This window comes from Macaca mulatta, chromosome 1, assembly GCF_049350105.2.
Source record: "Macaca mulatta isolate MMU2019108-1 chromosome 1, T2T-MMU8v2.0, whole genome shotgun sequence".
Lineage (NCBI taxonomy): Eukaryota > Metazoa > Chordata > Mammalia > Primates > Cercopithecidae > Macaca > Macaca mulatta.
In genome coordinates, this window is record NC_133406.1 from 17,588,077 (window position 1) to 17,732,255 (window position 144,179).

A 144,179-nucleotide genomic window follows, 5' to 3' on the forward strand; every position below is an offset into this window, starting at 1 on the left:
ATAGAGCTTTCAAGAGTTTATATTTTTGTCTTCGGCTACCATGGCAGGTAGAAAAAAATCATCAGGTGGCAGCAGGTTAGGTGGGTCTGAGTTCAGACTGTCCTTGGGTGGGGCTTGCTGCAGCCACCGTAGGGGATGAGGCAGTGGTTCTAAGGCCAATGGAGTTATGTTCCCAGGGGGATTATGGCTGCCTCTGCTGCTATAATTTGGTCACCAGGGAAGTGGGGGAAAGACGGCAGTGATAGGCCTCACCCAGCTCCCATGCAGCCAGCAAAGCCAGTCTCACTCCTTCCGTTTCCTACCAACAGCACTGAATATATATTTGGGCAGCTGGGAGCAGGACTGAGATCTTGCCCCAGCTTACAAGCCTCTCTGCTGAGAAAACCAGCAGGGCTCTCAGGCCTTGCTCCTCCCCACCTGCTGTACCTTCAGCTGCAGCTTCTACACTCGTATCTGCACTTCCCGTTCACCACCCCTCACCCTGGATGCTGCTCAGGAAAATTCCTGCTCAGTCAAAATTATTACAAAGTTTGGCTAGAAACTTCCTTTACTCTGTGTCACCTTCCCAATTCCACTGGCTGCCTTCCCCAAGGACCCTTGTGAGATAGGGCCAGGAATAGCTTCCCTGGGCTCATGTTGGGGACCAAGAGTGCCTACAGGGCTCTTCCCACTGCCTCTTCTACTTTTATATTTCACTGAGCTCCCTATATCTGTTTCAGCTCCAGGTAAGTTTAAATCCTTCTCCTGTAATCTGGTTTTTCAGGTTCCCCAGTGGGGATGTGTGTTCAGAGGCAGACTTTTCCCCTTCTCACACTTTGAAAACTCACAGTTCTTTGGCAGGCTCATGGAGTTTGCAGTGGCAAGGTGCCTCTTTCAAAGGGTCTGTGAATTCTTTCGGTTTTCCTGATATGTTCCTGCAATGGTTCTTGGAGCAAAAGTTCACACTGTGAGTCTCCACACACTGTTCTGTCTGTCCAAATGGGAGTTGCACATTAGTCCTGTCTCCTATCAGCCATTTTTTCCAATAACACTTTAATCATACCACAAACTCTACGCTTCTATTCCCCCTCCTCCCACATAAAATGTGAGCTGATGTCAAAATTTACATTTAAAAAATAATTAATATTTATTCTTAAGAAGTTATTGCAGCTCTAGTTATAGTGATTTTGTCTTTTAACCTTTACACTATATATATAATTGGTTTATTGTTAGAGTATTAGAGTGTTTTGAATTTGACAGTATATTTACTTTTACCAGTGAATTTTATATTCTCATGTGTTTTCATGTTACTAATCAGCATTTTTTTCTTCAGCTTGAAGAACTCCTTTTAGCATTTCTTATAAGGCAAGTCTAGTGGTGATAAACTACTTTTGTTTGTCTTAGAAAATCCTTATCACCTCTTCATTTATGAAAGGCAGTATTGTGGGGGTATAATATCCTTGGCTGACTATTGTTTTATTTCAGGATTTTAAAAATTGGCTTTCTCACATTGACTGGAATTTTGAGTATATCATTCCACTCCCTTCTGGTCTGCAAAGTTTCTGCTGAAAAATCTACTTACAACTTTATGGTGGTTCCCATGTATGTAACAATTTGTTTTTGCTTTTTTGGCTTTCAAAACTCTCTTTGTCTTTAACATTGGACAATTTCATTATGATGTGTTTCATGGGTCTCTTTAGTTCATCTTATTATTCAGTGTCAGGCCTCTGAGCCCAAGCTAAGCCATCATATCCCCTGTGACCTGCACATATACATTCAGATGGCCTGAAGCAACTGAAGATTCACAAAAGAAGTGAAAATCGCCTTAAACTAATGACATTCCACCATTTGTGATTTGTTTCTGCCCCACTCTAACTGATCAATGTATTTTGTAATCTCCCCCACCCTTAAGAAGGTTTTTTGTAATCTCCCCAACCTTAAGAAGGTTCTTTGTAATTCTCCCCACCCTTGAGAATGTACTTTGTGAGATCCACCCCCTGCCCACAAAACATTGCTCCTAACGTCACTGCCTATCCCAAAACCTACAAGAACTAATAATCCCACCACCCTTTGCTGACTCTCTTTTCTGACTCAGCCTGCCTGCACCCAAGTGAAATAAACAGCCTTGTTTCTCACACAAAGCCTGTTTGGTGGTCTCCTCACATGGACGCACGTGACATTCAGTATCCTTTGGGCTTTATAAATCTGGATTTCTATTTCATTCTCTAGGCTTGGGAAGTTTTCTGCCATTATTTTTTTGAATTTTTTTGTATCTTTCTTTTTATTCTTTCTTGTACACTGATAATGCGTAAGTTGTTACATTTGATGGTGTTCCATAAGTGTATTAAATTATCTCCACTCTTTTTCATTCTATTTTTTCTTCTCAGATTGTATGATTTCCGTCTTTGAGAGAACTGACCCTTTCTTCTGCTTTATCTAGTCTGCTGTTTAATCCTTCTATTGAATGTTTTAGTTTAGTTATGTTATTCTTTTGCTTTATAATTTATATTTGGTAGTTTTTAAACTTTCTTTTTATTGACATTCTCAATGTAAGTTTGTTCTTACATTGTTCTCCTGACCTGGGTTAGCAACTTTTAGCAAACCATCATTTTGAATTCTCTGTTGGGTAAATCACATATCTCCACTTCACTCATGTCAGTTTCTGGAAATTGACCTTGTTCTTTTATTTGAAATATATTTTCCTGTCTTCATTTTCCTTCACTGTCTGTGGTGATTTATGTACATCAGATAAGACAACCACCTCTCCCAGTCTTGTCAGACTGGTCTCATATAGGAGAAAGATCTCAACAATGTATCCTGCCAGAGATTTTAAGGTCCTTCTCAAATCTCAAAAACAGATTGTTCTCTCTGTTTTTTGTGGCCCACTGGAGCTTGGAATGTGTTATGTCCTGTCAGTACCCTCATAAATAGTATGGTAGGAGCAAGACTCTTAGACATAGCTGAAAACATTAGCGTATTGGATGTGTATTGCAGTTCCTTCTATCCTCATGGTGAAGTTGAGCAAAGATGTTTATCTCCCACTAGTCCCGTACTAAGCCAGAAAGAGAGTCTTGTACTCACATTCAGGCTGCAACCTCTGATCCTGGGGAGAAAGCTACTGGAAGTGGACCCATCTTGTGTCCACATCTTTGTTTTCTGTGGTCTATACTCTCACTTGGTTTCTTATCAAGTCTCATAACCTAAAATACCATCTATATCCAGACAACTCCTGCGTGGTTTGGACGTACCCTCCAGAAAGCATGTGTTGGAAATTTAATCCCCATTGCAACAGTGTTGGGCGGTGGGGCCTAATGAAAGGTGGTTAAGTCATGAGAGCTCCACTCTCATGAATGGATTAATGCCAAATATAAAAGGACTTGAGGCTGTGAGTTCAATGTCTTGCTCTCTCTTGCATGCTTCCTTGTCATGTAATGGCTTCTGTGATGTTGTGACTCAGCAAGAAGGTCCTCACCAGATGTGGTTCCTTGATCTTGGATGTCCCAGACTCCAAAACCTTGAGCAAAATAAATTTATTGCCTGTAATCCCAGCACTTTGGGAGGCCGAGGCGGGTGGATCACGAGGTCAGGAGATCGAGACTATCCTGGCTAACATGGTGAAACCCCGTCTCTACTAAAAAAAAAATACAAAAAACTAGCTGGGCGTGGTGGCGGGCGCCTGTAGTCCCAGCTACTTGGGAGGCCGAGGCGGGAGAATGGCGTGAACCCGGGAGGCGGAGCTTGCAGTGAGCCGAGATCACGCCACTGCACTCCAGCCTGGGCGACAGAGTGAGACTCCATCTCAAAAAAAAAAAAAATAAATAAATAAACAAATAAATAAATAAATAAATAAATTTATTTTCTCTATAAATTACCCAGTCTGTGGTATTCTGTTATGACTGCACAAAATGGAGGAAGACAATGCTCAAGTTTAGATCTGTAGCCTGGACCTCTCCCCTAAATTCCAGACCTGTATATGCAATTGTTTGCTTGACTTCACCATTTAGATCAACAATATACATTTCAAATTTTTCAAGTCTGAAACTGATCTCTTGATAGCCACCCTCCTCAAACATATCTCCAGCAGTCTTCTCAATCTCAGTTAACAGTAACTCCATTCATCTAGTTACTTAGGTAAAACAAATAAACAAACTAAAGCCTTTGGTGTATTCTGACTTGTAGTTCTCTTTCTCTCTCTCTCTCTCCCACCTCCTTCCGTCTCTTTCTGTCTCACCCCATAGCTGATTTGTTAGCAAATACTGTCATTTCCATCTTCGAAATAATTGGGCCACTTCTCACCAGTGTCATTGGTACTGCCATGGTCCAGTCCACCACTGTCTTTCGCCCAGATTATTAGAGTAGGCTTGTAGATATGTTTCCCAGGTCTGCCCATGTTACCTACAGTGTATTCTCAACCGAGCAACCAGTGTTCCTGTTAAAATGTAAGTCAGATCATGTCACTCCTCTGTTGAAAACCCTCCAATGACTTTTCATCTTATTCAGAGTAAAAGCCAAACTTCCTTCTAACAGCCACAAAGCCCTATGTGGCCTGACTGCTTGTTACCTACCTCTATGACCTGAGTTCTTGAAAGTCTGTCCCTTGTTTTGTTGACTGTAGCTACACTGGCCTTCTCATTGTCCCTTGAATCACCAGGTATGACTGTACCAAAGAGCAGTCTTTGGTATCTGCTCTTCCCTCTGCCTGGGATGCTTCACCCACACACACCTGTATGGCAAGCTCCTCTTTGATCTCTATTCAGAAGTCACGTTCCCCGTAGAGCCTTCCCTGGTCACTCTATTTAACAGAATGTTCTTAACTCTGTTTAAGAGCGTTCAGCCTTCCTAACCATTATGCATCTTCATTACTTTATTTTTCTTGCTAGCCATTGTCATTTTCTAATATGCTCTAATTTACTTACGTTATTAGCTGTTTTTCTTACTGAATGCTTCATGTAAGTAAGGAATTTTTTTCTATTTTGTTCACCATTGTGTCTCCAGTGACTAGAACAGTGTCTCATACATGGTAGGCACTAAAAAAATGTGTGTGGAATAATTGAAAGAATGAGTGAATAAAATTTTTAAAAACATTTGATACATATTCAAAGCTAATGTTCATTAGCAAGTAGACCCACAAGAATGGAATTATAAAAATAATTATATTTCTCAAAACAATGACTATCCCACCTTTGATTCCAGATCTATTTAATAATTACACTTAAGGGTGAAAGTTAAATTATAATTAATTGCTTTATGTCCTACCTAGCAAACCCTCAAAATTATAGCATTAGGATATTAATATTACTCTGAAACTATAAAATGCTATTTTATTTGCTTCTATATATAAGTTAAACATAAGGATGCTTAGCATGCCAGAAAACAATTTTGTTTGATGAAGTTGGTCTTTGTCTTTCTGTTTAAAATTTACTTAATGTAAAAAAGCACTTAATGTAAAACAACATTACATTTATATATAATTTAATTTTTATTCAGATTATTTTAATAAAATATTTCTAAAAAGGAATCATTTCACTGTTACACTGTTACTCATGGGTTGGTTAAGATCCATTTGAGAAAACTTTATATTTTCACTTTCCTATGAAATGCTTGAAGTATCCATGAAACATAACTTATCGGAGAGTATGGGAAATGTCATACAGATCTCAATGACACAAATATTCCTAAAGAGTTTTGAAATATTTTTGTTAGAAAATAATTTTCAAAATCCAATTTAAAAAATTGATTTTTCTGAAATGTATGCAACATAAGTGGCCAAGGAAACCCTTTTTAAAATTTTCATTTTAAACACTTGAAGAAGTAAGTCTTTTCTCTATAGCAATGAAGTTCTCATCATTTTTATATTGTTAAATACATTCAGATCATTGGTATTAATTTGCCTCTTCCTTTTTTTGCATCTTTATTTTGAACTCTAGTGGTTGGAATTCATTCAGTACAAAAAAGAATTTAATTTTCATTGAAGCTTTTTAAGGCACAGTATGACTGCAAGAAGAGAAGAGATCCAGAGCTCCAGCTACTGCAAAAGAACGGACTTTGTAGGAAACACAAAGAAGAAAGCATCCAATGCTATTAACTCTATTAACTTTTTTTTAGAGACAAGTTCTTACTCTTTTACACAGGCTGGAGTGCAGTGTCACAGTGACAACTCAAACTCCTGGACTCAAGTAATCCTCCCACCTCAGCCTCCCAAGTAGCTGGGACCACAAGTGCGTGCTACCACACCTGGCTATGGGGTCTTGCCGTGTTGATCGGGCTGGTCTTGAACTCTTGGGCTCAAGCAATCCTCCTGCCTCAGCCTCCCAAAATGCTAGGATTATAGGCATGAGCTAAGTGCCCAGCTAATGTGATTAATCATTTTCTTAATCTTTCCTAGATCATTGCTGGTGATTCCTAAAATTTAGCACTAATAATATTTACTTTAATTTTGGCATTACTATTGTGAAAGCTCCCTTCACATAATAACACTGACTCACTTAAGAGTCAAGAGCTCAAAAATATATGTAGAGGCCATTATCTGCAAAAGATACCTTCTTTTGGCTTCTGGGAATGTCATGTGTCTTAGTGAGTTTTTGCTGATCGTTAAGTGGGACCCACCTCTAAAGTTAATTGCAATATCACTTTTGGAGGAGAAATTTATTCAAACCATAGGACCATGCATTAGCAAAATCTGACCAAGAGAAAAGAAGTTGTTATAGATGCTGTGCAAGGATTGAAAGATCTGAGGAGTCCAAATGATTCTGCCAGCAAGAAAGAAGAGTGTCATTCAAAGGTCTGGTGGCAAAGGAAGTTGCAGATTCATGCATTCAAACACGCAAACTACACCCTTCTATTATGTTCACATAAAATGGTCATGGTGATGCTCGAGACTCTTCTCCAGCAAATGTAAGGAGAAGAGTCTCTAGAAGAGTGGTGGGTTTGACTTTATCTGTATGCTTTGATGCTATGCCTTCTATAATATATACAAGCATTTTATAAATTGATTTCAAAAATGTAGAGAAAAGACATTTCACTTGGTTATAGAGAAAGGCAAATTAATATGGGGAATCTGAAAAGGAAAAACCTGTGGTGAGCAAAAAATTGGAAACAACTTACAATAACATACAGGGGAATGGTCTACAGCTATTTACAACCATATTGTGCCAAATGACATATGGCTTCTTAGCATTCAAATGGAGTTAGTCGCGTTTGATTTGAAATTCATCAGGAAATTTATTTTTTGCTTTGCTCGTGTCTCAGTCAATTTAAACCGTAAGATTTGAAATAGACTCTAGGAGAAAGAAATCAGTTGTTCCAAGATTCACCAACTTGAACACCAAGAATTTTGATTTCTTACTATATCAAGACAAAACTAAGGTTAGGTGATGATGGTCACCAGACCCAACAATCTGCAGAAGCATTTAATGATCACCAAAAGAGGCAAATATTTAGTCATGAATAGACTATTTTTTATCCTTTTATTTTGAAATAATTACCAAGTCCCAGAAAATGTGCAAGAATAATAAAGATAATTTCTCTATATCCTTTATCTAACTAATTTAAACTTGTTTTATCATTCTCTTTACATATCTATGTCTTATCTATATTCATATTATTGTTTGTTTTTCGAACCATTTGAGAGTAGATCTCATGCATTGTGCCCCTTTACCTTTTAATACTTCAGTGTCTATTTGCAAGGATATTCTTTTATATAACCATAGTACACTTGTTAAAATCAGGAAATTACAATACTTTTATCGAATCAGAAGTCCTATTCCAGCTGGGCATGGTGGTTTATGCCTTTAATCCCAGCACTTTGGGAGGCCAAAGCAGGAGGCTTGCTCGAGCCTAGGAGATCAAGACCAGCTTGGGCAACATAGCAAGAACCCATATCTACAAAAAAAATACAAAAAATAGCCATGATGGTGGTGTATGCCTGTAGTTCCAGCTACTCAGGAGGCTGGGGAGAGAGGATCGCCTGAGCCCATGAGTTCAAGATTGCAGTGAGATATTAATACACCACTGCACTCTAGCCTGGGTGACAGAGTGAGACCCTGTCTCAAAACAAAAACAGAAGTCTGCATTCCATTTTCATCCAATGTCTCTATGTCTTTATAGTAGAGTCATCCCTTGGTATCCACAGGGGATTGGCTCCAGGACCTCTGCAGAAACCAAAATCCATGGATGCTCAAGTTCCTTATATAAAATGGCATAGTATTTGCCTATAATTTATGCACCTCCTCCTGTATACTTTAAATAATTTCTAGGTTGTGTATAATACCTATTATAATGTAAATGCTATGTAAATAGTTGTTATACTGGATTTTTAAATTTTTCTATTATTTTTATTATTGTATTGTTGTTGTTATTTTTCCAAAATATTTTCAATCCATAGTTAGTTTAATCCACAAATGGGAAACCTGCCAATAGAGAGGGCCAATTGTATTTTCCTCCCCTTCAGTATAGGATCCAGTTCAGCATGACATATTGCATTTAGTTGTCATGTCTTTTTTAAAAACAAATTATTTATTTTTATTATTTTAAAATTAACACATAATTATACATATTTATGGGGTACAATGTGATTTTTTTTTTCTTTTTTGAGATGGAGACTCCCTCTGTTGCCCAGCCTGGAGTGTAGTGGGGCAACCTCAGCTCACTGCAATCTCTGCCTTCTGGGTTCAAGCGATTCTTGTGCCTCAACCTCCCAAGTACCTGGGATTACAGGCCACCACAACCCCACTAATTTTTTTTGTATTTTTAGTGGAGACTGGATTTCACTGTGTTGGCCATGCTGGTCTTGAACTCCTGACCTCAAGTGATCTGCCAGCCTCGGCCTCCCAAAATGCTACAATTATAGGCGTGAGCCACCGCGCCCAGCCCAGTGTGATATTTTGATTTGTGTGTACAATGTGTAATGATCAAATCAGAGTAATTAGCAAATTTATCACCTTAAACATTTGTAATTCCTTTGTTAGGAACATTTAAAATCCTCTCTTCCAGCTATTTTTAAATATACAATAAATTATTATATAATACTGTTAACTATAGTCACCCTACAGTGGTATAGAACACTCAAACTTATTCCTCCTATCTAGCTATAATTTTGTATCTATTAACCAACTTCTCCCACCCACCTCCCCGCTACACTTCTCAGCCTCTCGTAATCACTATCCTCCTCTCTACATTCATGGCATCAACTTTTTCAGCTTCCACATATGTGTGATAGCATGTAGCATTTATCTTTCTGTGCCTGACTTATTTCACTTAACATAATGTCCTCCAGCCTCATCCATGTTGCCTTGAATGACAGGATTCGCCCTTTTTTATGGCTAAATAATATTCTACTGTGTACATGATGTATATACGTTTATATACACATATTTTCTTTATCCATTCATCTATTGACAGACACAGTGATTCTGTATCTTAGCTATTGTGAACAGTGCTGCAATAAACATGGGAGTGCAGCTATCTCTTCAACATACTGATTTCCTTTGCTTTTAATATATACTAAGTAGTGGGATTGCTGGATCATATGGTAGTTCTATTTTTAGATTTTTGAGGAAACTCCATACTGTTTTCCATAGTGGTTGCACTAATTTACACTCCAACCAATGGTGGAATGTATAAGAGTTTCCCCTTTCTTCACATTCTTGCCAAAATCTGTTTTGTTTGTTTGTTTTGTCTTTTTTGATGATAGCCAGCCAGCCATTCTAACTGGAATGAGATGATACATCATTGTGATTTTGATTTGCATTTCCCTGATGATTAGTGATGTTGAGTATGTTCTCATATACTTGTTGGCCATTTCTATATTTTCAGAGATGTCTATTCAGATCATTTACCCATTTTAAAATAGTATTATTTGGGTTTCTTTGCTATTGAGTTGAATTCCTTGTGTATTCTGGATATTAATCCTTTATCAGATGGATAATTTCTTCTATTCTATGACAAATACTTTTTTCCCATTCTGCAGGTTGTCTATGTACTCTATTGAGTATATCCTTTGCCGTGCTGAAGCTTTTAAGTTTGTTATGATCCCATTTGTCCATTTTTGCTTTTGCTGCTATTTGTGCTTTTGAGGTCTTATCCATAAAATCTTTGCCCAGCCCGTTGTCCTGAAGCATTTCACGTTGTTTTCTTCTAGTAGTTTCGTAGTTTCAGATATTACATTTAAGTTTTAATCCATTTTGAGTTGATTTTTATATATGGTGGGAGACAGGAGTCTAGTTTCTTCATTCTTCTACATACAGATATCCAGTTTTCCCAGTACCATTTACTGGACAGACTGTCCTTTCCCCAGCCAATGTTATTGGCACCTTTGTTGTGAATCAGTTGAATGCACATATGTGGATTTATTTGTGGGTTCTCTATTCTGTTTCATTAGTCTCTGGGTCTGTTTTAATGCTAGTATGCTGTTTTGGTTGCTATAACTTTGTAGTATATCGTTAAGTAAAATAGTGTGATTTATCTAGCGTTTTTCTGTTTGTTTAGGATTGCTTTGCCTGTTTGGCCTCTTTTTTGGTTTCATATGATTTTTAGAATTGTTTTTCCTATTTCTATGAAAAATATCATTAGTATTTAATATGGATTTCTTCGAATGTGCACATTACTTTGGACAGTATGTCTCTTTATTCTTCTTTAATGTGGAACAGTTCCTCAGCCTTTGTCTTTCATGACATTGACATTTTTGAAGAATATATTTCAGTTGTTTTATAGGATGTTCTTCACTTCATGTTTGTCTAATGTTTCCTCATGATTAGATTCAAATGCAGGTAATGCATTCTCTGGCCCAAATACCACATAAGTGGTATCCTTCTCAGGATATCACACTTGGAGACACATGATATAAATTGGCCCTTGGTTATTAATATTAATTTTGATGACCTAGTCAAGATATTGTCTTGTTTCTGCACTGTATAGTTACTATTTTCCACTGTGCAACTAAGTAGAAGCACTTTAAGACCTCATCAAAGTATACGTATCATTCCTTGACAATTCTTGCCCAAACCAGAATGGAATCTACCCAGCCCCACCACTCACTCCAAACTTAACAATTAGAATTTTGAGTAAAGGCCTTCTTTTATTTACTATTTAATTTATTAATTTATTTATTTCTGAGACAGAGTCTTGCTCCGTTGCCCAGGCTGGAGTGCAGTGGTGCCATATTGGCTCACTGCAACCTCCACCTCCCGGGTTCAAGTTATTCTTCTGCTTCACCCTCCCAAGTAGCTGGGATTACAGACACGTGCCACCACACCCGGCTAATTTTTGTATTTTTAGTAGAGACATGGTTTCACCATGTTGGCCAGGCTGGTCTGGAACTCCTGACCTCAAGTGATATGCTCGCCTGAGCCTCCCAAAGTGTTGGGATGACCGGCGTGAGCCACCGCGCCTGGCTGTTTTATTTATTTAATCATCAGTATAGACTCATGGATTTAATTGAATTTAATACATTATATATTATTACCATCCTTATTTATTGTGATGCTCAAATTGTCCCAGACTTGGATGATGAGAGCCCCTTTGAGCTGACTTCTGTGTCTATTCATGGATAGACTGGAATGGGAGCCATAATTTTTTGTTTGAACATTTTATTACTTTCTAAGATGTTCCATGCTCATCTGTGCCTGGAATTAGTCATTTCTTCTGTGCCCCAAACCTGGGATTAGTCATTTCTTCAAGGACCCTGCATCCTTTTAGTGGGTAAAGATATCTGGGAAACCAAAATTTATTAACTAAGTGTGCTGATTGCAACTGGTGTCATTATTTCCAGTTCCTTTCAATTGACAGCGGTAGCTAGGAAATCATCAGTTTATACTGATAATTCCAATTACAAATATATTAAACAACTTGGTACTGTCCCACAGGTCACTTTTTTTCTTTTCAGTCTTTTTCCCTCTTGAATGCTTCCGCTTGAAAGCTTTTTTAAAAAAGTATTTTTTATTTGATTTATTTTTTGAGACAGAATCTCACTCTGTCTCCCAGGCTGGAGTGCAGTGGCATGATCACAGCTCACTACAGCCTTGACCTCCTGGACTCAGACAATCCTCCCATCTCAGCCCCCCAGGTAGGTGGTACTACAGGTGTGCACCACCATGCTTGGCATTTTTCTTTTTTATTTATTATTATTATTTTTTTGAGACAGAGCTTCACTTTTGTTGCCCAGGCTGGAGTGCAATGGCACGATCTCAGCTTACTGCAACCTCCGCCTCCCGGGTTCAAGCGTTTCTCCTGCCTCAGCCTCCCAAGTAGCTGAGATTACAGGCATGTACCACCACGTCAGGCTAATTTTGTGTTTTTAGTAGAGACCAGGTTTCTCTATGTTGGTAAGGCTGGTCACAAACTCCTGACCTCAGGGGATCCACCCACCTCAGCCTCCCAAAGTGCTGGGGTTACAGGCATGAGCCACTGTGTCCGGCCCATACTCAGCATTTTTTGTACTTTTTGTAGAGATGGGGATTCACCGTGTTGCCTAGACTGTTCTCAAACTCCTGGGCTCAAGCAATCTGCTTGCCTCGGCCCCTCAAAGTGCTGGGATTAGAGGTATGAGCTCCCGCGCCTGGCCCTAAAAGCATTTCTATTGCTATATATTCAGGTTCATGATCTTTACTTTTATAATGTTTAACGTGCTAATAATTCTATGCAGTGAAATGTTTCATTTCAGATACTGTCTTTTTCAGCTCTGAAATTTCCATTTGGCTTTTTCTTTTTATATCTTACATTTCTCAACTCATTGTACCTACCTTTTCCTTTACGTCCTTGAGCATATTCATAAAAGGTATTTTAGGCCAGGCACAGTGGCTCACACCTGTAATCCCAACACTTTGGGAGGCCAAGGCAGGCAATCACTTGAGGTCAGGAGTTCAAGACCGGCCTGGCGAACACGGTGAAACCCCGTCTCTACTAAACATACAAAAAAATTAGCTGGGTGTGGTGGCAGACGCCTGTAATCCCAGCTACTGGAGAGGCTGAGGCAGGAGAATCACTTGAACCCGGAGACAGAGGTTGCGGTGAGCCGAGATCGTGCCACTGCACTCCACCTTGGGTGACAGAGCAAGACTCCATCTCAAAAAAAAAGATATTTTAGAGGATTTATCTACTAATTCCATACTTTCTGGTCTGTTGCAAGTGAACCAATTTTTCTTTGCTTATGGATCACATTTTTCTGCCTCTGTGCATGTTTAGTAATATTTAATTGGATGTTGAAAATTGTCAATTTTTTTTGTTGAGTGCCAGATTTTGTTGTCTTTCCTTAAAGAGGGCTGGATTTATTCTGGTAGGGAGTTATATCTTTTTTTAAAGCTTTAAAAAGCTTTGCATGTTGCTGTGGATTTTTTCCATTGTTTCATTTATCTTCTTCAGAGACTTCAATTATATGTATATTGTATTCTGTGTGGATGCCTGTTTTCCATTTCCATCACATTCTGCCTGATCCATTTTTTTTCTTTTTTCTTTTTTTTTTTTTTTTGAGACGGAGTCTCCTTATGTCACCCAGGCTGGAGTGCAATGGTGCCATCTAGGCTCCCTGCAACCTCCGCCTCCCAGTTTCAAGTGATCCTCCTACCTCAGCCTCCCAAGTAGCTGGGATTACAGGGATGCATCACCACCAGGCTAATTTTTGTACTTTTAGTGGAGATAGGGTTTCACCATGTTGGCCAGGCTGGTCTCAAACTCCTGACTTCAAGTGATCTTCCCGCCTTGGCCTCCCAAATTGCTGGGATTACAGGTGTAAGCCATCGTGCCCGGCCTGGGAGGAGACTTTCATCAGGTAAGTATTGTTTTTGAATGTATGATTCTAAGTGGTTTTTTGTTTGTTTGTTTTTTGGTTTTTTGAGACGGAGCCTTGCTCTGTTGCCCAGGCTGGAGTGCAGTGGTGCAATCTCGGCTCACTGCAAGCTCCGCCTCCTAGGTTCACATCATTCTCCTGCCTAAGCCTCCTGAGTAGCTGGGACTACAAGCACCCGCCACCGTGCCTAGCTAATTTTTTTGTATTTTTAGTACAGATGGGGTTTCACCATGGTCTCCATCTCCTGACCTCGTGATCCACCCGCCTTGGCCTGCCAAAGTGCTGGGATTACAGGCGTGAGACACCACGCCCGGCCTCTAAGTGGTTTTTAAAAATTATTTTTACTTGCTTGTCTATCCTTGCAAATAGATACTTAAATATTAGGGCATAAAGGGGCATGATGCATGCAACCTACTCTGAAATGGTTCAGAAAAAAAACAATAATATGGATATAGATAAGATATATATATGTAGAGGGAATGATAAAACAGGTTTAAATTAATAAACTTAAGGGATATAGAGAAGTTCTCTTTATTATTCTCGCAAATTTTCTGGAACTTCGTGATTCTTTCAAAATAAAAGTGAGGCAGGAGAAGAGTACCTGGAGGCAAAAAATCTAAGGTGGTTTCACAACGACTTTCTAGAACTAAATTGAAAGGAAACACAAAACTTTCCGCGCCTAAATAACAAAAGGACCTTTTCTGCCTGGCAGATGGGAAATTGGCTGCCTGTAACAAATCAGACTGATTGCAGGTAGAGTCTTCACTGGCAACTTTGTAACTTCACCCTAACCTCTGATTGCAACCAATCAGATGTTTGCACAGGAGTGTGACCTTTGTTACTTCACTTCAGCCACTGGTTGGCTGCTTTCTGCGACCAATCAGACTGATTGCTGGCCACCACTTCATTTACATGAGGTGACCATGAAGTAACCAATGCGAAACTTCTAGGGGGCATTTGAACCCAAGAAGATTCTGTATCGGGGCCCTCAAGCTGCTGCTTGGGTCCTCTCCCACAGTGTGGAGTGTACTTTTGTTTTCAATAAACCCCTGCTTTCATTCTTTTGTTGCTTCATTCTTTGCTTTGCTGGGCATTTTGTCCAATTCTTTGTTCAAAACGCCGAGAACCTGGACAACTTGCAGTCACGACCCACTACCGGTGACAAAAGCTTAAAAATAGTCTATTCATGACTAAATACAGAAACCATAACTTGCCTCCTTTGATAACCATTAAATACTTATGTAGAAGTTATTGATGAGGAATTTATGGGGAGGTGGAGCAAAGGTCACTCTTGCTAGGCTTTAGCAAAGAGACTGGTGGCATTTGCCCCTGCCCAAGAGGATCTGTGGAACTTTGAACTTGAGAGAGATGATTTAGGGTATCTGGTGGAAGAAATGTCTAAGCAGCAAGGTGTTCAAGATATGAACTGGCTTTTTCTGAAAGCATGCAGTCATCTGCATTCACAAAAAGATTATCTGAAATTGGAACTTATGTTTAAAAGGGAAGTAGATCATAAAAGTTTGGAAAACTTGCAACATGACCATGCCTTAGACAAGAAACTCATTTTCTGGGGAGAAATTCAAGCCTTCAGATGCAGAAATTTGCATAAGAGAAGCCAAATGTTAATAGCCAAGACAATGGGGAAAATGTCTCCAGAGCATTTTAGAGACCTTCAAGGCAGTCCCTCCCATTACAGGCCTGGAGACCTAGGAGGGAAAAATGGTTTCCTGGGTGGGGTCCAGGGCCCTGCTTCTCTGTGCAGCCTTAGGACATGGTGCCCGGCATCCCAGCTGCTCCAGCTCCAGCTGTGGCTAAAAGGGGACAAGGTACAGCTTGGGCCATTGCTTCAGAAGGTGCAAGCCCCAAGCCTTGGTGGCTTCCACATGGTGCTGGGCTTGTGCATATGCAGAAGACAAGCGCTGAGCTTTGGAAGCCTCTACCTAGGTTTCAGAGAATGTATGGAAATGCATGGATATCTAGCAGAAGTCTGCTGCAGGCGCAGAGCCCTCATGGAGAACTTCTACTAGGACAACACGGAGTGGAAATGTGAGGTTGTAGTTCCCACAGAGTTCCCGCTGGGGCACTGCCTATTGGAGCTGTAAGAGGACTGGCCTGCTGCAGTGGCTCATGCCTGTATTCCCAGCACTTCAGGAGGCTGAGGCGGGCAGATCACCTGAGGTCAGGAATTTCAGACCAGCCTGGCCAACATGGCAAAACCACAGCTCTACTAAAAATAGAAAAATTTGCTGGGCATGGTGGTGGGCCCCTGTAATCCCAGCTACTCTAGACGCTGAGGCAGGGAGAATTGTTTGAACCTGGGAGGTAAAGGTTGCAGTGAGCCGAGATCACGTCATTGCCTGGGCGATAGAGCGAGACTCCATCTCAAAAAAAAAGAGTCACTATCCTCCAGATCTCAAAAAAAAAGAGTCACTATCCTCCAGATCCATGGAGAAGCTGCAGGCACTCAATGCCAGCCTGAGAAAGCAGTTCTAGGGGCTGTACCCTGTGGAACCACAGGGGCAGAATTGCCCAAGGACTTGGGAGCCAACCCCTTGCATCACTGTGCCCTGGATGTGAGACATGGAGTCAAAGGAGATTATTTTGCAGCTTTAAGATTTAACGAGTGCCCTGCTGGGTTTTGGACTTGCATGGTGCCTGTGGAGCCCCTTTGTTTTGGCCAATTTCTACCATTTGGAACAGGAACATTTACCCAATGCCTGTACCCCCATTATATCTTGGAAGTAACTACTTGCTTTTGATTTTACAGGCTCATAGGCAGAAGGGACTTGCTGTCTCAGACTTTGTACTCCCACTTTTGAGTTAATGCTGGGATGAGTTAAGACTTTGGGGGACTGTTGGGAAGGCATGATTGGTTTTGAAACGTGAAAAAGACACGAGATTTGAGAGAGGCCAGGGGTGGAATGATGTGGTGTGCCTCTGTGTCCCTATCCAAATCTCATCTTGAATTGTAATCCCCATGTGTCAAGGGCCTGGTGGGAGGTGACTGGACCATGGGGGCAGTTTCCCCCATGCAGTTCTAGTGATAGCGAGTTCTCATGAGATCTGATGGTTTAAAACTGTTTGGCAGTTCCTCCCACCTCCATCCGCCATGTAAGATGTGCCTTGCTTCCCCTTTGCCTTCCACCATGATTGTAAGTTCCCTGAGGCCTCCCTAACCATATGGAACTGTGAGTCAGTTAAACCTCTTTTGTTTATAAGTTGCCCAGTCTCACGTAGTTTCTGTCTTTTTAATTTTTATTTATTTATTTATTTTTGAGATGGAATCTTGCTCTGTCACCCAGGCTGGAGTGCAGTGGCATGATCTTGGCTTACTGCAACCTCCGCCTCCTGGGTTCAAGCAATTCTCCTGCCTCAGCCTCCCGAGTAGTTGGGATTACAGGCACCCACCACCACGCCCAGCTAATTTTTGTATTTTTAGTAGAGATGGGGTTTCACTATGTTGGTCAAGCTGGTCTTGAACTCCTGACCTCAGGTGATCTGCCTGCCTCGGCCTCCTAAAGTGGGTAGTTTCTTTATTGCACAGTGAAAATGGACTAATACACAGGGAAAAGAATTAGATGACTTTAAAACACAATATTTTGACCATCCATTCTTAATTGGATATATTATGTAGACAAAAAGAATGCAATAAAATATTAAACTGCATTCAGTAATTAGTCTTGTTGGTAGTAGTAACATTGGTATTGTATCGTGAAACTATTGTAATTATTTTTTAGAATATAGCAGATAAGTAATTATGTAAATGTCATTAGGAAACAAAATGTTCAGTACAGGTTGAGCATCCCTAATCCGGAAATTCAAAATCCAAAATGCTCCAAAATCTGGATCTTTTTGAGGTCAACGTGACATCTCAAGTGGAAGATTCTACCTCTAACCTCATGTGATGGGTTGTAATAAAAACACAGGCAAAACGGCTTCATGTGCAAAATTATTGAAAATATTGAATAAAATTACCTTCAGGTTTTGTGTGTAAGGTGTATATGAAACATAAATGAATTCTGTGTTTAGATTTGGGTCGCATCCCCAAGATATTGCTTTATGTATGTGCAAATATTCCAAAATCTGAAAATATCTGAAACACGTCTGGTTCCAAGCATTTTGGATAAATGCTTCTCAACCTAAGAAAAAAAATTACAAATATAAAATCAAAGAAACTAAGTTGAAACTCTGTAATCTTAAATTTGAATTGGAAGTATCAGTATGAATTCAAGATTTTTTTCTCTTGAAAAAATTATCGATTTCCCAGCTCTATTAGAAAGACTTAGAAGTAATGCCCAGTGGCAATGAGTACTCCTGATTATGGTTTCTGACTGCCATTTCCTACTTAAAGGAACTGAGGCTCTTTGGAGGAATGACTGATTCCATGTCAGGGGCAGGAAATGTACAAAATAAGTTTGGGCCATTTTGTGCCAGAAAGCAAGAAAACTATCAAAGATTAATGTGACCACATCTACAATACATAGGAACCAACTCAAATAATTTCTCACTGGCCAAAAGTGGGACAATTTGAGCATCAAAAAGAATAATTAATGCACTTCAATTATGTGAAAAATACATCTATTTACGATAATTTTTTGAAAAAGATCATTAGAAGTTGCTAGGGCACTAACTCATTATTTTGAAAATGGATAAATGAAAAGAAACAAATGTGGACCCTATCTTTCATCTTCAAACTATATTTCAGGATAACCAAAGAGTTAATGAAAAATGTTATGGTAGAATTCCAGCTAATAAATCTAGGAGGAATGTTAGAATTAGAAATTCATTATTTTGCAACCTCTAATGAAATACTGGATTGAGTCACAATTAATGGATGCTAAAATAATCAGGTGATGGTTGATGAAAAATGTAATGTAGGAATCAGGTTGACACCATCTCAACCCATGAGGAATATTTCACCATAAAACGGAACTATCAGCCATATGTGCCTCATGATGTGATGTAAGAGGAAGTACACAGCAACTACCACGAAGTATGCTTACCTAAAATATAGAACCTCAATCTAATAAAAATCCTAGATCTGACTACCTATTTGCAGAAATAGGAGTAATATCACAAGGAAGTAATCAGCTAAATCTAGAATATGGGACATTCGGTAGTACAAATGGCCTGGTTTCTACAGTAAACCTATGGTATGAAGGGTGAGGTGCTGGTAAAATTGAGTAAAAGGGACTTAAGAAATATGACAATTTGTGATGGTATTAGGTGGGGTGGGGTGGGGGAAGAAACAACTAAGTACAATGTATGGACTTGTTAGGATCTTGAATAAAGCAACTGTAAACAGAATCTTTGATATAATCGAAAAAAATTTAATACTTGGGGGTGATGGATAGTATTGAGATTTTTCTTAATTTTGTGTGATAATGGCATGGTGGATACGATTTTTGAAAGTTCTTATCAGTTGTGCATATTGAAGTTGGGATATGCTTTATAATACTTTAGCAAAAAAAGTGGGGGACATAGTAGGGAGGAGGGTAGGGAAGAACTGTCTGTCAACAAATGTTGATAATTGTTGAAGCTGAAAACTGTTGAACTTACTAGGGCTGAGGCTGATTATACGATTACCTCTCTTTTTGCATATGTTTAACTTTTCCCATAAGAAAATGTTTTAGGAAAAATTATCTAGCTTTCTCCAACCTGGGTTGGTTGGTATAAGTTACTGATTGTGACTATCCCAAAAGTTGGTTCAACATTAAGGTAATGTTTGTTAGGAAAAAAAATTAGATCAACACATTATTTAGTATCCCAGGTTTTTGAGCATTCATTTAAAAAATTCACTATAATGAGAGATGATTATACATGTTTGTTATATTTCTGAGATGATCAATCTTAACAGGATTGGTGGTAATTTTTAAATCATAAACTGATAAAGTTTGATGACTGATAAATCTCCCCAATATATAGAAAATCTATTTAATTATTTTGTTTTCATAAGGGAACAACTTTGGTGGAAGGTACAGCTGTCTCTATGTACAAGGAGAAGCACATAGCTCACGTGTGCATCTGGCAGAACCCCCAGTACAGAGGCAAGCAGGTGCTGTTTTCCAATGACACCTACTTGTGTGTGTCCTAATACTATAGTTAGAAAATGGCTCAGATTTTTGAGTTCTTTTCCCAGAACTCAAAGATCGTCTTCCTGTTTATCTTGGTGGAATGCCTATGCTATACTTGTGATTTTTCTGTTCTCTGTAACCTATTAAAACAAGATTGTCACAGATGGGGAAACAAGAGGTCATTAGTTAACAATCAGATATTTGATTTCTTGAGCAGAAAAGATACTCTGTTGTGTTTTTAAAAACATTTTTAAAGGAGAAATAGGGCTACTCCTTGGAAGGCAGATACTTGTTCACTGGGCTTTCCTCAAGAGTCAACACAGTCGTTTCTAAATTCATTTCCTCCTTCAACTCTGTTCTTGTAGTTAACATAAGCGTTGCCTCTTTTAATTCTTGTCAGTTCACAGTGGTTACTTCTTTATAGCTTAATACTGCCAGAAGAGCAAAGGGAAGCCAAATAGGTGGACAATTAGCTTTTGTCTAACTTGGTATGATATGGAGAGGAAAGCACTCTTTAATTCATTCTTCAGTTTCTAGAACAGTTGCTCTTGATTAGGTAAGGGGCAGAAAAAACATTTGTAATAATTTCTGGCTTTGAGAGACACAAGCCTTTGTCTGCCCCAGAGTATTAGTTAACCCACCTAGTGCTCCTAATCATATATTAAGGATTGGGAAGGACATTCATTGCCTCACTCTCTGTTTCACCTTCTGTAAAACTGGTAGAATAATAGTACCCATTACATAGCATTGTATGATGATTAAATTAGTTAATATTTTTAAAATGCTTAGAACACAGATTGGGCACATAATAGCAAGCACCACATGTGTTTATAAGATAAATTCCTTTGTGCTGCCTTCCGTTAAAGTTTAAATAAGTAAATAAATAAATTAAATAAATACTTGCATGACATTTTGAAGTCTCTCTACAACATCTGAGTAAGTGGTGGCTGCGACAATGCTACTGGAGTTCCAGAATCTTGTTGGTGACAAGATTGTTCACCAGCATATGGTGTGGTGAAAACTCACTAACTTGCAATTAGTTCAGATTATTAAGCCTGAATAGGTGAAAATCCTGAAATCAAGGATCTTTGGAACTATTTGAAATCAGTATTTTGTATTTGCCTGTTCTATTCATTAAAATGTTGCAAGTGTTCTATTTGATGGATTAAGTATATTTAGGATATACATGTTCAATTTGTGATTTTGTATACTTAATTGGAACAAGAAAGCTAATAAAGGTTTTGCTATAGGGAATCTATTCTTTTAAGTAAACTTCAATGAAAATGTATTACTAGAGCATATAGAGAGGTAAATAATTTGTGGACACACCATAGACTGAAATAGTAAATTTAAAAGAAATTGTTGGAAGAATCAAGTGTTTGTGGAATGAGTCCTCCTAGTAAAGTTCCTGCTCTTGTGAATAATTAAGCATCATTTATAATTACTACAGTAAAAGGAAGCCTAAGAAGTATTAGACTCTACTTGTATTTAAATTACACTTTACTAATTTATGTGTATGAAAAATCTTTTAAAAGCTTATTTTCATAAGCCATGAGATAACTCCTTTACATTTTAAGAATTTCTGAATTTGCTTGTATTTTATTAGTGCAAACGGCAGAGCTAGCAATTCCTTTTTCTGTGTTCCCATTCCATCCTATTCATCCCTCTTTTAGGAAACTCTGAACTCTGGATTGTCCTTGTTTACATATCTGTCTCCTGCACTGGACTGTGTGTCTCTGAGTGTAGTATGACGAATTCATTTGTTTGTCAAGGATAGTCTAGCACATGGTATACTCTCAATACATTTGTTGAACAGCCTAATTAGTAATGTCTGCAACAATGACATTTTACTATATTTAATAAAGCTCTGGGAAAGTGGGATACACATAAGACAGGTCCAGGTCTAAATTATTTACAGAAACTTGGATTTTTAGTTCGGTTTGAAATTTGAAGATGTGAGTAGATTTAATCTCAGTTTCCCAAAGGACAAGCTAATCGGAATTATCATCCTCTCACTTGATTGGATCCCCAGAATGCCATTAAACGGATGCAGCAGAATTTTTTAACAGTTTTAAATTCTGTATATTTGATGAAGAGGTTTTATATTTTTGGATTCAAGCCTCTTTTTAAACTTCTACAATGTGGTTCACAAAAATTCCTCATATCCTGCTTTTGAAATATATATTGCAGCTTTCGTAAGTTGGGAAGGTTACATTTCAAGGACTAAAGTTACAGTATACTCAAGGGGTACACAAGCCTAGCACCGCATTTTCCAGAGTGTTCGATAAAGATTGTTAAACTCTAAATCACAGGCCTTTTAATTCTTAAGATAAATAGCAGCAGAAAGAAACATCTTTGGCTTATTTCTGGTAAGGTTTTTATGCTCTATAAAACAAAGAATTGTATTCATCCGCGCAGCACAGATTCTATTAAAAATAAATGTGAGAGTTGTTAATGTAGTACTGCTCATTTACCACCAAAATTCACTCTTCAGGAATAATTCCATCAGTTTAAATTGGATATTGGAATGAGCATTGATTACCTCATGTAATTTGGTAGCCCAAAATTTCTTCATGGAGTTTTGAAGTCACCGGGATTTCAAAGGTTTTAATGAGTTTTTAATTTTTTTAAAATCCTCAAATTTCATTACCTTTAAATTAGGTTGAAACGGGGCGCAAGAGATTGGATTAACACCACAGTAATACTTACTTTGTTCTTAACCATTTCAGGGCTTCTTGAAATAGAGACTGTATGGTGTAATGGAAAAAGCCTTGGAATCTGAGAGCCTGATTCCTGGATTCAGTCCCAGTTCTGCGTGACCTTGGACAAGTTACTTCACTTCTCTGAATTTCCGTTTCCTCCTCTGCAAAATGAGGATAGCAACAGCCACCTTGCAACCCTTACTGGAGCGCGCCCCGCACACCCCGCGCCTGCCTCGACGAAGAGCAGCCATGATTACGACGCCGCCGCCGCCGCTCCGCTACCCGCTTGCGGCTGGCGCCCTCCCCCAGCAGGTGTAGGCGCTGCCGCGCTGCCCCACGCCTTTCCGCAGCTCGCGGGCCTGCGCTTCGGCGTCCCCAAGGAGGCCGCTGCAGGCTGAGGTAGCGCACCGGCCTCTCGCGTCCCAGTCCCGCCCTGGGCGGAGGCAGTGCAGGCGACCCAGCTCGGAGGCCGAGGCCCGGCCCCACGGAGTGCGGAGGAGCGCAGGCGGCCCCCGCCCCTCGGCCCTCCCCCCCGGCCCTCCCTCCGCCCCCTCCGCCCTTGCGCGCCGCCCGCCCGGGTCGCCGCGGGGCCGTGGTGTACGTGCAGAGCGCGCAGAGCGAGTGGCGCCCGCATGCCCTACGCTCCTCCACAGCCTGGGCCGGGCCGCCGAGGAGGCTGAGGCGGCGGCGGCGGCGGCGGCGGAGAGGGCCGGTCTTGCGCTCCCCAGGCCCGCGCGCTTGAGTCCAGGTTGCCATTCGCCGCACAGGCCGCATTCTCTCAGCCCTCGGCAGCGATGAGGCGCTGAGGCGGCCGCCGGCGCTGCGCCGGAGACTAGGACTCGGAAGCGGCCGGGCCGAGGGCGCGGGGTACCGGCCTCCCTGAGGCGAGGGTAGTGGGTACATGGCGCAGTAACGGCCCCTATCTCTCTCCCCGCTCCCCAGCCTCGGGCGAGGCCGTCCGGCCGCCACCCCTCTTGCTCGGCCGCCGCCGCCGCCGCTGCCGCCGCCGCCGCCGCCGCCGCCGCCATGGCCAATGACAGCGGCGGGCCCGGCGGGCCGAGCCCGAGCGAGCGAGACCGGCAGTACTGCGAGCTGTGCGGGAAGATGGAGAACCTGCTGCGCTGCAGCCGCTGCCGCAGCTCCTTCTACTGCTGCAAGGAGCACCAGCGTCAGGACTGGAAGAAGCACAAGCTCGTGTGCCAGGGCAGCGAGAGCGCCCTCGGCCCCGGAGTGGGCCCGCACCAGCACTCCGGCCCCGCGCCGCCGGTTGCAGCGCCGCCGCCCAGGGCCGGGGCCCGGGAGCCCAGGAAGGCAGCGGCGCGCCGGGACAACGCCTCCGGGGACGCGGCCAAGGCAAAAGCAAAGGGCAAGCCCCCGGCCGACCCCGCGGCGGCCGCGTCGCCGTCTCGCGCGGCCCCGGGCGGCCAGGGCTCGGCGGTGGCTGCCGAGGCCGAGCCCGGGAAGGAGGAGCCGCCGGCCCGCTCATCGCTGTTCCAGGAGAAGGCGAACCTGTACCCCCCGAGCAACACGCCCGGGGATGCGCTGAGCCCCAGCGGCGGCCTGCGGCCCAACGGGCAGACGAAGCCCCTGCCGGCGCTGAAGCTGGCGCTCGAGTACATCGTGCCGTGCATGAACAAGCACGGCATCTGTGTGGTGGACGACTTCCTCGGCAAGGAGACCGGACAGCAGATCGGCGACGAGGTGCGCGCCCTGCACGACACCGGGAAGTTCACGGACGGGCAGCTGGTCAGCCAGAAGAGCGACTCGTCCAAGGATATCCGAGGCGATAAGATCACCTGGATCGAGGGCAAGGAGCCCGGCTGCGAAACCATTGGGCTGCTCATGAGCAGCATGGACGACCTGATCCGCCACTGTAACGGGAAGCTGGGCAGCTACAAAATCAATGGCCGGACGAAAGTAAGTGTGTGCTGCGGGTTTGTGCTGGACAGACCCTTCTCGGCGGGCAGTCCCTGCCTGCGACTGTAACCGCCTAGGCTGAGAAGCAGCATTCCTCTGTATAGAAGGGACTCGTTGTGTAGCACCCCGTAAGGAAGACGGACAGAATTTGTAGTGGCTGTTTATCTAGTTAGCCCCTTTGTGTCCGCTGTTTTCCACTTACTGCCCGTTCACAAACTTCTCCGGCTAATTGCATGGTTTTCTGGCTAAACGTAGGCTCTTTAACTTTGCTATTTTCTTTCTTCCATTTCACTGTTGGTCACAATTCAAACCTTAGTGGCGTTTTAGCCACCCAGTGAGGGGGTGTTAGAGTACCACCCAAACCAAGTCCTGGTTCTGCATGTGCCTTGTGTTTGCATACGCTCTTGAATTTCCTATGGTGTCTGAACCACTCATCACATTTTGATTGAGAGTCAAACGCTATGTGCAGTGAAGAGTTTGCCAGCTGACCACAAAAAGGTAAATTTAAAATACGCATTTAGTCGAAAGACTGTCTATATTCAGGAAGAGCTTGGCTACTCACCTCCCCCTCTTATAGCTCTTATCCCTTACCCTGTTCCTACTGTTTTGAAACCCTTTACAAAAAGGGGAAAGAAGTATTTCCGTTTTCAGACTTCTCAGTGTAGGTAGGCTACATTTTTAGCATAAGTTTCCTTTATTTGCTTTGTTAATGTAATCCTTCTGTTGAAAACTGTTTTGTAACTTCCTGGAAAAAAACAAAACAAAACAAACAAAAACAACCACAACATGGAATTGGAGCAGGAGGCTCGTTTTATCCTCCCAATTTGGTGAGTTTTTGTTTTCTCTTTACCGTTGCGGTTTTTCCTCCACAGATTCTTCACTTCCTACCTAGTCTATTCCTAGCTCTTTCCTCCTTCATGATAAACAGTAGACTCTTTCCTCCTTAATACTCTCTTGCAGCTTTTTTTCATTTTACTTCTCAGATCTTGATCTTTTCTGTGTATATAGCTGCTCCCAGGCCGCCCTCCTTCACCATCAGTCTCTGTCTGATTTTGTGAGTTTTGAGAGATTGACCTGGGAGAGCATCACAGTTGCATGTTTGTACACACACGCTGACTCTTAACCAGTGGTTCTTTTTTATGTGTGCGTCAGATCATTTACTTTGACAGTCATTACATGTGATTCTCAGGCTGCCGGAAAGGCTGAACATAGGCAGGGAGAAAGTTACAAACATGAAAATGTGGGGAAAAATACAATGTGAAATCTAATTTACGTATTGCCACTTCATTGCTGGGTGAAGGCACAAGTCTTGATTTCTTGTAGTCTTAAAAAGGAACAGTTGAATAATATTAAACTGGAAGGGAAAGGGGGATCTGATGAAATCTCAGCCTTGGTCTTTCACTAGATTTGCGTTGATATTTTTAAGAAAGAACGTTGTCATGGATCACATCTGAACATAAAGTCCCGAGCTCCAGAGCAGGAAAGAAGTTAGTTTGAGAGAATAGGGCTATGAAGACTGACCAAAGTATATCGTTGGACATAAGCTTAAATTGGATTCTTGAAGAAGATGATGTCCCAAATCTTTCTTGATCTGCTTTCCTTAGTTAATTTAGCTTTCCAAGTTAAGCTGAGACCTCTTTACTCTTTTGTCTTCCTGCTTTCACCTGTCCTTAGAGAAGAGACAGCAGACAGCCTGGCTCTTACAGCAAATGCTTCTCATAGGGATGCTGTTAGAAATAGCTACCTCCTTCCTCAAGAGTTCTAGTTGTTGGGGTTTTAAGTCACCTAACTGTACATATTAGCAGGTAATAAGGGATGGGATGAAGGAGGGATGACCTTTAAACTCTTTGGATTAGATCTTCTGCTTATATTAATTTTAGGAACACAACTTCAGGATCTATAAATGATATTCTGGAATTCCTTTCATTATACTTCTTGGCCTAAAGAAGTTTTCGTAATAGTGTTTCAACGTGTAATTTAAATATTCCTTAAAAAACAAGAGTGTTTGCTTTGTGGAAATGAGAAGGCAGTCAAAATAACCACCCACCGTATATTGAGCAACCACAGTGTGTTAGGCATCAGATTAGGGTCAATAGAGATACATTCAGAGTAATTTTTTTTTTTTTTTTTGAGACAGGGTCTTCCTTTGTCGCCCAAGCTGGAGTACAAGGTGTATAAGCATGGCCCACTGCAGCTTCCACCTCCTAGGCTCAAGCTATCCTGCCACCTCAGCTTCCGAGTAGCTGGTACTGTAGGCACACACCACCATGCTCGGCCACATGAGAAAAAAAAAAGGTTTTTTGTAGAGTCAGGGTCTTGCTGATCATTTGATCTGGAACTCCTGGGCTCAGGTGATCCTCCTGCCTTGTCCTGCCAAAGTACTGTGGTTACAGACTTGAGCCACCTCACCTGGCCACAATAATCTTAATTCTATGAAGCGAGTCGTTTTACTCCTAATTTACATTTGAGGGATTTTCAGCTCAGACTTGGCTAAGGTCTACCACTTACCATAACCCTAGCTGGTGTTCAAACTTACGTCATTCAGATATCAAACCCATGCTCTTTTTTAGCTACACTGGTTACACGTAGAACATTAAATGAGATGTAGATTACTTGGCACCCTGCTGGAACTGCAGTTTGATACATATATTTTGTTGAAAGTGGGTGAATAGCACTAGCTTTATATGTGAGTAATCATACTCTATGGTTGGGCTGTGTAAAACTTAATTAGGTGAGTGTACAATGTTTATTTCAGATAGCGGCTTAAAAGCCACTTTTGTATTTATCCACCTGAATTATGCGCCTGTCAGTATAACTGTTAAGAGATGTCAGAATATGGTTTTTTTATGTGATTGCAGAAGATTTCTGAATTTTATCCTTCGTAACATTATAGTGATTTTAAAAGTTATATGCAGCAAATGTGTAGTGTTTTTCTCATTTCAGCTTTCACAGCAGTAGGCAGGTGGTTGTATTTTTTTTATAGATTAGAAAAGTGGGACTCAGGAAAGTTCACTTGTTGGAAATTCTGCAGCATATTAGGACTTAAATTCAGGTTTTCTGACTAAGAATCCGATGTTCTTTTTATTTACATCATCTATATTGCATGCTCTTCATGTCAGGGCATGGTAATCAGATGATACATGATTGTCTGTGGCCCATTCAGCGTAGGCTTTGTTTTCCCCTGAATTTCTACTTCAAACATTCTTATCTGGCCACTGTTTATGCAGCTACTTTAAAAAAGGAACCACAAGGGAAAAATGAAGTAATACAGGAGAAAAACAGAAATGTAATTGTAGCCACTGATGTAACCAAGCTCCTGTTTCCACTTTCTCTGGTCTTTTTGGGATTTTCCCCTTTTTGCTGTTACCCTGCCCTTTGATCCTATATCCTTGCTTATGCTTGTTTTCATTAAGAAGACTCTCGATACCCAGTAGAAAGAAACCATAGTCTGCTGTTTTGTGAAGAGTAGTGTGCCTTGGCTTGGGGGTACAGGAGTAAGAGGAATGCAGAGGAGTGAGGATCATGGGAAAATGTTGAACTTTTCTGTTGGAGTTTCTTAGCCACTCTGAAGGAAAACATTTTCCCGTTAAAATAGAAATACTAGTATCATATACATAACATTTTTGGAATTTAATCCAAAACTTCATCTGTTCCATTGAAACATACATAAAGAAAAGGAGTAATAAAATAGGTTAGGACCAATAAGCAGCAGATTATGTTACTAAGATTTTTCTTACTGTAGTTAGTCAGCTCTGGCTGATTATGGCTTTTAAGAGCAAAGAATAGGATGAGGAAAATGCTGCTGTTTTATTATCACTAACAGAGATGTGGTGACAATCCTCTTAGATGTTAAAACAAAACTGACCCAGGAAGAGAGCCCTCATCAGTACCAGACCATGCTGGCATCCAGATCTCAAGACTTTCAGCTTCTAGAACTGTGAGAAAATAAACATGTTATTTAAACCTAAATACATAACTAAACCTTTATCTACTTCTGCCATTCTCTTTATACACTTGGGATCCAGGATACACAAATTGAAGTTACTTGTTTAATGATTTTATAACTATGTCAGAATTTAATTAAAAGTGAGTTATTCGGTATGTAGAAAGGCTGAAAATAGTACAACTGCAGTAATTCTGCCAGCTATAAGGGACATGTGGACTGAGAGGGTAGTCTTAATAGATTGTGATCAACTATGTGCGAAAACATTTTGTACAGTGAGTTGATGTGTAGTTTACATGTAAACTACTTTAGTTCTAAAGGAATTTTATTTTACGTTAAAAGATTTTTTTAGGCTGGGCTTAGTGACTTACCCCTAAAATCGCAGCATTTTGAGGGGCTGAGGCAGGAGGATCGCTTGAGCCCAGGAGTTCAAGACCAGCTTGGGCAAATGGTGAGACCTTGTCTCTAAAAAAAATTAAAAAATTAACCAGGCATGGTGGTGTGAGCTCGTGGTCTCAGGTGGGAGGATCGCTTGAGCCCAGGTGACAGAACAAAACCCTGTCTCAAAAAAAAAATTTTTATTTTTATTTTTTTTATGTATGTAGCTCTTATCTACTACCTAATAATCCGCAAAAATGCCCACAGAGCCTTAATTACATGGAGGAGGAGGGGATAATAGAGATCATTTTAGCTTTGAAAGATAATGGATTCTGGGCCAGATGTGATAACTCACGCCTGTAATTCCCAACACTCTGGAAGGCTGAGGCAGGAAGATAACTTGAGTTCAGGAATTCAAGACCAGCTTGGGCAACATGGCAAGACCTCATCTCTACTTAAAAAAAAAAAAAAATTATTAAGAAAGAAAGGGGTCGGGTGCAGTGGCTCACACCTGTTACCCCAGCACTTTGGGAGGCCGAGGCAGGCGGATCATGAGGTGGAGAGATCAACACCATCCTGGCCAACCAACATGGTGAAATCCTGTCTCTACTAAAAATACAAAAATAAGCTGGGTGTAGTGTTGCAAGCCTGTAGTCCCAGCTACTTGGGAGGCTGAGGTAGGAGAATCGCTTGAACCCGGGAGGCAGAGGTTGCAGTGAGCCGAGATTGTGTCACTGCACTCCAGCCCGGGCGACAGAGTGAGACTCCATCTCAAAAAAAAAAAAAAAGGAAAGAAAGATAATGCATTTGGTTCTGCCATTAGATCTGGGTTGGATTCCGGGTCTGCTATGGTTTCTGTGTCCTTAGTCCAGTTTCTTAATCTCTTGAGTCCTCAGTTGCTCTGTTTATAAAATGGTGTTCAGTGATACCTGTCTTTTTAGCTTCTCAGGCTTGTTGTGAGGTGAACATATAATGCTTCATGTAAAGCAGCTTTTAGATTGTAAAGCGCTGTGCAGAACTGTTCTTAACTATTCTTCCATTTTAAAAATTTGCTGTATTTCTGATTCTTTCTTTAAGAGTTCTGTGCTTTCCCTGTCTCATTCCCCTCCCATAAACTGGAGAAAAAAGATCTTAGAATGATCACTCATTTTTTTACCCAACCACTTTTCCTGCATTCACACATTTTTTTTTAAAAAGAGAAGAAATAACATATTTTTTTAAAAAGAAAAAAGTCCCAGAGAGATTAACTTGTTCAGAGTCATAGAGCTGGTGACAAAATCAATAGACCTTTGATTCAGTTCATTCATATCTGTAACTTTATGCTGTATCTCATATAACAATGACATATTTCTACTTAGCTAATTTTGGCATATTTTATGCCTTTTTTTTAAAAGGACAGGGTCTAACTTGCACAGGCTGGAGTGCAGTGGTACAATTATGGCTCACTGCAGCCTCAAGCTCCTGGGCTCAAGTAGTCCTCCCACTTGAGTCTCCATAGTAGCTGGGACTACAGGCATGTGCCAACACACCCGGATAATTTCTTAATTTTTTTTGTAGAGATGGGGTCTCGTTATGTTGTCCAGGCTGTTCTAGAACTATTGGCCTCAAATGATCCTCCTGTCTTGGTCTCCCAAAGTGCTGGCTCTTGCCTGTAATCTTAGCACTTTGGGAGGCCAGGGTGGGCAGATTTGCTTGAGCCCAGGAGTTCCAGACCAGGGGGCAACATGGTGAAACCCATCTTGAAAAACAGTACAAAAATTAATCAGGCATGGTGGCACATGAGTGTAGTCCCAGCTTCTTGAGGGGCTGAGGTGGGAAGACCACTTGAGCCTGGGACGTAGAGGTTGCATTGAACTGTGATTGCACCACTGCACTTCATCCAGCCTGGGTAACAGCAAGACCCTGTCTCAAAAAAAAAAAAAAAAAAAAAAAACACAAAAAAAAAACAGTGCTGGGATTACAGGTATGAGCCATCGCACTGGGCCTCTGCCATTTTTGAGAATATGCTTGAACATTTGAGACTTTCTTCTCCCTTTTACTTCTATCATTCTACATGTTGGCTTATCTGACATTCTAGTTTAAATTTTTCTCTTACCTGATTTCCTTAAATTGTCTTTATCCATCTCTTTCCTCTGATACTATTTAAAGCCGTTTGCCCTGACGTAGGCCTACCATCTCTTGTTTCTTTAGTAGGAGCTGTCTTCCTACTCTGTGTTTCTGATTTGCAGTTTACTCCTGTTCTCCTTTCCCTTTTTTTCCCCATCAGGCCTGAAATCTATCTTTGTTCTTCTTCCATGTTTTCTGAAGCCTGTGCCTGTCTGGTATGCCATTGGATTGATGTTATCAGCTTAGTTGTTTTTGTTTAATTTTTCACTTTAGGCCTTTAAAGCTACCCCAACTATTTCAGTCTCCCTTTCATTCAAGCACATTCTTGGGCAGTTTCTGTTTCTTAGATTTTACTTCTGTGCTTACATTCCACCTTCTTTTCCACTATGCCCTCGTTTCCACACTTGGAACATTGTCTGTGACTACATGATGGCATTCAGATAATTTACTAAGCCCATTTTCAGAGCTTGTCTTTGCCTTTTATTTCAGCTAAAACTCTTCCAAAAAAAATTGATATAGATGGTTAACCAAAATCTTCTCTTACAACAGTTTATTTCATGCCTTATATCCTAGTCAAAACTCAACTTTTCTGCCACTTTTGTACTTCATAATCACATTTTTCCATAACCAATTCACAGTTAGTTTTATTTCTGAAGACCTTGGACAGTATCTGTAGACTTGAGATCACCATAAAGTTTTCATGAGTTTGGAATTCTCATTTTTCTTATGCAGTGTCCCAGGTCCCAGTTCTTTACCAAAGCAAAATATGTGTACTCTTTATCCTTTGTTGTATTCTCTGAGTCCTGTTTTGATAATATTTTCACTCATTTGTTCAACAGATGTTGAGTGCCCTCCACATACAGGCCCTGTTCTAGGAGCTAGGGTGTCCTGAACAACAACAAAAAGCACTCTTTCTCATGGACCTTATCTTCTAGTTGGAGGAAGTGAGGGGTGGGGAGGGACTGTCAGTAAACAAATGTCCAAGTAATACATGGTATGTTAGGTGGTAAATATTAAGATGGAGAATAAGTGAGATAAGGACATAATGACTAGGGAGTACTCTTTTAGATTGATAAAATAAGGTAACATTTAAATAGTGACTTGAATGAAGTAGGAAATTAGTTAATGTGGATATGTGGAAGAGGAGCATTCCGAGGAATGGTATTAAATAGCAAATACAGAGGCACTAACTTGAAATGTGTTTGGTGTGTTCAGAAAACAGCAAGCAGAGCACTTTGGGAGGTCGAGGTGGACGGATCACTTGAGGTCAGGAGTTCAAGACCAGCCTGGCCATGGCGAAACCCCATCTCTACTAAAAATACAAAAATTAGCCAGGCGTGATGGTGTGTGCCTGTAGTCCCAGCTACTCTGGAGGCTGAGGCAGGAGAATTACTTGAACCGAGGAGGTGGAGGTGCAGTGAGCCAAGATCATGTCACCACACTCTAACCTGGGCAGCAGAGTGAGACTCTGTCTCAAAAAAAACAAAACAAAACAAAACAGAAAACACCAAGGAAACTACTGTCAGAGTGAGACTCTGTCTCAAAAACAAAACAAAACAAAACAAAACAGAAGACAGCAAGGAAACCACTGTGGTTATAGTGGAAGGAGTAAAGGATATGGGATTGATATAGTGGGATAGGAAATGAGATCAGTTTGTGTAGGGTTTTACCTTGCAAGCCATGGCAAGGATGCTGGGTTTTATTGTGGGTGATATGGGAGAATTGTTTTAGAAAGATCTCTGTGGCTGTTGTGTAGCAGTAGATGTGGGGTGGAAGGATGGAATCAGGAATACTAGTTAGGAAATGCTTGTAGTAGTCTGGGCACTGGATGATAGGAGCTTAAATTAGAGTAATAGCTATGGAGGTGGTGAGCATTTGTTGAATTCTGGATATATTTTGAAAGTAGAATCAAATGAGATTTGCTGATATATTAGTATGAAAGAAAGGAAGACTCATGAATGACTTAAAGGGTTTTGACTTGAGTGACTGGAAGGAAATTATTGTTTTATTCTGACCTAACTTTTCTGCTGTTCTTCTCTTGCCCCCACTTTTTCAGTGTTGCCATTTATGATAGCTTGCTGATACTTGTTTCCCAGCCAAGCAACAGGAAAAAAGTTATATGCTCTAGATTTTCACATTCCTTCAAATTGACTGTGTTAGCTAGTACTACTGTTGACCTTCTAGAGAAGAAAGCCCCATCCTTTCTTCTCTAGAGGTTTTATGGTTTCTTTGTGCAGTATGCTCTTATCAGCTCTACCACTGGAACTGCCTACAGGAATTATTGCAGGAAACTTTGCAACACTTTTAGTGTTGTCTGTAAGTATGTCTGTGCTTCCTTGCATGAACCACTCATTCGAGATGGCTTGTAGATCCACCTAAAAATAAATATACAAAGTTTGAACGTTAGGAAACGTTAGAGAAAATTGGATGGTTCAGCATAAGGTAAGCATAGATTTAGATTCAATGTCAAAATGAAGTCAGAAATAAAACATCTTCATTTAAACCTACTGTTGAAAATAAAACTGTTACAGAAAATTGAGAAGAATGGAATGACCATAAAATATCAAAAATAGTTCCATTGACTTATCAGTACATGACTGTGTGATACACATGACTATATGATAGCTTCCTAAAGTAGTAAAGAGGAAGAAAGTTACTGATAGCTTAGGGACTGTATTGGATGATCTGTGAAGATATCAGTGACGTTTGAGCCTTTCATCCCCTTGATGTGGAGCCTGGCACTGGAATTGCAAATAAAAGTACCAAATATAAAATAATACTGATACTATTAAAATTAGAATATCCAGGACTTTTTTTTTTTTTTTTTTTGGAGATGGAGTCTCACTCTGTCACCCAGGCTGGAGTGCAATGGCGTGGTCTTGGTTCACTGCAGCCTCTGCCTCCCGGGTTCAAGTGATTCTCCTCCCTCTGCCTCCTGAGTAGCTGGGACTACAGGCGCCCACCACCACACCTGGCTAATTTTTTTGTATTTTTAATAGAGACAGGGTTTCACTGTGGTGGCCAAGCTGGTCTCGAACTCCTGACCTCGTGATCCTCCCGCCTCGGCCTCCCAAAGTGCTGGAATTACAGGCATGAGCCACCATGCCCAGCCTACTATCCAGGACTTGTAAGCATAGGAAGCCTTGCTTTTGATTCTAAAGTGAGAGAGGATTACAAAAGTATGGGTAAACATTAGATTGTCGGGTATGAAATAATTTTTAAAAATTAAAACCAGAAACGTGAAACATGAACTCCAGAACCCAGGAACCTGTAGTCTCATCTCAATTCAATTTAAGGCTAATTTTCATGTAATAACACCTTGATAGGAAATGTGAAATCTGAGAAGTAAATTGAAAAGGACTAATCATGAGTTTGGGGAATTAAAAGATTGACCATTGTATTTGTCTGTTTTCACACTGTTATAAAGACCTGAGACTGGGTAATTTATAAAGAAAAGAGGTTTAATTGACTTACAGTTCCACATGGCTGAGGAGGCCTCAGGAAACTTACAATCATGATGTAAGGGGAAGTAAGGTACATCTTACATGGTAGCAGGAGAGAGAGCGAAGGAGGAAGTGCCACACTTGAAACCATCAAATCTCATGAGAACTCACCATCACAAGGACGGCATGGGGGAAACTGCCTCCATGATCCGGTTACCTCCCACCATACCCCTCCCTCAACATGGGATTACAATTGGACATGAGATTTGGATGGGGACATAGAGCCAAACCACATCATTCTGCCCCTGCCCCTCCCAAATCTCATGTTCTCCCATTTCAAAACAGTCATGCTTTCCCAGCAGTCACCCAAAGTCTTGACTCATTCCAGCATTAACTCAAAAGTCCAAGTCTAAAGTATCACCTGAGACAAGGCAAGTAAGTCTCTTCTGCCTATGAGCCTGTAAAATCACAAGCAAATTATTTACTTCCAAGACATGATGGGACTACAGGCATTGGGTAAATGCTTCCATTCCAAAAGGGAGAAACTGGCCAAAACCAAGGGGCTATAGGCCCCCCTGCAAGTCTGAAATCCAGCAGGGCAGCCATTAAAGTTCCAAAATCTTCTGTGAATCCATGTCTCACATCCAGGGCACACTGATGCAAGAGGTGGGCTTCCAAGGCCTTGAGCAGCTCTGCCCTGTGGCTTTGCAGGATACAGCTCCTACAGCTTTTTTCACGAACTGGTGTTGAGTGCCTATGACTTTTCCAAGTGCACGGTGAAAGCTATCAGTTGAGCTACCATTCTGGGATCTGGAGGACAGTGGCCTTCTCTCAGCTCTAGTAGACAGTGCCCCAGTGGGGACTCTCTGTGGGGGCTCCAACCCCACATTTTCCCCCACACTTTCCTAATAGAGGTTCTCCATGAGGGCTTCACCCCTGCAACAGATTGTGCCTGGGTATCTAGGCATTTTCATACATCCTCTGAAATCTAGGTGGAGATTCCCAAACTTCAGTTCTTGCCTTCTGCCTACAGGCCCAGTAACACATGGAAGCCACCAAGGCTTGGGGCTTGCACCCTCTAAAGCAACAGCCCGAGCTGTATCATGGCCCCTTTTAGCCACGCCTGGAGCTAGAGCAGCTGGGACTCAGGGCACCAAGTCTTAAGGCTGCACACAGCAGTGTGACCCTGGTTCTGGCCAGGAAACCGTTTTTTTCCTTTTAGGCCTCAGGCCTCTGATGGAAGGGGCTGCTGGGAAGATCTCAGACATGCCCTAGAGACATTTTTTTCCCATTGGCTTGGCTGTTAACATTTGGCTCCTCATTGCTTATGCAAATTTCTGTAGCAGAAGGCTTGAATTTCTCCCCAGAAAATGGGTTTTTATTTTCTACTACATGGTCAGTGTATCAGTCTGTTCTCACGTTGCTAATAAAGACATACGCAAGATTAGGTAATTTATAAAGGAAAGCGGTTTAATTGACTCACAGCTCAGCATAGCTGGAGAGGCTTCAGGAAAGTTACAATCATGGTGGGAGGGGAAGCAAACATGTCTTCCTTCACATGGTGGCAGGGAGAAGAATGAGTGTCCAGTGAAGGGGGAAACCCCTTATAAAATCATCAGCTCTCGTGAGAACTCACTATCATGAGAACAGGATGGGGGAAACCACCCCCATAATTCAATTATCTCCACCTGCTCCCTCCCATGACACATGGGGTTTATGGGAACTACAATTCAAAATGAGATTTGTGTGGGGACACAGTCAAACCATATTCTGCCCCTGCCCCCTCCCAAATCTTATGTCCTCTCACTTCAAAACACAATCATGCCCTTCTAAGTCTTAATGCATTCCAGCACTAACCCAAAAGTCCAAGTCCAGAGTCTCATCTGAGACAAGGCACGTCCCTTCCACCTCTGAACCTGTAAAATCAAAAGCAAGTTAGTTCCCAGATACAATGGGGTTACAGGTGTTGGGTAGATAGACCCATTCCAAAGGGTAGAAATTGGCCAAAAGGGGCTACAGGCCCTGTGCAAGTCTAAAATCCAATAGGGCAGTCATTAAACCTTAAAGTTCCAAAATGATCTCCTTTGACTCCATGTCTCACATCCAGGGCATGCTGATGCAAGAGGTGGGCTCCCATGGCCTTGGCAGCTTTGCCCCTGTGGCTTTGAAGGGTACAGCCTCCGTCCTGGCTGCTTTCATGGGTGGGTGTTGAATGTCTGTGCTTCTCCAGGTGCACGGTGCAAGCTGTCAGTGGATCTACTATTCTGGGGTCTGGAGGATAGTGGCCCTCATCTCACAGCTCCACTAGGCATTGACCCAGTGGGGACTCTATGTGGGGGCTCTGACCCCACATTTCACCTCAACACTGCCCTAGGAGAGGTGGTTCTCCATGAGGGCTCTGCCCCTGCAGCAAAATTCTGTCTGGACATCAGGCTTTTCCATACATCCTCTGAAATCTAGGTGGAGGTTCCCAAACCTTAATTCTTGCCTTCTGCACACCTGCAGGCCCAACACCACGTGGAAGCCACCAGGGCTTGGGATTTGCACCTTCTAAAGCAAGGGCCTGAGATGTATGTTGGCCCCTTTAGCCATGGCTGGAGCAACTGGGACACAGGACATCAAGTTCCAAGGCTGCACACAGCAGGAGGACCCTGGACCTTGCCCAGGAAACCACTTTCCCTCCTAGGCCTGTGATGGGAGGGGCTGCTGTGAAGGTCTCTAATATGCCCTGGAAACATTTTCCCCATTGTCTTGGTGATGCAAATTTCTGCAGCAGGCTTGAATTTCTCTCCAGAGTATCATGTTTTCTTTTTTTGTGTGTTATCAGTTTGCAAGTTTTCCAAACTCTTACGCTTTTCTTCCTCTTGAATGCTTTGCCACTTAGAAATGTCTTCTGCCAGATATCCTAAATCATCTCTGTCAAGTTCAAAGTTCCACAGATCTCTGGGGCAGGGGCAAAATCCTGCCAGTCTCTTAGCATAGCAAGAGTGACTTTTACACCAGTTCTCAACAAGTTCCCCATCTCCATCTGAGACCACCTCAGCCTGGACTTCATTGTTCATATCACTGTTAGCATTTTGGTCAAAGCCATTCAACAAGACTAGGAAATTGCACATTTTCCCACATCTTCCTGTCTTGTGAACCTTCCAAGTCTCTAGGAAGTTCCAAACTTTTCCACATCTTCCTGTCTTCTTCTGAGCCCTCCAAACTGTTCCAACCTCTGCCTGTTACCCAGTTCCAAAGTCACTTCCACATTTTTGGGTCTCTTTATAGCAGCACCCCACTCTCTGTGGTGCCAATTTACTGTATTAAGTTTGTTCTCACGCTGCTAATAAAGACATTCTCGAGAGTGAGAAATTTATGAAGGAAAGAGTTTTAATTGACTCATGGTTCAGCATGGCTGGAGAGGCCTCAGGAAGCTTAACAATTATGGCAGAAGGGGAAGCAAACACGTTCTTCTTCACATGGCAATAGGGAGAAGAAGAATGAGTGCCCAGTGAAGGGGGAAGCCCCTTATAAAACCATCAGTTCTCGTGAGAACTAACTTACTATCATGAGAACGGGATGGGGGAAACTACTCCCATGATTCAATTATCTCCACCTGTTACCTCCCACAACACGTGGGGTTTATGAGAACTCCAATTCAAGATAAGATTTGGGTGGGGACACAGCCAAACAGTATCAGGTTGCAAGTTTTTCAAAGTTTTATGCTCTGTTTTTCTTGTAAATGTAAGTTCCAGTTTCAGACTGTCTCTTTCTGCATATGAGTGTACACTTTTAGAAAAAGCCAGGTCACCTCTTGAACACTTCGCTGCCTAGACATTTCTTCCCCCAGATACCCTAAATCATCTCTCTCAAGTTCCAAGTTCCACAGATCTAGGGCAGGGGTAAAGTGCCCCTAGTCCCTTTGCTAAAGCCTAGCAAGAGTGACCTTTGCTCCACTTCCCCATAAGTTCCTCATCTCCATCTGAGACCACCTCAGCCTGGACTTCATTGTCCATATCACTGTCAGCATTTTGGTCACAACCATTACACAAGTCTCTAGGACATTCCAAGCTTTCTCTCATCTTCCTTTCTTCTTCTGAGCTCTCCAAACTGTTCCACCCTCTTCTTGTTGCCCAGTTCCAAAAGTTGCTTCCACATTTTCAGGTATCTTTATAGCAATACTCCACTCCTGGTACCAGTTTTCTATATTAGTCTGTTTTCACCTGTGACTGGGTAATTTATAAAGAAAAGAGATTTAACTGACTCAGTTCTACATGGCTGGGGAGGCCTCAGGAAACTTACAATTATGGTAGAAGGAGGTGGGGAGAATTGTCAAACACTTTTAACTTCAGATCTCGTGAGAACTCACTATCATGAGAACAGCATGGGGGAAACTCTCACCATGATCCAGTCACCTCCCCCCAGGTCCCTCGCCTGACAGTGGAGATTATAATTCAAGATGAGATTTGGGTGAGGACACAGAGCCAAACCATATTAACCATCTCCCTGAATTTTTTCTTATTAATATTGATATCTCCAGTTTTCATCTATAAATGGTGACTAGGAGCTTGTCTTCTATAGTTTTGTTATATAATTATCCTTTATTCTATCTCAAGGCATATTTTACCTGTGTGATGTCTTCTACCAATTTCTGTTAGGACTACTCTGGAATGGATGCCTTGAAAATTGCTTTTTGGCTAAAAAGTTTAGTGATTCCCGATCCCCCACCCCTTAGATGAGATATTTTTACTGCTTTAATAGCTCTATTAACCACCCCACCTTTAAAATCTTTGACTACCCATTTACTAGCCTGGGTCTTATCTTTTCCATTGTTTTTCCTCATATTTTTCAGTTTTCTTTTTTCCTCAATTTACAGTGGCGGTTTATTTTCCTAAAGCTCAGTTCACTGTCTTCTCATGACTGTCAGAAGATGTGTGTGTAGAAGGAACTTGAACATCTGTATTTCTAGATATTTCTTCTTAGTTTGTATTAGTCATCTATTGCTACATAACAGATTACCCCCAAAGTTTAGCAGCTTAAAACAACACACATTTATGATGTCATACTTTCTGTAGACAAGGAATTGGGCACTGTCTAGCTGCATCTTCTACTTCACTATTTCTCACAGGCTGCAGTCAGGACATTGGTCAGGGTCTGTGGTCTCCTTCTAAGGCTTGAATGGGGAGGGATCTGCTTCTAGCCTCACTCAGTGGTTATTGGCAGCATTAAGTTCTTGGCAGGTTGTTGGACTGAAGGCTTCAGTTTCTTGCCACGTGGGCTTCCCTAACATGGCAGCTTTCTTCAATAAAGTATGCCAGCCAAAAAGGCAATAGTGTCTGCGGGCAAGACTGAAGTCCCAGTCTTGTAATCTAATGATGAAAGTGACATCCCATCACCTGTGCTGTATTCTTTTGCAAGAAGCAAGTCACTAGATGACTTTCCATTCCATATGTATAAGGAATCATACAAGAGTATAAATACCAGTTCTTATGTCAGTTCTTCCTTGGCAGTGTCTGCCCCTTCAATGTTACTATGCTTTATGATCTGTGGTTTGTCTTCTCTTTTTGCTTTAGTCTACACTAGAGCAATAAGATAACCCTCTGGGTTATCTTATGCGCTCATGGAAGCACAAGTTCTTAAACTAGTTTGCCTGTGTTGAAACTCTTCTTCTGCTACTTAATTGCTCTCTGATTTTAGACACATTTTCTAACAACTAAAGCATTAATTTCCTCATCAGTGTGATAGGAGTTGGTAATAGTACCTAATTCGGTAGGTCTGTTTGAGGACAGATGAGAAAATACATACTCAACAGATAATCAGTGCTCAATTAATATTAGCTGTAAACTATAACAATAACTCAATAGTAATAACAAGAATCATGACTTCAGCTATTAGGATTTGTTAAAGACTCCTTGGTCTGTCTCTTACTTTGGCATCTGTAGAGGACTGATAGACATTTCCACCTGAATTTTCTGGAAGTATTGCAAACTCAGTGTGATTAAGACTGAAGTTTCCCCTTGTTGGAAGGAATGAGGATTGATAAGCCTGTCTGATGGGGGAGATGGAGGAACAGATTTAAAATTGATCCTGTGAACTTCATTTAGTTATTCGACAGCTATTTACTGAGTGTCTGATCTGTGTTAGGCACTAAGGGTACCACAGTGCCCAGGTCAAAATAATTCTCTCTGCCTTTCTGCAGTCTTAACGTGTGAGGGAAATACAATGTTGAACCTGTACTTCCCAGTGCTATGTTTATGAGATGGAAGTACAGGATCCTATTGGGAGCACACAAGAGGAGACCTAACTTGGTCTGCAGGCCAGGAGAGGATTTTTTGTTTTGTTTTGTTTTGTTTTGGAAGAAATAATTATTTAGGCTAAGACTTCTGAAGGTTAAGTTGGAGTTAAGTCCATTGAAAGTCTTCAGGTGTGGAAACAGCATGATGTTTTAGAAGAACATACTTTCCTTTATCAGTTTGAAAATTTTACTTATTTAAAACTTATTTTCTATTAGTCTCTTGTTCCTCATTCCCATTTACACTCTTCATCTCTGTCCTGGATTATTACAAAAGCCTGTTTTTCTTTTTTCTGTCTTTTTAGTTCGTTCTGTACATTGTTACTTTTTTTATAAAGAACATTTCACTACCATGTACTTTCTGTTCCAGCTACAGGAACCTGTTTGCAGGTCCCTGAACCTACCTTCATTTTCTAGTGCTGTGCATCTCCTCATCTCTTTAATTTGGAAAGTGGTGAGAAGGTTCTCTAACTTGCTTCTTGCCCTCATTTCTCTAAGCAGTGATACAGCTTTGTCCTGTCTGTTCCTTTGGCACTTCCCATCACTGTGATAGCATACTTCACTGTGGTTGGTTTCCATTCCCATTTCCTCTACTATTGTGAGCCACTTGAGGCGAGAACCCTTGTGTTGTCAACATTGGTGTACTCAGCATCTTGCATTGAGGACTTAGTAAGTATTATATTTGAATTCCCACTGCACTGCTGTAATTGAAATTTTAAAAATCGCTTTCTCACTGGATTGTTAACACAATATTTTTTTCCCCTTAGTTCATTTTCCTCCATGTACTGCCCATATGTATCCTATATAAATTTACCAACACTCATAAAACTCTTACTCAGAAATCTTCAGAGGTTTGTTAAGGATACAATTTGATTCCTACACATTGAATGCTCACCAGCTGCTTAGGCCCACACCATTTATCCACCCTGATTTGCTGCTGCTCTTTGAAATACAGCCGCTGTTTCAGCCAGACTGTTTTCTTTCTTCTTCTCCCCTTCTCCTCCTCCCAGCACATCTGTGAATTCTTTGACTGGTTTACCACTCCCACACTCCTCCCCAGCAATTCAGATCTTCTACATCCTTTAGGAGTTAAGCTAAGTCCGCTTCCCAGATATCCTCCTGAACTCTGAATGTCCTTTGATCTCTCTTTTCTCAAAAACCTTATATACCTTTTATTCCCAAATTATCTTCTCTAGAAATCTGTAAGGGCAGGGGAAGGAATGGTTTTATACTATTCTGTCTTAGGCAGAGGACTTTTATTAGTGCTCGTTATGTACGGTATTAGTCATATCTTGCTAACAGTGAATTGCCCTCAGCTGATCCTCTGCCCTGTACCTCACCTCTGCTTTACCGCCTTTCCATCTGATTTCTAAAACTGTAGTGAGACTTTCTAAAAGTCTGTGAGAGTTTTCATCCTGTTGTGGTCAACTCGCCTTTCTTTGCTTGCTATGCTGTTTCTAGTCCCTATTTTCCAGATAAAAATAGCCCAGGTCAGCATGGCTTAAACTATTTTTAACGCCAAGTTCTAGGAGAAAGGTTTGCTCTAAAGGTGAAATGAAGTTTTATGACGTTGCTTAGGCCAAAGTCAGTTTATCAGGTTATGAACTGCAATAGAACTTTACACATCCATGAATCTAATGGAGACAGGGCGTGCATATCCTACATCCCTCACCCCTACCAATGGTGTGTGAATCCTTCAAAGCAAAACAGCATAATAGACATAATGTTGAAAGTGACTTCTTTATATACCCTTTTTACAAGACCTAGAAGAGAAAAGCTTGTAGCTAGAAAGCAGATGCAGAGTTCAACATCGATACCATGTTGAGGTGCAGAGTAAAATTTTCAAGAGCAAAATTTTAAGCTTCTAAAATTATGGATTTGATTTGGTTTTCAAATTGTAATTTACTCAAAATTTCAAATATGTGGAAGGAGGTTTAAGAGTTGTATTTAACAAAAGAGGGCATGAGTTAAACAAGGTGAGAAATATTTATTTTATGATTAGAAAACCTTTTGGCCTTAACCGCATTTCTAGATTCAAGGATTTAATCAACGTGGGAGAAGCAGTTGCTTTAACTGTATTAAAAGAAGGCCATGGTGGACTGTAGATAATAGAAATCTGGCAGTGTAAAGGTCATTTGAATCTGGTTTTCTAACACATTCAAACATTTTTATCCTTAAAACAAAAATGATAGTTTGACCTGCCAATTTTGCTTAGTTTTGATGCTTAAAATGTGTTTTTATTCTCTGATTACAGAGTTGGTAAGGAAAGCAGCCTAAGAAATATTTACCACAGATGATTTATGTGCAAAGAGTGGTTGTAGTTTTGGGTGATTACAACCCAAAGTATTTTGGAATAAAATGTCTTGAATAAAGAAATTTGGGCTAAAAGTTATGTGTGATAGTAAAATAACACCCTTTTCCAATAGCTTACAAGTTTTTTCCAAGTTTGTCATATAAGCTAGTGTCTCACAACTTTGTTTTGCTGGTGGACCCCTTTCAGAATCTAGTGGGAGCTGTGCACTTTCTCACACTCACAATGAACGTAGTACATACAAGGTTCTGCTTGGAATAAAGCCCATCCATAGACTCTATGTTAAAAACCTTGTTAGAGTTCCAAAAAAAACAAACCAAAACAAAACATTTTTAAGCATTTTCATATCACATCATGGTAGAATAAGGTTTCTGTGTGTGTTCAATTCTTGCTCCCTCCCTGTCCTTAGAACTATGGTGTGCAGTGGCACAGTCTCGGCTCACTGCAAGCTCCGCCTCCCGGGTTCATGCCATTTTCCTGCCTCAGCCTACCTGAATTTTTAAAAAAATAAAAGCCTTAGTAATAGTAGTGCTCCGCAGCTGGGGAATTGAGTTGGGGCAGGGAGTAGGGGGTGCTTACTAACAAAAATGAAACTAGAATTCATACTAGTTTTGTTTATATTAAAATAGTTTCTGTAATGGTTAGATCTGAAACATCTCTGGATAGTTTTGGTAGAAAGTATCTGCAGAATATGGAAGAATAATTTGTTCATATTGCCAGTTTTCAGGAACTATGCCTTGATGTTGCATAGTAACTGTAAGCTTTTTCTTTAATGTGTGCCTACTCTAGAGATTCTTAGTGTTTCTTCTTCTTAGAATTGTCTGGGGAAGGGGAGAACAGTAGTAGGGGGTGGGGAAGATGTTTGTGGACAGAAGCCAGGAATGGGAATACAGGACCTGCTAGTATTGCCTTGGATTCTTGTCATTTGGCTCTCTGCTACTGAGCAAAGCACTCAACAACTCTGCCAGTCTCTCCATCTGTGAAATGGGAATAATGCTGACCTAATTAATAGAAGAGTTGTTGAATAGATGATTATTTGTAAAATACTTTTTTAAAAAGTGGTTATATTGACTGGGTGCCGTGGCTCACACCTGTAATCCCAGCACTTTGGGAGGCCGAGGTGGGTGGATCACGAGGTCAGGAGATCGAGACCATCCTGGCTAACATGGTGAAACCCTGTCTCTACTAAAAATACAAAAAATGTTGGCATGGTGACGGGCGCCTGTAGTCCCAGCTACTCGGGAAGCTGAGGCAAGAGAATGGCGTGAACCCGGGAGGTGGAGCTTGCAGTGAGCCGAGATAGCACCACTGCACTCCAGCCTGGGCGACAGAGGAAGACTCCGTCTCAAAAAATAATAATAATAAATAAAAAGTAGTTATATTTCTAGCTCTTAGCAGTGCCTTTTCAGATTAGGACTTGGTCTTGCTTGCCCTTAACTTTGTTCTTGGTGTTGGTTAATATTGGCATCAGAAGTTCAGATTCAATTTTAGATTCAGAATTCTTGACTTGCTTTTACTGGGTTGTCAGAACCTTATTTTTAATTAAAATGAATCTATTGTTGCTTAGGCATTTGGCACATAGATTTGGCACTGTGAGAAGGGAAATAGCATTCAGTTGATAAGGGCATCTTGAACTGAATTTCAGATAGTTGTGTTACTTCATGGGTAATTAAATAACTCCAGCTGAGGAACACCTTGATTAAAAAATCTTTCTGTCCTCATGCCTTCTCCGTTAGCAGAATGAAGTCAGGTGGCAATAAATTTTTTATTTATAATCATGAATTGAATTAAGCTATATTTAAAAAATTGAAACCCTTAGATGTTAATTAATTTTAAAAGCTAGTGATGGACGCAGCTAGGCTAGAATGATTGGATCAAATCTCACACACAAATGAGTTTATTCTTTAAAAAAAAATTTTTTTTAAGAGACAGGGTCTTGCTATGTTGCCCAGGATGGTCTCGAACTCATGGCCTCAAGCAGTCCTCCTGCCTCAGCCTCCTGAATAGCTGGGATTACAGGCATGAGCCACTATGCCTGGCCTTATTTTACAGGTCTTACTGACGTAAGCCCGTATTTGATTTATTTTACAGTTTGTTGATATTGCTTAGTATTTGTTTTATTTACTGTATAGTCTATAACTTAATAGGTAGCAATAAAAACAAAATAGTAAAAGTTATTTATTTTCCTCCTAAAATAATGGGGGATATTTGGTGTCTTACCTATTTTTCAGTCATGCTTTATGGCTTATTTACCCTTAATAATGTCTTTTAAGTGGCCATTATAAAATTTGTAGAATTACTTTGGTGTCTATGCTGTTGAATTTGGCTCATGTAATAATTGTGCTCATAGTAAAAAGTGTATTTTAAGCAGCCTGTGTTTCCCTTAAGAAATTTCATGTAGGTTCCACAGTTTTTTCTAAAATTAATTATTCTTAACATTTTTAACAGTCAAAACATGAAACCATTAAGATGTGAACTACTGTAAGTATTATAATAGGGAGTAGCTTTTTTAGTGTTGACATTGTATAAAATTAGTTATTTACAAAGATAGTAAAGCTTATTGTTTGAAAATAAGGAATTGAGGAAATGAAGTTAAACAACATTTGTTCATACCTATGTTTTTCTTACAGAAATAAATACTATCTAGGTATATAGAAGTGTAAACACTTTGAATTATACAGTACTTTGAATAATAACAGTGTAGCTTAAATACTTGTAATTGTAGTGTTATCTTTTCAGTTTGGGAATTGCATATATATTTTAACTGTAATTTTTTTTTTTGAGATGGAAGCTGGCTGTGTTGCCCAGGCTGGAGTGCAGTGGCTCACTGCAACCTCCACCTCCTCCCAGGTTCAAGCGAGTCTCCTGCCTCAGCCTCCCAAGTAGCTGAGACTACAGGCACGCACCACCGGGCCTGGCTAATTTTTGTGTTTTTAGTAGAGATGGGGTTTCTCCATGTTAGCCAGGCTGGTCTCGAACTCCCAACCTCAGGTGATCCGCCTCCCTTGGCCTCTGAAAGTTCTGGGATAACAAGCGTGAGCCACCACACCTGGCCTGTAAAAATCTTACATGTCATGGGAAAGAGGTTGCTGCTTTGTTTATGACTTTATATATTTTCTGATTATAAAAATAATACAGTGCTCCAAAGTAGATGAAGCAAAATCTGATAGAAATGAAAGGCACAATCAACAAATTATAATTATAGCTGGAAATTTCAATAGTTCTTTCTCAGTAATTCTTACATAGGAAATCAACAAGGATATAAAAGATTCTAACACTGTCAACCAACTAGGCCTGATTGACATCCGTAGAATATTCCTTGCATTAACAGCATAAAATATGTTATTTGGAAGTACACACGGGACATTTACCAGACTACAACAGGTGCTAGGCCATAAAGCAGGTCTTAATAACTTAAGGATTGAAATCATACAGAGTATATTCTCTAACCACTATGGAATTAAATTAGAAATCAGTAATAGAATGAAATTTTGAAAATCTCATATGTGGAAATTAACGAATTTCTAAATAACCTATGGGTCAAAGAAGAAATAGATATAGATCAATGGTACAGGATAAAGAGTTCAGAAATAGACCTACACTAACAATATCAATTGATTTTTTTTTTTTTTTAAATAAAGATGCTAGGGAAATTCAGTACTGCATAGGTTTTTGTTTGTTTGTTTGTTTTCTATAAATGGTTTTGGAATACATGGATATCTATGTGAAAAAAATAAACCTTGATCCCTATATCCCACCATTTATAAAAATTAATCAAAATGGATCTTTGACCTAAATGTAAGACCTAGGCTGTGGGCAGTGGCTCACGCTTGTAATCCCAGAACTTTGGGAGGCCGAGGCAGGCAGATCACTTGAGGTCAGGAGTTCGAGACCAGCCTGGTCAACCAACATGGTGAAACCGTCTCTACTGAAAATATAAAAATTAGCTGGATGTGGTGGTGCACACCTGTAATCCCAGCTACTCGGGAGGGTGAAGCAGGAGAATGGCTTGAACCCAGGAGGCAGAAGTTGCAATGAGCTGAGATTGCACCACTGCACTGCAGTCTCAGTGACAGTGAGACTGCATCTCAAAAAAATAAAAAAAGGTAAGACCAAAATCCGTAAAACTTAAAAAAAAAAAAAAAATTAAGAGAAAAATCTTTGTGACCTCAAGATAAGCAAATATTTTTTAGGACATAAAAAAGATGAACCATAAAAGAAAAACACTGATAAATTAGACCTTTTCAACATGAAAACGTTTTGCTTATCCAATGACACCATTAAGAAAATGAAAAGACAAACCCTTTTGACAGAAAATATTTACAAGCATAGTCAACAAAAGACTTGAATCAGAATGTCTAAAGAATGTATTAATAATAAGAGAAACAATCCAAAAGAAAAATAGGCAGAAAAATTGAACAGCTATTTCACAAAAGAAGATACAGGAATGGCCAAGTGCATGAGAAGATTCTCAACATCATTGGTTACCAGAAAAATAAAAATTAAAACCACAATGAGATGCCACTATACATACACTAGAAGGCTAAAGTTAAATATATTGATAATACCAAATTTTGGCAAGGACATGGAGCACGTGGAATCCTCATACATTCATTACTTGTCGAAATACAAAATGGTACAGCCACTTTGTAAAACAGGTTAGCCATTTCTCATTAAGTTAAGTATAAATTTATCATATGACCCAGGAATTTCGCTCCTAAGTATCAAGAGAAATGAAAATATGTTCATACAAAGACTTGAACATTTTTATTCATTATCACCAAAAATAGGAAACAACCCGAATGTCCATCATCTGGTGAATAAACAGAATGTGCTTCATCATACAATGAGATACTGTTTAGCAGTAAAATGAAGTGAACTAGTCTTTTATGCGGCAACCTTGGATGAATCTCAGAAACATGCTGAGTTAAAAATTGTACCATAAATTATTTAATTAGCTCTTCATGGTTAAAGTTTGGACTCTCTGTAATTTTTTTCTGTCATAAATAATCTAATGCCAACAATGCATTAGATACTCTTAAAGATACATCTTTGTACATTTTAACAACGTTTTTGTAAGAAAAATTTCTAGAACTGTAATTGCTGGGCTAGTGAACATTTTTATATGCTTATATTGCCAACATTTATTGAATGCTTATTATGTACCAAGCACTATTAGATGCTCTTGTTCCAAATCACACAGCTAGAAAGTTATGTAAACCAGGATAGTTCAATTCTAGAGCTTAACTTCCTAGCTAAGACATGTGAAGTAGTTTCTATGCATCTTTTGAGGGGTATTGTATTTATTTTCAGGTCTCCTACTTGATCTTGCCGTATGCATTACAGAAATTTCTTGTTTATTTATTTGTTTATTTTGAGATAGGGTCTCCCTCTGTTGCCCACGCTGGAGTGCAGAGGCTCGATCTCTCAGCTCGTTGCAACTTCCGCCTTCTGGACTGAAATGATCCTCCCATCTCAGTCCCTGAGTAGCTGTGAATACAGATGTGCACCAGCATGCCTGGCTAGTTTTTGTATTATTTGTAGAGACGGGGTTTCACCATGTTGCTGCCCAGGCTGGTCTCGAACTCCTGACCTCAAGCAGTCCACCCGCCTCAGCCTCCCAAAGTGCTGGGATTACAGGCGTGAGCCACCACACATAGCCTCTCAATTTTGAAAGATTAGGATGAGCCAAATATTTATTAAATGAGTCTTTCCTTTATTGAAGTAATTTCAGAGATGCACTATTGGAATGTTGTTTAATTTCAACAGGGACAAACTCACACTCAAGGAAAAACCCAGCCATTCACTCAGAGGAACATTATTTTGGTAGTATTCAAATATCGTATACAAATCTTTGAGCAGATTAGTTTTTTCATGTAAATCATAACATATGGTATTGGTCAAGTAGTAAAGTTCATATTAACCTTAAACATTTACTAAGATACTGTTTTCAAGTAACTCAGGCAATGTACGCAGACGGTGTCATAGTTTCTTTAAGTATGTAAGTTTTGCATCAGGATCACGTTAATGCCAGGGCCCCACTACAGATCTTCTGAATCAGAGATTCTGAATCTGAGGTGAAGACTCACAGCTCCTTAAAATTCCATGGAGAAAATATATATACTTACTATTTTCCCACAAAAATAAAAAATTTAAAGACAATTTCATGGAGATTCTAATTCACATTTGGGTCTGAGAATTCTTGTGTAGGGCATACTCTCCATTGTTAAAGGATATTAAAAAGTTACATCCTCTATCTCAGATACCCAAAGGACATTTATTAAATCTTCTAAACACTTCTCACAACCAATAAGCTTGCAAAGCAAAAAGGCCTTTTAATACCACGCATAATTGGTTTATGTTTTCTTGATTGTTTTGACCCTATAAATTAATATTCTCTTACCTTTTTCCCCAAGGCTTCTAAAAGTAGATTATACTATCTGCCTTTATGTGATAGTTACTTGTTTGTTAACTTCCTTATGACATGTGCCTTTCAAGTGATGTTCTAAAGCTAAACTTTAGAAAGTTATTCCCCTTGTAAAAGGGTCTGCCCCTTAACCATTTTGTAGTGCCTACAGGTAGCATGGTATATATTGGTAAAGAATGTAGGATTCAGAGGCGGGCTGCCTAGATTCAAAACCCAGCTCTGCCATTGGCTGGTTGTATGATGCTAGCAAGTTATCTGCCTTGTTTTCATGTTTATTTCATGGGATAGTAATATTTCCTATGTCATAATTGTTGAGAGGGCTAAATGAGCTAATATATGTAAAGCAGTGTACCTGGCATATAGTGAGCTGTTAAAATTACCACCTGTTTCTACTCGCCTCTCCCCTGTTGGCTTTATTCTTCTCTGTTGGCTTACATGATACTGTACTGCCATGGCTTTCTGTGATCTCTTGAACCATTCCTTCTTTGCTGGTTTCCTTTCTTCTCACTAACTATAAATAATATTTCCCTCTGACTTTGGTGTCAACATTCTTCTCTTTATATGTAATAAGGATTATGGGCCTGTCACATAGACTGGAGTTTGAATTCTACCCCTGCCACATATTAACTGTATGACCTTGGAATTTTAAATTTCCTCAATCCTTTCCAAACTTAGATTTCTAATCTGTGAAATAGGGGTAATTCCTTTATAGCAGGATTGTTGGGAGGATTAGAGATAATATAAAGTGCCCAGTATAGGGTCTGACACACTGTAGTTGCTGAGTAATGGGATCTACTGCTGCTGCTGTCTTTTCTAGCTTATTGATCTCATCCACTTCTGTATCTTCAGATACCGTCACTGAACTGTCGATGCCTAGCTCTATTTCTCTAGTTGGATTTCCTTCTTGCACTGTTAAGGTGTATTTCAAACTGTCATTAAATGTTTTCTGTATGTCTTATTGGCATTTTATAGTTTTCACACCTAGTATCAGACTAATCCTATCCTATTATCTTCCTTCTGAAACCTGCTGTTTATCACGTGTTCCATATTTTTACTCATGTTCTTGATCTCCTTTTAGGCATGGTACCTTGGCATTGAATTGATTCATTCATGGTCTTTGAGTTTGTCTCTGGTTTCTCTCTGAGTTCTCACACCGAAGCTCAAATGTCCATCTTTGGCTTCAGTTCTCACCACTATAGTTAAACCCTCCTTACTTTATCGTGTGTGTATTTTTTTCCCCAGTAGCCATGAATGTCATCTCCCTGCCTCCATTATTGTTTGTTTTCCCTAATCTGTTCTTTACATTCATCTTTCTCTCTTATCAGATCCATCTTCCCAGAGTGGGGATCAGCAGATTCTTTACCCCAAAGGGTCAAATAGTAAATAGTTTGGGCTTTGTGAGACTTGCCGTCCTTGTTGCAACTGCTTAACTCTGCTGTTGTAACAGGAAAACAGCCATAGAAATACATGACCACATAAGTGTGACTGTGTTCCAATAAAACTTTATTTACAAAAATGGGTGGTGGTCTGGGCATGGTGGCATGCACCTATAGTCCCAGCTACTTGGGAGGCTGAGGCAGAAGGATTGCTTTAGACCAGGAGTTCAAGGCCAGCCTGGACAACATAATGTGACCCCCATTTCTTTAAAAAAAAGAAAAAGGTATTGGACTAGATTTGGCCCCCAGGCCATAGTTTGCTGACCCTTCCCTTCCTACCTTTCTTTCTTTCCTTTTAAATTACTGTTCCTTATAGTATTTCTTGAAATAATTATCTTTTTGAAATATTGACTGCAAGGTAGGATGAACTTTTAGCCCCCTGTTTTCCTACTGTCATCTAAAATATTTCGGTTTTAAGTGTTTTGCTTTTCATCATTTGGAGAAATACAAATTAAGCAATTACAAAGATTCTAGAAATATTCTCATAGCAGTTGCCCTGAATAGTAGTTCCTGACTCTTTCTTAGATGCTACCAGGTGTGTGTGTTATCGATACAGTCCTATATACTGTGGTTCTTTGGGGAGGTAGCTTTAGGTCTAATGGGCTTATCAGTTTCTTCAGAACCTGCTTTGACCTCTGTGTAGTAGTATTCCATTTCATCTGTCTCAGCCTTTCAGATTTCACTGAGTGATGAAGGAACATTTTTATTTGGCCCCTGTATATTCGTCCTTAGGGTTTAGGTGCATTCTGTGTCAGCTTTGTGGACACATTCCTTATGTGCCCTTGGAGATCTTCCTTGCAACATTCTGATTTATTAAGTTAAATATTTTTGAATACCTTCTCTAGAAATGCGCTGAAGACATAAAGACAAATAAAACACAGTTCTGGCCTTAACAATCCTCATGTTTTGATGCAGGAGTCGGGTGACTTTCCCAGAGGGCCAGATCATAAATATTTAAGGCTGTGGGCTACATGGTCTCTGTTGCAACTACTCAGCTCTGCCATTGTAATTTGGAAGCAGCCATAGACAGTAGATTGAGCTTGACTGTGTTCCAGTAAAATTTTATTTACAAAAATCAGTGGTAGGCCAGATTTGGCCTGCAGGCTATAGTTTGTCAATCGCCGGTCTAGTGGCATTGTGCCAAGGGATGTTTGAAGCCACAAGGTAACCAGTGTGTCTTCCTCGAACATAATTTTACTCAGTTATTGTGGATAAAAAGTTAAGTAGTTTGATTGATACTGATTTAGAACATTCTTTCAATAACATAAGTGGCCGCTCAAGGAATAGAGTATAAAATCAAGATGACTATTTAGAATGAAACAGCCTTGCAAGAAATGTCTTGTTTGTAGCGAACCTCTTAGATCTGTAATTACAAACTTTTCTGCCATTTGTTGGGTAAGTTTGAGTAGCACTGCTAGGCATTGGGAGCTGTGGAAGGATTTAGAGCAGGGCAGTGATATCAGATTTTAATTTTAGAAAACTAACTTGAATGGAGTGTAGAGAAGGGCATGGCAATTCTGGAAGGAGGGAGATAGGTAAGAAGACTGTTACAGGAATCCAAGCGAAAGATAAGAGCGTCTTTTAAGATGTAGGTAATGGAGGTAGAGAGATTTATACAGATTAGAGACATAGCAAGAAGGTTTGATTGGATTGATTGTGTAGGGCAAGGGAAATGGAGAAGGATGAGTCAAGGATGATAGTTCTGAGTTTCCCTAGGGAGACTGGTTGAACAAGGATGCCACTCAGTAAAGTAAATAATACATGAAGAAGAGCAATGTGAAGGCCAGGGAAGACAGACAAATTGCTTTGGAACTGTTAATTTTGCTTTGCTTGTGTACATCCAGATGGAAATTGGTTTTGTATGACTTAAGGCTCTGGAGAACAACCTGGACTTATTGGGGTGGGCATGAGATTGAATGTAATCCTCTGGAGGAAAAGTTGTCTATAGCAAGGGTATTGCTCATGATAGAAGCCAATGAGGGCCAGGCACGGTGGCTCACACCTGTTATCCCAGCACTTTGGGAGGCCAAGGCAGGCGGATCTCAAGGCCAAGAGATCGAGACCATCCTGGCCAACATGGTGAAACCCCGTCTCTACTAAAAGTACAAAAATTAGCTGGGCATGGTGGCACATGCCTGTGGTCCCAGCTACTTGGGAGGCTGAGGCAGGAGAATCGCTTGAACCCAGGAGGCAGAGGTTGCAGTGAGCCAAGATCCTGCCACTGCACTCCAGCCTGGCAACAGAGCGAGACTTCATCTCAAAGAAAAAAAGGAAGCCAGTGAGGAAAAAAACAAAACCGCCTGGGTCAGTAGAGGAACGGGGCGGGGATGTGTATTGAAAGAAAAGGAAGAAAACCAAAAGACAGGGGTGTTTTAGAGACCAAGAAAAAAATAGAGGTTCAAGAAGATGAATAGTACCAAACACTATAGAGAGGGTTAATTAGACTTGGAACTAAAAGACATTTATTGCTTTTTTTTTTTTTTCTTAAAAAAAAAAAGGAGTGGGGTAATTTGGAACTTTTCCCAGGGTAGTTTCACTGGAGTTGTGGGAACAAAGTCAGAAAGTGGTGCGTTGAGTGTGAATGGTATGTGAGAAAACGTAAGTAGGGACCTTAGACCAGCACTTCTGGTCTACGTTAATGTGTCTGTGAGTCACTGGGAGATCACTTGGAGATCGAGATTCTGAATCAGTAGGTCTGGCATGGATGCCCAGATTCTGCATTTCCAACAGCCTCCCAAGCAGTGTGGATGCTGCTGTTCTGACAACCACCTGAACTCAGTATCCCCAATTGTTCATCAACGCATCCCAGAGCACTGGAGCTAACTTACAAGGGCGCCATGGAATATTTTAAAATTTCAAGGGAAATACACCAGCATCATTAGATTGCTATATTAGATCACTGCATTCCTTTCAGTGATGTCATACCTTTGGGAAGCTGGATTTTCAGTGCTTGCTCTGATAAAAAGCAAGTACTGCCTGAAAATCAGTGTGGAACAGGAAGTGAGGCTGTCAGTGTTCAGTCTGAGTCCAAGGTTTAAAAAATATGCAATGCCCAACCGGCATCCAGTTTTTAGGACTTAAAATACTTACTAAGTGGTTTGGCTCTTACTGCTTAACAAAGGCATCTACAGTTGTTAGATACTTCTTTTGGCCGAGGATTACCCTGCAAGATCACTGAGACACTAAAGATTCTTTGAGCCAAGAAAGTCTGGAACCGTTGACATAGGACTTCTTCATAGAAACTTGTCTGTGGAACCAAAGAGAGCCGAGATGATTGGGCGGTTGGGCTGTAGCTAAAAGAGGAACAAAGGAGCATTTATTTTAAAATAAAAGAGACAGATATGTTATATGTTGGGGGAGGGAGCAGCTGATAAAGAAGCAACAAGTGTTGACTTAGAGTAAAAAATCTTTGAGGAGGTGAGAAAGGATGGAATCTGTTTTTTCTAAATATTGCTCCCAAGCCAACACTGGTTTGTTGGAAGACATGCAGAACCTCATTCCCCACTCCAGACCTCCTGAATCAGAATATGCATTTTAACACCATCACCAGGTGATGTGTATGCATATTAAAATTTCAGAGGCACTATAGGAGGCAGGATTGGCCTTACATAGGAGAAATAATGTCTCTTCCTTTTATTTATTGCATCACTATATTGTGTACACTTTCCTGCATTTTAGCCATTCTGACTGAGGGAAATGAGATGACAATGGTTATTTATTTAGATAAATTTAGAAATCTGGGGGTAAAAAGTTGAGGAAGTTTTTGCTTGTTTGCCGTAATTATCTCAGGTAAGTAAATAGAAAATATCTCCATCCAGTGAATAAGAAAATTGGGACTGATCAGGCATGGTGGCTCACGCCTGTAATCGCAGCACTTTGGGAGGTTGAGGCAGGCGGATCATGAGGTCAGGAGATCGAGACCATCCTGGCTAACACGGTGAAACCCTGTCTCTACTAAAAATACAAAAAAAAAAATTAGCCAGGCGTGGTGGCAGGTGCCTGTAGTCCCAGCTACTCGGGAGACTGAGGCAGGAGAATAGCATGTACCTGGGAGGCAGAGCTTGCAGTGAGCCGAGATCGCACCACTGCACTCCAGCCTGGTCAACAGAGCGAGACTGTCTCAAAAAAAAAAAAAAAGAAAAGAAAAGAAAAGAAAATTGGGACTAAAATAATGGCTGAGAGATGTGAGCGATGGAGATTTGAAATAACCGTTTTGAGGAACATCAACAAACCTGACCAGCAATACAGACATTGCCAAGGAGTTCTGAAGGTCCACGTGAGGTCAGAGACAACTTTTAGTGGTGTTAATCTGCATAATTATAACTTTTTCCAGTGGTGCTAGTGGCTTGGGTATAGGAACTGCAAAAATTGGATTCGTCTACATTTGTTGATTTGCAGCTTGAGGTTAATGAAAAAATAAGCTAGCAAAAATCTGTCCTGAATATGGAAAGAAATGAAGCCGCAAGGAGGATGAGATGAGAAAAAGGAGTAGAAGGATTGGAGTTCTCCTTGCAAGCCAATGAAAAGGCCACATATCCTGAAGTTGAAAGAAACCTGCCCTTGTTTTTTTCCACAGGGAGAGGAAAATTCTTTCCTGTCAGGCTGCAGATATTTAATAGGGCTTTGTGACTGATTAGATAATAGGAAAGAAGTCTCAGTCTAGGATGACTCCTACTGTTCTGATATTAAAGATTACTGGGAACATAGTTAATAATTGCTGAGAAATTGACCTCCAGTGAGCATTTTTTTTTCTGGAAGGGAACGGCAGAGGGTGTGATGGGGAAGCATGGAGGCAGGATGAGATTTGGAAATGTCGAATTTGAGGTTGGATAGGAGAGTATATAGGTAAAGATGGCTGTTTAGACCACTGGAAACAGGGACATGGACCATAACAGGTCAGATATAAAGATCAGCTTGGGATTCAGTGACATAATAATAGCTTCTATTGATTGTTCATTGTTATGAAGAAGACTGAGCAGTTTATATTGTCATTTTATCCTCTCATCAATGCTTTGAGGCAGGTATTAAACCATTTTACGGATGAAGAAGTAGGATTAGACACATGCCCAGGGCCACGCAGCTAGTAATTGTTAGAACCAACTAGATCTCTCCAATTCCAAATCCATGCCCTTCTAAGCTCTACTATATTTTAGGTCACCAGCTTCTGGGTCTTGATTGATACCTGACGTGTTATAGAGCTTCTCAGATGCAAATAACCGAAACAAAACAAAAATATTTCAAATGAGCTTAAGCAAACCAGAACAAAATGTATTGGTCCTCATATCTCTGGATTTACTGATTGACTGGAAGAGTTGTAACCAAGGGCTCAGACAATATTATCAAAACTTGATCTCTTCAGCTTTTCTTTTCTTTATTAGTTACTCTCTGTAAGCTCACTGGATATGACAACAAGATGGCCCTAATAGTTTCAGCATTACATCATAGAGATACATACTGAAAGAGAGCTGCTCTTTACCAAGGGCTTTGATAAAAGTCCTGGAATCGAGCTTCATTGCCTCTGATTGGTTTAGGCCCTTTGCCCATTTCTGAACCAGCTTCTGGCCAGGCTTGAGCCACATGTCCACCCTGGAGGGTAGAGAGTGAACCTCGCCCAGGGGTAAGAACTGAGGACTACAGGTCAGGCTTTCCCAAGTAAATGAGGCACCTGGAAAGAGAAGAAGGGGAATGGATGCTAGGCAAACAAAAGCTGCTTGTCCACACATGGACAGGGATGAAAGTCTCCCCTGTGACTGCTTGAGGATGAAGATAAAGATTATGAGACTGTCAGTAATGATGAAAATAAGTGACATTTGTTAGATGCTTACTAGGTACCAGGTGCTATGCTAGTCTTTTACGTGTATTCTATTTTTTATCCTCACCATAGGTTTTTGAAGTGTATACTGTCATTATTTCCAAATACAGCTAGTAAGTGGTAGAGCTGAGATTTGAATTCAGGCTGGCCAGCTCCATACCTCACCCTCTCTGTTACCACCATAACATTTTAAACTTGTAATTTTCTCATTGTAGTTTTCATTTTGTCTAGTTACACTGGTTGACAGCATATAGTGAATCAGACAGACCTGGGCCAACAATTTTTCTACATAGTATGCTTAATAAATAATTGTTAATATGAATTAAATAGCATTTACTTTAAGTATTATAGTGGAAAATTTTTTAAATTCTTAGTTTTTCTCTTAAAATGTTTTGTGCTTTGTATTTTAATCTTATAAGTGGCTTTTTATGTTTAGCCACTCCGGTCCTAGAACTCTGTTTTTTTAAACTTCTTATACCATACTTGAATATGTAAAATTCTAGTTGGATTATTTCATTTTTAGTGTATCTGTAGAGATTATGGAAATGTTTTTGTTAATCTTTGTTTAGTCTTTGTAATAATAGGTTCAAAATCTTATCTAGTATTTCTATAAATGCTTTTTTATAAAAAGCTAATAGTGTGTTTTTAAGGCTTTTATTATCAAAATAATTTATTCTGAGGTTGTCCTATTATTCAAATTGATTATTCACAAAAATAGAAAGATAGTAGTCTCATTGTGCTCTTATTTTTAAGATGCTTATTTTAAGCATTAAAACCATGTGTTTTGCAACAGAGTTTGAGTTTTTAGACTGATAAAAGTTACCAAGTACCATTTTATTTTGGTTTTCATGATTTTGGGCTATGTGGTGCCAATTATATTTCTTTTAATCCTGTCTGAAATGTCTGATCTGTCATTATAAAGGAAGCAGTGCAGGATTGGAAATCAGGAGACCCCTTTTTGTCCTTTGGGATTCCCCTCTCTAAAGAGTTTGGGCCAGACCTTTATGATCTTCTCCAGTTTTAAAATTCTAGTGTTTTTATTTTAAATCTCTGCTAGATCAGAAGCGCTGCCTGATGGATGTATAGTCTTAGAGCTAGATTGGAAGATTGCATAGTCCAGGTTCCTTATTTTAAAGATACACCAGCTGGGCATGGTGGCTCATGCCTGTAATCCCAGGACCTGGGGAGGCCAAGATGGGAGGATTGCTTGAGCCCGTGAGTTTGAGACCAGCCTGGGCAACAGAATGAGTTCCTGTCTACAAACACACACACACACACACACACACACACACACACTAGTCGGGCGCGGTGAATCAGTTCCTGTCTACACACACACTTGCCGGGCGAGGTGGCTTGTGTCTGTAGTCCCAGCTACTCGGGGGGCTGGGGCAGGAGTATTGCTTGAGCTCAGGAGTTTGATGTTGCAGTGAGCTATGATCACGCCACTGGTCTCCAGCCTGGGGGACAGAGACCTTGTCTCAAAAAAAAATAATAAAATAAAAATAATAATAATAATAAAGATAACCCACGCTCAAATGATGGAGTCTGAGATGTCACCATCACTTAGAGGTAGTGGAGCAAGGACAGGCATTTCTGCCTGTGCTGCCTTACGCTCTTCTTTCGTCGAAACGGTATTAGCAAATTGAAGACAGACAACATTCATTTATTTGATTAAAGGAACATTTATTGAATCGCTTCAATCTATCAGGCATTTTACTAGGCATGTGGTTAGCTGCAAAGATGTATAAATGGGGGAATGTGCATCAAAAGCCATGTGATATGGAGGCCCAAAACTGGAATATAGAGTCCCAACAACCATGGGTTCACAATCTGACCACTTAGCAGCATGACCTCAGTTAAGTTAGCCATTCCAAGCCACATTTCTTTGTCTACAAAATGAGAATAATAGTAGTAGACATTTACACAGTTGTGAGGATTGAGATTATAAAGATTAAACTTAGCATAGTACGTGGCACATAGTAGACTGTCTTAGAGGTTTATGAAAGAAGGAAGGAATTAAGACTTACGGAACATTATCCTGTATTGTCTTGTTTGATTCATACCCCTGTGAGGTAGATAGTGATATCCTAATTTTTCAAATGAGGAAACAGCTCTGAAGGCTTGGGACTTCTCCAAGGTCCATAGCTATTAGTCAGACCTACCATACACATTATTTTAAACCAGTAAAATGACTGGTTTAAAGTATTATAAAATAAAACACTATTTTAAGCATTTTTTTACATACTAGTTTATTAGCTTTGCACGTGGTATACTATTGTTATTTTCACTTAACAGACAAGGGAAGTTAGGTACAGAGAGGTTGAATAATTTGCCCAAAGTGACACAGTCAGTAAGTGGCAGAGTCATGTGCTTCGTGTGCAGGAAATTTGGCTTCAGAGCCCCACTGTTCTTTTGCTATTGTTGTTTGTTTGTTTTTTGTGACAGAGTCTTGCTGTATTGCTTGGCTGGAGTGCAGTGGTGCTATCTCGGTTCACTGCAACCTCTGCCTCCTGGATTCAAGTGATCCTCCTGCCAAGTAGCTGGGGCCACAGGTGTGCGCCACCACACCCAGCTAATTTTTAGTATTTTTAGTAGAGATGGCATTTCACCATATTGGCCAGGATGGTCTCGATCTCTTGACCTCGTGACCCACCTGCCTCGGCCTCCCAAAGTGCTGGGATTACAGGTGTGAGCCACCGCGCCCGGTCAGAGCCCCACTGTTCTTAATCTTTGTGTTCTTCCTTTTACTTCATGTTCTCTTTTGTGAAGGTAAAAAGCAGTTTTGCAAACTGGAAGGTGCCATGTAAGATGTGGTATTACATTTATCTGACTTGGTCCCTGTACTCCAGAGATTACAGTCCATCAGGAATTTATCTTCTCCAGGCTAAACCTATTCATTTATTGCCACTGATACTCACTGGATATTGCTGTCACTATTTTGGTCACTTTTCTTTAAAAAAAAATTCATTTTGTCAACATTTGTCATCTAATATGTCCCCAGAAATGGATACAAGCTTCAAAGATCTCTATTCTGCCAAGCTGTCTTACCCTCATTTTATAGTTTACTCTGCAAGATGAGAATAAAACTTGCCTCCCAGGGGTTATCAAGATTAAATGAAAGAATAAATGTTAAGTTATTAACACAGTACAGGCACATAGTAATTTCTCAGTAAATGGTGGTGGTTATTACTTCTGTATAGTATGGTTGATTTTTGCCATTTTGAAAATAGTATTTATTTTTAACTTTATTAGAATTCATCATGTTGATTCCATTGAGATCACATTGAATCTTTCTTTTATTCATGATATTGGCTACCTTTCCCAGCTTTGTGTGAGCTGCGTATTTTCCTATTCAGAAAGGTTACATTAATAAAATTCCTTTTATTTGTGTGACTCAAAATCATTGATAAAAAGATAAGACTAGGTAGGCCGGGCACGATGGCTCATGCCTGTAATCCCAGCATTTTGGGAGGCTGAGGCAGGCAGATCGCCTGAGGTTAGGAGTTCGTGACCAGTCTGGCCAACATGGTAAAACCCCATCTCTATTAAAAATATAAAAATTAGCTGGGCGTGGTGGCGAGTGCCTGTAGTCCCAGCTGCTTGGGAGACTGAGACAGGAGAATCGGTGGAACCCAGGAGGCGGAGGTTGCAGTGAGCCGAGATCACGCCATTGCATTTCAGCCTGGGCGACAGAACGACGCTCTCCTGCAGTGGTATGGATGCAAAGATTAAACACTTCAGCTCTTAAAACAAGACCAGATAGAATTATTTGTAAAATGGAGATAATCATTTATCTGAATACCTCATGGAGTTGTTGCAGAATTGAAATGAGATAACTGTAAAGGCTGTGAACTAGAGTTCTATACAGATAGAACTTGTACTCTTATGACAGTTGTGACTTCAATCTTTGTCCATCATGCCACAAAATAATTCTCAGAAGTGTTGGGTTATCTGCCTACAAAGGGAGTTACTGTTATTGAAAAAAAAACCAGCTGGGCATGGTGGTTCATGCCTGTAATTCCAGCACTTTGGGAGGCCAAGGCAGGCAGATCACTTGAGTCCAGAAGTCCGAGACCAGCTGGGCAACATAGTAAGACCCTGTCTCTATAAAAAATTAAAAAATTAGCTAGTCTACTCAGGAAGCTGAGGCAGGAGCCCAGGAGGCTGAGGCTGCGTTGAGCCATGATCACGCCACTGCACTCCAGCAACAGAGCAAGACTGTGTCTCAGGAAAACAAAAATAGAAAAAACCAGCTCCTGTTTATTGTAGCTATTGAATTCTTAAGAGCCTGATTTACATGTTTTCTGGCCAGTCTTACCAACTTACTGCTTTATAGCTGTACTACAAAAATGGAGCCACTCAATCACCTACCGAAGTGAATGAAAACCTCTAGATCTGAATGTGTCACTGTTTAAAACTCTTCAGTGGCTCCCTGGTACCCACTAAAATCCAAGTTCATTACTGGGGCTTACTAAGCTTTTGGGAAGGGGCCAGAGCTATGTCCAGCCTTACCTGTCACATTCCTTGCCTCACACGTCAGGTTCACCCTTGTTTGCAGTTTACACAGCATGTGTCTACACACACCCCGTGACCTTTTCTCTTCCTGGAATATTCCCCCTCTCCTTCCTTACCTGGCTAATTCATATTCTTTCAAAACTCATTTTTCAGATAGCCTTTCCTGATCCCAGCCTTCTCCCCAGTGAAATAGTCAGTGCATGGACTGGTCATTTTAATTGTCATCTGTGTCGGAATGATCAGTTTTCCTCTGTGTTCTACTCACACTTCCTAGCACTATGCCTTACACATACCCTAACTGAACGTGTTCAAAATTGAACGCCTGATCTCTCCCATTCTCCAGACTCAGGCTGCACCATATGCTGTCTTCATCTCTTTATGGGAATTACATTTTCCCTATTGCTGAAACCAAGACCTTAGAGTCATCTTTTATACCTCATACCAATCTTTCTGGACATCTCGCTTTATTCTGCCTTTAAAATAGTATGAGCATCCCACCACTTCTTACCACCTCCATTGCTACCACTGTGATCCAAGTGATCACTGTACCACACCGGGTTTACGCGGTAGCCTTCTGACTACTCTTCTGCCTTCCACTCTTACCAGCCCTCAGTCTGTTTTGCACATCAGGACGTGGCAGATTTTTTGGTAAAAAATTTAGGTTTTGTGGACTGCGTGGTCTCTGTCATAGCTGCTAGACCGGAGCACAAAAGCAGCCATAGAGAATATGTAACTGAATGAGTGTGACTGCATTCCAGTACAACTTTACTTATGAAAACAGGCGGTGGGCTGTAGTTTGCCAGCTCCTGCTCTACATGGCAACCAGACTACACAGTGCCTTCCGAAGTGTGACTTAATCTTTATAGTGTCGTCTAAAGCCCTCCATGGTTTGTTTCCCCAACCCCTTACCTGTCTGACTTCATCTTCCGCTGTTGTCTGCTTTGCTCCCTCCTCTCCAGTCACACTGACCCTCTTCTTCCTCAGATATGCCAGGCCCATTGCCATCTGATTCTTTGCACCGGTTATTCCTTTGGCCTGGAACATTCATTTCTTCTTAAGTGTCAACTTCTCAGTCTAGGCGTACCTGACCAACCACCCTATAAATAATTACATTCTAGCATTGTATTCCCTATTCCATTTTTTTTTCTTCGTAATGCTTCTACCATATGTTACGCTGTATATTGACTTAATTTTTTTCTCTTTCTTTTCCTGCTAGAATAAATGTTCCCTTAAGGCAATAATTTTGTGTCTTTTCTATTAAGTATTGTATCCCCAAGATCTAGAACAGTGCCTGACATATAGTAGGTGCTCAGAAAATATTTGTTGAATGAATACATAGTGTATATTTTTAGGGTTTAATTTTTTAAAATATTTTTTAAACAAGCTCTTTCTCTCTCGCCAGCACCACATCCTTTCTGTTTCACACTCGTAGTGTTGCTCTAAGCGGCTCTGTCCTCTCCATTCTCACTCCCCTTTATTCTGGCTCTCATCTATCAGCAGTGTGTCCATAACCTTTTATTCCATGTCATCCGGGCCATCCTCTCTACAAGTGGACTGAGTGATGTTTGTAAAATGGAAAAATGATGATTTTATTATTCAAAATTCTTTATTTTTGGCCTTTTGCCAATTAGAATGCAGTGCTTGTTTAAACTACAAGATCTCTTATGAAGGAATAATTGTCAACAAAAAAAAAGTACAGGATCTCAGGCCTCGTGCTATACCTGATAAGTCATAATTGCAAGCGGAGGGGATAAGAATCATTATAATTTAGGAAGTAACCCAAGTGATTCTTACTGAACACAGTTGGCCAACACTGGCCTATAAGGTGAAGTTCCTCAGTGAGTCACTGAGAGCCTTTCTGAGCTGCCCCTGCCTGTCTCTCCTACCCCATCCCTAATGCTCCACACCGCACTTCATCTTCTAACAGTTTTTCTATTTGCATTTCTCTCAGAGTGCCATATTGATTCTGTTTTCGCAAATATTCTTTTCCCTGTACAGAACAGAATCTTCTACTCTGGAAAACTTCTATTTTTCTTTCAAAATTCTGCACATTTGTCACTTTCTCTATGAAGTCTTTTCTGATACCCCATTCCCATGACAAAGTTAATTATGTCTTTGCTGTCTGGGTACTTGTGTAAGTCAGACTCTGTTCTGGTGTTTGTTACACTGTACTGTGTGCCTTTTCATAACTGTTTGCCTGTTGTGACCTGACCTGAGCCAGTAGTGGTTTACGGGTATTAGGTTTTTATTGAGAGGTGCTGTCGTTTGGAGGCTACAGTTAAATGAGTGTTACAGATCTCTTCCCCCAGAACCGAGCTTCTAAATGGCATGTTACTGTGAAAGCCAAACTCACACTGAGTTTTGCCACACATAAAAAAAATTTATTAGCAAGCAAGCACAAAAATACTGTTTTATTAGGTGGATGAAATTCCTACTCTCTATCCTTTTAGAACATCTGACAAGCACCTTTTTTTTTTTTTTTTTTTTTTTGAGATGGAGTCTCGCCCTGTTGCCCAGGCTGGAATGCAGTGGTGCAGTGTCGGCTCACTGCACCCTCTGCCTCCCAGGTTCAAGCGATTCTCCTGCCTTAGCCTCCTGAGTAGCTGGGATTATAGGCATGTGCCACCACACCCGGGTGATTTTTGCATTTTTAGTAAAGATGGGGTTTCATCATGTTGGCCAGGCTGGTTTCAAACTTCTGACCTCAGATGATCCATCTGCCTCGGTCTCCCAAAGTGCTGGGATTACAGGCATGAGCCACTGTACCCGGCCTGCCAAGCACCTTTTATGAAAGGTTTATTTAAGGCAAAAATGCTAGTGTGCTTTTAGAATTCAGCTGAACCTAATTGGAATCAGATAACAGAATTCCTTTATGGGGAACTAACAGAACCAGCAGGAGTCATAAGGGTCAGGGTACAGTCCCTAAGAGTAAGCTATTAGATTCACTAGATTCATGTACATGTTCATGTAAGAGCAGTGGTCCCTATACAGTGTGTGTAGCCATAACACCTTTCTTGAGCACCATTCTTTTCTAATACTATCGTAATTTCTAATATCCACTGTGTTAACTACTGAATTCTCTGGCTTTGAGGTGAGATAAGGCTTCTTGAGTTGTCTCACTGGAGTAAGTTTTTGATTACAAGCTTTCCTCATTTACTGATGATTATTTATATCTAGTCTTGGGCTTGCATGTTAACTAAGTGCTCCAGGATGAATGTCAGGAACTTCTCACTCATGTCCTCTGGTCCATTAAAACAAATAATGATTACACTGTGCCAAAATAACTTAAGGAATTTAAATCGTAACTCTTCTAGACCTTGGAATTGAAACAGATGTTTAACTTTTAATCTCTGTATCCTCATGCCTAGTGCTCAGTGAGCCTCAACAAGTGCCAGAATGTATATTTGTAATGTCAAGCAGCTAAGTGTTTTGTATTTTTGTTTTTAATGCTAAATTGCAGACTCTCCCAAGGAATTATATTAATAATATAACAAGTTTGCCGTAGCTGTCAGAACATCTGTCTCAACAGTGATACTTCCTTGCATGGGCTGGAATGAGGTCGTGTAATTCCCTGGGTGGGGATCAAGCTGGCACCTGCTGTGGCTCCCCAGTCTCCTTGTGGAGAGAGGTTGCTCTGTCTTCCTTATGAAGTTTGTAGTGGGAGTGGTGTGTGTAGTATAAATACAGAGCCCTGCTTGGGAAGAGTTGTGCAGTGCTGGTAAGATTATAGCTGAGGCTGACAAATTGTAGACCTCTATTCTGACAGCAGAGCTAGACAGCTCAAAATATAATGCGTTTCACCAGATGGATTCCTTATTTGTAAAGTATAACTTTATCAATTCTTCACTAAAAGGGAAATGAAAGCTCAGAGAGTACTAAGGCATCATGATATATCTCTAGATTATACTGTCGGGAGCATCACTTTTCAGTTGGTTTTTAAGTGTGTATTTACATTTTTTGTTTTTTATCATAGTCTGGAATTAGAGCCCAATAAGGAAAGTAACTTGGTGTTAGATTATTAAACAATTCATAATTCTTGGACCATTTGGAGAGTGATTTGGATCAATGCTATTTCTTCTTCAATAATCTTTCATTTTTTCCTGCATTTTTCATACTTCTATGAACATGGGAAGAATCGTGGACTTTTAAAAACTTTACATTGATAATTAATGTAATTATATTCTGCCTTCCTGTACAGATAATAAAAACTTTGTATTAACATACTCTTCTACACAAGCAGAGTAAAAAGGTTGAAATTGTTGTGTCATATGACAGCGGTTAACAACCAAAGAGCTGTTGAAATCAGTAGGGGGCCAGTGTGGTGGCTCACACCTGTAATCCCAGTACTTTGTGAGGCCATAGTGGGAGGATTACTTGAGACCAGAAGTTCAAGACCAGCGTGAACAGCATAGTGAGAGCCCATCTCTAGAAAACTTTAAAAAATTAGCCAGGTGTCGTAGCATGTACCTGTAGTCCCAGCTACTTGGGAGGATTGCTTGAGCCCAGGTGTTCAAAGTTACAGTGAACCATGATCACGCCACTGCACTGCAGCCTGGGTGACAGAGTGAGACCCTGTCTCTAAAATAATAATGATAAATCAGTAGGGAAAAGATTAACCCGGTAGAAAAGTGAATAAAGGATATGAGCAGGCAGTTGAAGAATTTAAATGACCAATAAAAATATGCAAAATGCTGACTTAAAAATATAAGATGTAATTAAAACATTAGTAAGATAAATGTTACCTATCAAATTGAGTTATTTTCAAAGATTAAAACTTACTACGCCAGGTTGGCAAATGGTTAAAAAGATGTGTGTACTCATACAAAGCCAGTAGGAATATAAGCTCATGCACTCATTCTGGAGAACATTTCAGCAATCAAAAAGCTTTAAGGCCTAATAATTTCACTTACAGTAATTTAATTTTAGGAAGATATCGAGGATTTACAAAGATTAAGCTCCGAAACTATTGTTGATCACAATATTATTAATTATAATAGCATTTTTTAATTTTTAAGAAACAACCTATATGCCCTTATATGTCTTTTAAAATATATATATACTTATCATTTACACTTAGAAATGAATTAGTCAAAAAATTAGTCAGAAATCATTTACAGTAAGTCAACTTTTGACCACTGAGTTGTTTACTGTGATCAAGAAAGCAGGAAGGCTTAAGGAGTTCTCATTCTAAATGACTTTATTTCATAATAACCTGTTCTCTGTTCTCTTCTCTCTATACTCCCTTCCTTGGCAATCTCTGGCAGGCACACGGCTTCAACTATCCCATGTGAAGATGGCTCCTAAATTTACATTTCCAGTCTTGACTTTTTCTTTGGAGTTCCACACTCACGCTTCCAACTGCCCTTTGAACATCCCCACCTGGGTGGCCTTCCAGCATGACCTGTTTTCTTCCGTATTTCAACTAGATTTTTGTAGACCCCTAAGGTAGTGATAGTGATGCGTATGTGTGCTTTGGGAGTGGGTAGGGAAGAGACTTAAAAAGGTCTAACTGTAAAACTGAAAAATACCATGTGCAGTACAGCAGGTTCTTGAATAACATTATTTTATTCAGTGTCATTTTGTTATAATGTTGATGAGGGAAAAAGAATCAGTTCCTGGCTGAGGCCACTGTCTGTGTGGAGCTTGCAGGTTCTCCCCATGTCTGCGAGAGTTTTCTTCAGGCGCTCCAGTTTCCTCCCACATCCCAGTGTGTGCATCTTTGGGATGTGGACTGGCGTATCTGTTATCTTAGTGTGAGTGAATATGGGTGTGTGTGTGAGTGCACCTTGCAGTAGAATGGTGTCCTGCCCAAGGCTGGCTCCCATCTCATGCTTTGAGCTCCCGGGATAGGCCCCAGCCACCTGCAACCCTAAAACTGGACTAACGGCATAAATAATTATCTTGTTTTTATTAATCTTTCTTAAATGTATTTGTAGCTCACATTTATTTCAGGGTTTACCATTAGAAGTGCTTTGGTCTTTATTTAGAAGTTTGCCAATGTTTTGTGACCACAAATATGCTATAGCAACTTAACTTGGTTTCATTGTACATTGTTTCACCTAAAGTTTCCAAGAACCTATCGAGGCTGTTAAGTGAGGACTTACTGTACATCCTGACATGGGAGAATTGGGCATTAGGCATGAGCATATGCCACTGCAGCAGGTGCTGGGCCGCTTAGGAATCTGGATTACCAATTCATCTGAACTCTTGGGCAGACTATACACATGCCTTTCTGGAGCAAGGAATTGAAGAACAGTACAGAAGGAAGTTGTTTTTCTCTAGACTGCCTCAGTTCATATCCTGTCTCTGCCATTTAGAGTCTCTGACCTTTGGCAATTTTTTTCTTTTCACTGTAGTGTAGTTTTCTGGTCTCTAAAATGGGGGAGAAATTGTGCCTACCAAAGGTTTGCTGTAAAGAATGGCCGAGGTAATCCATGCCTGGGCTATAAGTGATGAGTAGATGTTAGCTATCAACCTCTACATAAGGCATAGTGCTATGTCAAAGCATAGTGCTTTAATAATATAGTTTAATAGGATAACTTTTCTGATAGTAAACCTTTTCCCTTCATTCAGGATAAAAATAGTAGTTCTATAACCCATCAAAGTTTAGTTCTCTAAGCTTTGTATCTCTGTTTTACAATAATTCAGCTCAAAAAAGAAAAATAAGTTTCCTGGTTCAGCTTCGTATTTAAGCCTTCTAATGCTAGAAATAAATGTCTCTAGATTCCTCAGAGGCATTGCAGACCTCTTCCTTTTATTCTCAGAGTGAAAAATTTATGCTGTTTCCTATCTTAAGAACATTCTCAATCAGCCAGGCCCAGTGGCTCACGCCTGTAGTCCTAGCATTTTGGGAGGCCGGGGCAGACAGATTGTTTGAGCCCAGGAGTTGAAGACCAGCCTGGGCAACATAGTGAGACCTTGTCTCTGAAAACATAAAAAGAACATCTTTAATCATATATATTTTCCTATCAGAAAAGAAAAAAATAGTATTGTTTTATTTTGTTTATGTATAAATAGGTTTTTCTCAATGGGAAATTGAAACATTTAAAGTTGGTGTCTCTATAAGGTGGCAAATTAGGAATTTACCTCAGAATTATATGGTGGTGGATTGCATTCGTTTCTTTTTCAGGCTTTCTCGTTCATAGGGTTACGTTGGTGTTTTTCGTGTTATCCTTTTTACAATTATAGTTGTGAACTGCCTTTCCTGGGGCTGGTATTGGCAAGTTAATTGAGTTGGCGATCCATGCAGGCCCTGTGGAGCACTCATCTCCTCTCCCTTCTTCCTTTCTCTTCATTTTTCAGTATTCGTGTCACCAGAGCAGAGCACAGGGGACCTAGGGAATGCCAGATAAGACTAAAGTGGTAATGGCCACTTTTAAATAATACATTTAGATGGTGATAATTGAGCAATACTGGGGATTATAGAACTTAACACAAATTAAATTTATTAAAACTTTTCTTCAAAACATGACATTTAAAACTTTTCTTTATTGTGCCTTTTATTTTTTCAAAGAATCCTCACTTGGAATTCAAATACTACATAGGAAACAGCTAAGCACTGCCTCTAGTTGAAGGTTGGGGTAAAACCTGCTTGTTTGGCCTCTTCTCATATCACTTCATTCCCCATTAGTCCCCACCCCTAGATACCTCCCTAGGGCTCCAGGGCTTTAAGGAAAGCAGTTTAGAAGTGACTAATACAAACAGATCCCATGTTGGGGGATAATCCTGGTGCCCTCAGTTTTGTTCTATCTGGGATGTCTGACTCATTTTGACAGTTACCGATCAACTAACTCCCCTCCTACCCAATGCTTGTTAATAAAACGCTCTTTCACCTAGTGTTTCCATTTTCATGTACAGTGACTCCATTCATTTACTTACCTAGGCTGAAAACCCCAAAGTCATTCTTGACTCTTCTTATTCTCCACCCATTAGCAAATCATGTTGGTTTTCTGCCTTCAGAATACACCCCACTTTGCTACTCTGGGCTCAGCCTCTTTGGTTTCTTGCCCGAAAACTGTAATAGCTAACTTAGTCTTCTCTTTTCACTCTTTCCTTCCTGCAATCTAGTACAGTAGTTGATTCCGTGGGTTCTGGAACCAGATTCCCTGTCATGTGACTTTGCGAATAGTAGTTAGCCTTTCTAAACCTCAGTTTAGGGAGTGAGGATGAGAACAATGATACTGTTTACCTCACATGGTTGTGTCAGACAACTTATTATGCACAAATTACTTAGGACGTGGCAAACAGCAAATGTCCAATACATGTTAGGTGGTAAGTGATATTGAGGTTGTTGTGGTTGTTTTTATTTATACAGACTTGAAACTGATATTCTTAAAACATTAGTCAGATACATTCTCTATTGGCTTCCTGTCCCTTCTTAGCACAGTATCCAAAGACCTTCCTGTGGCTTACCAGGCCCTGCAGCTCTGGGTTACCTGGTTCCTCTCTGATCACATTGGCCTGTGCTCGCTGTGTTCCTGCCACACTGGCCTGCTGTTCTTTCCTGCCTTGTTCAGCCTTTGAGCACTCATTTTCCCTTTGCCACATTGCTCTCCCTTCAGAGATTTGCCCAACTTGCCGCTCTCTTCATTTAAGTAAGCCGAGATGTCAACCACTGTTCAAGAATATCATGTCATCGTTCTCTATATACTTAATTTTTTTCATATCTTAAGAAAATATAACTTTTCACTACCTAACATTATATTATATATCTGTTTATTGGCTAATTATGCCATTAGACCAGATTTCATAGTACAATAGTCCCCTCTTATCTGAGGGCAATACCTTCCGAGATCAAAGTGGATGCCTGAAACTGTGGATAGTACCAAATCCTATATATACTATGTTTTTTCCTGTACATACATACCTATAATAAAACTTAATTTATGAAGTAAGAGATTAACAACAACAATAAAATAGAACAATTATAACAGTATGCCAACATTGCTACTCTTGCACTTTGAGCTGTTATTAAATAAAATAAGGTTTTCTTGAACACAAGTACCATGATGATTGCTCTGATAACCTAGAAGGCTACTAAATGGCTAATGGGCGGATAGCATCTACAGTGTGGATATGCTGGACAAAGGGATGATTCATCCCAGGCAAAACAGGGCAGGATTACAAGGTATTTCAGTGCACTCCTCAGAATGGTGTGCAATTTATTAACTATTTATTTCTGGAATTTTCCATTTAATATTTTTGGACTAAGTTGACCAAAGGTAACTGAAATCACAGAAAGCAAAACTTCTTTTAAGGAGGGACTACTGTCAATGAGTGCAAGGGACCTTGTCTCTTTCGTTCATCATTTTAGCCCCTGTGCCTTTCATATACATAGTAGATGCTCAAGAGGTATTTGTTAAATGGATATATGGGATGCGATGGGGTGAGTGAATGACAAATATTTTCCCCTTCCTCCTTTGCACAAGAGATACTGAAGTTACCAGATAGTTGGAAAGGCCCAAATTAACTTTTTTGAGATGTAGAGTTCAGGTTTCCCCCTTCTTTCCCATTAATAACAATATATTGTGTAATTCATCATGATTACCTCAGTTAACCACAAATGGAGTAATTGCGTTGTTAAATTAGTACTCTCTTACAGTTACTATTCAAGGTAAACTTCTTTCCTTGGTAGCTAGTGACAGGAAAATCATTTGGGCTCATCATTTATTGATCACTTAAACCCACTAAGCCCATGCCACACTCCTGGTTGTTACCAACCTCCAGTGCTGAAAGAAGGAACTTAAGTCTGTCTGGAGTCAGGAAAAACAGAGACATATATAATGTTCTCCAAAAATTCTGCTTCTCGTAAAGAGCAGTGAATTCAGAGTGTCTAGGAAAACAGGATTTTAAAATAAGGATTTAGGTTTAAGATGCCTCTCAGTTTCTTAGGGATGGGAAGTAAATTTTAAAAATTGGCATTTTTCTTTAATATAGTAGAACAATTTGGTTACTGTTTGATAACTTTATGCTAATTCATTGACTTTAATATATGAAGAAATAAAGGACTTCAAGAATAGCTCATAACAAACTGGGGGGCGTGGTGGCTCATGCCTGTAATTCCAGTACTTTGGGAGGCTGAGGCGGGAGGATCACTTGAGGTCAGGAGTTCAAGACCAGCCTGGCCAACATGGTGAATCCCTGTATCTACTAAAAATACAAAAAGTAGCCGGGCATGGCAGCATGCACCTGTAATCCCAGCTATTCAGGAGGCTGAGGCAGGAGAATTGCTTGAACCTGGGAGGCGGAGGCATTGAGCTGAGATCATGCCACTGCACTCCAGCCTGGGCGACAGAACAAGACTCCGTAAAAAAAAACAAACAAAAACAAGAATAGTTCATAACCTTGAACGTCTTTGTCTGTTTTCTTCATAATTCCTGAGAACTTTTAAAAAATTCCTTTATCAATTTCAGTTGATTATCATGTACACCTAGAATATGGAAGTTTTTTTGTGCTTTTTATTTTGGGCCTCTTTTCTGCCTTTATGCCTAACATCCAGCAATCTTCTGAACCGTATCTTGTTATAATCTGAGCAAATAATTTTCTTTCTGATTCAAAGAGGGTAAACTTACATAAGCTAATTTGTTTAGTCTTTTTAAAAAAAAAAAAATCACTGACATTAAATGAATTAATGTTTGGAGTTGAGTTGACCTAAATGATCCCTATTACAACATAGTAAGACCCCATCTCTACAAAAAAATACAAAAATTAACCAGCCTGGTGACACGTGCTTGTAGTCCTAGCTACTTAGGAGGCTGAGGTGGAAGAATCACCTGAGCCCAGGAGGTTGAGGCCACAGTGAGCCATGATTGCACCACTGCACTCCAACCTCAACAACAGAGCCAGACCCTGTCTCAAAAAAAAAAAAACAACATTGGTGCCATTCAGAGACAGTGTCAGGTGGGGTGTTTGACTGGGTTGGTTCACCTGTCAGATGGTAAAGTAGGTGTTCTTAGGTGAGCTCAAGGAAGAGAGAAATCTCCCATGGAGCAGGACAAAAACTCACTTGATCTTGATTATCTATATTTATATGACTGTGAAAGTAGGACCATGAAAATTTTCTGATCTTTGGAGTTACCACTGTGAAGCAGAATTCACCAGTCCTTGAATTGTTCATCAGCCTATCTTGTGTTCCCTATAAATATTAATGTAGAATAGCCTTATCTTTCTTATCTACAAAATATTATTTTTATTAGAAGAATCTAAGTGTAAATCAGTAGCCAAAAATCAGAGATCTGATTTATTAGCTGTTCTCTCTTTTTATTTATATGTGGACTTTAATAATCATCATCATTATTATTATTACAGGCCATGGTTGCTTGTTATCCGGGCAATGGAACGGGTTATGTACGTCATGTTGATAATCCAAATGGAGATGGAAGATGTGTGACATGTATATATTATCTTAATAAAGACTGGGATGCCAAGGTATGCGACTTAATTGAGCATTTATTTTTTTCTTACAAAAGCATTACGTTCATACTTCTGATAGGTGAGACTGTCACAGACACAGTTAAAAATTTTCCTCTTAAGTTTGTTTCAGTCTCAGGTATTAGGAGTGGATTTTTGTAAAATGAAACAAATACTAGTCTAAGTTATACAACATAATACCTGTAGTTAACAATGTAGTGTTGTGCACTTAAACATTTAAGAGAGGAGATTCCATGTTCAGTGTTCTAAACACACACACGCGCACGCGCACACACACACACACGAGGTTAAGGGAAGGGAAACAAACTTTGAGAGGTGATGGATATGTTTATTATCTTGGTTGTGGTGTGTCACGGGGGTGTGCATATACATCCAAACTCATCAAATCGTAAATGTTAAAGATAGGCATTTTTGTATATCAGTTATAACTCCATAAAACCATATAAAAAAGTACTGATAAATCTTTAAAAGTGGATTCATTTGTTTTCAGATATTAGAGCATTTATCTAAAATCTAACTTTTTTAGAAAAGTGACCTTTATTAAAATATTTTCCTTTTAATAGTTTTTAGACAAACACTTCTGAGAACAGTTGTTTTGTAATGGCTTTGGGGGAGATTATAGGTAATTGTTAAGGAAATAAGGATTATTTGCTATGTTATTCTTTGCATTTTCGTAAAAATATTGTATGGCATTGAGTTGTTTAATTGAATATTGGAGGCAGGATTCAGTCTTTCCCTGATTATTAAAAAACTGGAATTTTATCAGTACTGACAAGCCCTGTAAAATCAATTAGAATGTACAGTATATTTAATCTCTCTTGTTTTAAATATATATTTTCTTAATATTAGCGTGAGTCTCATTAAATTTGAATGATTTTTTAAAATATGTCATGTATTACTACAGTAGAGACTGTACAGACTAATTTTTTGGTTGATTTTTTAAAATCTTAAGTAAAATATTCAAATAGAAAAGTGGCTTGTGTATAGTTCAGTGGATTTTCACAAAGTGAACATACTTGTGTAGCCAGGTGTAAAGGTCAAATAACCTTTAAAACACCTCTTTCTCTGCATCCCCCAAAACACACACATGGAAACTGCCTGAGTCTTAAATGTACAAAAACCTAATCCTACCCTAAAAAGTGTTTTAAGTTTAGAATATGCTCACAGTGCTCCAGTAATCTTTTTAAAACACACACTGATTTGAAGAGTTTTCTCTGCCCTAGTCCAGGTTCAGAATGGAACTAAACTTTCTGCTAAGTATATATTGAGGCATTATGTCAACAAGCATGGTTTTTCTGTTACAGCTTTCAAAGTTTGAAGTAGAGAAATAAATTTTGTAATTGAATTTGAGCTCAAGGCGCAAAACAGATTGGTGTAACTTTAGTTAAAATTTAAAAATTGACTTTTTTTCAGATTTTGTGAATAGCTAGAAAGCTAGAACTGTGTTTCATCAACTTCTAACTTCTAGATTTTGTTAGGCTTTTTCTAGGCTGATCTTACAATTTCTATAAGACTTAGGGTCATTAATATGTAGGTTTTAAATTAGGACATAGGCAGAAAAACATCCCTAGTGTTTTTATATGTGGAATAGAAGTTTTCCGTTGCAAGATTGCGCTGAATATGTAGTGTGCCAGATGTTCTGGATGCTAGGGATATAGCAGAAATGGAATTAGCCCTGGCAGAGCTTAGGATCTATTGGAGGATACAGATCAGAAAGATTGACAGTTACAGATAGTTATGCAAAGTGTCAAGACAGATTGCTATGAGAGCACACAGGAGGGCCACCTAATTCAGAGGAAGAAGAGTGGATGTGTCAAGTAGCCATTTCTCTTAAAACATTTTCAGCAGGTCACCTGTGGTACTCCCAGTGACTTGAGTCAAAGGGAAGGGAGCAGGAAAAAAGGAAAGAAAACATGTTCTCAGTTTGGAGGTTCTTCAGATATTTGCATAGTAGCCTGGGGAATCACTCGGAACAACACTGGAACCTGAGGAGGTTGGCAGGGGTATCAAAGTAGCTAGAATTTAACTTACCTGATGGTGAGCCTGATAAAGCTTTAACTATAGATTCTAGGTTTAGGCTCAAAGTCCATGCTGTCCTGACCAGGTGTTAGAGTTTCTTTCAATTTTAAGAGTCTACCTGCTTCGGAGTGTAGTTATTCAAGAGTAAGGAACTACTTGGTTGGTTGAGTTTTGCCTAGCCCCAGATCTTAAACACCACAAGGACAAAGTCTGTCTGCATTATTCCCTACTCTGCACCCAGAGTCCACCACAGTTCCCACTGTGATTTGATGCCTAGTTGGTGTTTAGGTAAATAATAATCCTTTATGGATAGAATCAAGTTTCACAAGCAGGTGATGCATCAAGCCCAATCTGGAAAGGGAGAGCCACAGGTTCTAATGGACTACATGCTGATGGTGATGGTGATGATGACAATAATGATGGTCATAATAAATGATGACACTTTCTACTGATATACTGAATTATTTAAATGAGAGGTATCTGTGACTATCCTATTGTTTATTGAAATTTAAAGTATGGTAAACTCTTTATTTGACATAATCTATTTCTAATAATAATTTTTTCAAAATTTCTTGAAGTCTATTTCAAGAGTAGGTTGTTAAACATATCATTAGCATAAATAAATGTTTAGTAGTTTTAAAAACTTTCAAGCATCATTTTAAGACTTTTAAATTCAGATAACATTCTTGTGTTTCATCGGATGCTTATAAAAATCCCTAAAATGGCTGGGCACAGTGGCTCACAGCTGTAATCCCAGCACTTTGGGAGGCTGAGGTGGGCAGATGACCTGAGGTCAGGAGTTCGAGTTCAGCCTGACCAACATGGTGAAAACACATCTCTACTAAAAATACAAAAATTAGCCGGGCATGGTGGCGCATACCTGTAATCCCAGCTACTCAGGAGGCTGAGGCCGGAGAATTGCTTGTACCTAGGAGGCGGAGATTGTAGTGAGCTGAGATTGTGCCACTACACTCCAGCCTGGGTGACAGCGAGACTCCATCTCAATAAATAAATAAATAAATAAATAAATAAATAAATATCCCTGAAATAAGAACTAAATTTTTCCTTGCATCAATGCATATACTTTTAAAATTGCAGCTCATCTTCATACTTTATTAATTGAGATGTATTTGTGAATAATCCAATTAAGACATTGAAATTGTCTCTTTTTTTTCCCCTAAATTTAATCTGGTAGCATTTTTGGTTACTCCTACTTACAGATTTGTCTCTTTTCCTAGGTAAGTGGAGGTATACTTCGAATTTTTCCAGAAGGCAAAGCCCAGTTTGCTGACATTGAACCCAAATTTGATAGACTGCTGTTTTTCTGGTCTGACCGTCGCAACCCTCATGAAGTACAACCAGCATATGCTACAAGGTAGTATTCCTTTTCAGAAAAAATTGGTTTAGAGTATGGTAGGACAGGAGGGAATCTGTAGAGTAAACTTGAAAGCTTTCTAATGAGTATTTTCCTGCCAGGTACTTTTCACAGTCATTTTAATTTGAATAATTGTATAAGATTTATGTTGCACAGTCATCTGAATTCAAATAATTGTATAAGACTCATTAACAGTTAGTACTAAATGTGTCTTTCTCTGCACAGCCACTCTGAAGAAAGGGAAGCACAGGCCCTCCCATCTTTCTAGCACTCTCTCCTTGCTTAGTGCATCTCTTAACTACTATCCATTCTTTGATTTTTGTAAGAGTATTTTACTTGGGAGAGAGAAAGATCAAGAAAAGGAAAAGGATTTTTTAAAAGGTGGTGAGGGACAAAAGAGAGGGACAACATAGGAAAATGAATACATAGTAGAAAAATCAGAGGTAATCAGAGAGTAGAAGTGAAGAGAAAACGGAAGAAAGAAAAGTAGAGAACAGGTTACCATGTGTGGCAGTTAATGTTAGAAAAATGATCCTATTAGTTTTACAAATAGTGAGCATCTGTTTCATTATACTTTTTCTACAGGGTATTTGCAGCCTATTATGTTTAGTGCTTTATTTTAAATGCTTTTTTTAAAAACATTTATCCTGACTCAAAATGCTCTGGCTGTCAAAACGAAATATTGTAGACATTATCATGAAAGTAAATATTTGTAGAAAAATAGTACCGTTTTTAAAATACTTACTTTTTATTATGGAAAGGTCTTGGAACATTCTGATAGTGAGCTCCTGGCATTCATTTGCTGTATCTGGCTTAGGAGATGCTAGGGCGGCGAGAAGAGGCACAGGCTTAGATGTGCTGGGTGGAAAGTTGGCGTTAGTAGTGATGGTTGACTCTAACGACTTGATTATCAGCTGTACCTTTTTTCTTCCTGCATTCTGAGATGTGTTGCCTGCATCCTAATTCACATAATAAGTAGCAAGCTAAGCAGGTTGTAGCCAGAGATGGTAAGAAATCCTGAATGGAAACCGAAGAAAGACTGTCACATCACATGATGTGCCCTTTTCAATTCAGTGTCTCTTCCCAGTGGCATCCCAGTGCCGTCTCTGCCCCCTGCTGCTTCTGTAAAGATTTTCTGACCCAGAAACTGCCTCATAGACCTTCCTTTTTATGAAATCTTGAGTGTTTGGTTGTGTCCTTTTTAGATAAATAAATAACAGACATTTGGGAGTTTATAGTAAATAAATGCCAGATGACATGGAGGCTAGGTGCTACAGGAGTTAAGAGGAACGAAGGTGGTGCTACATTGGAGAGATGGGCAAGTGCGCCTTGAAGGGAGAGGCTTAGCTGGCGTAGGTGAGGAGAGGCAAGGAGTGCAGTCGTGTTAGTAAAGTTCTGGGGGAAAAAGCGTAGTTGTTCCAGTTAAGGCACAGAAAATCATGTGAGGAAAAGGATTCTTGAAGTAGAATCCTATTCTGATCTTATCTAGAATGGGTGATAAGGCTGGAAAGTTAGAATGACATAAGGTAAGTTGTTGATCCAGATAGTAGAATTCTGATTGCTAAGTAACTAAAAGTTTAGGGCATGGGCAAAAGATACATACAATTATGTATCTGAGCCCTTTCCGATTTCCAGGGCCACCCGAAAGTAGAAGAAGCCACGTGGTAAGAAAGGTAGTGGCAGTCTGGAAACAGCAGAGTCTGGTCTGGAAGTCAGGAGGCCTCCTTAGATCTCAGCTCTGTGATTCACCAGTGGTGGGGTCTGTACACCTCAGGCTCCCAGTTGTCCAAACTCCCATACTCTTTACTTCAAAATACGTTACGTGATTTTTCATTCTGTCATATTTACTGGCTCTATATCTGATCAACGTTGCTTTTTCCCCTGTGACCACTGGCCACAATCCACAATATATTTGAACTAATTGCTATATTCTGCCTAGGAACTGGTGATTTGTAGTATACTTTCACTTTCTATAGCATTTGTACATTTTCCCCATTATTTATATCAGAAGGTATAACTATGTCTTTTGTAGTATTTAATAAACCAGAGATGCCTCACTTATTGGTGGAATGAAATATTCTAAGTAAGTCAGATTTTCAGAAAAATGAAGTTTAGACAAAGTTTAAACACAAAACACAGTATAATTGCTTTGATAAAAATCCTTAAAACTTCTTAGTGTAATTTAACTTTGTCAAGGTTGTAATTGTAAACATCCATCATTACTCTTTGCTATAATGTAGTGATGTCCTCAGGGACTGTTGAAACTGTTAGCCTGCAATGCCTTGAGTCCTTTTATCTGTTTCTTTTCTTTTCTTTTAGTACTTATGCTATTGATAATGTGCTTTTTCTGTAACAGCCATTCTTTTACCCTTTCATTGTCTCTTTTTTTTTTAAGATGGAGGCTCACACTGTCGCCTAGGCTGGAGTGCAGTGGTGTGATCTCGGCTCACTGCAACCTCCACCTCCCAAGTTCAAGCGATTCTCCTGCCTCAGCCTCCTGAGTAGCTGGGGCTACAGGCATGTGCCACCACGCATGGCTGATTTTTTTTTTTTTTTTTTTTTTTTTTTTAGTAGAGATGGGGTTTCGCTGTATTGGCCAGGTTGGTCTTGAAGTCCTGACCTCGTGATGCACCCACCTCGGCCTCCCAAAGTGCTGGGATTACAGGCGTGAGCCATCGTGCCTGGCCTGTTGTCTCTTTCTGATCTGCAGTTCCCTGGCAAAAAATAAGTAATTGAAATAAGTGTTAAGAAAGTCACAAAAACTCATCAACTTCAGGCATCAATTTTAGCCTCCCCTGGTTCTCAGCTATACTCTTTAGCACCAAGGTTACTGTATAAATAAGCTGTTAAATTTATCCTTTGATATCATTCCAATTTAGGCATAATTTTGGCATTACAAGTTTTAATATACCATTGCAGCAAAATACCACTTTTTCCCCGCAGTGTGATCATTCTTATCCTATTCTAAATTTTCTTTTAGGTACGCAATAACTGTTTGGTATTTTGATGCAGATGAGAGAGCACGAGCTAAAGTAAAATATCTAACAGGTAAACGTCATTTGGGGCCAGGATATATTGGTACAGAAATACCCTGCAATCAGGTGATGCTTTCAGGAAACTCAAGCATAGTCTTTGTTAACACCACGAATACTTACTTTTTGTTTTTTATCAGATTTCTTATTTGCCTTGTTTTTTAAGAAGACTTAAGTCATCTTCATTGTTATCTTTAACCAAAAAAATTGTCAAAGGATGCGGAAAATTTGAGGCAAAGAAGTCTGAGTAAATTATTCAAATACAAACTGAGTTTTCTGTGATTATCCTTTTCAGTTAAAGGCCACTTAACTCTAGGTAACGGCCATCTGGTTTCCTCTCATTCACTCCTTAAATTAATACCCTTTCCTTTTCAAATGTATGTGCTCTAAACAGTACTCTAGGTCTTCCATGTTAAATGTAGACATGAAGAAAATTAATACAAAGAAGATGAATTGAAATGCCAAAATCAGTAAGTGACACAGACGTGTAGATTCCCTATCTGCTAATGGTGTACATAGGTCAGTCAGCACTCCTGTACTGAACCTGAAGATCCTTCAATTATGCCAGTTCCCCTTCTCTTCCACTTATGGACTGCCTCTCCAAGAGCAGGGGGTCTGTTTCCCATCTGATGGACCACTTACCTTCTTTTCTTTAACTCTACTTTCTATCTCCAAAAATCCACTGAGTATTCACATTACTGATTAGCTGTGTCTTCCAGAGCCATTGGTAATTGCACGTCAACCTTACATAAAAATGGAATATTCATGCATTTTTTAATGTATTTTTAAAGCCATTATTTGTGGCAGAAGCTCATTAGCGTGCTTTCAGAGACACTGAACACTCTGTTGAAGAAATTCAAATGGCTTTTAAAATAAAAACAAAATCATTATCTCTGTGTAGAGGATAGTTTTATCCTTGAAGGTTTACTATTCGAAACCTCATGACAATAAAATGCTGAGGGAAGTTTTCGAAAGTACAAGTGTGATAGTTTTCAGATGATGTTTGCAAAGTTGAAATATTGTCCATACTATTAGGAATTCAGTGGAATGCAGTAGCAGAAGCTCTCTGGTGCTTAGCAAATGAATGAATTTTTTTTTTTTTTTTTTTTTTGCCTTGCAGGTGAAAAAGGTGTGAGGGTTGAACTCAATAAACCTTCAGATTCAGTCGGTAAAGACGTCTTCTAGAGCCTTTGATCCAGCAATACCCCACTTCATCTACAATAATTGTTGACGCTGTTTGTTAACTTGTGAATAAGAATAAATGGGATAAAGAAAAATAGACAACCAGTTCGCATTTTAATAAGGAAACAGAAACAACTTTTTGTGTTGCATCAAACAGAAGATTTTGACTGCTGTGACTTTGTACTGCATGATCAACTTCGAATCTGTGATTGCTTACAGGAAGAAGATAAGCTACTAATTGAAAATGGTTTTTACGTCTGGATATGAAATAAGTGCCCTGTGTAGAATTTTTTTCATTCTTATATTTTGCCAGATCTGTTATCTAGCTGAGTTCATTTCATCTCTCCCTTTTTTATATCAAGTTTGAATTTGGGATAATTTTTCTATATTAGGTACAATTTATCTAAACTGAATTGAGAAAAAATTACAGTATTATTCCTCAAAATAACATCAATCTATTTTTGTAAACCTCTTCATACTATTAAATTTTGCCCTAAAAGACCTCTTAATAATGATTGTTGCCAGTGACTGATGATTAATTTTATTTTACTTAAAATAAGAAAAGGAGCACTTTAATTACAACTGAAAAATCAGATTGTTTTGTAGTCCTTCCTATCTTACACTAATTTGAACTCTTCAAGATTGCTGCTTTTTTTGACATTGTCAGTAATGAAACCTAATTGTAAAACAGTTGCCATTTACTACCAATAACTTTTAGTTAATGTTTTATAAGGAAAAAGACACAATAAGAAGAGTTTAATTTTTTTTTTCTTTGTTTGTTTTTTGAGACAGTCTTGCTCTGTTACCCAGGCTGGAGTGCAGTGGTGCATTCTCGGCTCACTGCAAACTCTGCCTCCCAAGTTCAAGCAATCCTCCCACCTCAGCCTCCCAACTAGCTGGGACTACAGGCACACACCACCATGCCTGACTAATTTTTGTATTTTTAGTAGAGACGGGGTTTTGCCATGTTGCCTAGGCTGGGGTTTAAGTTAAATTTTTTTAAAAACTAAAGTGACTGGCACTAAGTGAACTTGAGATTATCCTCAACTTCAAGTTCCTAAGATAAGGGCTTTCTTAAGCTTTCAGGTATATGTATCCTGTAGATGTAGACAATAATGTCCCATTTCTAAGTCTTTTCCTTTTGATTCTCCTTAAATTGATCGTACTTCCAAATTTGCTGTTATGTTTTTTTCCTAATGCTGTGATCTGTCTGATCTGCAGACAAGAACCTTGTCTCTGTTGAAGAGCATCAGGGGGAGATTATGTACACATTGAAACCGAAGTGTGTGGTTACTGACTTAATGTGCAGTAACTCCTCACATATCTGTTAAGGCATTTCCCAGATGTGATGCCAGCCTTCTTACGTGTACTGAAAGATGTTTAGCTTAGAAAAAACAAAACAGGTGCAAAATCAGATAATTTTATTTTGTTTCATGGGTTTTATTTACTTTTTAAACAACGAAGGAATATTAGAAAAGCACACAAGGCCTCCCAGACTTGTTATGTAAAGAATGAATTGGGACGGATGGCTTAGACTTCACTTTCCTAGGCTTTTTAGCAAAACCTAAAGGGTGGTATCCATATTTTGCATGAATTATGGGTGTAAGACCTTGCCCGCTTAGGTTTTCTATCTCTGTCCTTGATCTTCTTTGCCAAAATGTGAGTATACAGAAATTTTCTGTATATTTCAACTGTTTTTAGCATCTGTATAGTTTGTATTCAATTAGAGACCTTTTCTATGGGAAGCTCAGTAATTTTTATTAAAAGATTGCCATTGCTATTCATGTAAAACATGAAAAAAAAATTGGGTAGTGAAGCCAACAGTGTGGACTTAGGGTGAGATTGAATGTTCAGTATAGTGACCTCACTTAGGAGAATTTGCAGGAGAAAGTGAGAGTTTCTTGTTTTTTCCTCGCCCATATTCAGTTTTGTTCTACTTCTTCCCCTTCCTTCCAGATGATAACATCACTTCTCTACAGTAAGTGCCTCTGCCAGCCCAACCCGGGAGCGCAAGTTGTCTTTGCCATCTGGTCTATAGTACAGTGCGCGGCGTTAGGCCACAACTCAAAAGCATTATCTTTTTTAGGGTTAGTAGAAATTGTTTTATGTTGATGGGAGGTTTGTTTGATTATCAAGATGTACAGCCACAGCCTTTTAATTTGGGAGCCCCTGTTGTCATTCAGTGTGTACCTCTACAGTTGTAAAAAGTATCAGATTCTACTATCTGTGGGTTGTGCTTGCCAGACAGGTCTTAAATTGTATATTTTTTGGAAAAGTTTATATACTCTCTTGGAAATCATTGTGAAAAGATCAAGAAATCAGGTTGGCCATTTATTTAATATCCATTCATTTCATGTTAGTGGGACTATTAACTTGTCACCAAGCAGGACTCTATTTCAAACAAAATTTAAAGCTGTTTGTGGCCTATATGTGTTTAATCCTGGTTAAAGATAAAGCTTCATAATGCTGTTTTTATTCAACACATTAACCAGCTGTAAAACACAGACCTTTATCAATAGTAGGCAAAGATTTTCAGGATTCATATACAGATAGACTATAAAGTCATGTAATTTGAAAAGCAGTGTTTCATTATGAAAGAGCTCTCAAGTTGCTTGTAAAGCTAATCTAATTAAAAAGATGTATAAATGTTCTTGAAAACATTATGGTGGTTATTTCCAGCTGTCTTTGTTTTTTAATCCTTTATCATACATTGGCTTTCCAAATGATCCCTTTCATCAGATAAAGCTTTTCTGGCTTAGTGTAGAACATTTGGTGTAACTTTCTATAAATGACAATGAAGGAAAGAGAACAGTAAACATAGGAGTTCAACAATTTTAGAAACATCCCTGGGGTCATTGGACTGTGTGTGGGATCCATGAATTCTGTTTGGATTCTCAGCACTTGAATTCTTGCCCTTTTAATAGGATTTTAAAAATTATTTTAACATTCATAGCTGTTGACAGATCTGTATCACCCCTCTGCTGCAAAAGGAAGTGGGGTTAGGCATTTATCTCTAATTGTCATAGATGTACCATTGTGTATATGCAAAAAAGTTTAATTTGTGTGGTCATACACTAAAATATGAGAGCTCTTATTAAGGTAAGATCAAAATACATGTTTATACATCTGTTATTTAAAAAAAAATTTCCCATGATGTTATTTTCCAGCCTTAGAACATTTGGGAATTGCACTGAAATATAGCTGGGTGGATTGAAGGAAAGGGCAAATGAGTTTGAGATGAAGTTTGAGATGTGCTTTTTGTATATAAAAAAGCCTTAGGTCTCATACACCTTAAACAGTTGTATGAGACCTAAATGAAATACAGTGTGCAAAGTACCTTACAATGCATGGAACAAAGTAGGCCTTCAACAAGGATTATTCCCCTTTCCTTTAACAATATGGTAGCAAAATTGCAGAGAGAGAGAATTGGGTTAATGAACTTTTGAATAGCTGATGGTTTTATCAGTTGTAAATGTGAATCATTTGGAAGCAGGAGTGTTGTTTTTATTAATGACAGGTCTTACTTTATAGCTTAGATTTAAATTAAATCACTGGTGCAAGGCACTGTGTCAGATTATTTTCCCAAAGTGCATGTGATCCAAGAAAGAGAGCTGTATTTGGGTATGAACTGCAATGATACATATTTATGTCATATCTAATAACATAATTGTATGTTGGATTTTTTCAGTTAGTTTGTAAATATTCAGAAGTAACTATCTAGTCTCCATTGCTTCAAAGATAATTGTTTAGACTTCTCAGGTCATGAATTTATCCCCCAGATTCTGTTTTTGGTTTGAATTTTATCTGAACCATGGCGATGTGCAAGTATGTACCATGGAACCAGTGACATGTGTGCAGGGCATGGCCTCGTGAGCTGGAAATAGTTTCATAAGTAGAACACACTACATGTAAGCCACTTCACAAGATAGGGAGAGCCTAAACAGCTGTGAGTAGCTGAAGTTCTTTTTATTAAATAATTACTAAACAATCATAAAAAATTATTGATAATTTTTGCTCTGAACAAGATATCCTTGGGGTCAAAAAGTTACTGGATAAGGTCTTTACTTCATTGAGATTAGGATGTTTTCTGCCAAAATTATTCCAAATGTCTTCTACAAAATACCTTTACACTTTTTTTTCCTAGTACATGCAAAATGTAGGCAAAGCAAATTTTGTCTCCATTTATAATTGAAACAGGATCAGAGAAGTGACTTGCTCACAGTCACAAAGCTTGTAAACGGTAGAGAGCCAGGAATTGAGCGTGGGCTTTCCTTTTCTTGTTTAATTTTGTTCAAGTGGCTAAATCAACTTGTCTGTGGTTGTTAAGAAAAACAGTAGTCCCAGTTGGTCATGGTGGCTCAGCCTGTAATCCTAGCACTTTGGGAGGCCAAGGCAGGCAGATCACTGAGGCAGGAGTTCGAGACCGGCCTGGCCAACATGGTGAAACATCGTCTCTACCAAAAATACAAAAATTAGCCTGGTGTGGTGACACACACCTGTAGTTCCAGCTACTCAGGAGGCTGAGGCAAGAGAATCACTTGAACCTGGGAGGCAGAGGTTGCAGTGAGTCTGTGCCACTGCACTCCAGCCTGGGCAACAGAACGAGACTCTGTCTCAAAAAAAAAAAAAAAAAAAAAAATATTACTGCCTTTAAAAATTCTTAATTAAAAAAAATTAAAAAACAGTAGTCCCTCACCTTCTTCCCCTGAGAAAACAAGTTTGAACTGTTTTAAATGATTCTTTGGATATCTCCCCGCCCAGTAGTTTAGATAATATAATTGCATTGCTGCATCTTGATTTTTTTCAGTGTTACATGTTTTCTCCTAACTTCTCCACATGGCAGATCTCTCTCCAAGGTTCCTCCATCTCTACCACACATAGGCAAGCAGACATCCATCTCCCCTGGTCTTCCTTCTGTTATTATGCTGTAACCGAGATCAGGTTTGTGTTCCTGTTATGGCTGTGCTAGTCAAAGCTGAGACATACAGTAAAATCATGTTGACGTTACTTTCTTCCACAAGTTACTTTTTCCCTTAATGTCTTCATTTTTTGTTTGTTCACTGTGACTTCTAACTTGCATCCATCTGGACTGGTTGCCCTTACCACGTGGGGCACAGCTGTCTGTCTTGGGTCTCCCTTCACCTATGTTCTAGAGATTCCCTTCCCCACTCTGTTTCCTGGATCCCATGTCTTCATCTTCCTTGGTTTACTGAATGGAGCATGCCCTCTAATACTTCCTGTAGAAATGCATGGATGATAAATTTTCTGAGACCAGTATCTTTGTTTTACCACCACATTTCATTGGTAACTTTGGAAATCATGTTCCAGAATTTTGAAAGAATTGCCTCACTGCTTCTAGGTTCCTGTGTGTGGATACTGAGAATTCTGAAGCCATTCTTATTTCCGATTCTTTCTGTGTAATCTTTCTTTGTGGAAGCTCATAGACTGTTCTTATCCCAGGGCTCCATAGTTTTATAGTGTGCTTTAATGTGTGCCAGTTGTCAACCTCTGTGCTAGGAATGCAGACTGTAAAATCACACGCCACCAGTTTGGGACATTTGAAAAATTTTCTTCATCCATTTTCTGTTCTCTCTTTCTGGCACTCCTTTGTCCAGGCAGGACCTTTACTGGTTTGAACCCATTATTTTCTTCTCTAGTTACTGTGTATCTTTGTCTTGACTTTGGGTACATCTGTTTTCCCATTCTTCTGGTGAGGATATGATGTCTGCTATCAGGTTTCTAAATTTCAGGAACTCTTTTTTGTTCTCTAATTTTAAAGTATGTAATCTCTTAATACAGTATTTAACATTTTTTTCTGTTTCAATTTTTGTCTTTCATGCTAAAAGTTTTCCTTAAATGTCTTGGTACTTCTTGCTTGTGTGTTTACATTTAAGAGGAAGGTACTTGAGCTTCTGGTTTTCTAAGGAATATTGGGTGCTTCCTAAATCTAAAGCTCTATCGTAGTCTTCCAAAAACCATAAAGACAAAAGACAGCCGTCACCCATAATCTGTGCCTACAGCATATCTATGAGACAGAAAAAAAATTCAACTTTGTCCTTTCTTTTTTTTTTTTTTTTTTTGAGACAGGGCCTTGCTCTGTCACCCAGGCTGCAGTGCAGTGAAATGATCAGGGTTCCCTGCAGCCTCGACTTCCCAGGCTCAAGTGGTTTTCCCACCTCAGCCTCCTGGGTAGCTGGGCCCACAGGCACATGTCATGCCTGGGTAATTTTTTTAATTTTTTTGTAGAGACGAGGTCCCTCTATGTTGCCCAGGCTGGTCTTGAACTCCTGGGCTTAAACGATCCTGCCCCCCTCGGTGTCCCAGAGTTGCTAGGATTACAGGATTGAGCCACCACGCTTGGCCAAAAAACTTCAACTTATGTGGAGGTAGAGAAAAGCACATCTGACACTAGACCCAGCATCAGAACCCTCGTGAGGGCTGAGAGTCAGGTGGAAACTAGAGGGTAAAGACGGGGCAGCAGGGGCCTAGAGTGGCAGTAGAAAGGAAAAAAACAGGCCAGGTGTGGTGGCTTGCACCTGTAATGCCAGCACTTAACTGGTAGCATTTAACTGTATCAACAGAACATTCTTGAATCAAGGAACTCAGCCACACAAACCCCTTGCCCCTGCCTACAGAGAACCAACTGGTTTGCAAGACAAGGAAAGTAAAACCTTTTAAAATGAGCAGAAAATGGAAGATAACATCCATAAAAACTACCTGAAGAAAAAAATGAGAATTAATTTACAGCTGATGAAAATTCTCAACCACAGGCAGAAGAAAACTACCAATATCTAGTCTGAATTAAACAGGCCTTTGCAGAAATAAAAATTAACATGTGAAATTAGAAATTTAAATCTCAAAAGGAAAATGGACCAAAGGGGGAAAAAACACTGATGAAGCTGCGAAAAGTTGAAGTAACTCAGCAAAGGAGTTGAAAAAGATGAACTAACTCAATTTAAGCTACAAGGTGACCAACTGGAAATACAATGAAGGGCACTGAAAAAAAGGTAGGGAAGCAGCCGAGAACAGAACAGTTACAAAGGGTTAGAAAGTAGGACACACACACGTGCTCCCTTGTGGTGTAGTTGCACAATAAAATGCCATACATCAGTGAGACCAAACGATCTACAAACCCAACAATTTGAATGACTCATGTGGAGAAGCTGGACTCCAGCCTCTGCGCATGGATCCCATGAAGGTGGCTGTTTGAATATTTGGTGTTAAGAAAACAAACATGTGGGTCCGTATAAAAAAAATCCACTTAGATGTGTGTAGACACATATATGTATACATAACACACACATATATATATATATTTTTAATTTTTATTTATTTATTTTTATTTTTGAGACAGTCTCACTCTGTCGCCCAGGCTGGAGTGCAGTGACGCGATCTCGGCTCACTGCAACCTCTACCTCCTGGGTTAAAACAATTCTCGTGCCTCAACCACCCGAGTACCTGGGATTACAGATGCACACCACCATGCCCGGCTAATTTTTGTATTTTTCATAGAGACAGGGTTTCACCATGTTGCCCAGACTGGTCTCAAACTCCTGGCCTCAAGGGACTCATCCACCTCGGCCTTCCAAAGACCTGGGATTACAGGCGTGTGCCAGCGTGACCAGCCAATATTTGCCTGTTGAATTATTTTAAAGGCGTACAAATACATACATGAGTCCTATGAGGAATCTTTTGTTTAAAAAAAAAAAAAAAGGTACCCTCCCAGCTTTCATGCAAATCCAGGTTATATATTTAGTTTACCAGGAATGCTTACAACCTGGAAATGATCTGGGTCTCAAGAGTGTTCTAGCTTGAAAATATGCCTATAACTTTGATTCTTCAGAAGTATAGAGAAGAGTCAGTGTTCATTAAGGTGTTTATTTGCAAAGGCGTATAACCATGGACCATGAGAATACCTAGCCCTAACATTCACTTAACCCCAAAAACTGCCTGTTTGCTCTTTCAGACCTCTCAGGTAGAGGCAAAGACAGTTTAGAGTACTATAAGAAACAGTGCAGAAGTACAGGTCTTGCCTTCTAGAAGATACCCTGTTAAGCATGATCTTGTTTTGCCGTATCTGGGTACCGGTTTCTTGCAGGAGACTACTATGTTACATGTTTAGAGTGAAAGGTGAAATGCTTGAAAACAGGTTTAGGGAGACTAAAGTGTTCTGTAGATCAGTCTTTGTTTGAATAAGCACACATTCTTGGCCTGCTGTGTCCCCTCACAGAACTTGAGATCATAACCTATTCTTTCCTATCTATGAATCAACTGGTAATTAGTATTCCAGTTGTCGGCAAGTTTCTTATCCACTTGACTTGGCTCAGTCTCCAGGTTTTTCCTAGAAGTTTGGCTTACCAAGAGCACCACCTAGTGTTCAGGAAACAAAATGGTCAGTCTTGGTAAATTTAGCACCAGTACTGAAGAAAGCAAATGGCACCTGCTTCTGTACTACAGTTCAGAGTCATTTAAGATTCTACTCTTCATTTCGAAAGATACGTAATGATGAAATATGTAATCATGTAACTTCTAACATTATAATGGGATACTAGGAAAAATCCAGAGCTAATCTGCACATTGCATTCTTTTCTAATTTGAACTCTTTAGTCACTTTAATTTATAATTGTCATATGAAGAGTTTCACTTAATTTGGTGAATATGCTGATAGTCAACAACTACAACAAATTGCCAAACAGTCCGCAGTAGCCTCAAGGACAAAAAAAAAATTGAGACGAAGAATAAAAGGAAACCATTGGCTCACGATTAATGCAATACCAGGACAAAAAAATTAAAATACAACATAAAAAAAGCTAAGACACTGCACGCACTCAGAAAGGGTCCTGGCTAGGTGCTAGTTTTGCAGGAAGGTGTATCAGTTCTTTCACTTTGACGTTCTTAAAGTCCTGTAAGCTTTAAAAAAAGTATAATCTCAGAGCTATCAGACAGTGGGACAGTGTGAAGTTTTTGTCATCGTATTTTCCTTTCCACTGTAGAATTTCCAGTTAGGATATGCATATGCATATCCATAGTCTACAAAAGCAAAATAAATTTTTTTTTTTTTTTGAGACGGAGTCACTCTGTCGCCAGGCTGGAGTGCAGTGGTGCGATCTCAGCTCACCGCAACCTCCGCCTCCTGGGTTCAAGCAATTCTCCTGCCTTAGCCTCCCGAGTAGCTAATTTTTGTATTTTTAGTAGAGATGGGGTTTCACCATGTGGGCCAGGATGGTCTCCATGTCTTGACCTCGTGATCCGCCCGCCTTGGCCTCCTAAAGTGCTAGGATTACAGACGTGAACCACTGCGCCCGGCCTTTTTTTTTTTTTTTTTTTTTTTTTTTTGAGACAGAGTCTCACTCTGTCACCTAGGTTGGAGTGCAGTGGTGCAATCTCAGCTCACTGCGACGTCCACCTCCCAGGTTCAAGTGATTCTCCTGCGTCAGCCTCCTGAGTAGCTGGGATTAGAGGTGCACACCACCACACCTGGCTAATTTTTGTACTTTTAGTAAAGACGGGGTTTCATCATGTTGGCCATGCTGGTCTCGAACTCCTGATCTCAGGTGATCCACCCACCTCAGCCTCCCAAAGTACTGGGATTACAGGCGTGAGCCACCATGCCCAGCACAATTTTTTCTTTTCTTTTCTTTTCTTTTTTTTTTTTTTTTTTTTTTTTTGAGACAGTTTCATTCACCCTTTTTGCCCAGGCTGGAGAGAAATGGCGTGATCTCAGCTCACCGCAACCTCCGCCTCCTAGGTTCAAGCGATTCTCCTCAGTCTCCCAAGTAGCTGGGATTACAGGTACCTGCCACCACGCCCAGCTAATTTTTTGTATTTTTAATAGAGACGGGATTTCACCATGTTGGCCAGGATGGCCTCAATCTCTTGACCTGTTGATCCGCCTGCCTCAGCCTTCCAGAGTGCTGGGATTACAGGCGTGAGCCACTGCGCCCGGCCACCCAGCGAAATTTTCTAAAGTAAAAATTATTTTGGCTAGGTAACATATGACACTGATTTTAAGAAACACTGTTTCGGCAGGGCACAGTGGCTCACGCCTGTAATCCCAGCACTTTAGGAGGCCAAGGCGGGCAGATCACTTGAGGTTAGGAGTTTGAGACCAGTCTGACCAACAAGGTGAAACCCCGTCTCTACTAAAAGTACAAAAATTAGCCACGTTTGGTGGCGCTTGCCTTTAATCCTAGCTACTTGGGAGGCTGAGGCAGGAGAGTTGCCTGAACCCGGGAGGCTGAGGTTGCAGTGAGCCGAGATTGCGCCACTGCACTCCAGCCTGGGCAACAGAGCGGGGGTCCATCTCAATAAACAAAACAAAAACCCAAAACCCACCATTTTATAAAAACAGAATCTAGACCCCATGTCCCCACAGTAGGGGGATAGCATTTAAGGACTGAGCCAGAATTACCAGCTCTGCTTTTAAGGCGGGAAGTTGACTAACAGGAAAAATCGAAACAGAAAGAAAACTATGGCTCTATTATGAATGACAGATTTGGGGGAATATCAGAATTCTTAGGGTGCAAATTTTCTCAAGTGTTTAACAGATGTAGTAAGGCTTAATTTCAAATTGAGTTCCATTTTCTCAACTGATGTATTTCCATCATTCCCTAGAACCTGACACCAACTCCTGACTTTACTACCTGTTTCTCAAACAATTGTCTCTTCCTCTCCATCCCTGCCACTACCCTTCCCCCCTTATCTATGCTGTCCCCAGAAAAATCCATCGGAAACACTTCTCACCATGTCCTCGACCGGCTTATAAGCCTTTCCAAGTCCCACCTGAATTAAGAGATGCTTATCAGCAGGTATCACACAAACCAGACATAAAGTGAGGAACATAAGGTCCCTGGCCTCAAACTTGTACTATTTGGCTAGATCTGTCCTTCTGCCATCTCTCCTTCGGCCATTTTGCCCCTCACATTTTACTCTATTCACTTGGAATAGCATACAGTTCCCTCGGAACATGCCTTTGTGTTCCTTCTTCCCTTTGAAAGGTTCTTCCCCACCCTTCTTTAAGCGGGCTAACTCGACTCACTGTACACGATTCAACTTTGGATGTTGTCTCCTCCAAGAAATATCCCCGGAGTCCTGGGCTGAGCTAATTGTCTTTCCTACAGTTTACCCACAGCACCTAGCCAAAACCCTTGCCATAGCATTTAGCAAACTGTACAGATATTAATGTGCATTTGTCTTACTCCCCAACTAGGCTGAAAAGCTCGAGGGCATGGACCGTCTTAGCTACTTCACAGCCCCAGAACCTTGTGTGGTTTTGACTCAGGAAGCATTTAATTACACATAATTTGTTATACTCATTTAGAGAAAATGATCCTCTATGAAAATATAGCTATATAAACAATACACATTTTAATAGCTATTTATAAATATTTATTAAACATTTTTAACTTAATGCTTTAAGAAGTATCAAAACTTGTGAACATCCAACCAGTCTAAAATGAAAAGGGCTGATAAGTGTTATGAATGGTGAACAACTAAAACTCTCATATATTGCTGGTAGGAGTGTAAACTGGCAGAATTTACTAAAGCAAAACAGAAATATACCCGTGACTCAGCAATTCCACTCCTGAATATATTCCCAACAGAAAAGAATGTTCTCAGCAGCATTATGTTTACCAGCCCCAAACTGGAAAAAATTCAAATGTCCATTAACATTAGAATGGATGAAGAAATTCTGGTATATTCATACAAATGCAAGAGCAATGAAAATGAACTCCTGCTACACATAAGAACAAAGATATTACTTTATAAAGTTCAAAAATAATCTGCGATGATGGGGTGAAAACAGTGGGGACCTCGGGAGGTAGTGAGGGTCATGGGTATCAACTGGGAACAGACACCTATAGGAAGCCTGTGGCAATGGAAGTGTTCTCTAACTTCAGCTGGGTAGTAGTTACACAGGTGAACACTGTAGAAGTTTACCCAGCTGTGCACTTAAGATTTGTGCACCTGTATTACAATGAAGTGAAGGAAAATTGCAATAAAAGAAAACTTGTGAACAACTGTTAGGGCTATGCCAACAGCATGTACAGCCACAAGACAAAAAGTAAACTGATAAAAGTATCTTTGTCCTTTCCCTATAACATGGAAAAGATATTTTTTTTTAAAAAAAAAAAGATTACTTTAAATGCACAAATGGTATTCCTTTTATTATAATGGTTTAAACTTGGCTGAAAGTTCAAAATACTATTTCCAGATAACTTTCCACTGTTACATAAACTAGGCAACCCTGTTTTGTTTATGTTATACGTATCAGTTACTTATCAGCACAGAATTTTAACCACTCTGCTAAATTTTGAGAAAACAGCTAAACTCAATATAAAATCTGGCCTACAGAATTATAGTGGCTATTTGTTACTAAAAATATTCCAAAATAAATTTACTTATTTCCCTATGTTCCATATTCTTTAACTTAAAATCTGCTGCCACCGTTTAGTAAAAGTGGGACAAATAAAATTCTTTAAAATCTAGAAAACACAGTTCCTGTTAAGATTCTGCAAACAAAAAAATAAATAAATAATACAATTTGAGTACTCTAAAACAATATACTTTGTAGTCTAGATTGTGGTTTTGGTCAGTATGTCTGACACTATGAAGATTTACATCAGTTCAGGGAATGAGTTCTAATACTATTAATAAAGAAATAGTCAATATAACCAAATACCTGCCAGGATTCCCCATATGAGTGTTTCTAGGAAAGTATACAAATGAAAAGATAAACAGATTTTTAAAACCCTTAAGAGCAAGAAAGAACAAAAGTATCTAAAAATTATACATGACAGGCAGAACTTGGGTTACAGTATACCTAAGGCAAGAGTGAATGTAGCACCCTGAGACATAAAAAATTTTCAAATTACAATCTTATATGTGGATATATAAAATAGGACATTTTGTATTGGTTATATGAACTGGATTATAACCTACAAATCTCAGTATTAACCAGAACTTCCTGACTGGCTGACAGAGCACATTAGTGAGGTAATACAGGTGGTATTTGAGATTTTGAAACCTTTTCAAAGACTTTCTTCAGCTTTTGACTTTGATGCTGTCACCTTCTAGGCACCAGTCCAAGTGCTCATTAATCTGAGACTCCAAAACTTCATTCTGACAAACTGGGCAATTAACCATTTTGCTCTGGCTGGATGAACTGCTGGAATTCTGAGTTGTAGTTGTAGGATATGAACTGTACTTTGGATCATTACCACTGCTTTCTATTTGTTCTTTCTTGATAAAAAAATTGTCAAAAACAGTCTTATCTTCTAGCCGAGGTCGTTTATTTGGGAATGTATCTTCAGACCCACTCACATCCCAGGATGGCGTCACAGATGTTGATTCCATTACTTTTGAAGAATTTCTTAAGGATATCTTAGAAGATGAAACCCTTCTTTGAGAACTAGAAGATACTGAGTTTTTAGGGATGTTGCCAACTGTTTCACTTTTCCTTGGAGATCCATTCACACCTCTGAAAGCCTTTTGGTTGGCAACTGATACTCTAGGAAAGTAGTTGCTTAGAACATTTTGGTGACTGTTATTAACAGCAGGGGAGACCAGATGAGAATTTTTACTTGAACCATTCTGTTCAAATTTCACCTTGATTTTAGAATTAGGTCTTACAGCATTTGCTGAATGGTTTTGATTTAAAAGATCTTGCGTTTTATTAATGGCATGTGAAGTGATCAATTTCCCAGGTGAAGGTAAATTGCTTGCTTCTCCTAGAACATATCCTTTCCCACTAAAAGGGATTACTAGCTGGGCCTCACCTCTGTTGGGTTTATCTGCAAAAAAAGCAAAGAAGATTTTTATGTAAGTGCCTCAACTCAAAAGAAATACAGTAACAAACATTAAACTAATGTACAGTTTTCTCAAAATGAAGAAATAATATTTTATTCTATCTTACATCCATATAATCCTATTAATGAGAGAAGGACAATCTTCAGAATTCAGAGTTCTGATATTGAGAGAATATAAACGATAAAAAAAAAAATTCTCTCATACTTAAATAAAAAATCTTATGCCAAAGACCAGTAACAAGGCAACATTTACCTTGAAAATGACTTAGTCCTTAATGTGTAATTCCAGGAGGGAAAATCTGCTGCCTCATTCTTATCTTTCCTTCTACTTATGAAAATGAAGATACGGTCTTTCCACATCACTTCATCTATAGCTCCTTCACTCAGTAATTAAAGATTTGGGAAATATAGCCTATGTTCTTGGGTTCTACCACATCAAATCAACAACTTCCGAAGGGAAGAAGCATCTTCAGTAACTCTGAACTTCACAGGAAAAGGGTAAATCTTGAAGATGAAGTACTTGCAAATATATGTCATATCCTTTTCCCATTCTTTGAATGAACATACATACATCAATAGAAGTCACTTGGATAGAATCCAACTGATAGGAAGGGGTGTAGTTAGGACGTATATTCCGGGCATTGTTACTTGAATTATTGTTTTTATTTTGACAATCTTTTTGCCTTCTGTTTCCTAATAACTCAGTGAGTCAAGATAGGGAAAGGAACTTTACCTCAAATATTATCAGAGATTGAGTTTTGTTTCTTTGAATAAAAAGAAACTGAAAAAAGTTAAAATAAAAATAAAAATTGAAATATCAGTGGAAACTATTCCTACTTTTACTTACTTCTGTACAAAGTCTATTTTCCTACCACCATTTCATGGACGATGGGATTTTTTCCTTAAGTCTACACTTGAAGACTTAGTCTACACCAGAAACAATCCTTAAGCTTATCTTAATACCAGTTCTCTGAAGGACAGTATTGTCTTTACATCGTAGCTATGGTCACGTAAAAGTCAGAAGGAATGCACACGAAGGTACCTTTATTCTCTGCGGCTGATACTGGTTGCTTTCCTAGTTTTGTCTTTCCTTTGCCTTTTTTTGAGTAATTCTCTGGTTCCTTGATTTTCATGTAAGTGCCTCCACAGGTTTTCTGGTGCTCAGCCCACCAATAGTCATGAGCAGAGGGTTCCCTGTTAGTAGCTCTTTTGACATAGCCGTAATAGGGTGGCCTGTGCTGGCACGGCCCATCGCAGCGCCACCAGTGTCGCCGATATTCATCCACCTCATCGTGAAAAGTATGGTAGACCTGAGGGAAGAGAGAATTTTTTGTATTCAATAAGCAAGTTAACAACTGCAAGAAAACGATGTACATAAGCAGTCTTTTTTTTTTTTTTTTTTTTTTTTTTTAATTTTTGAAACTTTGTTTCCCAGAGCTTTCTGAAGAGTTCTATTTTGGGAAAGAAAGCAACTATATTTAGTTTCTGTTCAAAAGTTGATTTTAATGGGAAATGGCAGCAGTTAATACTTCATAAACTGTGTAAAGATAGACGCATGCGGGATCAGACGACAAAAAATCTTTTAAAAACAAAACCACAGAAAATCTTCATGAATGCTAACAGTTTCAGAAATCAAATTTGTAAATGATCAAAAATTAGGATAAAGATTTTATATAATACCGTACTAAAATAAGAATCATTCCCACTGCTAAATTGAAATTTTCCCTATAAGTAACAATAGGAAAAGGGTTCTAAAGGACTAAACTACTCCCTATAAATGCCTGACCCTAACAACACAAGTATCTTACCCAGAGAAGCTTCTGCTAAGCTCACTCTCCACATTCTCAAAGTTCTTTGCTTATGTCTCTGTAATAAGCCTTATGGGGTACCATTCTATCTGTTTATAAATATTTCTCTTACCAGACTGAAAAGTTCTCCAGGATCTGAATGTTTTAATTTTTTGTGTCCCTAATGGCTAATATAGTGCTTTTTGTACCAGGAAGGTGCTCAGTCAGAAAAGCAGCATTCATTGAATCAAATAAAATTCTCTGAAGTGTGCTTTTCAGGCCTTAAGTAGGATGCCTTCTTTTTTCACCCTCTAGACAAAAATCCTATTTAGAATCCAAGCAGAAAACAGGTAAGGGAAAAGATCTGACTGAAAAGGGGGTCAGCCCTCCCAGCACGGTAGCACAGAGGACTACAGAGCACCATTTGAAATGACTCCTAAATGACTATGGGTACTTTATTCTTCTGCCTTCTCAGTGGAACTCTGTGTAAGAGTAAGAAGCATCTGTATATAAGATTTTGGTTTTTTACCAAAGACATTTAGCTTTCTAATAAATTCTCCTTGTGGGAAAGAATGTTAAGCTTTCTATAACTCTATAGTTTTAAACTCACTATTGCTCCATCCTAAGCAAAAAATTTCTACTACTCAAGCATGCAAAGAATGCACATTATATTAAATGCAGAAGGGACTGAAGGACATAGGTTTTAAGGCAAAGAAGCATGGGAAACCCCGCACGCTATTATGTTCAGAACTCTTGACTTAATTCATTCCCAAAAAAGACAGGGAAATGGATCTGTTTTGTTTGTCTTGTGACATGGACTAGCTCTGTTTGCCCAGGCTGGAGTGAGGTGGCATGATCTTGGCTCACTGCAACCTCCGCCTCCCAGGCTCAAGTGATCCTTCTATCTCTGTCTCCCGAGTAGCCGCGACGACAGGCATGAGCTACCACGCCTGGCTAATTTTTTTATTTTTTTGTGGAAACAAGTCTCACTATATTGCCCAGGCTGATCTCAAACTCCTGGGCTCAAGTGATCCTCCCACTTCGGCCTCCCAAAGTGCTGGGATTACAGGTGTGAGCCACCACACCCAGCCTGGATCTGTTTTGCTTCCAATTCCTGTAACTCCTAAAGCATGGGAATGTGACTTTTAACAATGTAGTCACTAAAATAAAATTACTCTACAATGTAGGTATCCTGTGGAGTTCCTTATAACAGGATGTAACCTGTAAAAGCAAGGAGTGTTCACTCCTTAAAACGTCTCCTAAATAAAAACACACAGATATCTAAGATAAAAGAACAGATACTCTTCCAACTGAACAATGGGATGTATACAAGGGCTTTGCTTATAGTATAAGTTCTGGTTAAGAAACTAAATGTATTTTATACAAGCAACTCTATAATTCTCTTGCTAACCTGGATTTTATGTCTGATTTTTTAAAAACTGCAAGACACTTTCCTAATGTTGAAGTAACTAAGAATTAAATGAGGTCTTTAGAAAATTAAAACTGATAGCTAGAAAACAGTAATACATGGAGAGGCCAGGCATGGTACCTCATGTATATAATCCCACCACTTTGGGAGGCTGAGATGGGAGAATCATTTGAACCCATGAGTTCAAGATCAGCCTGGGCAACATGGTGTGACCCTGTCTCTAAAAAAAAAAAAATTTTTTTTTAAATTAGCTTGACATTGTGGCACACATCTGTAGCCCCAGCTACTCAGGAGGCTGAGGTGGGAGGATCACTTAAGCCCAGGAGGTTGAGTCTGCAGTGGGCTATGAATGCCCCACTGCATCCAGCCTAGGCAACAGAGCAAGACCCTATCTTAAAAATAAATAAATAAATAAACAAACAAAACATGGCGGTTGAGCACTGTTCATTTTCTATCACACTGGATTTTGTTGCCTTTTAAAGGAAGGAAATACCCAAACATAAGAAAGAATTTAATCTATCCTATTAATATTCAATTCAGTATTTGTCAAGTCCATGTAAGGACAGTACCTTATACACCTTATACAGATGTATTATAAAGATGGGCAAGACCTACCCTGTGTTCAAAAGTATGAAAGTAGCATAAAAAATTGTAATAGCTTAAATATCTGTTGAGGATTCAAAAGAGGGAGAAATGAGATGCCACTGGAATGATGAAAAGCATTCGGACAAAAAACAGAGCAGGGGCACGCCTTAGGGAAGCTGCGCAGGGAGGTCAAAAGTGCAGTTAAAGAAAGAGGACACAGGCAGCAGAGTTGGAGGCAGTAAAAAAGGAACAAGGTTATTTAATAAAACGAATACAATTAAACTAATATTTAATTAGTGTCAGATTGGCTAAAATGTTTAGACGTGCTTTCTCCTTTAATCCTTTCTCCTCACAAGGATCCAACAGGCAGGTATTGTTATTACTCTCATTTGCCATGGGTATAAAATGAGGCATAGAAAAGTTAGTAATTGGAGGAGCCAGGATTTGAATCCAAGCAGCCTGACGCCTCCAGCTTTTTGAACCTTAGGCTTTGCCATCTCCTACAATGCCATACAGAGATATGAATCGAAGAATTCTGATGAGGGAATAACATCTGCAATGGTAGCAGGATATAGGATGGACTAAAGAAGACAATAATAAGGAAACAAAGTTAAGAGATCATTATGATTCCAGAAGAGAGGTACTGCAGGCCTGAGTTACCGACGTGTAAAATGTTGACCCCGAAGAGGTCAGAGGCCTCGGGGATATCACTGGCTCTGCTGCCATTCTACCATGTGGTCCCAGACAAGCCAATTCGCTTCTCTAGGCCTCTCGTTCGCTGTGGAAAATCCTCAAAGATATTCGTTTCTACCTAGTTCTCTACTTCCAATTAAATCTCAGGAGTTACTGAATAAACTACTAAATATCATAAATATATATGGCTTTCTGTACCGTTATATTGGCTCCAGTCAGGCTGTTGATGCGATGCATATGTTTACAAAATTCTGGACCATGCCCTTCTCGGTCTTTGTCATTATTAGTGACAAATAAATAGGCATGTATCATTTCATGCAGGAGGGTCTGGAACATAAAATAATCAAATTATTTTAAGAGTTTGTATGACACTTCGGAAAATATACATTTTCTTATTCTATCTGGAGTCTTTTCTGTATCACAGGCTTCCTTCAGAACTGATAAAACTCATTCTAGGCCGGGTGCAGTGGCTCACACCTGTAATCCCAACACTTTGGGAGGCAAAGGTGGGAGGATCGCTGGATCCCAGTGGATCGAGACCAGCCTGGGCAACATGGCGAAACCCTGTCTCTACAAAAAAAATACAAAAATTAGTCAGGTGTGGTGGTGCGTGCCTGTAGTCCCCACTACACTCAGGAGGCTGAGGTGGGAAGATCCTCTGAGCCTGGGGAGGTTGAGGCTGCAGTGAGCTGTGACTGTGCCACTACACTCCAGCCAGGGTGACAGAATGAGACACTGTCTCACAAAAACAAAACAACAACAACAAAAAACCCACCTCATTCTATAAAAATTATATAAGCACACATTCACAAAACATCACATACGAGTTGGGGATCCCAACTCTGAAAATCCAAAATGCTCCAAAATCAGAAACTTTTGAGCACCAACATGACACTCAAAAGGAAATGCTCATTGGAGCATTGCAGATTTTCAGATTTGGGATGCTCCACCTGTAAGAATAACACAAATATTCCAAAATCCAAAATAAATATGAAATCCAAGACACTTCTAGTCCCAAGCATTTTGGAGAAGGGGTACTCAAATTTGTGTAATATCTGAAGCTCTGAAAATCACAGGTTAAGAACTCCCTGTTCTAGGGAGACCTTTTTAACTATAAATCAAAATCCAGAAAAATCAATGAATTCAACTACCTAAAAACTTTAAAATTCTTTTTTTTTTTTTTGAACAGGGTCTTACTCTGTCACCCAGGCTAGAGTGCAGTGGCTCAATCTCTGCTCACTGCAACTTCTGCCTCCCAGGTCCAAGTGATTCTCGTGCCTCAGGCTCCTGAGTAGCTGGCACTACAGGCGTCCCCCACCATGCCTGGCTAATTTTTGTATTTTAGCAGAGACAGGGTTTGGCCATGTTGGCCAAGCTGGTCTTAAACTCCTGACCTCAAGCAATCTGCCCGCCTCAGCCTCCCAAAGTGCTGGGATTATAGGGGGCAGCCACTGCACCCAGACAAAACTTTAAAATTCTATAGGAAAAAAACACCAAGTAAAAAGATAAACTCAGAAAAATATATGTATAACTCTTACCACAGGCTATTCCTAATAGACAAGGAACTCCTAATGTCAACAGGAAAATGACAACCCAATTTCAAAATGGGCAAAGACCATGGAGCTCACAGAAGTAGCATAAATGACCCAGACACAAACGAAAAAATGCCCAGCTTCTGGCTCACGAGGTCAGGAGATTGAAACCGTCCTGCTCAACATGGTGAAACCCTCTCTCTACTAAAATACAAAAAAAAAATACAAAAAAAAATTAGCCGGGCGTACTTGCGCCAGCCTGTAGTCTGAGCTGCTCAGGAGGCTGAGGCAGGGGAATCGCTTAAACCCGGGAGGCGGAGGTTGCAGTGAGCCGAGATCGCACCACTGCACTCCAGCCTGGGTGACAGTGAGACTCCGTCTCCAAAAAAAAAAAAAAGAAAAAGAAAAGAAAAGAAAAAATGCCCAACTTTATTTATAAAAAGAGAAATGCGAATTAACACTACACTAGGATGGTCAGGCTCATGCCTATAATCCCAGCACTTTGGGAGGCTGAGGTGGGAGGATTGCTTGAGGCCAAGAGTTCAAAACCAGCCTGGTCAACATAGTGAGACCTTGTCTCTACAAAAAAATTATAGTGAGACCTTGTCTCTACAAAAAAATTAAAATAAAGCAATCAGCTGTGCACCTGTAGTTCTAGCTACTCAGGAGGCTGAGATGGGGGGATCGCTTGAGGCCAGGAATTCAAGGTTGCAGTGACGTATGATTACCTCCAGCCTAGACAACCCAGCAAGACCCTGTCTCAACAAAAAAACCCCCCAAAACCCAACACTACACTAGGATGTTATTTATTGCTTATCAAGATTGGTAAAACTCCTAAAGTTTGACACCATTAGTAAAGCCTAGGGAAAATAAACATTCCTATATATTGCTAGTGGGAGTGCAATTCTCCTATGGAAAATTTGGTAGCATCTAACAAAATTACAAATGCATTTGTTTTCTCAGAGAGCAATACCTAGACTAGCATGCACGGTCATACGTACAAGGTGTATTCACTGTGACACTGCTTATAATAGCGAAAGATTAGAAATAACTCCAGTGTTTTGTACATCCATATAATGGAATTCTATGCAGCCATAAAAAAGAATGAGAAGGATCTATGTGAAATGGTTTGGAGAAAGCTATAGAGTGTATTAATTAAATTAATTAAAAAGACAGGGGGCCGGGCACGGTGGCTCAAGCCTGCAATCCCAGCACTTTGGGAGGCCAAGGCAGGTGGATCACCTGAGGTCAGGAGTTCAAGACCAGCCTGGTCAACATGGTAAAACCCCATCTCTACTAAATACACAAAAATTATCCAGGCATGGTGACAGGTGCCTGTAATCCCAGCTACTTGGGAGGCTGAGGCAGAGGCAGGAGAATGGCCTGAACCTGGAAGGCAGAGGTTGTGGTGAGCCGAGATCACGACACTGCACTCCAGTCTGGGCAGTAAGAGTGAAACTTCGTCGTAAAAAAAAGAAAAAAAAGAAAAAAAGAAAAAGACAAAGTACAGAAGACTGTACATAGTATTTTGTGTAAGAAAAATTTCGTGTGGTGGTGAGGAGGAATAAAAATGGATAGAAATATTTGCAAAACAGAAAAATGAAAGAGTAAAAAGAAACTAACGGTTCCTACAGCAAGTAAGGAGTTCAAGATAGAGGAGGACATTGAACAAGACATCTCTGTATATAGCTTTCTACAGTTTTTGGGTTTTGATTCAGAAATCATGAAAACTTTAAAACAAGCACTAAAACCTACTGCTCATTCCACACCAAAGATGCACAAGTTTCTGTGCAAAATTAACAAAAGCATTTAAGGTTGCTGGGGTTTTTGCTCTAAAAAATACAAATAATTTTTTTAAGCAAAAATCATAAAGATCTTCAAAGACATACCTTTTTCATGATCCTCCATAACTTTTTTAAAAAAGAATTTCCATCAGAAGAACTAGATTGTCATTAATGAATTTTAGTCTTACAAAATTATGCTGAACAGAAAAATGAGAGAATCAAACATTTTAACTTGATCATTCATATATCCCTCTAAAAATTATCAACTGTTTAATCTCTTAAAAGGAACTTTACTTATTCATCTTATTATTTCTCAGAGACAGGGTCTCACTTTTTCACACAGACTGGAGTGCAGTGGCATGGTTATGTTTCACTGCAGCCTCAAATTCCTGGCATCAAGTGATCCTTCTGTCTCAGCCTCCTGAGTAGCTGGGATTACAGGCGCATGCCACCACACCCAGCTAATTTTTTTCAAGATGGTGACAAGGTCTCACCATCTTGCCCAGACAGGTTTCCAACTCCTGGGCTCAAGCAATCCATCTGTCTTGGCCTGGGATTACACGCATGAGCCACTGTGCCCAGCCAGAACTTTATTTTTCAAGTAAATGCCACTCAACGAAGAAGATTTAAATTCAAGAAAGGTACTGCAAAAGTTTCTCAACATTCTAAATTAGAGTAATGATAAAGAACTATTCTCACAAAGGAGAAACAAATTTAGGTTCCTGATTTTGGGTTCAATTTAACTAAACATTAAAAACATCTTGAAAATGGTACTGAACTTTTTTTTGTATCTATCATTTTCCACATTTAGTTTTAATTCAAGGATCTATACAACACAGTCCCAAAATACCTCTGTTTTCCACGACTGTTCTATCCGATCAAAATGAACCACCTCTAGTCCTAAATATGCCCCCAGTTGTCTGAACTCATTTTTGTTCACATTATTCCCACTCTTTCTGCCAAGAGTAGCCTCCTGTCCTATCTCTGCTTGTCAAAAGTACAATTCGTCCTCTAATGCTCACCTCTCCACGTTTTAATCAGCAGGAGTGACGAGCTGAATGGTAAAGGGGACAGAACAAGAGCCTTGGAGTCAGGGATACTGGAACCTAAACCCACGATCACATGCATGAGACCTGGGACAGGTTCCAAGTGGCTCCTCATCCCTAAAATGGGGTATCCTCATTTTGCATGGCTGTGGTAAACGCTACCTACGTTCAGGTCAAAGTCTGACACACAATAAGCGCTCAATAGCGAGCAGTAGGAGTGGTGATGGCAGTAATAAAATGTACAGTTATAAAGCGTTTCTTGACCTCCTCAACCAGATAAAGTCTGTTCCTTTTCTGAACTCCCTTCACTATGACTTAGTTAACTACAGTTGTGCCTCACTTGACAGGGATATGTTCTGAAAAATCCATTGTTAGGAGATTTTGTCATTGTGCAAACATCTTAAGGGTGCACTTACACAAACCTAGATGGTATAGCCTATAAACACCTAGGCTATAGAGTACAGCCTGCTGCTCCTAGGAAACAAACCTGTACAGGATGTTACTGTACTGAATGCTGTAGGCAAGTGCAACACAATGGTAAGTATTTGTGCAACTAAATATAAAGAAGATAAACGGTACAATAAAAATATGGTCTTGGCCGGGCGCAGTGGCTCATGCCTGTAATCCCAGCACTTTGGGAGGCCGAGGCGGACGGATCATAAGGTCAGGAGATCGAGACCATCCTGGCTAACATGGTGAAACCCCGTCTCTACTAAAAAAAATACAAAAAATTAGCCGAGCGTGGTGGCAGGCGCCTGTAGTCCCAGCTACTCGGGAGGCTGAGGCAGGAGAATGGCATGAACCCGGGAGGCAGAGCTTGCAGTGAGCCAAGATACGCCACTGCACTCCAGCCCAGGCAACAGAGGGAGATGCCGTCTCTAAAAAAAAAAAAAAAAAATATATATATATATATATATATATATATATATATGGTCTTGGCTGGGCACAGTGACTCACACCTGTAATCCCAGCACTTTGGGAGGCTGAGGCAGGAGGATCACCTGGGGTCAGGAGTTCAAGACCAGCCTGGCCAACATGGTGAAACCCCACCTCTACTAAAAATACAAAAAGTAGCCGGGTGTGGTGGCACACACCTGTAATCCCAGCTACTTGGGAGGCTGAGGTAGAAGGATCTCTTGAACCAGGGAGGCAGAGGCTGCAGGGAGCCGAGATCATGTCATTGCACTCCAGCCTGGGCAACAAGACCAAAACTCCATCTCAAAAAACAAAAATAAAAATAAATAAATAAATAAATATATGGTCTTATAATCTTATGGGACCACTGTTATACATGGGGTCCATCATTGACTAAAATGTCATTTTGTAACTTTCTGCCAATAGGAAACGCTCACTTGATACCATTATACATTCCCCATTCTCTTCCCACCCACTACTTAAAACCATTTTTTTTTCATGTGTTTATGTAATCATTTACCCAATACATATTCATTAAGCAACTCTTCCAGTTAGGGCTCCTTGTAAGCCTGATTTGGTTAATTATGCTGTTCAACTTTTTAAAATGTGTATTACTTTTTTCTGCTCATTCATTGGGTTACTAAGAAGGTTGTGTTAACATTCTGCAAGTATGAGGCTGGGCATCGTGGCTCACACCTGAATCCCACCACTTTGGGAGGCTGAGGCAGGAGGATTGCTTGGGCCTGGGAGGTTGAGGCTGTAGTGAGACAGGGTCTTGCTCTGTCACCTAGACTGTACTGCCGTGGTGTGATCTCAGCTCACTGTAACCTCCGCCTCCCAGGTTCAAGCGACTCTTGTGCGTCAGCCTCCTGAGTAGCTGGGACTACAGGTGTGTGTCACCACACCCAGCTAATTTTTTGTATTTTTAGTAGAGATGGGGTTTCACCATGTTGGTCAGGCTGGTCTCAAACTCCTGGCCTCAAGTGATCCACCTGTCTCAGCTTCCCAAAGTGCTGGGATTACAAGCATGAGCCACTGCGCCCAGCCTGATTGTAGATTCTTTTTGCTTCTGCTAACTTATGCCTCATAAAATTTAAAGCTACGTTATTACTTTTAGGGACATTATGTATTGCTGTTTAATAGATTGTTTTATTATTATAAAATATCCCACTTTTCCTCTAGTAAAACTTCTTCCCTTGAAGTCTTCAGTCTGATACTAATACTGGTTGAACATCCCTAATTTGACAATCCAACATCTGAAATGCTCCAAAATCCAAAACTTTTTGAGCACTTACAAGATGCTTAAAGGCTATGTTCTAAGGAAATGCACACTAAAGCCATTTCAGATTTGGGACTTTTGGATTAGGAAAGCTCAACCAGTAAGTATTGTGCAAACATTCCAAATTAAAAAAAAAAAATCTGAAATCTGAAACACTTCTGGTCCCAAACACTTTGGATAATGAGTACTCAACCTTATAGCCACAATAGTTTTCTGCTGATAAGTGTTTGGATGATTACTTTTCCTCATCCTTTTAATATAAGTGTGTCTTTACTGTAAGCATGCCATTCCATGTATTTAATGGAGTGTTTAGTCCACTGACATTTAATTATTGATACTTTGTTTACACCTACCTTTCTCTTTGTATCATCTGAGCTTTGTTCTTTTTCATTCATCAAGTATTTCTACTGTACCATTTTACATTTAGTAGCTATTTTTTAAACAAATTGTGGTAAAAAAAAATTAACAAAATTCCCCATCGTACCCATTTTTATGTGTACAGTTCGGTGTTGAGTATATTCACATTGTCATGTAATCCACTGCCTTTTATTATCCTTAAAAACAGCATCTCTCATCTCCAAGCATGTTTTAATATGTTTCCCACCCCATGCTGAGAAACTACCACCCTGCTCTTTTGTACAGATTTTTTGTTTTTTTGGGTTTTTTTGAGACGGAATTTCGCTCTTATTGCCCAGGCTGGAGTGCAATCGCGCAGTCTCAGCTCACTGCAACCACCACCTCCTGGGTTCAAGAGATCCTCCTGCCTCAGCTCCCACTGCTCCATTCTGCTAGCAGAAGTACCAGCTCTAAATGTGAAGCGTGCACGCACACTGGTTTCTGCTGCCAGCTCGGCTAGGTGTCCTGAGCACACAGCAGTGTGGCAGCCCAACTGAGGAGAATGAAAATTTGTGTTTCTCAACAGGAAGATGTGGATCCTGTTTTCTCTGCTTCTAAATACATAACTTAAGCCAGTTACTTCACCTTTCTGAACCTTAATTTCTTTACTCATAAAAATGAAAATAGCAACACATGAACATCAACAGGGCTGTTGTACAATCAAAGCAGATAATATACCTAGAAGCCTTTTTTTTTTTTTTTTTTTAAGATGGAGTCTGGCTCTGTAGCCCAGGCTGGAGTGCAGTGGTGCAATCTCGGCTCACTGCAAGCTCCGCCTCCCAGGTTCACACCATTCTCCTGCCTCAGCCTCCCGAGTAGCTGAGACTACAGGCGCCCGCCACCACGCTCGGCTTTTTTTTTTTTTTTTTTTTTTTTTTTTTTTTAGTAGAGACGGGGTTTCACCGTGTTGGTCAGGATGTTCTCGATCTTCCGACCTCGTGATCCACCCGCATCGGCCTCCCAAAGTGCTGGGATTACAAGCGTGAGCCACCGCACCCGGCCTCTAGAAGCCTTTTTTTTTCCCACTATGAAGCACTATAAAAAACATAAGGTGTTCATTATTATTTGCCCCATAATTCAAGTTTGCACTGAGGGCAAAGAGACTTTTTAAAAGATACATACAGGTGAATTCACAGCAGTCTAAATCAATGACAAGCATTTGTAAATTACTGAGCTAGGAAGCAAGTTTACATGAAAAATACCTCTACAAGATCCTTTCTTGGTCTCAACTTTAAAAGGGGTTCGCTGAGACGGATGGAACACATTCCACCCTTCCCTTCATAGCTGCATATCCCAGCACACCTAGAAAACAATCACCATAAAAATGTGTTACATTGACCAAATACGCCCAAGTCCTTACACATTCTTGGGCAGTGCACACTAAGAGAACTCATTTGGCAGATGGCTTTCTTGAGAGTATACCCCCTTGGTTAGCAGATACTTGCATTTCACCCAATTAATTAGTTACAGCCCCCGGGGGCGCCTCCCGCGATGGCTCCCCGGCCAGGCGAGGAAGGAAAGCAGCGCCCTCTCACCACCCTGCTTGAGAAGGTGGAAGGCTGCAGGCACCTGATAGAGACGCCAGGACAGTACCTGGTGTACAACGGGGACCTAGTGGAATACGATGCGGACCACATGGCCCAACTGCAGCTTCCCTTGCCCTAGCTAGGCTGCAACAGCTCGAAGGCAATCCCATTCTGCTACTCCCAGTCTCCTTACGACAAATCACAGTTTGGTGTTATTAACAAGCAGGTATCTCCAATAGTGTATCTCCAAAATGATAACAGACGCCTGTATAAAGGAGATTGGTACTTTAAACACAATTTAATATGATATCTTAATTTGTTTGTAGGTTGTTTTCTGTCAACTCAAAAACAAGCATGCTGGTGGTATACAACTGTATCTTAAACTTCACCCTATTCACGTGCAGGAGTAGATTATTATTTCAAATAAGGATTTCTCAAATTTAGCATGTAGAAAAAGAATCGTTTTAAAAGCATCACTGAAGATCCCCACTGCAACACACGAGCTCACTAAAGTGGGTTCCTAACGGGAAAGAGAGGAGGGGAACGCACATCCTTTGGAGGTTACTCTGCGTCCTCAGCACTTTCTTAGGGGCAGATTTGGTTGCTTTTCCCTTCAGGGTCCTACAGCACTATCATAAGGCAAATCAGGAACTTGTTATTTTCAAGTTTAGTGAGATTCAAACACAAATCTCTTTTCTCGTTAGGGCCCTGAGTCCAACCGTGGCGGTGGGGTCTACACAGCTTTCTTATTTTTCGAGTGGGAGAAAAGGTAAGAAAAAGAGAAATACGCCAAGGCAGGAATTGCCAGGTCCAAAACCAGACTCCCCCCTCATTTAATGCCCCCTGGGACCGTCGGACCAGAGAAAGGAGAGAAGACCAGGACCGGGGGCTGCAGGAGAACTGCCAGTCCCGCCTCTTTCCCCAGCGGGGCTCGGAACTCACAGGGTCATTCGCACGCTCCACTTCACCTCGACGGCCTCCAGCTGGCCCCAGAAGAACTGGTCGTTAAACTGAACAAACAGGGCCTGCAAGTCCGGTGTGGGGTCCACCAACTCCCACGACGCGTCCACTAGCGACAGGGACTCCTGGGCCTGATCGCGCTCCGCCTCCTGCAAGTTCCACTCCTCCTGAAGCCGCAGGGCCAACATCAGGTCATCGTCCATCGTTGCCAGGATCACAGGCGGGATCCGCCGGTGTCAGGCTGGCTCCGAGTTAGGCTGCGACCCCAAGCCGCCTAGCGGAGGACCAGGACTAGCTCCTAGGAGATACCGGCTCTCGAGACGGCCAGTCAATCCCGCGAGAGTTCGCGGAAACTCGCTTGAGAAAGAGAACGTGAACGAGAACGGCGCTTACCCCAAACGCCGAAGCCAAGATTCTAGGGCTTTAAAACAAGCAGTCAGCACGACACCTCCTAGTGGGCGCAGAACCTGGGCTCACAGGGCACCGGCCCTACGAAGCTTTCAGGAAGCTAGTTCCAGCCTTTACTCTTTGCCGGTTATTTCAAACCTCAACGTCACGCTCGGTTCATGCGCAGTACTCAAATTGCTCTCGGCCTCTCCACTCACTTCCGCACTAGCTCCTCCGGCGCATGCGCCTTAACTGATGGCATTCCTGCGCAGGCGCAATGTCTGCGCCTGGCCCCTTGCGCAGGCGCAGTGTCTGACGCTCAGACCCGGCGCAGGCGCACTCGTCTTGTTCCAATTCCTGCTTCCTCAGCCCAGGAGCTCGGTGGGTCTTGGGTGGGTGTAGACAGCCGCGGCGGCTGCGGCGCCGATAGTGACAGTGAGTGCGTGAGACCCGGACGGAAATGGCGATGGCGATGTCGGACAGTGGGGCGAGCCGCCTGCGTCGGCAGCTGGAGTCAGGGGGTTTTGAGGCGCGGCTGTACGTGAAGCAGCTCTCGCAGCAGTCGGATGGGGACCGGGACCTCCAGGAGCACCGGCAGCGCATCCAGGCGCTGGCGGAGGAGACGGCGCAGAACCTGAAGCGCAACGTCTACCAGAACTACCGGCAGTTCATAGAGACGGCCCGTGAGATCTCCTACCTGGAGAGCGAGATGTACCAGCTCAGCCACCTGCTGACGGAGCAGAAGAGCAGCCTGGAGAGCATCCCGCTTACGTTGCTGCCTGCCGCAGCTGCCGCCGGAGCCGCTGCCGCGTCTGGCGGGGAGGAGGGAGTCGGTGGGGCGGGGGGCCGAGACCACCTCCGAGGCCAGGCCGGTTTTTTCTCCACCCCCGGTGGCGCCTCCCGCGACGGCTCCGGTCCAGGCGAGGAAGGAAAGCAGCGCACTCTCACCACCCTGCTTGAGAAGGTGGAAGGCTGCAGGCATTTGCTGGAGACGCCGGGACAGTACCTGGTGTACAACGGGGACCTAGTGGAATACGATGCCGACCACATGGCCCAACTGCAGCGGGTGCACGGCTTTCTCATGAACGATTGTTTGTTGGTGGCTACCTGGCTGCCGCAGCGGCGGGGGATGTATCGCTACAACGCTCTCTATTCCCTAGATGGTTTGGCCGTAGTCAATGTCAAGGACAACCCGCCCATGAAGGACATGTTCAAGCTGCTTATGTTCCCCGAGAGCCGTATTTTCCAGGCCGAAAATGCTAAAATAAAACGAGAGTGGCTGGAAGTGCTGGAGGAGACCAAGAGAGCCCTCAGTGAGAAAAGGCGAAGGGAGCAGGAGGAGGCAGCGGCCCCTCGAGGGCCACCCCAAGTGACTTCCAAGGCCACTAACCCATTTGAGGATGACGAAGAAGAAGAGCCAGCTGTTCCTGAGGTAGAGGAAGAGAACGTGGACCTCTCCATGGAATGGATCCAGGAGTTACCTGAAGACCTGGATGTCTGCATTGCGCAGAGGGACTTTGAAGGGGCTGTTGACCTGCTGGATAAATTGAACCATTACCTGGAAGATAAGCCTAGCCCACCTCCTGTAAAAGAACTAAGGGCCAAAGTGGAGGAGCGAGTTCGACAGCTCACTGAGGTGCTGGTTTTCGAACTCTCCCCAGATCGTTCCCTGAGAGGTGGTCCCAAGGCTACTCGCAGAGCAGTTTCGCAACTGATCCGGCTGGGCCAGTGCACGAAGGCCTGTGAGCTATTTTTGAGAAACAGGGCAGCCGCTGTTCATACAGCAATTCGTCAGCTTCGCATTGAAGGCGCCACTTTACTCTATATTCATAAGCTGTGCCATGTCTTCTTTACCAGCCTTCTTGAGACTGCAAGAGAATTTGAGATTGATTTTGCAGGCACTGACAGCGGCTGCTACTCCGCCTTTGTGGTCTGGGCAAGATCAGCCATGGGCATGTTCGTGGATGCTTTCAGCAAGCAGGTGTTTGATAGTAAGGAGAGCCTCTCAACAGCAGCTGAGTGTGTAAAAGTGGCTAAGGAGCATTGCCAGCAACTGGGTGATATCGGACTGGACCTCACCTTCATCATCCATGCCCTTCTGGTGAAAGACATCCAAGGGGCCTTGCACAGTTACAAAGAAATCATCATTGAAGCCACTAAACATCGCAACTCTGAAGAGATGTGGAGAAGGATGAACTTGATGACGCCAGAAGCCCTGGGGAAGCTCAAAGAAGAGATGAAAAGCTGTGGGGTAAGTAACTTTGAGCAGTACACAGGGCATGACTGCTGGGTGAACCTAAGTTACACAGTGGTTGCTTTCACCAAACAGACCATGGGCTTCTTGGAAGAGGCTCTGAAGCTGTATTTCCCAGAGCTGCACATGGTACTTTTGGAGAGCCTGGTGGAAATCATTTTGGTTGCTGTTCAGCATGTGGATTATAGTCTTCGATGTGAGCAGGATCCAGAGAAGAAAGCTTTTATCAGACAGAATGCATCCTTCTTATATGAAACAGTCCTCCCTGTGGTGGAGAAAAGGTTTGAAGAAGGTGTGGGGAAACCTGCCAAGCAACTCCAAGATCTGAGGAATGCATCTAGACTTATTCGTGTGAATCCTGAAAGTACAACATCAGTGGTCTAATGCTTGGGTCTGTTTATATGTATGTATATATATAGAGAGAGCGCTTATATATTATTTATATTTATATTAAGTTGTATTAGCATACTCTTTATAGTTTCAAACACAACTTGAAAATTAAAAGTGCCCTCTTAGAATACAAAAATCAAAAAGAGGAAAAGAAGTTAAATTAAGCCCAAATAACAAAAATACTGGAATTATTAAAACATATAGTATGCTAGCTATCCTTTTAAATTATGCTGATTCTCTTCTGAAATTATGGTCACACTATACACTATAGCATTTCAGTTTCATCCTTTGATAAAACACTTTTTGGTTTTTTTTTTTTTTTTTTGAGACAGGGTCTCACCCTGTTGCCCAGGCTGGAGTACAGTGGCAACGTCACAACTAACTGCAGCCTTGACCTCCCAGGCCCAGGCAATCCTCTCACCTCAGCCTCCCATGTAGCTGGAACCACAGGCTGGCACCACCATACCCAGCTAATTTTTGTATTTTTTGTAGAGATGGGGTTTTACCATGTTGCCCAGGCTAGTGTTTTCTTTCTTCTTTTTTTTTTCCGCACAGTATATATTATACAGCAGAGTAATAATATCTATAAACATAGAGTTTATGTTGTGAAAATTTTCCCAGTTCACTAAAAGGTTTCCTAAAGGGTACAGTGCAGTATAAAACACCCTGCCTCATTTATTTCTCCTCAAAACGTTGGACTATTTGGGAAAAAGAAAAGCGTTGGGAAAATTGGTTTTAGGGTAAGTTTTAGTCAAAAGAGTTCTTTCTTGAAACTAGCTGGTGTGTGGATTCAGATACTCTGATCCTTACAGAATCCAAGAGGAAGCTTTCATAAAAACAATTCAGCAACTATTTCTAATATTATTTGAATGGCTAATTTTCAGTTGCTAATTAGCAGCTTTGTAATACTTGATTCAGGAGCGTTTACTTGGAAATCCTAAGGACTGTAATAAAATTTTTCAACATATTTCTAAATTGCGTGAGTTTCCAACTGTAGCTTTTGCCTTTGTCACATTTTAAAAAATAATAATAGGCAGGACACATTGGGGACTCTGGCAGCAGTTGCCAGGTTTTAGCTGCCACTGCTTCAGTTTGAGATACAGCTGTCCCATCCTCCCCCATTCAGGGTAGGATATATAGTGGCCTAGATGTCATGCAAATGGAAAAAAAGTTTTAACTGAAATATTTATTTAGATTTCAGGGTCTAGATGGATGGGAAATTAGAAAAACATATGCAAATCTCAGTGTTCTCACTATGACTACTCTGAGCAGAGATTCGGTTTTGTTTCTTTTTGTACCAAAGTGAAAACAGGTGAGACAATGTGCCCAAAACAAAGGGAAGATGAGAACCTTCTGTGACTTCTAAAATGTTCCATGCTGCATTTTTCTTGTTTCATTTTTTTAAACATGAATATAATGCTTCAAATTGTTTAGTAAAACAAAATCAGAAATGTGAGCTTCCCAAGGTTTCTAAACTATCGCTTCTATTGTATGTTCTATAACATTCCTTATACTTTGAGAGAAACTATGCTTGCTGTGATCCATTTTGTCTCTAGCTTCTAGTTGTGATTCTTGTCCATAAGCACCAAATTTGATGCCCATGATTTCAAAAGGTCATTTCTTTTATCTAAATGAAAATGGTGGTACTAAGACTGTGAAAATTATGTGAAACCTAAAATAGTTGCCAAAATGGCTCAGGGTTGTAAAATTCATTGACTTAATTATTCATGTGCCAGATCAACCCCTTTATTTTCGCTTTAGCTATGCATATTTAAAATATTGGAAAGTATCAGATTTACAGATTTTCTTTTGACTACGTTTTTTCACATAACTTTAGGATTTTCGAAAGTTATAACCATAACTGGATATCTTAGCTGAGCAAAGGCAGTTATAATTTGTCTTTTTAAGATCACTGGAAATTGTTAAAATTTTGTGGTAATTATGATTATTCTGTGCCATTTACAGTTTCTAATACTATACTGTATGAAATATGTATAAATATATGATGCTGGGTCTGTGAAATGATACTTCTGAAATCAAAATTCCTCATAAGGCATGAAGTTGTAAAAACTTAAATGTGTATAGTTAGATATTTAAATGGTTGCTTCTTCATAGAATTGTCTGCTTTTTGAAACTGGAAGTACAGGATTTTCTTCAGGTAAAATCTGTGTGTTCCAATTACAGTTGTAGCTGAAGGAAGTATGCTTTTGGTAAGTCAATTAGTGTGGTAAGTTGACAAAAGACCCCCAGTGTTGTACCCAGACAGAACAATTATGTTACATTCCTCTAAGTGGAGTGGGCTTTCTTCTCTAATTATTTTGTTTTATTAAACTCAAAGACAAGTTCTAAAAATTGAATGCAATGAGAGATTGTCCAGAAATATAACATATACTAAAATATACCACTTAAGCATTGATTGACTCTTCTTGTTTACTTCAAGAATATAAAACTTGTCACTTGAGCTTGGAATCATGGGCTTGACTGAATTAATTACTCTTGGGAAAAAAGGCACCTTGTGGCATTAAGTCTCGTTTTGATTAAAGCCTCATTTCACATAATTGCTAAAAACTCACTTTTGTTTAATATACTACCTATAGTTTAATTATCAGCACTTGTATTTTGTAACTTGATATCTTACCTAGGATTGGGAATTTGGGACATGACATGTACTATAAAAGTCAGTCTATGTACATATTGCTTATTGATGTGCTGTGATATGAGGGAATCTGAAATGTTTCATAAAAATAAAGCTTAAACATTGTCTTACACTGGATAAAAGTGATATTATAATATTATATCTATTGCTCTTCTTTAGTATTCAATATTTTTATATTCTTGTTACTGAAATATTCTTTGAAGACCTTAGTTTTTTGTTTTATTTATGTGGGGAGGATAGTTAGGAAGCAGTTTGCTAAATTAAGTAAGTGTTCTGCTTACCATCAGAATTGTGAATAAATCAGATCTCAATTTTTTAAGATTTCCTTGAATGGAAAATTTCAGAGGTACAAAATGTGAATTTATTCTAAAAAAGTAGATTTTGGCCGGGCGCGGTGGCTCAAGCCTGTAATCCCAGCACTATGGGAGGCCGAGACGGGCGGATCACGAGGTCAGGAGATCGAGACCATCCTGGCTAACACGGTGAAACCCCGTCTCTATTAAGAAATACAAAAAACTAGCCGGGCGAGGTGGCGGGCGCCTGTAGTCCCAGCTACTCGGGAGGCTGAGGCCGGAGAATGGCGTGAACCCGGGAGGCGGAGCTTGCAGTGAGCTGAGATCCGGCCACTGCACTCCAGCCTGGGCGACAGAGCGAGACTCCGTCTCAAAAAAAAAAAAAAAAAAAAAAAAAAAAAAAAAAAAAATAAAAAAATAAAAAAAATAAAAAAGTAGATTTTATACCATCTGCACATTTCTAAATAAATAAAATAAAATGTAGGCCACAAGACCTAGAAACTAAATGACAAGGCTCAGCATTTTTTTTTCTTTTTTTTTTTTTTTGAGACAGAGTCTTCCCATGTCGCCCAAGCTGGAGTGCAGTGGCACGATCTCTGCTCACTATGTCGGCCTCCGGGGTTCAAGCCATTCTCCTGTCTCAGCCTCCTGAGTAGCTGAGATTACAGGTGCCCGTCACCATTCCCGGCTAATTTTTGTATTTTTAGTAGAAATGGGGTTTCACCATGTTGGCCAGGCTGGTCTCGAACTCCTGACCTCAGGTGACCCACCGGCCTCGGCCTCCCAAAGTGCTGAGATTACAGGCGTGAGCCACCATGCCTGGCCAGGCTCGCCCTTTTGAAAGTAATATGTATATACTGAGGAAATTATCTCATATTTAAAAGTATCGAATGCTATGCTTCATATTGACTGTAATGTGGGAGTGCAGAAGACAAAATAATTTTAAACATACTTTGTCCTCTTAAGATGCTTAGAAATTGGAAAAAGTCGACAAATGTAAGTGAGAGAAAAATGCACAGCTGTGTACAGTGGGAATACCAAGAAGGAAGAGAGCAGTGTACTTTTAAGGAGTTCAGAAAGTTCTCATGGAATTGTTGGCATTTGAGCTGGTCCTTGAAGAATGGACAAGATTAAATGTGCAAAGAAAAAGGAAGAGGAGGACCTGAGCCCAAGGCACAGAAGTGGGAATGTGGGTGTCATATGAAGAGACCTTCCTGGATAGATTGCAGAGTTTGGAAAAGCGTAAATAAGCCACACTTGCCTACAAAGGAAACTTCAATCCATATGCAATGTGCAGAAGAGTTAAAGTAAAAAGTCAAAGTCCTCATACCACAACAATCCCACTCACCAGAGGTAACCACTAGTAAGAATTTCATACACATATTTTTCCAGAAATTGGATCATACTCTGCATACAGTTCTGCATCTTGATTTTAGTCACTTAGCAATTCGGTGTTTTTAAGACATCTCACGTCAGTACCTCTAGCTGTACCTCACTGGGTTTTTCTTCTGCGATTGGGTAGTATTCAATCACAGTGAATGAATATATCATAATTTTGCATTTTCTAATTACTTGGTTGGCTTCAAGTTTTGGTGATTACAAAAAAAAAAAAAATTCTGAAAACCTATGCACATCCTCATAATTTGCTTATGTGAATATACCTATGGGATGTATTTTTAAAAATTACTCTGCCAAACTACATTTTAAATTTAAGCATTACCAGTTGCTCATCAGGAGCATTAAATCATTTTAAGCTGTCTCCAACAGTATAGGAAAATACCTGTTTACATGAATGCTCATAAACCTGTATTCATTCATTGTTTAAGAGTAGTCTTGCTGGGTGCAGTGGCTGAAGTCTGTAATCCCAGCACTTTGGCAGGTTGAGGAGAGCAGATCGCTTAAGCCCAGGAGTTCGAGACCAGCCTGAGCAGCATAGGTAGACCCCCGTCTTTACAAAAAATAGAAAAATTAGCCGGGCGTGGTGGCACACACCTGTAAGTCCCAGCTACTCAGGAGGCTGAGGCAGGAGGATTGCCTGAGGCCAGGAGGTTGAGGCTGTAGCGAGCCATGATAGCACCACTGCACTCTAGCCTGGGGGACAGAGTGAGACCTTGTCTCAAAAAGAAGAGTCATCTTATTAGTAATAATATTCATTGTTACTAATCTTCTCTGTGAAAAAATAGCTTCTAGGTTGTTCTCATTTTTGTTTGTTGGTTAGTTTTTTGAGCCAGGGTGTCTCTGTTGCCCAGGCTGGAGTGCAATGGTGCTATCGTGGCTCACTGCAGCCTCAGCCTCCCTGGCCTGGCCCAAGGGATCCTCCTGCATGGCTAATTTTTAAATTTTTCTATAGAGACAGGACAGAGGTTGGGGGGTGGGGTGTTCACTTTGTTGCCGAGGTTGATCTTGAACTCCTGGGCTCAAGCAATCTTCCCACCTCGGCCTCCCAAAGTGCTAGCATTATAGGCATCAGCCACCATGCCCAGCTTCTAGTTTTGTATGTAATTATGAGTGAGGTTGAGCAACTTTTTCTGTTAAGCTTCCTGTTTATATATTTTGCCACTTTTCTCTTAGATTACCTGTGTATTGTGATTTTGTGGGAGTTTATTTTATATTTAGGAAATTAACCCTTCATGTGTACTGCTGTAGTTTTTCTTAGTTTGTCATTTGTTTGTATAGCTATATGTTTATTTTCATAGTATGGTAAATTTTAACCTGTTACAGAGCCAGATTTATGTGGGTTTTTTTCTTTATGACTTCTGTGTTTTGGGTTAGGCTTGGGAAGGCCTTATCCATGCTCAGATTCTAAAAATATGTTTTTCTTCTAGTAAATTGTTACATTTTAATATTTGAAGTTTGCTTCATCTATTATTCATTTTAAAGTAAGTGGTGATGGCCAGGCACGGTGGCTTATGCCAGTAATCCCAGCACTTTGGGAGGTGGAGGCAGGCAGATCACCTAAGGCCAGGCTGGCCAACATGGTGAAACCCCATCTCTACAAAAGTACAGAAATTAGCCAGGCATGATGGCGGGTGCCCTATTCCCAGCTACTTGGGAGGTTGAGGCGGAGGTTGCAATGAGCCGAGATCGTGCCATTGCACACCAGCCTGAGCGAGAGAGCGAGACTCCCTCTCAAAAAAAAAAAAAAAAAAAATGTAAGTGATGATGTCAGAATGCAATTTTCCCACAAACAAGTAGCAAATTTTCACAACAATTTTGAATTGTCCTTTTTACCCACTGATTTGAAATGCCACTAATACTTCTATTTCTGTTCAGTAACAAGCTATTTCGGTTAACTATAGTTTTGAAATTTAATAACTGGTAGGGCTGGTCTCATTCTTCTGTCTCAAGTTTTTCCCAAATACACTCGTCCCTTTGGTCTGTGGGGAACTGGTTGTAGGACCTCCCTCATATACCGAAATCCACAGATGCTCACGTCCCTGGTATAAAATGGTATATTATTCGCACATAACCTATGCACATCCTCCTGTATGTTTTAAATCATCTCTAGATTACTTAGATGAGACTATCGAATACTATGTAAATGCTATGTAAATAGTTACACTGTATTGTTTAGGGAATAATGACATTTTTAAAAGTCTGTACATGTTCAGTACAGACACAGTTTTTTTTTAAAGTATTTTTTATTCCTGCTTTGTTGAATCCGTGGATGCAGAACCCGTGGATATGAAGGGCTGACTATATTCTCACATATTTATTATTCAAGTTGTATTTTGAATGATTTTATGATAATCTTTTACCGAAGGGCCAACTGTATTCTCATGTTTATTATTCAAGTTGTATGACAATTTCCTGTCGGCCCCCAAAGAATTGACATTTGGATTGAAATCATATTGAGTCTCTAGATTAATTTAGGGAGAATTGACATCTTTATAATTTTGAATCTTCCTATCCATGTATATGCAAGTGTTTTGTATTTCAGTGGCATTTTCAAATTTTCTTCAGGTAGGTCTCTTTCTTGGTGTTTATTCCAAAGCATGTCATCTGTTAACGCTTTTGTGAATGGAACGTTTACCTCCATTATGTTTTCTGATTGTACATAGAAAATCCTGATTTTAATTACAAATATTGTAACCAGTGCCTTATCTAATCATTTTATCAATTTTAATAGTTTTCTGGTTGTTCCTTTGGCGTTTTCAAGTATACAATTATATCAATTGCAAATAAAGATCATTTTACCTCTTTTCACTTTTCATACATCTTATATAGTTCTCTTAGTAGTCTATGTTAAGATAAACATCCAAAGCTATGTCATATAATTTTTTTTGCTCAGTATTCATGGGAACATTTTTCCTATTTTGCCTTGAAACATGATGCTGGCTTTTGATCATCATGTAAAGGAAAAAGTCTACTGTTCCAGCTAACTGAGATTTGTGGGTTTGATCTTTTTAGTTCAGGAATGCATATTGAGTTGTCAAGTGACTCTCAGCGCTTATTGAGCAAATCATTATTTTTCTCTTCCATCATATTAATGTGGTGTTTAAAACAGTTTTAACACTGAATCACATTTACACTCTATGAGTTACTTTTATTTGGTTGTAATATATTATTAATATATTGCCCGATTACAGTGAATATTTCATTAGGATTTTTGCATTGATATTCATTATCAATATTGGTCTGTGGTTGTGTGTACACTACCTTTGTCAGGCTTTTATCATTCACAAAAAGACTTGTTTTAAAGGTATGTGGAGCATAATAATAATGCTGAAATGGTAGGACACATTCCCATTTATTTTGATTCCTAAACAATGAGAATGAAAAAATACAGCGTGGTACAGGTGACTTGTATCACTTCAAATCATAATTAGCCACTCTAAGCTTAGGGACAGTGTAAGTTCTTCCCAAAAAGAGATAAACAGAAACTCTATTGAATCTCATCCCCATTTCAGACTATATCAGAGCTTGTATGGGATGTGGAAGACGTTTTTATACATCACGTGTATTCTGTATTTATTGAGAAATGTGTTATACACACACAGATTGCATTTTTTGTATTCCCATCAGCTTCCCTAGAGCAGTGTTGGGCATAGCACAGACAATTGATAATTGCTAATTGAATTAATACCATTAGATATATTGCTTTAATAACTAATGACAGTTCTCATTTATTGGTGCTTAGCTTGCACCACTTTACATACATTATCTCATTTAATCCTCACACTAACCATGGAAAATAGGTGTTGCTATGCCATTTAAAGATAAGGAAAGAGGCCGGGCATGGTGGCTTATGCCTGTAATCCCGGCACTCACGGAGGCCAAGGCAGGCAGATCACTTGAGGTTAGGAGTTCAACCCCATCTCTACTAAAAATACAAAAATTAGCCGGGTGAGGTGGTCAGTGCCTGTAATCCCAGCTACTCAGGAGGCTGAGGCATGAGAATCACTCGAACCCAGGAGACGAGGTTGCAGTGAGACAAGATCTCGCCACTGCACTCCAGCCTGGGCGACAGAGTGAGACTCTTATGTATAAATAAATAAATATAAAGATAAGGAAAGAGACTCAGAGGGATTGCTATTTGGCCAGGTGTCTTGCTGCTGAGTGGCAGAGCCAGTATTCAAGACCACGACCCTGTTCATCTCCAAAGCCCATGTTCTTTTCACTCCATCTTTAACTAAACAATTATGTATAAGCACCGTGTTTCATATCAGTGCTTCTAAGTAAATATTCTGAAGACAACATTTTCTTGATGTTCTCAATGAGTAAGAATCAGAATCTTTGTCATGAAAAACTATGACAAAGAATCTGTGAGCCTTCACTGCAGGGATCATTTATCAATGATAATGAGGCTCCTAGCAATGTGGTGCGTCTTTATCAGATTTTATTTAATCTTCATGTCAGCCCCACCAAGGAGTTGATGTTTTGTGAATGTAAATAAATTGCAAGCAATCCGGCTTGCAGAGGGTCCCCTAAACAAGTACTAAGCAACATCTGAACTCAGCCTTCCTCTAAGGCTAGTATCGTTAGGCACCGAATTATATTATTGGATTTTAGTATTATAATGTTGACACCTCACTAGTATAGACTGATCTTTATTTCAAAGGCATATCAATCCACAATTTTAGGTACCCTGTTAAAAGTACAGGTACTGTATTACCATATTTTAGAGAGTATTATTTGTGGTTTTCCTTTTTTAAAAAAGTAGCAAATTGAAGTTTATGAGAGAATTAAAACCAAATTATTTCCATTAATACCAGTCAGTACCTCATTGAATTCTGTGCAATTGGGAATACTACATAGATTCTCAAACATGCAGAAACTTCACTGGGCATTAAGATAGGTATAACTTAGCTCCTGCAATAGGTGGGTGAAATTCCTAAAAACTGAGTGTGAGTGACATTGACACAGGAAAGCCACAGGAAAAGAGCATGTTTTTTCCTCATGTTGTATTCGATCAGTTGACCTAGTAAGTTGACTTAGTTTCAAATCTATTAGTTTACCTTGCTAAACACATTAAACAAAGTCATACAAGCCAAGCCAGTCTTGGCAAGTCTCTTAAAGTTACCTGCGTACATATTCTCATTGCTGGTGGGAATTTTGTAATCCAAAATTTTGTAATTTTGAATTCTGTAAACTGGGACACCTCTTGTGGATGGCAATTGGTAATATTCATTCAAGTTACAAAATGTACAAAACTGTAGAAGTTATTTGACCCAGCAGTCCACTTCTGGGAATTTATCCTGCAAATACATTTGTGAGCTTCATAAATGAAATGTGTTCATTAAACAAATGTATATGATTTATGAACAGATGTTTTATTGCAACATTTTTTCTTCTTTTTAATTAAATAAATTGTTTTAATTGGGAAGTCTCCTGAGCCAAAGTAGGCTCACAGACTTTGTGCAGCACTTTTTGTCATAGCAAAAGATGGGAAATTACCCAAAGGTGTATCCATAGGAGATTTATTTAATAAACTTTGGTGCATGCATACAATGTAATACTATGCAGCTTAAAAATGAATGTGCCCTGTATGCACTGATGTGGCAAGATCTCTAAAATATACTGTTAAATGGCAAGCAAGGTGTGCAGCAATGGTATAGTATGCTACTTTAGGAGTAGAAAAGGAGAAAATAAGATTGTAAGTAATATTTGCTTATATTTACATACAAATTCTGAACAAGTATCAGCAGGTAAAGCTGAGTAGATGGGGAGAGGGATGGAAAAATATGAATTTTCATTTAGAAAACGCTTGAATATATCACCTTTTAAAAACATGAAATAAATACACGTGGTGTCTTAAAAATAAGATTTACTCTTTCCATTTTGTAATATGTCTGGCACTTTTTTTCTATATGTATGTGTTAATTCAGAGAATACATATTTTTAAAGATGTTTTATTTTTTTAAATTTCAACATACACAAAGGAACAGAATAATATAATAAATCCCTATATACTCATTACCGAGCTTCAACAATTATCAGTATTCTGTCATTGTTGTTTCAGCTATACCTAACAACCCTCCACCCCATCCCCACTGGGTTACTTTTTGCAATTTGTTGGAACATAAATTTACACACATTGAAATGAACAAATCTTAGCTCTCCAATTTTGAAAAAGGGATCTCTTCCATGTAAAAACACCCCGTCACTATATAGGACATTTTCATCTCTCCAAATAGTGATGGTGTTACCGCTCTTCTGTATGTCTGTTCTATTTATTATATAAAACCCTTTTTCCCCTGGCTTCTCTTTTGGAAAAAAGAAATCACATTTTCATTCATAATTGTGAGCTGTAACACTTAGGCAGAGACCCTGAGCTATATCAAAGGAAATGTTAGCCACATTTCTGCAATTCTAGAGTTCCAGCCCTTGCTACAGCGGGGTTAAGCTGTGAAGGGTACTATGGGAATTTGGGTGTGGTGGTGACTCTGTTCTTTCTTCAGAGGCTCCTAACTTGCGTCATGAGATGAAACCTTTAAGACTGCACTGTCAATACGGAAGCCATGTGAGATTTTAAAATTTTAAGTTAATTATCAATTAAATGAAAAGCTTAAATGCAGCTCCTCAGTTACACTAGTCCCATGTCAAGTGCCCAGTAGCTACCTGTGGCTAGTGAGTACCATACTGTACAGCACAGATTTAGAACATTTCACTGGATGGCTTATCTAGGGGATGGGAAGCAAGATGGGCCTTCAAGGAGGAGGAAAGTGAAGTGTGCAAGGTGCAGAACTGTAATCATGAAAAATGTTAAACGTTTTACCTTTGCCTCAAGTGTACCGTTCCGCCACTGTCATTTTCTCTCCTTTTAAAGGAATCATTTCTCTCACTTCATGGTTTACTTTCTTTTTACCCACAGTTTCATTCACTTTTTTAGTTCCAGTCTTTCATTCTCTTATTCTCTTTCTCTTGCGCTTTCTTTTTTCATTTAATATGATTTATTGATTAGCAGGAGAATTTCGCTTCCAATTATGGAAGGCATTTCTAACCAACCCTTCTCTGAGAACAATTAGAACTACTTTACACGTTATATATGCAAAGACTATGTCTGAAGGCTGCAGTAGAGTTAAAAATATATATATCTGGTCTTAGTTCCTGGTTTCTGGCATAGAACTTCAACGAACCTTGGCATTTCCTGAATGATGAGATGTTTTTGTTATGCTAATACGGTGACTCCTATTTGGGTCCTTAGATATCTTCAGGATTAGGGCTGGTCACCAGAAAATTGACCATATGAACATGGAACTGGAATGTTAATTTCCTGCCCCGCTTCCCTCCACCACCCTAGAAGAGGTGGAGAAACTGGAGGTTGAATTCAATCACTTGCCTAATGATTTAATCAAGCATGCCTATGTAATGAAACCTCAACAAGAACTGTACATCGAGGATTGGGTTGCTTCCTGGTTGATGAACATATTGATGTACTGGGAGGATGGCACACCTGGACTCCAGACTCCACAGGGACAGTCTCCTGTTTCCCCAACTCCCCTCCAGATCTTACCCTATGCATGCTCCATTTGGCTGTTCCTGAGTTGTATCTTTTACAATAAAAGCTGTAGCTATAAATATAGCACTTTCCTGTGTTCTGTGAGTCATTCTAGGAAATTATCAGACCTTGGAGAGGGAGTGTCATGGGAAGCCCCAAATTTATACCCTGGTGGGTAAAACTGTGCGTGGCTTTGGGACACCCGAGGACTTGTGACCTGCATCTGAAGTAGGGGCAGTCTTGTGGGGTCTTGTTCCCCATGGCAAATCCATATGGGTCTGCAGCAACCGCAATTCTTGCCTCCTCAGACAAAAAGAAGTTGACTAAGGGACATAAGGCAGGAGGAGAGACTGAGGCCAGTTTTAGAGCAGGAGTGAAAGCTTATTAAAATGCTTTAGAGCAGGAATGAAAGGAAGTAAAGTACGCTTGGAAGACGGCCAAGCATGCGACTTGAGAGATCAAGAGCACGGTTTGACCTTTTGCCTTGGGGTTTTACCCATTGGCATGCTTCCCGGGGCTTGCGTCCCTTCTCGCCTGATTCTTCCCTTGGAGTGGGCTGCCCGCATGCGCAGTGGCCTCTAGCGCTGGGGAGGTGAGCATGCGCAGTGTGTTCACTGGGGCTGTTGACACGCTCACTTGAGACATTCTTCCTTTACCAGTGGGATGCCCCTAGAAGGTCATACACCAGTTAAACTCTGCCATTTTGCCTTTTCGGGTGCACGCTTGAGCCAACTCACCCTACCCCTGAGATCTTATCGGGAAGCTTCTGATCACCAGTTTCAGCTGTTTGTGTCTAGTGGGAGACACCCGTTCCTGGGGCCAACTGCAGCCAACTGCAACCAATTATTATTTTAGCGAGACAGTTAACCGCGTGACCATCACCTGATGGTCGCCAGACATTCCTGGTCCAGGGTCTCTCTCCTGCTCAGCTCATGCCTAACTATCTACTATAACAGTCTGTGTTAACTGTGCAGTTAATGTCAGAATTGAATTGGATTGTAGGACACCCAGTTGATGTCAGCGAATTGGTATTGGCACTGTGAAAGGAAAATAAAATCTCAGCACCCCAGTTCACTCTGCCAAAAGGAAAAAAACAATTAAGCTGAAATCTGAGTCATGCAAGAAGCTGCCTTTCCTTTTGTTCCTAAGCAGATAGCTAACAGCTAAAAGGTTAAATATCTCCACAGGTAGAGCACTTTACTTATGTAAAGTGCTGATTTATGGATCGCAAATGAATACTGCCCTACCTGCTCCTTTTCTCTTGCAACACATAAACTCAGTAAAGTGACCATATCCTCCCTTGTTCCCCTCCAGCCCACTTTTCCTCTAATCATCTTTGGAGAAAGGTATAAACCACAGACTGTTTCTGTGGTTCCATGTTGCTTTCTTCTGGGCATGTCCTTACCTTTGGCAAAATAAAGTTCTAAATCGACGGAGACCTGTCTCAAATACTTTTTTAGTGTATGTGCTCATTAAGGCATTGTAGAGAGCTAAGAAGAGAGTAAAAAATTATGGGATCAAAATCCAGAAGAAAGAAACCCAGTGAGATGAGCCCAGCCTCAGATGGTGTTTATTTCCTAGGGCCACCTGCCAACTTCACAATGCTACTGGTGGAGGATCTTGACTCCAAGTTGTCCAGGGTCTCGGTGTTTCAAACAAAGAATTGGACAAAATGCACAGTAAAGCAAGGAAAGAAAGAAGCAACAAAAGCACAGATTTATTGAAAATAAAAGTACACTCCACAGGGTGAGAGCTGCCCAAGCAGCAGCTCAAGGGCCTGGGTTACAGAATCTTCTGGGGTCCAAATACCCCCCAGAGGTTTCCCATTGGCCATTTGGTAGGCACCCCCTGCAAATGAAGTAGTGGCTCACAATCAGTCTGATTGGCTGCAGAAAGCAATCAATCAGAGGCTGAAGTGAAGTTACAAAGGTTACACTATGCAAAAGTCTGATTGGCTACAGAAAGCAATCAATCAGAGGTACTTTAATTTTCCATCTGCCAGGCAGGAAGGTGAGGGTAGAGGCTTGCAAAGGGAGTAGCCTCTGGTCCTTTTGTTACTCAGGCACAGAAGGTTGGGGTTTTCCTTTCAATTCAGTTCTAGGAAGTCAGCATGAATTGGCCTTAGTTTCTCTGCCTCCAAAACCTATTCTCCTGCCTCAACAAGGAATGGCTGAGAAGTTGAAACAGGCTGTCAACACATACTTTAAGCTGGAGAGATAAAAATTAGACTTCAGAGTGTAGCAAGAAAGGGTGACCCTGGCAAAATTCCATCTAGGCTTTGGGGTAGAACCCTAAAAGTCTATACCTGATGAATAAAGATAAACCAGAAATAAACAGGACATCAAGAGGCTAGAAGTCAAGCTTTTGCCCATCTCACACCCTAATTATATTAAGGGAATTTGGGATTGCTATTGCCTCTGGTGGTCTACCTCACCACTGCACTCCAGCCTGGGTGACAAAATGAGATGCTGCCTTTAAAAATTAAGTTAGATTTAAAAAAGAAAATAATAAAAACAAAAACATACAAGTCAGGAGAGAAGTACATAAAATTCAAGTGATTTAAGTTCTTGCATTGTCTGGGAAGAGGTAAACTACTTATTTACACTCAACTTTAGTAAGTCAAGGATCACATTGTAATCTCTAGGGGAACTACTAACAGGATGTTTGTTTGTTTGTTCATTTGAAATGAAGTCTCACTCTGTCGCACAGGTTGGAGTGCAGTGGTGCCATCTTGGTCCACTGCAACCTCCACCTCAGGGGTTCAAGCAATTCTCCTGCCTCAGCCTCCCGAGTAGCTAGGATTACAGGCATGCGCCACTTTCCTGGCAAATTTTTGTATTTTTAGTAGGGATGGCGTTTCACCATGTTGTCTGGGCTGGTCTTGAACTCAAGTGATCTGCCTACCTCCACCTCTCAAACTACTGGGATTACAGGCATAAGACACCACTCCCAGCCAGAGTTTTTTTGTTTGTTGGTTTTTAATGTTTAACTACAGCTATAGCAGTGTTCACGCACCATTATCTGTAATATCCAAAAGGTAGAAACAACTTAAGTGTCCATCAACAGATGAACGGAGAAACAAAATGTGGTTTGTACATACGATGGAATATTATTCAACCATAACAAGACATACAATAAAACATGGGTAAACATTAAAAACATAATGCTAATAGAAGTAAACCAGGCCAGGTGTAGTGGCTCACACCTGTAATCCCAGCACTTTGGGAGGCCGAGGCAGGAGGATCACTTGAGGTCAGGAGTTCTAGACCAGCCTGACCAACATAGTGAAACTCTGTCTCTACTGAAAATACAAAAAAATTAGCCGGGTGTCAGGGCAGGCACCGGTAATCCCAGCTACTTTGGAGGCCGAGGCAGGAGAATCACTTGAACCTTGGGAGGCAGAGGTTGCGGTAAGCAACACTGCATTCCAGCCAGGGCAACAGAGTGAGACCCCATCTCAAAAAAAAAAAAAAAAAAAAAAGAAGTAAACCAAACACAAAAGGACAACAAATATTGTATGATTCCACTTACATGAAATTTCTAGAATAGGCAAATCCATACAGACAGAAAGTAGATTAAAAGTTAGCAAGGGATGGCAGGGCACAGTGGCTCACACCTGTAATCCCAGCACTTTGGGAGGCCAAGGCGGGCGGATCACGAGGTCAGGAGATCAAGATCATCCTGGCTAACATGGTGAAACCATGTGTCTACTAAAAATACAAAAAAAAATTAACCAGGCGTGGTGGCGGGCACCTGTAGTCCTAGCTACTCTGGAGGCTGAGGCAGGAGAATGGCATGAACCCAGGAGGCAGAGCTTGCAGTGAGCCGAGATTTCGCTACTGCACTCCAGCCAGGGCAACAGAGTGAGACTCTGTCTCAATTTAAAAAAAAAAAAAAAAAAAAAGTTAGCAGGCAATGGGGGAAGTTAGTTGGATGGGAAGTTATTGTTTAATTGTTACAGTTTCTATTGGGATGATGAAAAAGTTTTGGAAGCAGATAATGGTGATGGTTGTACAACATTGTGAATGTAATTAATGTCACTCAATTAAAAAATGTGTAAAATGGAAAATTTTGTTAAGTATATTTTACCACAATCTAAAAAAATTGGGCTGAGCACGGTGGCTCATACCCGTAATCCTAGCACTTTGGGAGGCTGAGGCGGGCGGATCACGAGGTCAGGAGATCGAGACCATCCTGGCTAACACGGTGAAACCCCGTCTCTACTAAAAATACCAAAAATTAGCCAGACATGTTGGCGGGCGCCTGTAGTCCCAGCTACTTGGGAGGCTGACGCAGGAGAATGGCGTGAACCCGGGAGGCAGACCTTGCAGTGAGCCAAGATGGTGCCACTGCACTCCAGCCTGGGCGACTGAGCGAGACTCCATCTCAAAAAAACAAACAAACAAACAAACAGTATTAATAGGGTAAAATAACAAAACCTGTTGATTATATACTTTAAACAGGTTGCAGCCATTAAAAAAGGATGAAATCATGTTATTTGCAGCAACATGGATGCAGCTGTAAGCCATTATCCTAAGCAAATTAATGTAGGAACAGAAAATCAAATACTGTATGTTCTCACTTATAAGTGGGAGCTAAACACTGGGTACTCATGGACAGAAAGATGGCAGCAATAGACACCAGGGACTACTAGAAGGGGAAGGATGGAAGGAGCCAAGCATTGAAAAACTAGCTATTGGGTGCTACACTTACTATCTGGGTGACGAGATCAACCATACCCCAGACCTCAGCATCATGCAATATACTCAGGTAACAAACCTGCACATGGACCCCATTAATCTAAAATAAAAGTTGAAATTATTAAAAAGACAAAAAATAAAAAAATAAAATACAGGTAATTGTAAGTATATAAATTATATCTTAATAAAACTGTTAAAAATGTTTAATCAGTTAATAGATGGGGAAAATGAAACAGTAAAAATTATCCAGTCAATCCCAAAGTAAAAATGAAATGAGACAGGCTGGGCGTGGTGGCTGACGCCTGTAATCCCAACACTTTGGGAGGCCGAGGCGGGTGGATCACAAGGTCAGGAGTTCCAGACTAGCCTGGCCAACATGTTGAAACCCTGTCTCTACTAAAAAATACAAAAATTAACCAGGCTTGGTGGCACGCCTGTAATCCCAGCTACTCAGGAGGCTGAGGCAGGAGAATCGCTTGAAACTGGAAGGTGGAGATCGCAGTGAGCCAAGATTGCGCCACTGCACTCCAGTCTGGGTGAAAGAGAGAAACTCCGTGTCAAAAAAAAAAAAAGAAAAAGAAAAAGAAATGAGACAAAACTAAACATAGAAGGGGTAGAACAAATGAAAGTAAATAATAAGATGGAAAATTTAAACCTGAACATATCATTAATTATGTTAAATATAAATGGATCAAGATCCCTAAATGAAATATACAGGTTTTTGAACTGGATAACGACAAAAATAACAGTCATATGTTGCTTATGAGCATAACATCTTGAACATAAAGCTATATAAATAATAAAAGTTTACAAATGGGAAAAGATATACTATGCAAACACCAATCAAAAGAAAGCTAGTATAGCCATAATGATATCCAATAAAGATGGAAGTTAAGGCAAAAAGCGTAACTTGGAAATATGCAAATCAGCTGGCATGGCAGCACACACCTGTAGTCCTAGCGACTTGGGAGGCTTAAGTGTGAGGATTGCTTGAGGCCAGGAGTTTGAGGCTAGCCTGGGCAACACAGTGAGATCCCCATCTGTAAAACAAACAAAATATACGTTAACTAAAAATTTACAGAACTCTAAAAGAAACAGATAAATTCATAAGAATAATGGGACTTTTTAATACTCCTTTTCAGTAATTGTTAGAACAAGCAGTCAAAATATGATTAGGGATATAGAATTGTGCTGTACAACCCACCATGCCCAGCTAATTTTAAAAAAATTTTTATAGAGATGGGATCTTACCGTGTTGCCCAGGCTGGTCTTGAATTCCTGGGCTCAAGCAATCCTCCCACCTCAGCCTGCCAAAGTGCTAGGATTACAGGCATGTGCCACTGTGCCCAACCTTCAGAAACTTTTGAAATATTAAAAGGTTTATAAAGTAAAACAGTTACAGTAAGCTAAGATGAATTTATTTTTGAAGAAAAAATTTTTAAATAAATTTAGCATAGTCTAAGCGTACAGTGTCTATAAAGTCTCCTATAGTGCACAGTAGCATCCTAGGCCTTCACATTCACTCACTGACACCCAGAGCAACTTCCAGTCCTGCAAGCTCCATTCATGCTAAATGCTCTATGTAGGAGACCATTCTTCATGTTTTATACCGTATTTTCACTGTACCTTTTCTATGTTGAGTTATGTTTAGATACACAGTCACCTTTGTGTTACAGTTGCCTACAGTCCTCAGGACAGTCCCTAGGATTGTAGGGACTGTGCAGGATTGTAGCCTAGGAATGATGGGCTGTACCATGTAGCTCGGGTGTGCAGCAGGCCACAGCATCTAGGTGTGTGTAAGTATGCTCTGATGTTCCCACTACCACAAAATCACCTGGCAATGCATTTCTCAGAATATATCCCCATTGGTAATCAATATGTGACTGTACTTGGGACAAATATAAATACCCCAAACTTACACTAAAAAGTAATCCCACTTCCAGGTTCAATGCCTGTGGGATATGCAGGCTTTTCTGTTGCTCCTGCTTACATCTAGAACTGGCGTGAGAAGGAGAGACAAGCCCGCCCGGCCAGGCACAGCCTGAAGCCCAAGTTTATTGGGAATAAAGTTACTTGTATTTCCATCCACCTGCCTCTTATGTCTATTTCCTAATCAGTTCCAAATGTAAGGAAGGAGCATGGCCTGGTGAAATATCATCAACCCCAGCCTTAGCTTCTGTCATGGTTGGGGACACTGCCCCAGGACCAGTATGGCGGCCAGGGGCTTTCCCCGGTCATTAGTCACAAGGACAGGTGAGAGGCTGCGGAGCTGTCCTTCTTGCCCATCCCCAGCAGCACCTTCAGATTCCAGGGTTCTCCGTGCTAAGCTATGGAGGCTATAGCTTCTGTGCTATGTTTGTGACTTAGTGACCGTTTGCAAGATTGCACCCCTCCGGGGTTTTGCTTTCTCCCTGCCCCAAAGAACTTCCTTACTGGACTGGGGAGGTTTCATCCCCTCCTGCTCCCTCTGCCTCATCCTGCGAATCCTACTGTTCCTTGGGTTTAAATCATTGAAAACAAACGCCTGAGAAGGAAACACTTTGCCGGCGATTTCTTGCTTGCTGCCCTGCTGCCGACTTTTCTTGAGACAGAAAAACAAAGCTTAATTATTTGTTTGAACTGTGAAAAAAGATAAAGAAAAACGTAAGGAGAAAAATAACACAAACATCAGGAAATACTATTCATCTACACATAGGTACACAGTTGACTCTGGAACAATGCCGGGGTTGCAGGCATCCACCCCTCATGCACTTGAAAATCCACATGCGACTTTCAACTCCCCAAAAATTTCCCTATGAATGATAGCCTGCTGTTGACTGGAAGCCTTACCAATAACATAAACAGCCAATTGTCACATATTTTGTATGTTACATGTATTGCATCCTGTATTCCTACAGTAAACTAGACAAAATGTTACTAAGAACATCGTAAGAAGAAAATGCATTTCCTATTATTTAAGTGGAAGTGGATCATCCTAAAGATCTTCATCCTCCTTGTCCTCACATTGAGTAGCTGAGGAGAAGGAGGAAGAGGACGAGGAGGAGGAGATGGAGGAGGAGGAGTTGGTCTTGCTGTCTCGGGGTGGTGGAGGTGTAAGAGATGGAGGGGATGAAAAGGGAGGCAAGAGAGACTTACTGAAAAAAGTTTGAGTATAAGTGGACCCAAGCAGTTCAAACGTATGTTGCTCGATGGTCAATTGTGTATAATGGGCCTCACTAGGATTTTAAATAAAGAAACAGAAAAACAAGGAGAGAGAAAAATATGTGTAAGAGAGAAGATAGACAATGGGCCTCAGTAAACAACAAACAAAAATGGCCGGGCACGGTGGCTCATGCCTGTAATACCAGCACTTTGGGAGGTCGAGGCGGGTAGATCACCTGGTCAAGAGATCGAGACCATCCTGGCCAACATGGTGAAACCCTGTTTCTACTAAAAATATAAAAATTAGCCGGGCGTGGTGGTATGTGCCTATAGTCCCAGCTACTCGGGAGACCGAGACAGGAGAATCGCTTGAACCCGGGGGACGGAGGTTGCAGTGAGCCAAGATCACGCCACTGCACTCCAGCCTGGCGACAGTGAGACTCCGTCTCAAAAAACAAAACAAAACAAACAAAAATGTGTAGTCCCAGCTTGAACCCTAGCGGCCTCATTACAGGAACCTCAGAACCGTACCCCAGGGCTGTTCCCTTCCTAGTATGTCGCAGGGCAGCTCACGTGACCCTTTGATACGGGCTGTTGCCCTTTTTTTTTTTTTTTGGGGGGTAGAGATGGGTCTCACTATGTTGCCCAGGCTGGTCCCAAACTCCTGGGTTCAAAGGATCCTCCAGCCTTAGTCTCTCAAAGTGCTGGGATTACAGGTTAAGCGCCTGCGCCCAGCCTCTGTTTTTGCTCTTGGTAGCCACCTCTATTTCCTGGGCCCATCGGTGGCCCATCCCCCTGTGGTTTTCTGGCTCCAAACCGGAAGGACTCCCCTCAGCCCTCCCTGGGCTCTGCTTTCTCCTTTCCCTTCTTTGCCGGTTGAGCATCGCTGGCGCCACCCAGTGGCTCCCATGACCCCTGCTTCAGTGCCACGGAAGACCCAGAAGGCTCAATGCTACCAGCCCCGTCTCAAGTATCAGAGTGACATGATGGATCCCTTACTGACCACCTACCCTGTCTCCTTTCATTCTCATTACAGCCCAAGACACAGGGAGTTTTGCATTCATTTGGCAGATAGGAACACAGAGGCTTCAAGTTGTGATAAGAGTTTGCTTACAGTCAGAAAGCCAGCCAGCACTGGGGCTGGGCTTCCAACCCTTCCTCTGACCCAGTTGCACACATGGTCATTACGAAGAGGATGGCAGCACTTTGCTTGTTGTTTTATTTGCGTAACTCTCTGAACCCAAGCTTATAAATAACCAAGCAACACATTCTATACTATACATTTGCTATTCCCAAAGACACAGCTTAATTCCAAATAAGTGATCAACAAAGATAATTTTCTAAATGTATTACAGACTTAAATCTAAGACATCAAATTATGAAACAACTACAAGAAAACACTGGGGAACCCATCTAGGACATTGATCTGGGCAAAGAATTCTTAAGTAAGCACATGCAGTCAAAGCAAAAAAATGGACAAATGGAGTCACATCAAGGTAAAAAGAGACTAAGGTGGGAGGATCGCCTGAACCCAAGACTTCAAGGTTGCAGTGAGCTATGATTGTGTCACTACACTCCAGCCTGGGTGGTAGAGGGAGACGCTGTCTCTCGTGTGCAAGTGCCACAAAGAAGTTGATGTAACCACTGATCCAGGCTCCCTTCGTAAAGGTGAACTTGAGATTTAGGTTTCCTGAAGTCAAGGCCCATGGAAATATTTTCCTATATAGGGAAAAAAAAATCAATCAAAGAAGAAAGGTGTAAAAGTAAAGTATCAGCCAAGAAGGATGGCCAGCCTTTGCTATGTCACGGTCCCTGCAGTTCGTGGGCAGGGTGAGGAAAACCTGATATCAGCTCTTTCAGGTTCCCAGGAAGTATGTATGAGGCCTCATTAATTTACTTTTAAAAATATAAAATGCATTAAACAATAGCACTTCTTCTGAATTTGTACTAATTATACTTCAATGGGATTATTGTTATACCATGTTGAAGATGATTTTCCAACTGAAAGTATTATGTGGATGAGATTACAGGAATCATGCTTTACCTTCTTAGGAACAAACGAAAAACTTACTATTTAAAAAATTGTTAAACTTTCACATATATTGCTAATTATAAGGATGATAACTTATCTGAAAGCACTAGAAATGCTACAAGCTAGAAACATTAGTCCTTTGAGTTACAGAATTGACACCAAGCTATAATCAATTAAGAATAATTATTATAGAGCTAATTCTTTTTAAAAACCAAACATTCATTTCGAATTTGAACGTGTGATTTTCAGTGACTATGGAATCTGTCTGCTTTGCTTCTTTCAGTTCACCATCCACTGCTGCAAACATTACGATTATACTGATGTTTGGTACAGGTATAAAAGGAGTTTCAAAAACCCCTAGGCTGATTTACACAAAAGTTTAGAAAATGTGCTCAACAGTGAAACTTTCTTCCATATTCTGGAAAACGGGTTCCATTTTGGAATAGCCAAACCATCTCCACTTGGGCCACACTGGCTTGCACAAAAGAAGTGCTTCATAAATATTTACAGTGACAAGACTCAAAATGTTGAACCCATGAGCCCTAGACAACTTTTATCTTAAATGTGTAAAATGCGTTAACCTGGGAGGGCTGTCTTCCTGAGGAGCGCTAAACTAAGGAGAAACCTCAAATCACTCTGTATTTGACCCAAACACCTCAAATGGCTTCCCAGTGTATTCTAGGGCACTTGCTTCTCAAATCTTCAACAAGCAAAGGAGTCACTTGGGATTCCTGCCTAGTGTAGGTTCTGATGCTGCAGGTCTGGGGTAGGGCTATGATTTTGCTTTTTGACAAGCTCCCAGTTGATGCTGATTCTTATGGTCTCCTAGTTTGCAGACCCTGCATTCTGAGTAGCAAGGCTGCAGAAAATAGGTGGCCTCGGCTGAATGCAGGGCACCCTGTTCCACGGCCAAGCCAGCTCGCCGGGATTCACCCCACCTCTGGATAGCTCTTCCCCATGTTATTTTCTTTTCACAGGTAGAAAAAACCCTGCTCCATGGATCTGAGGGTGTGGCACATGGGACTTTCTGTAGCAAGCTCCGAGTTAGACCCCTGCAGTGGTGACACCCACTTGCAGTCTTAGCTACTACGAGGGGAACATTTACAGGACAAGACTCACCTCAATGAACAGGTATGTTTGACAACAAAGTCTTCAACATTTATTATTCATTTCCACTGCTGTTACCTCATTAAGGGACTCGTTATTGGTTGTTACATACACGTGAAGAGTCAAAAATGGCTCAAGGTAGACAATGTTGTAGAGAATTAAGAGCGCTTGGAGGCGCAGTGCTTCTTCACCTGGGCTATCCAGTCCCAGAGGAGAAAGAAGAGAAGCTCATGTCCCAGTTGAGATGGGTTGCAGAGTGAACCACAGTATCTTTAACTTTTCAAAATGGAAGACATTGAACATCACGTTGGCAACATGGTCTGTTAGAATACGATGATAACTGGCTGGGTGTGGTGGCTGACACCTGCAATCCCAGCACTTGGGGAGGCTGAAGCGGGAGGGATGGCTTGAGGTCAGGAGTTCAAGACCGGCCTGGGCAACATGGTGAAACCCTGTCTGTACTGAAAATACAAATATTAGCAGGGCGTGGTGTTGGGCGCCTGTGGGCCCAGCTACTCAGGAGGCTCAGGCATGAGAATTGCTTGAACCCAGGAGGCAGAGGTTGCAGTGAGCCAAGATCGTGCCACTGCACTCCAGCCTGGGTGACTGAGTGAGACTCCCTCTCAAAAAAGAAAAAAAAAATGAAGGTAATTAAGTGTTACAGGCTTTTATTGGACTGTGCGGGTGCATGTGCTCATGCGCAGGCGCACGCCCACAAATTAAATCCGAGCAGGCAAGGCGCAGTGGCATACACTCATAATTCCAGGGCTTTTAGAAGCTGGGGCTGGTGGATTGCCTCTAGAGCTCAAACCAGCCTGGGCAACATGGTGAAACCCTGTCTCTGCCAAAAAATACAAAAAGTAGCCAGGTGTGGTTGCGCGCGCCTGTAGTCCTGGCTACCATCAGCCCTCCAGGCTCCTAATGCAGTTCAGAGACATGTGTTTGGAGGTTAGAAAGGCACTGACACCTGGTTTCAGGTGAATTTAAAAGGGAGCTATTCTGAGAGTCTCCATCTCACAGGAGCTTCTTTCAGTGTGGCCAGGGCCCACTAGGCACTCACTGTCCTTTCCTCCATCTCCTCCCAGCCTCCCTGCACTTGCTGTCCTCCAGCCACTCCTTGCCATTTCTCCTCGAAGGCATGCTCCTGCCTCAGGGCCTTTGCTCTTACTGTCTTGCCCCACAAATAGCCCTGTTGCTCACTCCCTCATATCCTCTGGTCTCTGCTCAGATGCTGCCCTATCAGAGAGACTCACCTGACACAGCTACTCTCCCCCTTCCTTTGCTTTCAGAGCAGGGGCCCTTCCTGGCATCCTGCACATTTTAGCATTTGTTTCCTGTCTCTCCTCACTGGAATGCAAGCTGCAGGGGAATCCCTAGCGCCTGGTAAGTGCTCAGTGACCACTTTTTCAAGGACCACATTTCCATAATATTAAAATGTATTCTGAAAGGGAATAGCAGTGACTTTTCCTGTAATCTGCACTGGCCACGGGCTGCATGAGCATGTGCCTCTACGTGTGTAACTGAGTCTCTCTGTGCCTCACTTTCCTCCTCTGGTAGATGGGAATTACAATAGTATCATCTCCGCAAAGTTACGGAAATTAAATCACAGGTGGGGATTGTGCCTGGCAGGCAGCAAACACTTGGTGAGTGTTAGCTATCTGATATTAACTATTATTTTGCTATGGAGATGGGTGGGGACCATGTAAAACGCAAAGCTTCAGAAGTAGACAACAACCCTGTCCCTTGGGGGGTCACACCTAATGCGTCACAAGATGGGCTTTGGATCTTCCGGATCTGAGCCGCCTTTGGGAGGGTCCCCTGAGGGGAAGCTAGGCACTCCGGCTCGGCATGATTGGCAAGGTCCTTATGCCAGTGCTAGCGCCCAGAAGGTGGAGGCAGTTCCAGCCGTTGCCACATATGGTGTCTAGATGACTGACCTGTCAGGGCAGTGTCTGGGGCACCAGGAGTTGCAAGAGAACCAGCTTTTAAAAACAGCATTGACGATAAAATAGCAAGTAAAGACTAAAGTCTTCAGAACCCTTGTCTCAGAAGATTCTAGGCTAGATCCGAAGGTTCTGAAACAATGACTCAAGATTTGTCTTGCTTTAACTCATCCTGTTTCCACTTTCTTTACCAACTAGAAATGATTTACCATGTAAGTACTTTTCGCTACTGTCTAAACTGATGCAGGTAACTACTATATCCTGAAACAATCAGTCACATGTGTATTACTTTAAAATAAAAGCAAAGAATCCTTTCTTATTTTTGTAATCAATAAAATTCATACGTGTCTGACCAGATTCCCCTTGAGAATTGCTCTCAGAACTACTGTCCTGTCCTAAATGAAAACATAGGACAGGAAATGCACACGCTGAAAAAAAGGATAAAAGGATCATTTGCAAATCAGACGTTTTTTGTAAAACAGATCCAAACTCTCCAGATTTCTTTACCTCATCAATTTTCCTTGAGTCCACAACTAGCCTATTTAACATCAAAAGAGTCTGTTCTTTGGAAATGTGTAAGAGACTTAAATTGTTTGAATTTGAGCTCAAATCAAGTCTGGCTTTAATATTTATGTATGTATGTATCTATGTATGTATGAGACAGAGTCTCCCTCTGTCACCCAGGCTGGAGTGCAGTGGCCCGATCTTGGCTCACTGCAACCTCCACCTCCTGGGTTCAAGAGATTCTCTTGCCTCAGCCTCCCTGAGTAGCTGGGACTACAGGTGGGTGCCACCACGCCCAGCTAATTTTTTTTTGTATTTTTAGTAGAGACAAGGTTTCACCATGTTGGCCAGGCTGGTCTCAGACTCTTGACCTCAGGTGATCTGCCCGCCTCGGCCTCCCAAAGTGCTGGGATTACAGGCGTGGGCCACCATGCCTAGCCTTTAATACTGATTTCATTTGGTGCCACCCAAGTCCTTCCCAGCCTTGACTTGGCTCTGCTCCACCAGTCTTAGCCCTGTGCCTGCCCATCTAGAAGGTTCACATGCATAAGTTCAATGAACAACAGTGCAGAGAGCTGCAGCAGGAATGCCATTTCTCCATTGCACTACTTCCTCCTTTCTATTACCCTGTCCCCAACCACCCCAGGACCTACGGTCCACTCCCAGCCTCCTTTCCACCCTGAGAGCCCAGAGAGGGCATCTGACCTACTCCCCAATCTGTAAGTAGGACCTCCACCTCCAGAAGCACCCGGGATTTCTCCTAGCCAACTTCACAGATGCACCCCTGGTATCCTGCTGCCCAGCACAAGTTCATGGCCTCACTCCCACACCTCCCAGTTTCGCTGATATGACCTCATTCTCAACTCAGGCTCAGGATTAAGTGAGGAAATATAAGGAAGATATTAGCACTATTCTCAAATCTTTCCCTCCCTCTGCATAACTATAGACAACCAGAACCAAGCTCGGCAGAAGATACATGGAAGAAAAAAAGATTTGCGAATAATGTTGAGAACAAGAATATTTGCAGCTAATGGTGGCTTTTTAAAAAGAGATGGGAGGGCTGGGCACAGTGGCTCACACCTGTAATCCCAGCACTTTGGGAGGCCGAGGTGGGCAGATCACCTGACATCAGGAGCTCAAGACCATCCTGATCAACATGGCGAAACCCCATCTCTACTAAAAATACAAAAATTAGCTGGGCGTGGTGGCGCACGCCTGTAATCCCAGCCACTTGGGAGGCTGAGGCAGAGAATCCCTTGAAGGTGGAAGCTGCAATAAGCCAAGACTGCACCACTGCACTCCAGCGTGGGAGACAGAGTGAAACTCCATCTCAAAAAAAAAAAAAAAAAAAAAAACAAGAAAAGAAAAAAGAGAGAGATAGGGTCTCTCTCTGTTGCTCAGGCTGGACTTCAACACCTGGGCTCAAGCAATCCTCCCTCCTCAGCATCCCAAGTAACTGGGAATATTGGCAGAAACCGCTCCATAAGGGTATAGCAGATTTTTTTTGGATTGCCCACTATGTGCTAGGCACTGATTATATATTTATCCTTTTACATATATTTACTGGTTTACATATAAGTAACTTCACATGTATTTGTATGTGTGTATATAGATGTATAGATACACACAAGTCACATTATCTCAATAGTGTCAGTTTGGCTCACCTAACCAGTTGAAGGTTTTAAGAACAAAAACTGAGGTTTCCGGAACAAGGAATTCTGCTTTAAGACATCGGCATCAAGTTTTGAGACCTGCCAGTCCCCCCCAATCACACAGACTAATTCTTTGAAATGGATCTTTCGTTCGTGTTACATATCTCTCACTGGATCTGTTTCTTTGGAGAACCCGGATAGACACAGGGTACAATTAGATGGGCAGGAAGTTAACCTAAGCTGTAGAAAGCCACTTTTGTTTGTTTTTCAAGGCAAGGTATCTCTCTGTTCCCCAGGCTGGAGTGCGGTGGCCTGATCAGGTCACTGCTGCCTCAAACTCTTGGGCTCAAGAAATTCTCCTGCCTCAGCCTTCTGAGTAGTTAAGACTACCATGGCGGCTGGGCGTGGTGGCTGACACCTGTAATCCCAGCATTTTGGGAGGCCGAGGCCGGTGGATTACCTGAGGTCAGGAGTTCGAGACCCACCTAGCCAACATGGTGAAACCCCATCTCTACTAAAAATACAAAAATTAGCCGGGTGTGGTGGCAGATGCCTGTAATCCCAGCTACTCGGGAGGCTGAGCCCAGGAGAAGGAGGTTGCAGTGAGCCGAGATTTAAAAAAAAAAAAAAAAAAAAGACTATCATGGCTGCCTAATTTGTATAATTTGACCCTTTGTAGACACTGGGTCTCACTATGTTGCCCAGGCTGCTCTTTAACTGCTGGCCTCAAGTGATCCTCCTGCCTTGGCCTCCCAGAGTGCTGGAATTACAGGTGTAAGTCTCTGCTCCCGGCCATAAGGCTGATAAGCCAGCTGGGTAAAAGCAAGCGCGCAGTAGTAGACAAACAAGGCTAGGTGGATAAAACCAGGGAGATGATGCAGGGAGAGTAAAGCCATGGGGATTAAGCCAACTAGACTGAGGCTGGCATAAGGCCATGGGGTTAAAATTAGATGGCTGAGGCCACAGGGATAAGGGTAGAAAATTAAGGGCAACTGGGTAAGGCCATAAGATTATGCCCAGGTGAGTAATGTCAGGAGGTCAATAAGACCAGGTGGCTTAGCCCAGGAAAGTAAGGCCAGGGAGAGGCTAGGGGCGTAGGGAAAGGGGACAAGGCCAAAGAGTTATAGCCAGATTGGTAGACAAGATGGTTAAGGCTGTGAGGTTAAGACCAGCTGAGTAACACTAGGTAATTCACATCTGGTGAGTAAGGACAAGAGGTTAGGGTCAGGTGTGCAAATCCAGGAGGCCAAGGCAAAGGGCACAGGTCATGAGATTAATGCTGGGCATCCAAGGCCAGGCTGTAAAGGTCTAGAGGTAGGCCAGTTGGGTTAAGGGTAAGAAGAGAAGGCAAAGGAGCTAAGGCCAAGTGGGTACGACCAAGTGGGTATGGGCAGGTGGGTAAGGCCAGTTAGTTAAGGCCAGGAGAGTAAGGCTGCTGGGTGGGTAAGGATAGGGGAATGCCAGAGGCCTACACCAAGAATGATAAACACCGTGGGTTAAGGGCTACGGGGGATGGCCAGGGCGGCAGCACATGACATTACAGCCATGTAGTTATGGGCAGGGAGATGAATCCAGGTGGGTAAGACTAGAATGTTATGGCCAAGCATGAAGGCCAGTGGCTAAGGCATGATGGGTTAGACTACTTGGGAAATCTAGGAGGGTGATCCTCATTTGTACAGACATAATATCAAGGCCAGTAGCAACCGGTCAAGTAGGTAGGGCTGGTGGGGTTAGGGAAGGCCAGGGGCGTAAAGTAAGTTGGGTAATACAAGATGGGTAAGGCCAAGATGGGTAAGATGGGTAAGGCTACAGAGTATGAACATGAGATTAAAGCAAGGTGAGTATGAGCTCATAGATAAGGCCTGGTTGGTAACATTAGGTAGTCAAGCCACATATGTAAGGCCATGTGGGTAAGCCAGGTGTGTAAAACCAGAATTTAAATTCAGGTGCATAAAGGTAACAAATTAACACCAGCTGGCTAAGGCCAGCAGGACAAGGCCAGAAAATTAAGACGAGGTGGGTAAGTCAACTGACAACAGCCAATAGGCTAATACCAGGTGGGTCAGACAGTTAAGGTACGGAGGTTCAAATGTCAAGCTAAGTCCAGTAGCCCACGTCCAGATAATAATGTCCAAGGGGTAACCCTAGGGGCTAATGCTAAAGGGTCAGGACGGGACCACAAGGCTAGGAGATTGAGCTCAAGTGGGTAAGCCAAGTGGGCAGGCCAGAGGTATAAGCAATGTGTGGAAGGCCAGTAGATTAAAAATAGGTCAGTATGGCCAGGAGGTTAATAAGGCAAGGTGCATATGTTCAGTTAAGTAAGGCAGAGGGTAGGTACAGGGAGAAATGCTGTCAGGGTGAGGCCATGAGGGTAAGGCCAGGAAGACATGGCCAGGGGTTCAGGCCATGAGGTTACTGCCACATGGGAAGGCCAGGGACATAAGGACGGGTAGGTAGTGACAGAAAATTAAGCCTAGGTGGGTGAGGCCAGGTGTGTTAGCTAGGTATGTAAGCAAAGTGGGTGAGGCCAGAAGAGTAATCAGGCCAGTTGGATAGGTCCAAACAAATAAGGTCGGGGGGAAGACCTGTGGGTTAAGGCTAGAAGTGTAAGGCCAGTGACAAAATACCAGTACGTATGTCAACAAGACTAAGCCCAGGTGGATAAGGCCAGCTAGGTAAGGCCAGGTGGGTAAGATTGGGTGGTTAAGGCCAGCAGATTAAGGTCAGGTGAATAAAAAGTAGTGACTAACTCAGGTGGATATGTCAGGTGGGGAGGGCCTTTAGGTTAAGACCAGGTAAAATGAGGGAGCTCATAAGTCCAGGCATAGAGAACCCCTGGTCTTATGCACCTGCCTTACCCACCTGTCCATACCCCACTGGTGGTTAAGGTCATGTCTTAACCAACCAGTAGTACCCAACTGATCTTACCTTCAAAACCTTCCAGTTACCATTCATAATTCATCTCACTTTCTGGTCTTTTCTATTTTAGTGCTACTGGCCTCAAGCTGGTCTCATTATCCTCTAGACTTACCCCTGGCCTTATACTTAATGCAAAAGGCCAGGATTCATACTTAATGCAAAAGGCCAGGAGGTTTTTAAGGCAGGTGGTTAGGTTAATTATAAGTTGGCAAAACCATGAGGTAAAGACTGGGTCAGAAAGCCAAGTGATTGAAAAGCCTGGGTGTGTAATGCCAGTAAGTGAAGGCCTCCCTAAATGTAGGTAGGTAGATAGCTCCACCTGGGTAATAGTAAGAGGTTAAAGTTAGGCAGATTAGTTCAGGAGGTTAAGGCCATGTGAGTTAGAACAAAAGGTTAAGGCCAGGTGGGAATGCCAGGTTAGTAAACTATATGGGTCATCTAGGTGGGTAAAGCCATAAAGTTAATGCCAGGTGAGTAAGTCCAGGTGGCTAATGGGGGGGTGTCTAAGTCTGGGGGAGGGTAAGGGAGCAGTGGTAAATCTGGTGAATAAGGGCAAGGGGAATAAGTCCAGGGAAGAAAACCTAGGGAGGTAAATCCAGTGGTTTAAGTCCTGGTAGATAAAACCAGAAGGCTAAGGACAGTTGTATAAACCAAGTGTGAAGGCCATGTGGGTCATGTATGGTTGGTAAGACTAGGTGGGAAAGCTGGGTGGCTAATCCAGGTTGTTAGGGTCATGAGGTTAAGGCCCATAGGTTTAGGCCAGGTGAGAAAAGCTAATGGGGCATGGCCAGGGCTGTAAAATAAGGTGGGCAAGGTCAGGGAGTAACAGCAGTGGAGTAAGGCCTCATGGGCAAGATCATGTGGGTCTTGACCAGCGATTGAGGCCAGCAAATTGAAGCTAGATGGGTAAGAAAAGGTGGATAATGGTGGGCGGGAAATTCTGGCCAGGTGTGTAGGGGCAGAACTTTTAGGCCATGAAATTAAGACTCAGTGAGTATGGCCGGATGGTTAATAAAGCCAGATAGATAATGCCAGGGTTCATAATACCATAAGGATAAGATGACGTGATGAAGCCAGTGAGCTTAATAAGTTCTGCTGAGTGCAGTCAGGTTGTTAAAACCAAGTGTTTAGGCCAGATGTGGTGGCTCACGCCTGTAATCCCAGCACTTTGGGGGGCTGAGGTGGGTGGATCACGTGAGGTTAGGAGTTCGAGACAAGCCTGACCAACATGAAGAAACCCCGTCTCTACTAAAAATACAAAGTTAGCCGGGCGTGGTGGCACATGCCTGTAAATCCCAGCTACTCAGGAGGCTGATGCAGGAGAATCGCTTGAACCTGGGAGGCAGAGGTTGTGGGGAGGCGGAGGTTGTGGTGAGCTGAGATCGTGCCATTTTACTCCAGCCTAGGCAACAAGAGTGAAATTCCATCTCAAAACAAAAAACAACAAAAAAACAAAACAAAAAAAACCAAGTGTTTAAATCCAGCTGAACAAAAGACTATTCCCACACTGGGAAATCAACAGAAGAAACACCCTATAGGATTAAGGGCAAGTCACCAAATCAGACAAATGATGAGCCAAGGCTAATGCTAGGTAGGTAAGACAGTGCAGGGAAGGTGAGGAGGTGAAGGCCAGCTGAATGAAACCAGTTGGTCAATACTAGAAGGTTATAAGGCCAGCAGATTAACCCAGGCTGGCCGAGGCCAAGCAGGTGAAGAGCGCAGGTGAGTATGGCCCTAAGGTATTAAGGTCAGGTGGGGAAGGCCTACTGGGTAAGGCCAGGTAAATCAGGCCATGTGGGAATGCCACTGGGTGAAGGCCAGGAAAGGAAAGCCAGGGGTTGGGACAGAGGATATGACACCAGGTTAAGGCCAGTAGAGCTGGGACAGTTGAAGAAGGAAGAATCGAACATTGAGATTAATTTTAAGGCAAATTAATGGGTAAGGTAAGGCTTAGGTAAGTGGGTAAGGCTGAGGAGGTAAGATCAGTTGGGTGATTCGGGTTGGTCAGGACAGGACATTAACGCCAGTAGGGTAAGGTCAGGTGGGTATGCTAGGTGCATAAGGCCAGGAGGTTCATAAGGCAGGCGGGTAAATCTAAGTTAGCAAAACCATGAGGTTAAGATTGGTTAGGAAGCTAAGCAATTGAAAAGGCTTGGGTGGCTAAAGTCAGTAAGTTAAGGCCTCCCTGAATAGAGCTAGGTGGCTAACTCCACCTGGATAATGCTAAGAAGTTGAAGCTAGGCAGATTAGGCCAGGAGGTTAAGGCCATGTGAGTAAAACCAAAAGCTTAAAGCAAAGTGGGAAGGCCAGGTTGGTAAGGCCATGAAGTTAAGGCCAGGTGGGTAATGCAAGGTGTCAAAATCTGGGGATGGGGTCATGCAGTTGGGAGTAAATCTAGGGAGTCAAAGCAGGGGGATGATAAGTCCAGGGAAGTAAACCTAGGGAGGTAAATTCAAGGGGTTAAGTCCTGGTAGGTAAAACCAGAACGCTAAGGACAGTTGTGTTAACCAAGTGTGGAGCCCATGTAGGTCACGTATGGTTGATAAGACTAGGTGAGAAAACTATGTGGCTAGTCCAAGTTGTTAGGGCCATGAGATTAAGACCCATAGGGTTAGGCCAGGTGGGGAAGGCTAATGGGATCTGGCCAGGGATGTAAAATGTGATAGATAAAGGCAGGTAGTAAGTAAGGCAGCTGAGTATGGCCTCATGGGCAAGATCACAAGATCGCAAGATCTTGACCAGAGATTGAGGCCAGGAAATTAAAGCCAGGTGGGTAAGAACAGGTGGATGATGCTGAGCGGGAAGTTGTGGCCAGGTGGGTAAGGGAAGGACTTTTTGGCTAGGAAATTAAGACTTGGTGAGTATGGCCAGGGAGTTAATAAAGACAGATAATGCCAGTTTCGTAAGACCATGAGGATAAGATAAAATGATGAAGGCAATGAGCTTAATAAGTTCTGCTGAGCACAGTCAGGTTGTTAAAACCAGGTGTTTAAAACCAGCCAAATAAAAACACTTTTCTTGGGCTGGGAAATCAATGAGGGAAATACCCAGTAGGATTAAGGGCAATTCTCCTAGCCAGACAAATGATGACCCAAGGCTAACGCTAGGTCGGTAAGACAGTGCGGGGAAGGCGAGGAGGTGAAGGCCAGCTGAATAAAACCAGGTGGTCAACACCAGAAGAGTATGAGGCCAACAGATCAAGTCATACTGGCTGAGGCCAAGAGGGAAAAGAGGGCAGGTGAGTATGGCCCTAAGGTTAATAAGGTCGGGTGGGGAAGGCCTAGTGGGTAAGGCCAGATAAATAAGGCCACATGGGAAGGTCAATAGTTGAAGTTTGGGAAAGTAAGGGCAAGGGTCAGGACTAGGCATAATGCCACCAGGT

General features: G+C 40.9%; 3 protein-coding genes across 6 annotated transcripts; 2 read left to right on the plus strand and 1 right to left on the minus strand.

Annotated features, from left to right (window-relative positions):
• The first annotated feature begins 23,132 nt into the window (after positions 1-23,132).
• EGLN1 (egl-9 family hypoxia inducible factor 1) lies at positions 23,133-82,796 on the plus strand. Of its 3 annotated transcripts, XM_001104870.5 has the most exons (5): positions 23,133-24,452; positions 72,408-72,527; positions 75,788-75,924; positions 78,905-78,972; positions 80,077-82,796. In XM_001104870.5, the coding sequence occupies exons 1-5, from the start codon at positions 23,562-23,564 to the stop codon at positions 80,139-80,141; spliced, it is 1,281 nt and encodes a 426-aa protein (XP_001104870.1). In that variant the 5' UTR covers positions 23,133-23,561; the 3' UTR covers positions 80,142-82,796. The 3 variants fall into 3 exon arrangements, with proteins under 3 accessions (XP_001104870.1, XP_014981688.1, XP_028705538.1); XM_015126202.3 differs by lacking the exon at positions 78,905-78,972; XM_028849705.2 differs by lacking the exon at positions 75,788-75,924.
• An 8,707-nt stretch (positions 82,797-91,503) lies between these two features.
• On the minus strand, positions 91,504-108,171 carry SPRTN (SprT-like N-terminal domain). Of its 2 annotated transcripts, XM_015126189.3 has the most exons (5): positions 107,861-108,171; positions 106,595-106,694; positions 98,639-98,767; positions 94,989-95,256; positions 91,504-93,931 (listed from the first exon to the last, which is right to left on the minus strand). In XM_015126189.3, exons 1-5 carry the CDS (start codon positions 108,079-108,081, stop codon positions 93,183-93,185), a joined length of 1,467 nt encoding a protein of 488 aa, XP_014981675.1. In that variant the 5' UTR covers positions 108,082-108,171; the 3' UTR covers positions 91,504-93,182. The 2 variants fall into 2 exon arrangements, with proteins under 2 accessions (XP_014981675.1, XP_028705542.1); XM_028849709.2 differs by lacking the exon at positions 98,639-98,767.
• Positions 108,172-108,635: 464 nt separating this feature from the next.
• Positions 108,636-111,232, plus strand: EXOC8 (exocyst complex component 8). The gene is given in 1 exon segment (NM_001258061.1): positions 108,636-111,232. A coding segment is annotated over 1 exon segment (2,178 nt). The 5' UTR covers positions 108,636-108,725; the 3' UTR covers positions 110,904-111,232.
• The last annotated feature ends 32,947 nt before the right edge of the window (positions 111,233-144,179 follow it).

What these genes read in the sequence shown, in the direction of transcription:
- EGLN1 (XM_001104870.5), top strand. Translation starts at nt 23,562, where the DNA reads ATGGCCAATGACAGCGGCGGGCCCGGCGGGCCGAGCCCGAGCGAGCGA. An exon ending in ATAAAGACTGGGATGCCAAG is followed by an intron (nt 72,528 to 75,787) that starts GTATGCGACTTA and finishes CTCTTTTCCTAG; the next exon opens with GTAAGTGGAGGTATACTTCG. An exon ending in TAAAGTAAAATATCTAACAG is followed by an intron (nt 78,973 to 80,076) that starts GTAAACGTCATT and finishes TTTGCCTTGCAG; the next exon opens with GTGAAAAAGGTGTGAGGGTT.
- SPRTN (XM_015126189.3), bottom strand. Translation starts at nt 108,081, where the DNA reads ATGGACGATGACCTGATGTTGGCCCTGCGGCTTCAGGAGGAGTGGAAC. An exon ending in TGACTGGAGCCAATATAACG is followed by an intron (nt 95,257 to 98,638) that starts GTACAGAAAGCC and finishes CTCTTCCCTCAG; the next exon opens with GTCTACCATACTTTTCACGA. An exon ending in ATCAGCCGCAGAGAATAAAG is followed by an intron (nt 93,932 to 94,988) that starts GTACCTTCGTGT and finishes CTTTTTTTGCAG; the next exon opens with ATAAACCCAACAGAGGTGAG.